Source organism: Oncorhynchus clarkii, chromosome 23 (genome assembly GCF_045791955.1).
Source record: "Oncorhynchus clarkii lewisi isolate Uvic-CL-2024 chromosome 23, UVic_Ocla_1.0, whole genome shotgun sequence".
Classification (NCBI taxonomy): Eukaryota; Metazoa; Chordata; class Actinopteri; order Salmoniformes; family Salmonidae; genus Oncorhynchus; species Oncorhynchus clarkii.
Window position 1 is genome coordinate 8,854,803 of NC_092169.1, and position 144,179 is coordinate 8,998,981.

General features: G+C 42.5%; 2 protein-coding genes across 20 annotated transcripts in view; both read right to left on the reverse strand.

The window, feature by feature from the left end:
• The window catches only part of LOC139381360 (cGMP-dependent protein kinase 2-like), a 17,582-nt gene extending 17,505 nt beyond the window's left edge, over positions 1–77 (reverse strand). The window contains exon 1 of the mRNA XM_071124831.1: positions 1–77. This exon is cut by the window's left edge and continues 67 nt beyond it. The gene's annotated coding sequence lies outside the window, so the exon portion shown is untranslated.
• Positions 78–3,229: 3,152 nt separating this feature from the next.
• On the reverse strand, positions 3,230–120,696 carry LOC139381178 (collagen alpha-1(XIII) chain-like). 19 transcript variants are annotated; one of them, XM_071124586.1, is made up of 40 exons: positions 119,927–120,646; positions 113,837–113,916; positions 58,836–58,862; positions 55,923–55,958; positions 54,326–54,352; positions 47,874–47,924; positions 45,514–45,549; positions 44,853–44,879; positions 44,534–44,560; positions 42,144–42,170; positions 41,950–41,976; positions 41,814–41,840; positions 37,352–37,417; positions 35,460–35,552; positions 35,268–35,309; positions 35,141–35,158; positions 34,499–34,525; positions 34,002–34,037; positions 32,213–32,239; positions 27,938–27,982; positions 26,524–26,559; positions 26,383–26,436; positions 25,639–25,725; positions 25,502–25,528; positions 25,279–25,314; positions 25,115–25,171; positions 24,981–25,004; positions 24,306–24,395; positions 24,022–24,156; positions 23,242–23,313; positions 23,006–23,050; positions 22,804–22,854; positions 22,643–22,669; positions 22,403–22,489; positions 18,319–18,372; positions 18,112–18,165; positions 17,767–17,802; positions 13,866–13,943; positions 6,991–7,029; positions 3,230–3,759 (listed from the first exon to the last, which is right to left on the reverse strand). In XM_071124586.1, the coding sequence occupies exons 4-40, from the start codon at positions 55,941–55,943 to the stop codon at positions 3,730–3,732; spliced, it is 1,743 nt and encodes a 580-aa protein (XP_070980687.1). In that variant the 5' UTR covers positions 55,944–55,958; positions 58,836–58,862; positions 113,837–113,916; positions 119,927–120,646; the 3' UTR covers positions 3,230–3,729. The 19 variants fall into 19 exon arrangements, with proteins under 19 accessions (XP_070980687.1, XP_070980688.1, XP_070980689.1 ...); XM_071124575.1 differs by lacking the exons at positions 3,230–3,759; positions 13,866–13,943; positions 113,837–113,916; positions 119,927–120,646 and adding exons at positions 5,400–6,739; positions 14,463–14,549; positions 19,709–19,744 and having other exon boundaries at positions 58,836–59,078; XM_071124587.1 differs by lacking the exons at positions 3,230–3,759; positions 13,866–13,943; positions 26,383–26,436; ... (1 more) ...; positions 27,938–27,982; positions 37,352–37,417 and adding exons at positions 4,696–6,739; positions 14,463–14,549; positions 19,709–19,744; positions 37,955–37,996.
• Between the last annotated feature and the right edge of the window lie 23,483 nt (positions 120,697–144,179).

Sequence of the window (144,179 nt, forward strand, 5' to 3'; positions counted from 1 at the left end):
CCTCTCCAGATGTTCAAACACCTGCGAAAAAACAAAGACGATCATCTCCCTTGAATGCACTGTGATCTGTGACATCCTCCTCAGAAGCCTGTTGTCGTTAATGTGAGAACTAATGTGGAAATAATGGTACTCCTTCTCCGTCCAATGACGGCAAGAAAAATCAAGGCTACCTCTGGTGGCTACCCCTGGTGGTCGCATGGTGTTAATCAATGTAGTTGAATACTGGCCATATTCACACCTTGCGTTGATATTTTTCGTTTACATGATGGCCAAGCGTATTAATATTTATTATTACACCTTATTTCCACAAGGTTTAATTGAACAGGCCTCCAGCAACAACAATTTAAAAATGATAACTCAATTCTTTATTTTTGGAATTATTGACAATGTTCTCAAAATGTGACATGTATTGAACAGTGAAATAACAATTGGCAACCAGTGACGTACTCTGAAATGTAAGATCTGTAAAAAGTAAAAACCTTCTCTGAAAAAAACAACAACTGTTAAAACACCTTTACCTCACACTCAACGAAGCCATTAAAACATACTGAACTGTGGATTAGATTGATTTAATTCAAAGGTTTACGGATGACTCACATTGAATCTCAAGAAACAACCTTTCTAAACCTCAACTTAATGTTAACATTGCAAATTGTATTCATTTTCAAGAGTCTGTAACACCAGAGGAAGTTATAAAAGGTCACTTAACTGACAGAATTCCTCGTCTTGTGCAGAATTGGCATATCAAATATATGCCCATATATGGTGTGTAGTTATTTCGCTGTTGCTATTAAATGGTAAAATAGTGCTTATAAACAATAATATCAGCATGCAGATGGTTTTTACATCAAATGCATTGAAATAAATGCCCTCAAATCAGTTCTCAGTTAGCTACTGAAACTGATAGATTGTCACACAAAATATTATACATCTTAATTTCTGCCTAGCACACATACAGTATAGATAGTTAAGAGAAAACAACATGTATGTCAACAGCAGATTAACTATTATGCAGTGCTATACAATACTATCTAAAATGGTTTCTAAACCTGAATCTCCTAAATGTATTTAAAAGCTCAGAATGGTGACGGCATCAAGAAGAGATACATCCACTTTATACAAAACAGAATGCATTGAGCATAGACTGGCATAAACATATCGGTAATGTCAACCAGTGATGAACCACATAACTTTACAGTTGATACAACACGAGTCCTAAAACAAATCCGTGTACTCGTCATGTAAAAAAGTGAGAGTGAATGAATTGCAAAGTGGCATTGACAAAAACGAATAATGAATCGAGGACTTCATTTGAGTTTTTGCAGTAGGCAACAAAAATACTTACAAGGACCAATTTTGTGCTCAGTTCCAGAAATAATTACGCATGACCTATCGTCAGTTAATGGGTGTTGTTCATGAATCACTTGTTCTCATATATAATGTGTTAAATAGTTATATGCATATTACATGACGAGTACACTTAATATATTAACACAATGTAAGATCAAGACACAGTAAAGTTGTACCAATTGGGAAATGTATACCAAAGAAACATAATACAAATGATACATGTAATAATAATGTCCAGAAAATATCTGGTCAAACTAAAGAGTACTGCCATCATTGTGCAAAATATAAGTGAGAAAAAGCTGAAATGAAATGCACACAAACTTTCAAAGATGACCCTGCTGTTTTGAATGAATTGCTACAAAATAATGAATGATTCTTAGTATATTTATATTCAATCTTCATAGGATTACTCTGGTTAAATAATTAAGGACTGTGGGCTGTATTGGGGACGATGGACTCTCTCGTTAAAAATATTTGAGGTGAACTAAATCATTTATTAATCAAATGAAAAGCATCAAATTCGCCCAAATTACACATGTATTATGTATCATTGCACAAACGGGCACCTCTAAATAAATACGAATTTTAATCTTTGGGAGGACAACTTCTTGTTTAGAGCATTCAAAATAAATGGAAACATTCATCAATTGTTAAACACAACAATTGTGGACAACACTTTGCTTTAAGTGACATTTACAGTAGTTACTTTAATACAGTAACAACACTTTACTTTAAGTGACATTTACAGTAGTTACTTTAATACAGTAACAACACTTGACTTGATCCACTCTTATAAGGACCATGTTCCACAGAGGTTTTATAGGAGCAGTTCATGTGAATTTAAATACATTCAGAATCAACTGCGTGTAAAGTATGAACAACAAGTGCAGAGTAAGCCTAGTTGTCAGACTTGATGTGGCTTTCATGAACTCGAAAGAACAACCACAATAACTGCCCCTTGTTCGCAATACACAATTTGGATATGAATATGGACTCTAGCTAAGCACGGTTCTGTATTCACCACTTTGAATATTCAAATAATTATTTTACGCGCATTTGGATTGAGTTGTGCGAAAGGGTAGAAGGCAGCTGTCAATATGACATAAGGAATGCTTCTGTGCATTAGATTATTTTAGGAAACAGGGAAGCACACAAGGCACAAGATATCACAGTCGTTGACAAGATGGACATACCGGCAGTTCAGAGTTCAGACGTTGTTTTCACCCAAGAACGTCATTAAATTGTCGATCAACTCCGATGAAAACGTCATAGGCTACCTCAATAAGCAACTCATTCGATTCAAAATAATCTCAGCGTCTGTTGTCAACTGTCCAATAACTCCAAAACTGGTCTTGTGCATCCAGCCACGACAACAAAAATCAGGGGCTCTTTCTTCCATCAGTATTCAAGAAGAAAATTGTTTGGAGGAGCTGTTCAAGGTTAGAATCTTACATAAAGATTAGCCTACAATAGAAATAAGCTTTCTTATAGTTCAAATCGATATTTAAGGGCAACAAACAGTAACCGTGAAGCCCAACTGATTCATACAGACAGGATGCACGTGTTAAAATTATATATATATATATACACAACAACATGGAGTGAGCACTTTATACAGTGTGTGAACCCTCTCCTACTGTATAATACTTACTCTTTCAGCATTGATATGGTGAGTATTACACCTCAGTACAAGAATGTGAATAAACGTAATATGCTATGTCTTTAGTATACGTATATAATGTATACCATCGTACTAAAGTTCTTCCTTGGGCACAGGTCAGGCAACATAGCTACATAAACAGTTTGTTATAGCCTGCAGCACCCAGGATAGTAGAGAAGGCAGTGAGTTTGATATCAGGAATCATCGAAAGTGTTTCCATTTGTTTTTTTTTGGTTAGTCTTGGAAACACATGAACAGGGAGAGAATATTTCGGTATGTTCTGTGAGCTGCTCTGAATTCTTGAATCACAGTTGTTGGTGTCAAATAAAACACAGGGAAGTGTACACTATACAAGGTTCATGTCTTACTTTCACATAGTGAATAAAGACAGATGGAAAATCAAGCCTATTCATCTCAAAGAAATGCATCTGTGTCTCTCTGTGGCTTTGACGGCTTTTCTAGCCTGAGAATCCTTCAACAAAAAACTGCAAAGGAAACTGAAATCCTTTTTGTTTCTGAGTCTTATTGAAGTCAGTCTGCTCATTGCTGCCACTGGAGCCCCCCAACATTACTGGCTCTGTCTTCAGTCGGCTGGAACATCTTTGAGTAAAATGGCAACCACAGGTCGGGTCAAAACTCAAAGATATCTCCAAATGTCTTCAAGTTTCCATTCTGTAGCTTTGAGCGAAATGTCACTGAGCAGATCTCTTGAACCTCTACTACTTGGCCAGTTGGAAAGGATTTTGACCCTTTTAAGGAAAAAGAGGGTCATGTCAATGGATAACTATTTCCATACCACCAATCTATATGCCTTTCCCCCATTCATGTGTACTGTAGTGTACTGTGTATGTCAGTTCAAAGACCCCACCTCAAACGGCACAATCCATGCTTTTTTGGCACACACACACATTCAGGTCACTACAAACCAGAGCAGAGCAATTTAAGAGACTTAAATGCACACTTCCCACAATTCCTGTTAAATGGAACATTTGCATATCAAAGGCATCCCTAGATGGCATGGTATTCAATGTAAAGTGATGCAACACAAAAGGAGCTACACTCACTCCCCTATTGGGTCAGTGAAGCCAACACCTTTAATCTGGCTCTATATTCCAGCGTTTTGGATTTGAGGTGAAATGTCTTATATGAAGTGACAGTACAGAATGTCACCTTTCATTTGAGGGTATTTTCATACATGTTTTACTGTTTAGAAATGAATGCACTTTGTGTACAGTATCTAGTCCCCCCATTTTAATGTCTCATAAGTATTTAGACAAATTCACATATAGTGTATAACATATAGTCAAAAATTAAGTATTTGGTCCCATGTTCATAGCATGCAATGACTACACAAACTTGTGGGATACATTTTCAGTTTGCTTTGGTTATGTTAGGGATTATGCTGTGCACAATATAAATTAATGGTAAATAATGTATTGTGTCATTTCGGGGTCAATTTGATTGTAAATAGACACAGATGCACAACGATCATACCCCCAAGACATGCTAACCTCTCACCATTACAATAACAGGGGAGGTTAGCATTTTATATCATACCCCCAAGACATGCTAACCTCTCACCATTACAATAACAGGGGAGGTTAGCATTTTATATCATACCCCCAAGACATGCTAACCTCTCACCATTACGATAACAAGGGAGGTTAGCATTTTTCTTTTTGGGGGGGGGGGAGGGGGGTATGATATTAATGCCATGGTAGCATGCATCAGACTTGCATCCACACAAATGTAGAACTGTTCAGAAACATATTCTATTCTTATTCACAATAAAAGTGACTGCAAAATGAAACAATACATTATTTAAGAGTGCAGTCCATAAGAGCAGACAAAGGATACAAAGGGTCTGGAAAGATTCTGTATGGAGGAATGGTCTCAGATACCTCCAAATGTGTTCAAATCACATAAAACATTTGAGAAAAAGGCTCAGTGCTGTTAGACTCACAAGGGGAGGGTGCTAGAGTATTGACAACAGGGGTGCCAATCATTTTGACCCCTATCTGTTTTTGACCACTATTACATTTATGATATATTTCTCTGAGCAATTGTATTAGTATAAAATAATATAATTTCCCTATTTTTGGAGCGTAAAATATAGCTCAGTATTTGTATTATATATTTTATACAGTATTTTTTGCTCATCTTTATCAAGGGTGCTAATAATTATGAACCTGACTGTGTTGTTTTTTAAAGCACACAACTGTATGTACTGTAAAAATGGTATGCTTATTTCTAATTGTCATTTTGAACATATTAGGTCAACAAACATGCATGTCCATTTGAACACAGATCCTCAATGATTTCCCATGAACTATGGGTTGAAAACTAACACAAAGGAGGGCAAGGCAGGGGGACAAGGCACACGCTAGTATGAGGTATAAGAACCTGATGAAGACTTTATTGAGGGTGGTAATCTGACAATCTCTTAATCTAGCTATACATTTCCAGGCAGAGCAGAACACAGAGCTTTTTTACAATGAGCAGCAACTCTACTCCAGTCCCCTTCATCCATTTCTTCAATACTGATTCATAAACACAGCTAGCGAGGGCGACATAGACTACTACATCCTATGTAAATAACAAGTCTGTTTCTTCTTAACAAAAAATATCTATTTATTGTCCGTTAATGGCTTTCTTCGTATAAATAAATGGATGAGGTACACTGGCCGTAGAGGCTATGTGGCTGGTTGCAGCAGCATGCCTTAAAGGTGAGCAGCAATATTTCAGTCATCCAAGAGAAAGCCTGTAACATGGGTTGGTATAAATTTGATAACGTTCTAACAAAAAGGCAAACACCTATGGTTAAACAGAGCCTGATAGTGAAAAAGCAGGGGGTGGCCCCTTAGATTTGGTCCCCAAAAAAATTTACAGATAACTTGGACAAATTGAGGTCAGGTTATATGTGAAGCTATAGCTTAGAATGGTTGGTCACTCTGGCTGTATAACTACTCAGCCAGTGAAAAAGCAGCAAATGCTAAGTATTTGTTTTCTATTTAAAAATGTCAGTTTTGCCATAGTGGAAACAATTAAAGCTTGAAATGGTCTGGCAATTTTAGTTGAAACCACCTTCATGAGATCCCCTTTCAGAGAAAGCGACAAAATGTTTGCTGGGTATTCAGGATACTTTATGCGTTTATGATATCAGAAATCCTAAATGGTTCAAATCGGATGAGATCCATGGGTATCTGTGTGCTAGTGATTTAAATGGCGATACTGTACAGTGCAGACTAAATACAGTGCTGTCTGTCACCGTGACTTGAGTTGTGTACATATTTAGACAGGAATTATTTGCGGTGCCTTTCATTTTCATAGTTATGATCTCTACAAAGAGGGTTCAACTAAGATGTTTCAATAAGCCAACACTTCATCTTTCCAGCCCCACAATTCAGTGCAGCGTGGTCACAACAAAACAAAATCACATGATACAATAAGTTAATAGGCAATATCCATTCACATTATGCACAAATATCATGCTGTATGTAGCCACATTGCAATTCTTCCTTATTCAAACATGTTGACATAATGCATAGCTATAAAATAAAATCCAATACATAAACATTATTACAAGTAATAAAAATAAACAATCTGTACAAAACTCCTGGCATATTGTTATGATTTTCTTTTTCTTCCATCAGTATAAGAAAGCACATACAAAGTACAAAAATAAATATTCTATGTACAATCACACGTGCCACCTCGAAGTTATCGTCACTGCAAGGAGAAAACAAGAGGCAACAAACCACACATTAGTTCCATGCAATGTTCATTGAGGACATAACGAACATGAATACAATTCACAACAAGCCCTTTTTTTTTACAGTATAAACGAAGAAATGATAGATGATGTTGGTGATTATACTAGCATGGGGATCATTTAAAAAAGCAGAACTGCCAAGCACTTGATCACCTCAAGATGCAGATAACGTACGTTCACAGCAGGAAACCGACGCTCTTTCACTTACTTTATTCCAACACCCTGATACTGGTAGGCCGTCATCACCCTAAGGAACGAGAGGGAGCAAGTCATAAAGATACACTCTGAGGTAACACTTTACATTAAGTTGTTCTAACACAGATATAAACTCCAGGTAATGTGTTACCCACACTGCTAAAACTGTAGAATGTGACTTAATGTACAGTATAACACAACGCAATTTGCTGTTGAATAAAAATGCTTTGGTCAGGATAATACTATTGTGTGTTTATATGTGTATAATATTTATGCAATGTACTATGCATATTGTGTTAAAAAAGCAGCAACAACCAGCCAAACAACTAGTGGTACACATGGGCAACTGACTTTTTCTGAAAGTGGGAGAGTGAAAATGTTATAGCTTTTATAATATTAAAATAATTTTCCTGCAACGCTGTTTCTTAACTGGGGGAATCCATATTTATGAATAGAACACTTTTCTTAGGTTTTGTCACAATAAATTATATTGAAAAAGTTTTTTAATTACTTGTTTACTAATCTACTACCTTCCCTGAAAATCCCACCCATAGTGATTGATTGACAGATCTGAAACCCTACCAACTCTGTGACTCTCACAAATATCATGCTCCTCCCTTGACAATCCCACCTACAGTTATCGACTGACAGGCCACACTGTTAAGAACGTGGCCAGGATAACACATGACAATGACGAAAAAATAAATACATTGGGAGGAATAATATTGTTTAACCTAATAAGGATTTGATTTATAGTTTTGCACTTGGTAGGTTAATAAAAAGCATTGTTTAATTGCACATTGAGTTTTCGTCTTCTTTTTGTCACAAATAATGTGATCACAATAATGTAGTACAATTACAAATGACTTTGGTTTATCTTTAAATTCAATTTTTTCTCAATATGGCAGTGTTATCTGGAAGGGCATTGAACAAGAACTGTCAACTTAAAAATTCCACCTGGAGTTTTGCATTTAAATGTGATCACTGATTATGTTCAAATAAAAATAAAATTGCCAATGTATTATTAATTTACCATTATCAGGATCAAATTAGAATTTCTTTGGCAACTCTATATATCCATAAATTGCGGCCCCGAATCTGCAACAGAAATAATCAAATGTTGCGCTGTACTGCAGCGCCAGCTGTGCCATCAGAGTCCCTGGGTTCGCGCCCAGGCTCTGTCGTAACCGGCCGCGACCGGGAGGTCCGTGGGGCGACGCACAATTGGCCTAGCGTCGCCCGGGTTAGGGAGGGCTTGGTCGGTAGGGGTGTCCTTGTCTCATCGCGCACCAGCGACTCCTGTGGCGGGCTGGGCGCAGTGTGCGCTAACCAAGGTGGCCAGGTGCACGGTGTTTCCTCCGGCGCATTGGTGCGGCTGGCTTCCGGGTTGGATGTGCGCTGTGTTAAAGAAGCAGCGGCTTGGTTGGTTGTGTATCGGAGGACGCATGACTTTCAACCTTCGTCTCTCCCGAGCCCGTACGGGAGTTGTAGCGATGAGACAAGATAGTAGCTACTACAACAATTGGATACTACGAAATTGGGGAGAAAAAGGGGTAAAATTCAAACAAAATAATAATAATAATAATAATAATAAATAATCAAATGTAGCTCCGATAATATTGATCATATCCGAACAGTTTGGGCAAGAGCAGGGGTCTTCAAAAATGTATTTCATAAAAACAACTTAATCAAAAATATTTTTTGGGGGGAGCTACTCATATACTGCCTGAATATTTTCTTGTTGTGTAGGCCTAATTTGATAAATGGAAACAAAGAACAGCACAGCATACACAACGTAATTGTGTTTTGTTTCTTATAACCACACAAATCATTCTACTGTAGCCTACCTGTAGAATATTTCATTTTTAAATGATGAGAGAATGAAAAGGTTTTACATTTGAACAAATATGTAGCCTGCAGTAACAGGAATAGGCTACTATCTCGCAATTATTAAAAAATGGTCATTTTGAACAACAACCACAGTGAGTAGGCTATATACACTGCTCAAAAAAATAAAGGGAACACTTAAACAACACAATGTAACTCCAAGTCAATCCCACTTCTGTGAAATCAAACTGTCCACTTAGGAAGCAACACTGATTGACAATAAATTTCACATGCTGTTGTGCAAATGGAATAGACAACAGGTGGAAATTATAGGCAATTAACAAGACACCCCCAATAAAGGAATGGTTCTGCAGGTGGTGACCACAGACCACTTCAGTTCCTATGCTTCCTGGCTGATGTTTTGGTCATTTTTTAATGCTGGCGGTGCTTTCACTCTAGTGGTAGCATGAGACGGAGTCTACAACCCACACAAGTGGCTCAGGTAGTGCAGCTCATCCAGGATGGCACATCAATGCAATCTGTGGCAAGAAGGTTTGCTGTGTCTGTCAGCGTAGTGTCCAGAGCATGGAGGCGCTACCAGGAGACAGGCCAGCACATCAGGAGACGTGGAGGAGGCCGTAGGAGGGCAACAACCCAGCAGCAGGACCGCTACTTCCGCCTTTGTGCAAGGAGGAGCAGGAGGAGCACTGCCAGAGCCCTGCAAAATGACCTCCAGCAGGCCACAAATGTGCATGTGTCTTCTCAAACAGTCAGAAACAGACTCCATGAGGGTGGTATGAGGGCCCGACATCCACAGGTGGGGGTTGTGCTTACAGCCCAACACCGTGCAGGACGTTTGGCATTTGCCACTGGCACCCTGTGCTCTTCACAAATGAAAGCAGGTTCACACTGAGCACATGTGACAGACGTGACAGAGTCTGGAGACGCCGTGGAGAACGTTCTGCTGCCTGCCACATCCTCCAGCATGACCGGTTTGGCGGTGGGTCAGTCATGGTGTGGGGTGGCATTTCTTTGGGGGGCCGCACAGCCCTCCATGTGCTCGCCAGAGGTAGCCTGACTGCCATTAGGTACCGAGATGAGATCCTCAGACCCCTTGTGAGACCATATGCTGGTGCGGTTGGCCCTGGGTTCCTCCTAATGCAAGACAATGCTAGACCTCAAGTGGCTGGAGTGTGTCAGCAGTTCCTGCAAGAGGAAGGCCTTGATGCTATGGACTGGCCCGCCCGTTCCCCAGACCTGAATCCAATTGAGCACATCTGGGACATCATGTCTCGCTCCATCCACCAACAGACTGTCCAGGAATTGGCGGATGCTTTAGTCCAGGTCTGGGAGGAGATCCCTCAGGAGTCCATCCGCCACCAAATCAGGAGCATGCCAAGGCGTTGTAGGGAGGTCATACAGGCACGTGGAGGCCCCACACACTACTGAGCCTCATTTTGACTTGTTTTAAGGACATTACATCAAAGTTGGATCAGCCTGTAGTATGGTTTTCCACTTTAATTTTGAGTGTGACTCCAAATCCAGACCTCCATGGGTTGATAAATTTGATTTCCATTGATCATTTTTGTGTGATTTTGTTGTCAGCACATTCAACTATGTAAAGAAAAAAGTATTTAATAAGAATATTTCATTCATTCAGATCTAGGATGTGCTATTTTAATGTTCCCTTTATTTTTTTGAGCAGTGTATTTGACAACAAAAAGTAAAGAAACAGAATAATCATGAAAAGTATGAGGAATAACAAAAGTGTATTCTCAGCCAGCACATTATTTGACTGTTCCGCTTTTACTCCAAGGGCTTTTTTTGGCACCGTTTTTTGAAGCATTGTCACCATGAAAATGTTTAAAATGAACTCGTCTCAGAAACATATTTGATGGAAATAGGGTAGAAATGGATTATTTTGTCAATTCTACTTACCAAGCAGAGCTGTTTGTCTTATCCAGATACAAATGATCCTGTGCTTTGTGGCGCATAGGCACATACTGTACAGTGCTTTCGGAAAGTATTCAGACCACTTCACTTTTTCCACATTTTGTTACGTTTTAGCCTTATTCTAAAATGTATTTAAAACATTTTCCCTTATCAATCTACACACTATACTTTTTTGCAAAAAAAAAAAAAAAAAAAAAATTAAATATCACATTTACATAAGTCTTCAGACCCTTTACTCAGTAGTTTGTTGAAACACCTTTGGCAATGATTACAGCCTCGAGATGTCTTGGGTATGACGCTACAAGGTTGGCACACCTGTATTTAGGGAGTTTCTCCCATTATTCTCTCAAGATCCCCTCAAGCTCTGCACAGATATTTTCAGGTCTCTCCAGAGATGTTCGATCGGGTTCAAGTCCAGGCTCTGGCTGGGCCACTCAAGGTCATACAGAGACTTGTCCAGATGCCACTTATGCGTTGTCTTGGCTTTGTGCTTAAGATCGTTGTCCTGTTGGAAGGTGAACCTTCTCCACAGGCTGAGGTCCTGAGAGCAGGTTTTCATCAAGGAACTCTGTTCATTTTTCCCTCGATCCTGACTAGTCTCCCAGTCCCTGCCGCTGAAAAACATCCCCACAGCAGGATGCTGCTACAACCATGCTTCACCTTAGGGATGGTACCAGGTTTTCTCCAGACGTGATGCTTTTACTGAGGAGTGGCTTCCGTCTACCATAAAGTTGTTTTTTGACATGCACTGTCAACTTTGGGACATAATATAGACAGGTGTGTGCCTTTCCAAATCATGTCCAATCAATTGAATTTACAACAGGTGGACTCCAATCAAGTTGTAGAAACATCTCAAGGATGTCTCATTGCAAAGGGTCTGATTACTTACGGAAATAAGGTATTTATGTTTTTTTATTTTTAACACATTTAGAACATTTCTAAAACAGGTTTTCACTTTGCCATTATGGGGTATTGTGTGTAGTTGTTGATGAGGATTTGTATTTATTTAATCCATTTCAGATTAAATGTAAATGTAACAAAATTTGGAAAAAGTGAAGGGGTCTGAATACTTTCCAAAGGCACTGTATGCAGCCTACACAGCTTGACTACATTGCAATTGCAAAGCGACAATGGTGCGCTCGCATATGGGGCTCACCCAGGACTGTTACTTTTGTAACTGAAGGAAAACATTTGAACAATGTATTTTAACTGATTGATGTTGGGAAAATAGATGGCAAAAAGCAGAAGGGTGTTGAATGCCTGTAAACAGCTTGGGGGGTGAAATGATTTCACAGATTTAATCATCTAATATTAGGCCTACTGATTATTCCTCAATTGCGAGCTTCTTATTGACAGCCCACAAGCTACCTGCAAAGGTGCAACCTTTCATACGCTGATGGAAGGCTACTCAGAATCAGAGGCTGCGCTACAGCAAAGCCAAGACATTCCCGGGCCAAGACATGCCCGGGTCGTGTTCAGGCAAAGTGAAATGATACATGCCGCTCAAATGATATGTAACAACACCATTGGACCAACACCATCGGATATGACACAGCGATACAAATGTAACAACAGCAAAACAAAATAGATAAACTATTTTTTTTGCAGGTGCCTTTTCATTTTATACACCAGTGGTGCAATTAGTGCTTTCTAACTGCACTGAACTAAAACAGTGGCGCGCGGGAGCGAAGCGAAGAGTGGTCAAAACAATTCATCTTGAGGCGACAGGGTGCAATCGACACAATCGCTTCATTATTAAAGCATATTTCAAATGGACACATCTATTTTAATACATACTAGCTCAAAACATTGTTAATCATTGAAAATAAGAAATGACCCATTGGGTAACTAAGTGGGGATACAGCAGCTCCATTTGCTCCATTGCTCAGGCGCAGTAAGTAGATGTGTATGTGTGAAAATACTTGATAGTATAAATTCCATCAAACTGTACTTTTTCCCCTTTTTTCGTTATATCCAATTGGTAGTTACAGTCTTGTCCCATCGCTGCAACTCCCGTACGGACTCGGGATGATGGTGATGGTCGAGAGCCATTTATCCTCCGAAACACGACCCGCCAGCCGCACTGCTTCTTGATACACTGCTCACTTAACCCGGAAGCCAATGTGTCAGAGGAAACACCATACAACTGGCGACCGGAGTCAGCGTGCATGCGCCTGGCCCGCCACAAGGAGTCACTAGAGCGCGATGAGACAAGAACATCCCAGCCGGCCAAACCCTCCCCTTAACCCGGACTACGCTGGGCCAATTGTGTGTTATGAGTCTCCCGGTCGTGACACAGCTTGGGATCGAACCCAGATCTGTAGTGATGCCTATGGCTCTGCGCCACTCAGGAGGCCTCATTCAAACTTTTATTTAGAAATAGGGTTTAAGCCCAGCTCTTATTTTCTTTCATCTGGCAACTTTTATGAATTAATCAAACCTTCCATTCCCCTTCTCCTTTTCAATACACAAACTAAAAACAGGGTTCAATGAAAATCAATGAGGAGGCGCTGGTTTTTCCAAGATAATCTTTCCCAATACAGTTCTGTTGGCCAAAAAGGTAAGGGACAAGGTGGGAAAAGGGTGCCATGCGAGTGGGACAGGGATACAAATAACGAAAATTAAAGCCATTAACTATTAAGAGTATTTGACATTTTCAAACAAAAGTCACTGAATGGATCACGGGTTGTGATCAAGAAAATTGATTCTGTAACACACAACTAATTAGTGTAGGTGTTCTGCTGCCCTTGCAAGACAAAATAACAGAATTCTCAGCAAATCAATTACTAATGTTAGTAAAAGTGAAAAATCATGATGCACAGTTCATCTAAACAAGTGTTCTAAGCAGTATTTGTAGTAAATAGCTACGTCTTAATCAAGAACTTGAAGTGTGCGCATGCCTACTTGGTTAATAAAGGCGTTGCTTTTTCGGGGTAATAACCTGTTACATAACTAACGGTACTAATGGGTTAGCTCAATTTTCACGCAGCCCTGTTATATTGGCTTTTACTCATACCTACAGCAAAGCGAATAAGAGAGTGAAGGGAATTGTTATGGGTGGTTAGGGAAGCCAAAGTGATGGATAGGAAAGGAAGAGAGGAAGCATACCACAGGACAAGGGGCATCCAGCCCATCCAGGCCAGGTAGGCCCGGTTCGCCCTTTTCTCCTTTAAAGCCTCGGAAACCCTGTTTGTGAAATCAACTTTGTAAACATTTGCACATTGCCCCTCCTTTAGGAGCAGTACCCCCTGCTGGCCAATGAGATTACCTGCTGCCGCTCCATGAACAGACCGAATCCTGTAACGACAGACACACTTAAACATGCAAGCGGCCTGAGACTGACAGGAACAGACTCAATGGAGAGAATGGGCCATGTTCCTGTTAGTCTTACCCCTGAAAAGAAAACCCCCTCTGATAGTTTATGGTCCCTGGTCCTGGGGTAATTATTCAGAACTAATAATCATCCAGGCATTCACTGAATACCAAATGATCATCACTGCTGTAGTTTGTGTCACTGGACTTAACACTGTAGAGGACGTTTGGACCAAAACCACTTCAGGGTCTATTAGAGTCGATTATCATCAGAGGCAAAAGGAAGTCCGAATCAGAATTCAGAGACTACTGATTGTCACTGCAAGTTATATGGCATTCTGAGGGTTGCTCCTTCCTTTTGCCTCCTGGCTGCACATTGAACGCAGGACATACCAACGGACAGGGGGCATCTAATCCGGGTGCTCCTTGGTCTCCCTTATCCCCTTTAGTTCCCCTGTTGCCTTTCTTGCCCCTCTCTCCCTGAAAACAACATTGCATTAAAAGAGACAGGCTTTAGTTCCTCCTGGCTGGCTCATCCACACAGTAAGCAAATATGTGTGTTTTTTTTAAAAGCACAATCATGAAGCTTGAATTCTTACCTAAGAAATTTAGACATTTTACAGGTATTTAAAAGATTGATGTGCTTTTTTGGGCTTACGAAGGAGAGTACTGAAGTTTCAGAATTTTGTGGTGGGGAAAATAAGTGGAGGGAGTTAGGGAGTAGGGATACAGGCCGATGCTATTGGTGAGCGGGTTCCTTAAGTGCCTAATGTGACCTTCACAGGAGGTTGTTGCAGGAATGGAAACACCTTATTGGTTCATCAACTACCACTGTATAGATTATTACGAGGGTATCACTATCCCTAACACAACATAGACTTGATGACCCACATAGTACCTTAACAATATCTTAATTGCCATATATCACATTTAGAAAGCTGGCTCTCTGCGGTGCATTGTACTGCGAGTGACTGATCATCATGTTTCACTGCACATACTGTACTCTAGACCTGACAAAGAACATGACCACAAACCTCCTTTGAGTAAAGACACCATTGACTATGTCCAGTTGCCCAACTATAAAGCCAGCACCGTGCAAAATATGGCATAGAAATACCAGAAATAGTATCACTCTACTATTTTCCCTTATCATCCCAATTCCCCAAAATACTGTTTCCATTCCCCAAAAATGAGAACCAAATTATGAAACGCTGTTGTTTGTGTCCACTGAAGGTGGCTGGGCTGGCTGCAAGCTGGCTACAAGTAAACAAGCCACTTAGAGTATTCAAAAGCTAATATTTTTATTTTAAGAAATGTTATTCCTTTACTGCTGAAGTTACAGTTATATTTACAGGTATAACTGTATGGTTTACAATACATTCTAATTTCATTAACCTAGTTCTCTACTGGGAGCAGATCAAATATTTCCAACCAAAGCAAACTATTCTATATAGTGATGAAAATGTATAAAACCTGACCTCATTGTCATTCAAACATCCGCTCACCAAGATCAAGGCGTTTGAACGGGTTGGATTAGGGGTTGGACGAGGTTGTCAAGAAGGAATTGGAATTGGAAGAAAAATAAACCCTGGCAAACATGTAAGCCCTCTCACAACTTTGCCTCAATGTTGCCTGAAAACCATCAACATTGGCTAACGTTGCGGCAACATTGTGGGAACATTACTTGCCAGCCAAGGGAGAGGAGATTACAGGCTTGCAGGGAAGGTAAATGGTGAGAAAAGGAGGATGATGAGGAAGAGGTGGATGAGGAAGTGGAGAAGGAGGAAGATTAACCCGAGATTACGACATTAGAATGCAGGAGGAGCAGGTTGCCAGGGTGTGTGAGAGGGAGAGAGAGGACAACACGACCCGGCAAAAAGAGCCGCGGGAAACAGAGCAGGGTGGAGGGGAGGAAAAGGGGATAGGAAGACCTGCGGAAACAAAGGAAAACAGGACAAAAGTAAAAACAGCACCAGGATCCCACAGCCGGCCACAGCACCTCCAACTGGTTTAACAAAATACCTCATCATATCAATCTCTTATCCTTTCTTTTACACCCCAAAGTAGTAAAAAAAATGGTTCCACAAATAGGAAGTACACATTAGAGTCAATGTCATATATTTCCTGCTGTCAAGAGCCCAGTTGGAAGTGCTGGGAGGGTCAATGACATGTTGTGACTTTTAAGTAGAGAGTCAGAATATGAAATCAGATGTTAATAGGAAGGAAACAAACATTCTCCAAGGGGAAAGGGGGGGGGGGGGGGGGGGGGCATGGGTAAAATATGATTTAATACATTGGTATAATTAAAATGCATACTCTTATTTTATTTTGCAGTGGCTATTTTACAAAATGAGGGTATAGCATTCTGTTATTACTTGAAGTAAGAACAGAATATTCAGATATGACGGCACAAGGTAAACCAAGGACAATTTATAAGACAACGTTTTGACTGGTCTTCAGAGTAAATAGAATATCATTTTGTAAGTTCTTTGATGTGTCCATTCACATGTTCCAGTCATCTCATTATCAAGGTTGAACATCTTCAATCTCTTTTGATCTCTGACTTAATTTATACTACCTCAGTCATATTTGCATATTTGAACAAGATTCATTGAACTCTGAGGTAAAAAGGCCACTGCAAAGGTAAAGGACATATGAATATAATTTCTTCAAACATCACTTAAAATACCATTGAAGGTCACTTTCACTATATGAATCACATAAACTCACACATACTATCAAAGAGCACATCTCTTTTTTCCTCTGTAGTAATGGGATATTCAAAAGATGAGGCTATTGATATTCACATTAACATTTTGATTCAGATTTGCCTAATTAAGAGAGCCTTTAAATCCACCATGGTCCTGCTCATATCACCTAATACAAGCCTACCATGGTCCTGCTCATATCACCTAATACAAGCCTACCATGGTCCTGCTCATATCACCTAATATAGGCCTACCATGGTCCTGCTCATATCACCTAATATAGGCCTACAGTACCATGGTCCTGCTCATATCACCTAATACAAGCCTACCATGGTCCTGCTCATATCACCTAATATAGGCCTACCATGGTCCTGCTCATATCACCTAATATAGGCCTACAGTACCATGGTCCTGCTCATATCACCTAATATAGGCCTACAGTACCATGGTCCTGCTCATATCACCTAATACAAGCCTACCATGGTCCTGCTCATATCACCTAATACAAGCCTACCATGGTCCTGCTCATATCACCTAATACAAGCCTACCATGGTCCTGCTCATATCACCTAATACAAGCCTACCATGGTCCGGCTCATATCACCTAATACAGGCCTACAGTACCATGGTCCTGCTCATATCACCTAATACAGGCCTACAGTACCATGGTCCTGCTCATATCACCTAATATCGGCCCACCATGCTTTTAAGCTTGACATTCCAATGGGCCTGCAATTTAACAACTATTACGGCTCTTGAACAACCCAAAAAGACAAATGAAAAATGAGTACTGCTTTTCAATGAGGAATATGTGGGAGAATAATATCTAGCGTCGAGTAGGAGCATGGAGGATCAGCAGCCATGTTAAATACCATCGTTTATCAGAAGCACTAAATGTACTTCATTAAGCACAGAACATGTTTTCGTCCTGTTGTTTGAACAATAATATTTTGCTCCGGAAGACACATCATTGTCAGCTGCTGTCTTACCCGGTTCCCTTTGAATCCTTGTGGTCCTACAAAACCCTGAGGAGGGGAAATGAAACACATTATGAGTTCCTGTGCAAGCAATCAGAGATGTTACCGTGAGGTATAGCTTTGTGCTGTCAATCAATTTGATCCACTCATTCCCTTAAGACTTGATTTAAGAGAAGATTCATGTTTTCCTCTGTCACTTGAAAGAAGTATTATTATATGATGTTCAAGATGGCTCATTCAACATGTAGCCACTGATTGTCTTTCAGATAGTCAAGATATTGTTCACTTGATAAATGAAATGCTGGAAATGCAATAGTGTATTTATTTGATGTTCTTGATACTTCGGGAACTACTTACAGGGATGCCTTGAGGACCAATTGGTCCTGGGACTCCTGAATCTCCCACGAAACCCTGAAAAAACAACAACATTCATCTCAAATAGATAAATAAGCGGTTTTGACTGAAATCTCTTATGTGGTGTGTGTGCTACTTTTGTGTGTGTATGCGTGTGTGTGTACGTACATGTGTCGGTGTGTGATGATGATCAGTGATGTGAGTACTCACTCTCTCCCCCTTTGGTCCTGCAGGCCCTGCCACACCAACTGGTCCTATTAAACCCTGTAAGGTAATGACAAGACAGACCCTCAGTGGACGCAGACATGACAATGGGAGGACATCAAAATAAAAATGGATTACTTCATTTCCATCATCAATAGCTCAACAAGCTTCCGGAGCACTTAAAGAGATTCTCCAGTACCTTTTGTATACTTTTTAGCCAGTAGACCTAAAAGTAGCACTCACGATCCAAAAGTGGTCCCTGAAAATGCTAGGGGGCTGGCACAGGGTTGCTTTCAAACTAGGCATTTCGCGACTAATTGAGGTGAGACCGTAATTCTGCTCATAGATTACGCATGTACGAACGACACATTGACACATCCAGGCCCGAAGCAGTGGGTTAAAAAAAAAAAAACGTTCTTTGTCGCTAAAGTACCGGAGCATGTCTTTCAGTGCCAAAAGAGTAGTTATCCAATTCTGTTTCGGTTGACCATTATCAAATCATAACCGATTGATTAGGTAGTGGTCTTCTCTAGGTTATCCCACTGTGCATGTTACACCAAGCTTGTTGAGCTAAAGAATAAACAGTAACAAAAAAGGAGAAAAACATTGAGTTCAGCTGCAGCTCTCTCTCTGTGTGTGGAAGTCAGGATTCAACAGGAGGACCTTGCATCTCAGGCAGATAATACAGTATGTACAGCATATAGCATTGGGGAGCCATTACGCCATACTGTCCTGTATGCATATCAACATGCAGCATGAGCATCCCAGCATGCTCTCCTGGTATGACATCACAACGCCAGTTCAAAGCTTTACACTGCAGGAGAGACACTGTTAAGACACCTGTTTTTGAAGATTTGCAATGGCATGAACTCTGACACTCAAACAGTTTGACTTTATGCAAGTAGGCTGAATGTTGAGATCTGATTGCATAACTCAAATGTCCTTATAAATCTTCCATTGACATCAACACATGATTTAGGCAGAAGTCTAGGTTATACATGCAAATCTCAAGCTAGGATTCACCGTGTAATGAACAAGGGGACTATTTCTTTCTCTTAACTGCTTCTAAGTATTGAGAGCAGACGCATCACAGGGTCCATTTTAGAACCCTGACACGTTCCATTGCCATACAGACATGGGACACAGTCATGTGAATATCATCCCTATGCCAGAGCAATCCTCGAAGAGTGCCTAAAAACAGAACTGCTCTCTCTGCAGACAATCAGACAGATAACAAAAAAAGGACAAGCATGGAGGAAAGCAAGCAGACAGGCAGACAGACAAGACACCAGCGCAGACAGACAGACAAGCAAGTCGTGTGGGGAGCAGAATAGGGGAGGAGAGGCGGGGTAGGGGAGGAGTGTGTGTTGGGGGGTACAGGACTTGCGCCACTCACCACTCGACCAGGCCTGCCGTCTAAACCATGAGCTCCCTGGACAGTGTGTAAACAGTTAGAGAGCAGAGGTGGGAGGGAGGTGGTGGGAGAGGGGGAGGAGGTGTGGAGAGGGTTGGGAGGGGTGAGTGAAGCAGTGATTCGTGTGACTCAAAAAAACACATCCAGTTGTTGATGAAGGGTGATGGTGTTGTGATGACATGAGAAACAGTAACTACCAGTAACTCCGTTTATAGTTGCAGTTGATTACCTCTATCAAATAATTAAGTCCTGACTTTTGATAAAATAGTTTTCAATGTCTTTCAGATACATATGCATGGTTAAACTTCTTTCTATGGTTGATGCCCCGTATTCAAAGCAGTTTGAATCATGCACAGTGCGTTCGGAAAGTATTCAGACTCCTTGACTTTTCCCACACTTTGTTACGTTACAGCCTTATTCTAAAAGGGATTAGTTTCTTCCCCTCATCAATCTACACACAATACGCCATGATGACAAAGCAAAAACAGGTTTTTAGAAATGTTTGCAAATAAAAAACAGAAATATCACATTTCATAAGTATTTAGACCCTTTCTTTACTCATTACTTTGTTGAAGCACCTTTGGCAGCAATTTCAGTATCGAGTCTTCTTGGGTATGATGCTACAAGTTTCACACACCTGCATTTGGCGAGTTTCTCCCATGATTCTCTGCAGATCCTCTCAAGCTCTGTCAGTTTGGATGGGGTGCGTTGCTGCACAGCTATTTTCAGGTCTCTCCAGAGATGTTCGATTGGGTTCAAGTTCGGGCTCTGGCTGGGCCACTCAATGACATTCAGAAACTTGTCCCAAAACCACTCCTGCGTTGTCTTGGCTGTGTGCTTTGGGTTGTTGTCCTGTTGGAAGGTGAACCTTCACCCCATTCTGAGGTCCTGAGCGCTCTGGAGCAGGTTTTCATCAAGGATCTCTCTGTACTTTACTCTGTTCATCTTTGCCACGAACCTGCCTAGTCTCCCTGCCGCTGAAAAACATCCCCACAGCATGATGCTGCCACCACCATGCTTCACCGTAGTGATGGTGCCAGGTTTCCTCCAGACGTGATGCTTGGCATTCAGGCCAAAGAGTTCAATCTTTGTTTCATCAGACCAGAGAATCTTGTTTCTCATGGTCTGAGAGTCTTTGGGTGCCTTTTGGAAAACTCCAAGCGGGCTGTCATGTGCCTTTTACTGAGGAGTGGCTTGCGTCTGGCCACTCTACCATAAAGGCCTGATTGGTGGAGTGCTGCAGAGATTGTTGTCCTTCTGGAAGGTTCTCCCATCTCCACAGAGGAACGATAGAGCTCTGTCAGAGTGGTCACCTCCCTGACCAAGTCCCTTCTCCCCAGATCGCTCAGTTTGGCTGGGTGGCCAGCTCTAGGATGAGTCTTGGTGGTACCAAACTTCTTCCATTTAAGAATGATGGAACCCACTGTGTTCTTGGGGATCTTCAATGCTGCAGAAATGTTTTGGTACCCTTCCCCAGATATCTGCCTCAACACAATCCTGTCTTGGAGCTCTACGGACAATTCCTCATGGCTTGGTTTTGCACTGTCAACTGTGGAACCATATACAGGTGTGCCTTTCCAAATCATGTCCAATCAATTGAATTTACCACAAGTGGACTTCAATCAAGTTGTAGAAACATCTCAAAGATAATCAATGGAAACTGGATGCACCTGAGCTCAATTTCGAGTCTCATAGCAAAGGGTCTGAATACTTAGGTAAATAAGGTATTTCTGTTTTAATTTTAAGAAATTAGAAAACATTTCTATAAAAACAGTTTTCCCGTTGCCATTATGGGCTAATGTGTGTAGATTGCTCGGGATTTTTATTTTTTAAATCAATTTTAGAATAAGGCTGTAACGTAACAAAATGTGGGAAAAGCCAAGGGGTCTGAATACTTTCCGAAGGCACTGTATGTAGAGAAGTGTGAAGATATGAGTCTCTGATGATTTTCAAATAGCACGTCTTGGATTAACAATGATTAGAATACAAATACATAATAGTCCTCATCATTTCCATATAAAAGGAGTTACTGTGCCATTGATGATGTGACTGGTACATGTACTGACTGTCAGCAATGACCTTTGACACCCAATAAGTAAACCAGAAGTTAGGAGAAGAGACCCCCCAGTGATACATATCAAACTTATTCCTTGACATGCAACTAAAAATAGAACTACAAGAGACTACATTAACAACATTTCAGAGAGATGATCAGAAAAAAAGTTGGCAAAATAAAGAAAATGATCATGAACTATTTCTAACACATAATAAATCATTATCAGGTTATCTGAACATATGGCAATGGGTAATGTAGATTTCATTTGTTTGTTTTTATAGTAGTGGGTGTATCGCCCCTGTGTATTGGATTGCAGCAACCATCCATCCATGCACTTTGAAAACATTAATGCAACTGCTGAGCCAGGAAACTACCCTTGGTGAGTTAGGCCTAGTTTCAAAGCGACATATGACAACGTCAGAACAATCAGCCTGCCTGGTTCTAAGACACAAAAGTCTGAACAAACAGTGTGCCTATCCTACTGTGGTTTCCAGGGGTCTAAATAAAAGGTCTAATGGCAAAATGGTCAAAGGGAATTAGAAACAAAAACGACACAAACAACAGCACGGAGACAATCTACATAGGGATTGAATGGTGTCGCTCTTGATTGGTGTACTTACAGGAAGTCCAAGATGGCCCCTGTCCCCTTTATCGCCCTTCGAACCAGATGCTCCCTTCTCTCCCCGTATGCCTATGCCTTGCTCCCCCTAAAAGAGGCACAGAAAAGTTATTACTGATGTTTAGTACATAGGCATTAAACTCACTTACTAAAATCAATAAATTTAGCTACTGTTAACTACAGTGTCAAAGGATTCTGGAGGTACAGTAAGACAACAAAGGCTACCACAACCAACTCTTACCTTTGGTCCTCCCAGTCCTTCAGGTCCCTGAGGGGTAAAGACACAATTCGAGTCAGGATATGTCAATCACTTCATGTAAATACGATATATTATCAGGAGGTTTTATGGATATTTCTGAGGGCCTATATTGCTTAAGGGCGTGCCAACTGTAGTGTACTCACCGCGGGGCCAACTGGCCCTTGGGGACCTGGTGGCCCTGGGGGTCCATAGACCTAAAGACAAACACCAGGTCATCAATTAAACACTCCTTCATTAGTGGGTTCAATCTAACAACAAATCCTCTGAATCTGACCCTCTCAAGTCCACTCAAACACGCATGGGTCATTAAAAACAATGAGATATACAGCAGTGGGGGGGCCTTACCATGTCTGACCTTCCTCCCTTATCTCCGGACTCGCCCTTCTGACCCTGAAGCATCAAGATACAAGGTTAACTTAGGCTACTCTCATCATAGTTAGCATGAATAAAACACTACAGTACACCCAATCAGCACTGTACAAATGAATAGCATTCTGAACAGTACTTCACTGCTCCCCAAAGCCAGGTCAGACACTTCATACTCTATGGTCAGATGCAGTCTGAGGGGCACCATTGCGTACCATTGTGCCTGGTAATCCAATGGGGCCAGGGGGTCCAGAAACCCCCTTTTCACCAGTAGGGCCGTCTAAACCCTACAGAACAAAGAAAGGGGAGATCGTGATAGATGTTAAAATATTGGCAATATTTTGTTGTTTTGGATTGTTGTTTTGTGTTTTAATTTTCATATTAAACTATTAATCAATTTACATATTTGAAAATACATGTTTTTTTTTAATAGAAAATGTAGACCTCTCATTTGTCCGATGTTCGAGGTCAAAATAGATCTTGAAGGCCTCAAAATGATACAATGAATTACAACCAGCTTTTTGAGATTGGTCTTGGTAGTAGTCTCCAACTCGTGGCTGTCGGGACATGAAACTGCCCACGACGAGGGACGCAATGTTGCCCATCCTTTCTCAGAGTCGAACCACCCAGACTGCTTGAATGAAACTCTTTTCAAACAATCCTTTCATGGTTAACATAAATACAGTACATATGTCTGTTAATAGGATTAACGCTGCATGGCGTCCTCATAAGACAATGGGTAAAGCCATTCCCACAGTATGGCGTAGTCTTGCGGTATGTTTTGGCTACATGATCTGATGAGTTTAGCCCACTCCAGTGTCAGAACTGGAGTTGATCATTTACTGTAGCCTATAGAAGGTCTCTAATTAGATAATACGAGGGTGGTAGAAAGAGCTAAGGGCCTCCCTTCCCTCTAGTTAATGATGGTGCTCTGGCTTTGGTGTGGGAGTGTGTGTAGTGGTGTGGTGTGGGTCTGTGGTTCCCAAGTCACTCACAGGTGATCCAAAGGGACCCATGTCCCCCTTGTCTCCTTTGGGTCCTGAGAAACCCATCAGGCCCCTCTCCCCTCTGGGACCTTCAGGGCCCGCTGGGCCAACAGGACCTGGCTCTCCAGGCTTCCCCCGAGGTCCCTGGCACACAAAATAGACATCATTGTCGTTGTTGTTTTTATTTTGATCGTCATCATTGCCATGTTGTTGTTGATGTTGTATTTTATCATCCGTAACAGCTGTATAATGGACATTTATACTGGACAATACACAATAGGGGGTGCTCTAACCTTCTCTCCGTCAAGACCTGATGGGCCTGGAAGGCCAACTTCACCCTTTGTTCCTGTTGTTCCGGGGACCCCTGGAGGGCCAGGTGGGCCCTGGATAGATAAAGAGACTGACTCATTAGCTGCTAGGCCTACATTTTCTGCAGCATACAGTAACATAGGGACCGAATGCGCCTCTAATTTATACATCTCCATCTGGCTTTTGGGGGTCACATTATAAAAAATAAAAAAGCCTATCACTGGAATATTGTTGCTTTAAATCAGTGCTCGCCCGAGCACTCTCGCAGCATTTCTCTATCCATCAGTTCCATTCAAATTGCATACAAAATAGATAATCCTGTTCAAGATTGTTTTGTTTATTTACATATATCAGACATATATAGAGAGTACCAGTCAAAAGTTTGGACACACCCACTCAAGGGTTTTTCTTTATTTTGACTATTTTCTACATTGTAGAATAATAGTGACTCACAATGACTTATTGGAAACATATACTCTATTATCTAGTGCCGTATTCATAATAGCAAACATTTATATTGGAATTAAAGTGGCAAAACACATTAGGCCTTTAAATTGTCTGTCTGATCCCATGACTGTCTTTTTGTTCCACAGACCTGCATTAAGAAGGCCTATACATTTCTAATGCATCATTGACAGACTTTAGAAACCGCCACTCACCATCAAAGGTACATTCCGAATATCCTAAGGAGAAAAAAAAAACACAATGTTAGAAGACCTGGTACCCATTTTACAGTGCTTCATGAATCAAACACAGGCTCATCACAGGAAGCAGTAAATAGTTGGTGACGTACATTTTCATTGTTGATGATTTCTGATTTCCCTGGCTCTCCTGCCGCACCCGGAGGACCCTATAAAGTTGGGGATCAACAACAACAAAAAAGTATATTAAGAATCATAATAATTAATTTGTGTAAATCTCCCACTGGCATTTATGTGTGACAGAGCCTGTACTTACTCTTGGTCCAGCTGGGCCATCAGATCCTGCTTCCCCCTGGAGGACGATCAAAGGTTAGACAGTTAGCCTCTCCCCTTTCATTTATCAACCTCAACACAGCATTCAACACTAACAGGATGGGAGTGAACGATACTTGAGCAAAATGAGAGGACAATGTTAAGTGATCATACGTTTCCTGTTGGGACAAAATGTCAACCGAGGCTACAAAAAGTTCCCATCTCACCTTGAGACCTTGGTCGCCTTTGTCACCCTGGGAAAGATTTTTAAAAAAAAAACGTTTTATTGGCATGCATGATATTATTAAACCAAGGTAGCTTTTTCTGACTAGTTTACAGCCTCTTGTTGGATAGCTTTTAGTACCTTGGATCCTGATAGGCCTGGGAGTCCTGGTGTCCCTGGTTCTCCTTTGATGCCAGTTCCTGCTGCGCTGGGTTCGCCCTTGTCACCCTGCCACAGAACAGGACATGGACAGTGTCATCGACAACCGTACAGGACAACACACTCTACTGTACAACACTGAGACACCATCCCATTGACTGTGCCATTAACAGGAGATGAGCAACACAGCCCTGAAGGTTGGTCACAATGGATCCATACGCATCTGAACCACAAAGTGAATCACATGAAAACATCCAACAGCACAGCTCCTTGTCCACAGCTTTAGTTCTTAAACCCTCAACACAGAGGCACGAACTCAAATCTGCAAAAGCGTTCTCTAACAAGAGGACGTTTTCACACATTTGGCAAATCTCTGTGATTTGATGGAAACAGAGTCATGTGAGTGAACGATTTCTCTGAAATGGCCCGCTGTCACGTGAGGCATGTTATGCCGCGTCACTGCTGTACAAGCAGCTATAAGAAGAAAGTAATTCAGGAAGCAGAGTTTTCAGTCCACAACTAACACAAAGATCAAAGCACTTCTATACAAGCCAAGCCTCCTAACAGAGGAGAAAGCTAAAGAAGCAACTCGAGACTCTAATCGCAGCTCTAGTCAGTCACAAAGACACACAGTGAGACGATTGACTCGATGGAGCTCTTGTTGTTATGGGAGCACTGATGATTGACAGACACAGAGCACAAACACAATGTCCATTCCAGGCCTACCCTGTAGCCCCTCTTTCCAGGAAAACCAGGTGTACCAGGGATACCAGCTTGACCCTTTATAGTGGAAAGAAGAGTTTCAGTACCCTGGATATATATAGGCTTTTACGATCTGTGTTAGCCACACCATTCCAAGGAAATTACCTTTCTTCCAGGAGTGCCTGGAAAACCTGGCTCTCCCTACGGTGGCCAAGATGGCACAAAGGTCAAAGGAAGGGGGAAAAGAAAGAAGACAGAAAGAATGAAAGTCCTACTCTTCTTTTTCAAATATTGATGAACCAATACGTAAAAAAGCACACACGTGCACACAGAGGGAGGTAAGCGAATTGGTATTCAGTAAACTTGCCTCTTTGAATCAGTAGCCATGCCACATATCCCTAACAAGCATTTTCTATACATTCAGGAAAATTCAGAAAAGGCGCGGGGCCTGTTTACATCCACGTGTTTGTCAGTTTTCTTGGAAGAACATCATTCCCTCAGCGCAAGAAAACAACATGCACTGGGATCGACATTTGGAAAGGCATGTTTGGGTTGGTGCATTCTACGCTTGCACATAGCTGGTCTGGGTCTGGACACGGAACTGTCTCAGATTCTGATCCGTCAGGAGCTTCTAGCCCACCGCAAGCCGATTTAACCCTCGGAATTGGTCGCTATAAATAGTAAAGAACACACAAGAGTTATTTAATTCATCCCTGTGTTTGCTCCCCTCTTCAATTGGCTAGATTAACGAGGAGACACGCGGCGGATGATGTACAGTCACAGCTGTGACCACAGGACCTGCACGGGTTTATAGCAGGCGGCTGTGGTCCGAGTCCCAAATGGCACCCTATTCCTGGTCAAAAGTAGTGCACTTGATATGAAACAGGGTGCCATTTGGGACACAGGGTGCGCCTCAAGTAGACACCAGCTAAGCAATTATACGGTATCTACTTGACTTGCTGAGACTCAAATGCCGTGTCTTATGCCGAAAGTTACGAGGGTGACTTCTCTCGTAACAATTTACACCCCATTTTCAAATGACTAATCATCAATGTCAAGATATGCAGAACAACCATGGACCTGGGAGTATTACTCAAAAAGGCCATGCACTATTCATCATTGGTTTGACTTGTATTTTGGGGAACATTTGGATTAGGAAATGCTTTGACAGGCAGTTCAACAGACAGCATACTGGGAATACAGCTCTCTAACTCAACTCTGGACCTCCAAGCCAGTTCCACTGCCCTTTTTCATTGTTCCCCTCTAATCAGGGACTGATTTAGACCTGGAACACCAGGTGTGTGCAATTCATTATCAGGTAGAACAGAAAACCAGCAAGCTCCGGGTCCTCGTAGAGTAAGATTTGAATACCTCTGGCATACAGCATACTACCAGTTAACACATACAAGACATTCTCCCCCCAAAAATATGGACAAACAAAGGTCTGGAGGGAGAAAGACACTGGACTGCTCCCATCATTTCATCTCAGATGCACAGTATGCACACTGTCAGATACACTGCATGCACAGGATGGTTTAGGACAAGGGTGAAAGGTCAGGGCTGCACATGGGTGGACTACCTTCAATCCTTGTTTCCCTGGCATTCCCGGCATACCAAAGTCCCCCTAAAAGAGGACATTGATTATCAATAACTACAGTGAGAGTGTTCCCAAACAAGCAGGACAACACACAGTTAGTATTGACGAAACACACTGAAGCTCAAATAAAAACACATCAATTGGAGGCGCAATTCAACCAACCAAAACAAAACCTGTTGCTGCCATGTTTCAAAGTAATGAAAACAAATGATCAATGACCAAGATCCTCAAGAGGAAAAGCGTATTACATGAACAAATAAGAACAGAGAGATGGGGAGGAGTGGTGGAACGTCCCTGGCAGTCTGACTCCTCTAGGTCTGACGAAGGGGCAGGTGGTATCGCCCAACTTGGCAACTCTCCTCTCCTCTCCCCCACCCTACCAACAGACACTCAGCAAGTGCATTTCTGCTGGAGCCACTGACAGGTGCTGTGGTTCAGGCTCAACGTGGAGGGGGGAGGAGAGTGGGAGGGGGGAAGATGGGGCACCAGTAGACTGGACCAATGTGTGTGTGTGTATGGGAGGGGGGGGGGGGGTACAGAGCTAGAGCCCCCGCAGCCACAGCATGCCCAACTGCCCCATGGCTTTCACACCAACCTGTCAGGGGGTTGTCACGTGGGGATAGAGTGTCCGTCCGTTTCTGGGAAGATGAAAGCGCCGAGCGGGCCCCCTGGCCAGGGAGGGATCAGGGCAGGTGAGCGACGATGGCTCTAATCGCATGGAGGGGCCCCCAGCAAACACAGCAAAGAAACAGGAAGCACAGCTCCCTTTGATCTCCTGATTCTCTAATCAGCTCACACCATTCCTCCCATCTACTTGGCCATCCCTTCCCGCCAGCGTCACTCCCCACCCCCTGGTTCTATTTTCACACCGGCATGTGTGTATGAAACTCCATGGGTGTAGGCTCGCGTATAATTTGTCGACTGATAAGCCTGGTGCTTGATTTATCAATAGGCTAATCTCTTCAGTGAAATGATGCCGTCATGGCCTTTCCAGTTCAGAGGAAATGCCCTGACGGTCACAGGGGAAAAGATTCATCATCTGTTCAAAACAAACTGTAATGATCCCTCTGATACACCAGTAAAGAGGGAGTAAACAGTGTGAGATACTTTAAGATGGCCTTAAAATGGCCACTGCAGCTTCTACCACTACCAGAGTGGATCTGAGGCAAGTGAACGGAATAATAGCACTAGGTAGGTGAATAGAGAGGCCTACTTTCTGTCTTCTCCTCTGGTCTAATGTGCTCTCCAGCTGTGCTGGTCTAGGGCTCTATGATTTCGAGGGAGAGTGAGGGCAGAGCTCCATTCAGTCAGACAGACGGTCGATGTCTGAAACGCTAGGCTTGGCAAAGTCTACCTCCCCACACACCTCTTCCCCCTGTGTTCGGAGCACCACTGTCACCTTATCCACTGTCTCTGGGTCTCTGTCGTCTGCTTTCCTGACTGGAGTGTCTGGGAGTGCCCACACAGGTTTGACCCAAGGGAGACATTTCAAAAGCAGGCTTTTCTAACAGCCTAACAGGCTCATTAAATCAACCAGTCGTCCAGACCGGGGGAGAGACATCCGCCATTACAGGGCTAATGGTGAACCCCTGTACGGTAATGGTGAGCTAGTTCACCATTGCGAAAGCAGAGCAGAGGAGGAGGTCTATGGCTATCCTGTTCACTTCCTCTATGTCTAGCCTGGTTGACTGTAGCCTGGCGACTGTAGCCTGGCGACTGTATCCTGCTGAGCGGGAGATGTGGAAGTAGCTCGGTCAGACTTGTGGTCGGCACCATGTGGACATTAACGATTATGGCCCATGCCACAATCCTTTACATGTTCTTTTTATTACAATCTGGTTGTACAATACTGTGAGCCCGATCCAACATTGTGAGTACAAATATAGAACAAAGTTCCCCTGGGCAGAGACAAATCCCAAATCCTAAGGTGAATATAGTGTAGCTTTGGATCATTTTCCTGCAAAAGCGCTTTCTCTTTACTATAAAACAATTCGAACCATAACTCTCACAGCCCCACTGTTGCTGTGGATACTGTGTCTCTGCTAAAAGCGCCCTTCCTTGAAGTGTTTTTCCCTCTCTTTCCCAATCCCTCCTCCGTCTGTGGAGTCTAATGGGGAAAACACACGGCAGCTGCTACTGCTGTGTCGGGCGGCTCAGGCCGAGGAAGCGGGAATGTTCACTGTGGAAACTGGTCGGCCGTGAGTCCGAGACTCAAGGAGGGCAAAGTCGGTATGACAGGGAGATGACAGGTAAGAAAACAAGTGGCTATGCTACATCATCCAGTCACGTCACTGGAGAACGTCCCACAGAGGGCGCTGCTCGCTGTCTATGAGAGACTGAGTTAAAGGACTGAAGAGGCCTGGGGATCACGTGTGTTCAAATCCCAGGGGGGAATGTGAGGATTAGAGCAACCATGTTGTTGTTGTTGAAGCTTTCCGGTCAGAGACGGGCAATACAGTCCCACTTCTTCTGGAAGGCTCCTCTCACGCCTTCACTGACACAACGTTTTTCATCCCAGGACTGTTTGGTCTGCATCACATGATGTATAAGATCATTTGCCCACATATTGTGATGACTGAAATAAACGTGTGCCTTCTGATTTATAGTAACTGTCCAGTGTTTCCAGATTTCTATGAAATATGACCTGGTCGGCACTCAAAAAAAAGACATTCAAGGTTTCTTTTTGGTATTTATTTAATTCAGGGGTGGTTAGATTGTATATTTGTGATGCCTTATTGGCATGTGCGCCTGTTCCAGGAGCACGCACACGAACGCACCTGTCGGTCGTTACACCTTAACAAGCTCAAAATAAAGAAGCGCACCTGAAGAGGAGACACTGATGACACTGATGAAGGCCAAAACATTTGTCTATCTACCCACCCCTGAATTGAAGAAATACTCAAAAGATACCTTGAATTTCCTTTTTGAGTGTGGACCAGCTACACAATTATGGAATTGTATTATATTTTGGTGGATGCACCTGTTCTGAGCACAGTATGAAATATGACCTGTAATTAATTAGAATATGAGTGAAATAGTTCTCCTTAAAAAAAAGAAGGTAATTAGGTATGTTAAAAAGCAGCTTTTTTTGTGTTGGAATGGTGTGGGTGTACCCCAACAACAGAATGGTGTGGGAGTAGACCGCTGAGTGGCCAGCTCATCCTCCTCTATACCATTGATTGACCAGCTCATGACATCATACTCTATGAAGAAATAGCAAGCATTTTTTAAATGGTTTTAGGTGGGGGTTTTGAAGGGGTTTTTTTTGTTTCCAATTTAGGCTTTGGCCACAAATATGGGTATAGGACGAGTCAACAAAATGATTTGGGTATGAGTTAACAGAAGAAGACATCGTAAAAGTGGGATTTTCACTGGACAGTTACTTAACAAAACATCAATGTTAAAATTAACTAGCTCAACAGCACAAACTATATTAGGGTAATTATCTCAAACAAGCAACAACAAAATCATGCCACAGACAGTGCTCAATTTATCTTTAAAATAACTTAAGATGGCATACTCCACATATAGCTTCCAGTATTTTTCTCCCCTTTCCCCTATGAGGCCTTTCTTCCCCTCACCTCCCTACAGTGTGGATGGAGACATCATCAGAGGAAAGACTCAAATAGAGGGACTCAAAAGACAACCAATGCTACCAAGGGAAAGAAGTCTTCCATTTTGAAACTGGGCTACATAAATCTCCTAAAAACGTCTCCTAGCCATGTCAATGTCTAGGCCTCTGGGCTCTGAGCCTTGCATGGTGGTCCCTTGACTGAAGGGGGGGGGGGGGGGGGGGGTGTCTAGTGAGGGAAATGAATATTCCATCAAGCCCTACTAAACAGGAGGGAATTACACAGGACAAGGCCGCACCACTTGGGCTTTTTGAACTGCGCTGATATCTGGGCCAGATTCAGGAACCAGCCCAGAGTTTGACTATGATCTATGTCTACAGAGAAATACTCCCGGTTTATTTTAGATAATATTATTTACAACCTGCTGCCGTCTGGTGGCTGCACACCCACTATCGCATGTTTCACTGGGAGGCTCCTCTCCTGTGAGGCTTTCAGTGAAAATAATTCAGCCCATTCATGAAAATATATTAATAGACCAAAGTCAGTGGTGTGGGGTCTGTGGGGTACGTTTGTGCTTCAGTGGGTGTCGGCTAAACAATAAGCTTCCTAAACTCCCACGCCGTGTTTTTGACAGTCAGAGAAATTCACATAGAACCGAGAGGGTGAGTTATAACACGGCTCTTACCTTCAGTCCAAGCTCTCCCTTCAGTCCCTACAGACGGAGAGAGAAAGACAAGAGAAACACAAAACATTTAGTCACATATTCTAAATCATTCCTATGATTTATTTTTCAACATGTGAAAATACAGCCAGTCAAAGGTGAGAGGTCAATGGAGTTACAGCAGAATTCCACCAGATGGTGCAGTACACTGATAGTAGTGGACCCATGAACAAACTCTTGACGCAGCTACAAAAAGGTATTGGATCCTCCATAAGGAACAGGGTGCAGTGGGAACATGGGAGAGTTTGTATTTCAATGCCTTCACATTTGAGTAACTCACACACCTCTGAACGTCTAGTGCAATACTAACTTTCAGAGCGGTGAACTTACTCTCGTAAAAAAACATGGCCGTGGCTTTAGTTAAGCCTTGGTCTTGGTCGTCCTCTGAGCAACCTACTGTAGGGTTGTTCAACCTCCTCATAAACCAGACTGAACTTTTTGGGCCTCTGTCATGGGAAAACAGTGAGATGGAGGAAAGCTGGAGTTGACAAGGCAATAATATAACTTGGAGCTGGAAGCTGTTGGTTCAAGTAGGGATCAAACATAAATGAAATGGCAATTGCCAAACAGAAATACATATTTTACAAACTCACAGTTTGAATCAAAATCTGTATATCTCACTTGAGGAAGTGTACTAATGACTTTGAGAGTGGATCGTGTCATAGAGAGGCTGTGGTTTGCTGACAGCAGCAGCCAAACAGTTTGACAATGCCCAGATGGCTAAGACATTTAACATGCTCCAGAGGCTTGTGTGGATGTGACCCTGTTTTGTTGGGGGATGTGGGAGCCATGCAGGCTGTTGTCTGTCTCTACCTCTCTTTTCAACCCCTATCTCTACCCCATTGTCCTCTTCTCTCTTTCCCTGTATACATTTTCTTAGTTAACCTTTATTTAAATAGGCACGTCAGTTAAGAACAAATTCTTATTTTACAATGACGGCCTACCCCGGCCAAACCCTCCCCTAACCCGGATGACGCTGGGCTAATTGTGCACCGCCCTACGGGACACCCGATCACGGACGGTTGTGATACAGCCTGGGATTGAACCTGGGTCTGTAGTGACACCTTGAGACCACATTGAGATGCAGTGCCTTAGACCACTGTGCCACTCAGGAGCCACATTCACACCACCCCCCCTCCCTCTCTCTATGCAGTCACGCTGTGTGCAGGCTGAACCAAGTTCAGTGAAGGGCAGAGGCTGTGAGAGTGAACCCACCAGAGGAAGTCCATTAAGCCATGGAAAAGTGGAGAAGGACAGACACGTGGAGAGTTTAAGAGTCACGGCTCTCATGCCCCCTGCAGCACTTCAAAGCCAATGTTAGTTCCAACATCCACCCAATGGGAGTGTGTGTGTGTGTGTGTGTGTGTGTGTGTGTGTGTGTGTGTGTGTGTGTGTGTGTGTGTGTGTGTGTGTGTGTGTGTGTGTGAGAGGAATGCTCCCTCGATCAATAATGGTATGGGACTATCCCTGGGTGTCCTATACAGTATAGTATAATACTAAAGGAAATGATACCAGCAGAGGGTGATCAGTTTATAAATAGGTTTATAGATATAATGAGGTTTATAAATAGAATGTAGAATTGACTGTGAGCAGTTGAAGCTCTAAATACAAAACCTGTGCTATATCATTGACACAGGAAGTACACCGAGGTAACAGGAATGGTTACATGTGGATTCCTGGTCCTGCTGATGGTGTGGTGAGTGGAACAGGGCAAATGAGACTGATCCACAGGTAATATTGTTCATAACAATACCTTGGGGCCTTCAGGACCAGCGGGGCCAACATCGCCCTATGGAAGAAAGACACAAAGGTGAAACGGAGACAGACAGAATGAGAAAGAGGAGGGTGAAAAGGGATGCAGAACGGCAGAGGACAGCAAGATCGATCACAACTAGCTCTTCCCTTTCAGCTGGATCTCGCAAGTTCCTATCTGTAGTCTGCAACTTCTGCCAGAGGACGCAGCCCATTGGTTCATTATCCGAATGTAGCAGTTCTGACAAGCCGCAAACAGCGGATTTTTCAATCAAGTCGTGGGATGATTACATCAAATATATCTTCCTTCTGCTTCGGGTGATTGAAAGCAGATGGATTCATCAAAAAATAAAAATTCCCACTACTAAAGGAAAAACAGACGGTCATTACTTTTCCGCTGTCGTGAATACCTATAAATCGTGCAATGCACAATTGATGAATTCCCAGAGACCACACATTTCAATTGAACTATGGATTTAATTGAGATCCACAACCTACCTTTATTCCTGCCATGCCTGGCTCACCCTGAAACGACAGAAAGATTCATATCACAGTAACAGACAACACGTGTACTGTAGTTACGCCTCTTTCATTACAAGCACGGGTCAACAAAAGAGTACGCACTACTTCAATTCAATTTGGGGAGTTCAAAGACTTGTTTCCAACTAGACGGCCATATTTCGCCACAGCCCAGTTGAGGGGAAGGTATTCCTCGCTGTGAAAGCCCAATCAAAAGTTACGGGGCACATTTCTTTCAACTTCCCGCTGTGATATGAACTTGGTTTCATTTTTTGTCTGGAGAAGTTGTGTTGGGCGTGCTGCTTTACAGTCTGTTTCCATGGCCCACAATCTAAATTCCCCATTCTTAATAATCCATGGCAATGAACGTAATCAGGGGAAATATAGTCCGCTAGTCCAATAGCAACGCAGAGAACACAAATGTAGGCTTCCAAACAGGAATTGGTCTGCTGATACAGAAAGACTGGAAGCTACACTTGGACAATTGAGAGAGTGTGTGCCAATAACGGAGCGTTTGCGTTTCATACAGTATGTGCAGCTATAAGTAGTGGCAATACATGTCCTTTCGTGTGTAGTATATGTATAGTGGTGTTGATTACGGAAAATACAAATCATGTTTACCTTCATCCCTGGTAGGAGCTGGAGAAGATGGGGAAGGAAAATTAAGAAGTCACAAGCATGTCAACACCAGATTTCCATCGACTTTTTCTATAAGTCCCGGCAAACGCAAGAGGCGTAACAAACTCACCCTTAGATCTTTCCCAGGTTTTCCTGGTTCACCAGGTTTACCCTACACCAGATTTTAAAAAAAATACATCATAGATACAGAACAATCATTTTCTGGGCAAACATTCATAACATTTTCACTTCTATGGCCATAGCCTCTTCCTCAATACAGTCCAGTGCTGATGGTGGTGGTCAGCTGGCTGAGGGGACTCACCGGCGGTCCACTAGCACCATTCAGTCCAGAGGTCCCTGAGGGCCCTGGGGGGCCGGGAGGTCCTGGTGGGCCCTGAGCTCCAGGCTCGCCCTGCTGAGAGACCTTCAGTTACCATCTGCCAGTCGATGCCAGGCCAGGCCATGCCAACACAACACATCACAGCACTACACATGCTGAGAATTTTATGGCGGGTAATATTAGCAGGAATCAAGGCCTTTTCATTAGACACCACGTTTGGAGAGAATACCACTTTGAATTCAAATTAGGATAGTTTGTGTTTTTGTGTCCTTCAATGGTTAGTTCTGTCAAAACCAGTTTGTTTTTAACAATACCAAACTCATTGACATAACAAGGGCACAAGTCCTCTTTTCTGTGGCATCTTAGGATATTTGAGTGACATGTAAATGTTTTGTTTTTTTTAACTCCAACTGATCTTTCTTTATTGTTACTCTGAGGCAACTCAACTGTGAGCTAGGGGGAATATCCAACACAAAATAGAAGACTAAACAAAATCCAAAAAGTCAAATATAGTATTTACAACGAGAACCGGAGAAGAAGAGGAAAGAGGCCTACACTTCAACTTGTCTTAATATTCTAGAGTCTAGCAGAGCTCATGGTTATACCATCATCCCATTGATTATGTCAAACCATCTATTTCTTTATTTGACCAAACTCTAAAAATATTCAACGGCAAACTGTCTTAGAAATGTATTTATTTGCTTTAAATCCACATTTCTGGAAATCTCCACGGTCATTTTAGTTTTTAATCAAAGGAATGACTAGAAATGACATTACAAATACCCAAACGGATGATGTATTACTGTACATGTGGTCTAACTTTAGAAAAGTCACAATACAAAATCTTGGCCTTGAAATCAAACACTCTCTAATCACTGTGGAGTAGGCTACACTAACGCTTGCAAGGACCCCATCTTTAGCTTAAGCTGAGCATCGGTTGCCAGGCCAGACATCGAGGCTCTTGATAATCCGGAACACATCCATCCACATTAGATTCATATTTTATCCATCCCATGCTTCACAGTATGTGTCTGGCCATGATTTATGATCCGGATGTGCTTCCATGAAATGAACACATTCCGTTATGCTGCCCAGGACTGATTCCAGAGGTTCAATTTAAATTCCCCTCTATGTCTTTAGTGATGGCTCTACCACAGTGTGTAGCATTGTCTCCAAACAAGGTACTCTATCCTGGCACAGCGAGACTGCACACCTGGCCAAAACAAGATAGAGGAGGGATGCCAACAGGGGTCCACCGGGTGCCAGGGGCCCTCTTTCTAACAGGGCCGGCAGGGTTTTGGGCACAGGGAGGGACAAAGGTCCTTTCAGAGAGCCAGGGTGAAAGTCCACAAAGAGGATTGGAGAAGACTCACTTCCTGACAGAAAAGGTCACTTTTCTTTCCTGTTCTTTTCATATCTTTGCTAAGGTTATGAAAATCATAGAAGCTTTTAATGTTTTTACCCCCCAAAAATGCTTTATTTCCCACATCAATGCAGGGTTTGTGTAAGAGCCAAATTGGGCTTTTTCGACATTTCATTTACGTTAATGGAATTTAAATGGGCCTTGAAGCCCAGGCTATTTATAGAATCTACTGCATGTATCTGTTTTTATTCTTAACCCTCTATAGTCACGAATATGTTCAAAGTAAATACTACTGATCTCTTTCTCTTTTTGGATTTCAACGACATCTACCAACTGTTCCAACTATCACAGAATTCAGTTTTGAGACACACAGGTGCCATAACGGGTTAGCAGTGGGTTATGGAGGGGTTGGCGGTGGGTTATGGTTGGCGGAGGTCGACGGCAGTTAGCATCCAGGGAGGGGGGGGGGGGGGGGGGGGGGGGGGGCAAAAAGGGGCAGAGAGAAATGTACCTTGAGGCGCTTTAGGATTACAGGGTTTATTGGGGGCATGTTTCGCATGGGGATGGGCAAGATCTGCTGAGGTCACAAAGCACAGGTGGCCAGCGGTGTAAGAAAGTCACGGGGCAACAAGTTCACCGGGAGGCCAGGGAAAGGAAACAGAACAGAATGAGAAGGGGAGGGGGGGGGGGGGGGGGTTGGGTTTGGGAAGGGAAGAAGAAAGAGAGAAATAAAAACAAAACATGACAATGAAAAGCAAGAAATTGTCAAGGCAGGGAGAGAAGAGAGAGACGGTGGGAGAGAAAGAGTAACAACAGGGCAAATTAGGGGGGCAGGAGTTGGTGTCAAAGGGGAGGGTTGATGTGCCCTCCATGGTCAGATTGGTTACTGGTAATTGAATAGGTATTGGTTTTTGACCAGATTGGATGCTGTCAGTTTACTTAACATCAGGCAGCCCTTTTGAGTGCTTGTAAGACCATAGGGGCAGCAGTTGAGTTGTTTATACATCAATCTTCCAGATCAACTTTACTCCTGGCCCCTGTCCTGTTGCAGCTGAGTGGAGACCAGGTAGGATTCAGTCTTGCCAGAGAGAGAGAGTACAGTTCACAGACTTACTGTGGTCAATCCTCCAACACAAGGCTGTACAATACGCCGCTTCTGTTGAGATTCACCAGTATTATCAGGCACAGTTTTAAAAGAGGTGAAAATTACTGTATTTTCCCATTGCTTTCTGCATAGAACCTGCACTGTACAACTTGTCTACTTTTTACATACGGTATACATTTCCAACTTGAGGTTTTGGTTAAAAAAATAAGAAGTTATGTCCTCAGACCTGGTCAAAGCAATGTTTCAGTGGCAATGACGTTTGGAACTAAAGTTAACATAAAATGTAATGTAAAATCAAGTAAAATTGTATGCTGAGGTATCAATGAGGAAATATATACAGTACTGTATGTCATTACTGAGAAGTAGAGAGAGGGAGAAGGAGGAAATCCATGAAAAGTAGACAAGTGTGTTGTTATCCCCCCACCGCTATCAGAGCTATCCACCATACACACCCACACCCCCAAGATGCACCAAGTTAAACTTATACCAAAACATTGACCGAAGAAGTAAAATAGCTTTAGAGTGCCTCTAATTTGACACAAAAACATGTTTACCACATACAGTGGTAATAGAGTACATGACAGCATGTGGTGCAGTTTCTGGCAATCAGAAATAGAACGAATTGAGAAGAAAAAAAGAGTTGAAAGCTGAAGCCTGATGTCTGTCATAATATGTCCAATCTGAAGATAGATAATCAGTGGACAGTGTGAGAAATAGGCCTGGTTTGGAGAACAGCATTACTCCACTGTAGCCGGTTGACTCCAGAAACGGAGGGGAGGAGTAGGGGAGAACGGTGGAGCACCTGCGAGTGGAGCATTGGCTATCTTTGCAGCACAACTGGGACACAGTTTTGGGGTTACCCGCAAACTGACTGGAGCGTATAGAAGCCAGGGTTTTCACTGGAAGATCCTATACAGAGGCCACACACCCACATAGAATAACTGTTGATATAGCGTCTCACTCCTGAAACCACTCTGTCGAACAGCATCCAGCCTGAGCCTACACCCCCCTCGTGGTTCCCCCTGTGGGACAAGGAGGACCTGAGTGGAACCACCAGCTGGCAGGGACTTCCCATGCAGTGTGTGCCCGGGGGGCTCCGAGATGTGTATGAAAACAATCCAATGCACGCACAGCATGGCGGGGGCTCCAGCATAGGTTGAAGGTTTTAAACAAGCCCAAAATGCTCTGACCTTCTCCCTCTCAACTACAGTACACATTCTCTGCTACACTTGTTTATTTAGCCAAAGCATTTGGCAGAGTATATGAAATAAGTATTATTATCCACATGCTTAGAATTGTTGTTGTTATGAGGTCTTTCATACATATTCTTTACTGGGGCAACAAGAGTTTACAACAACAACAGGTCTTTCTTTATAGCACCCATTGAATAGTGGGAGGTTGAATTACATAGGACATGGAATGAGCTATCTGAACAATCCCTTAACGCATAGAAGAGTATTTTTCTTGGCATCCCCACACATAGACCCTTATCTTGTAGTGCAGTGTTTCCCAACCCTGCTCCTCCAGTACCGCCAACAGTAGACATTTTCATTGTAGCCCTGTTCAAACACACCTCATTCAACTCATTGAGAGCTTGATGATTAATTGACAAGTTGAATCAGGTGTGCTTGTCCAGGGCTACAATAAAAATGTGTGCTGTTGAGGGTACGGGAGGACCAGGATTGGGAAACAATGATGTAGTGTATGCTCCAGCATGCTGTCAGTAATTGCCTTGTTTAAACTCAAACAGCCAAGCCCCTGAGAGATGGCCTGATTTGCTTTATGGGGATGCCTGCCTCAATGTTGCATATGCTACCCATCATCGACTCATTTGTCAGGCCTCTTTTCTGTAATTTGAACATTGATGTTACATCGCAGACCCACAATTCACTTTGTTTTACGTCTGTACCTGTGAAGAATACAATGTTATTTGCTACAGAGAACACCAAAGAGAATGTAAGTCAGCATACAAGCACATTTCAGCACCATCCACTGTGGTGCTACTGTAAGAGATCACTGAGGAGCAATTTTTCCAAAAACAAAATGATACAGTTCAGTATGGTCATTCTAGATTCTAAAACTGAAAACTAGCTGTTATTGGCAGAGAGGTTTGGAACTCTCTTTCTTATTGGTCTATTAACTGATTTATCACTTGGTGATGTCACCAGGCAGGCCAAAACTCCATCCCACCAAAATAGGCAGAGATTTCAGGCGGTCTTTTCAAACAGCTCTTACACTAAAAGGACATTATCATAATTTTCACAGAATTATTCCAACCTCATATTGTGGAAATGCGTATATACAGTATATTCGGAAAGTATTCGGACCCCTTGACTTTTTCCACATTTTGTTACTTTACAGCCTTATTCTAAACTGGATTAAATACATTTTTCCCTCATCAATCTACACACAATACCCCATAAAGACAAAGTGAAAACAGGTTTTTAGATTATTTTTTTTTTTACTAAACAGAAATACCTTATTTACTTAAGTATTAAGACCCTTTGCTATGAGACTCGAAATTGAGCTCAGGTGCATCCTGTTTCCATTGATCATCCTTGAGATTGTTCTACAACTTGATTGGAGTACACCTGTGGTAAATTCAATTGATTGGACATGATTTGGAAAGGCACACACCTGTCCCACAGTTGACAGTGCATATCAGACCAAAAACCAAGCCATGAGGTCAAAGGAATTGTCCGTAGAGCTCCGAGACATGATTGTGTCAAGGCACAGATCTGGGGAGGGTACCAAAACATGCATGCAGCATTGAAGGTCCCCAAGAACACAGTGTCCTCCATAATTCTTAAATGTAAGAAGTTTGGAACAACCAAAGCTCTTCCTAGAGCTGGCCACCCAGCCAAACTGAGCGATCAAGGGAAAAGGGCCTTGGTCAGGGAGGTGACCAAGAACCCAATGGTCACTTTGACAGAGCTCCAGAGTTCCTCCGTGGAGATGGGAGAACCTTCCAGAAGGACAACAATCTCTGCAGCACTCCACCAATCAGGTCTTTATGGTAGAGTGACCAAACGGAAGCCACTCCTCTGTAAAAGAGACATGACAGCCTGCTTGGAGTTTTCCAAAAGGCACCTAAAGGACTCTGACCATGAGAAACAACATTCTCTGGTCTGATGAAACCAAGATTGAACTCTTTGGCCTGAATACCAAGCGTCATATCTGGAGGAAACCTGGCACCTTCCCCACGGTGAAGCATGGTGGTGTTCGCATCATGCTGTGGGGATTTTTTTCACCTGCTCCAGAGCGCTCAGGACCTCAGACTAGGGCGAAGGTTCATCTTCCAACAGGACAACGACCCTAAGCACACAGCCAAGACAATGTAAGGAGTGGCTTCGGGACAAGTTTCTGAATGTCCTTGAGTGGCCCAGCCAGAGCCTGGACTTGAATCCGATCAAGCATCTCTGGAGAGACCTGAAAATAGAGAAACTCCCCAAATACAGGTGTGCCAAGCTTGTAGCGTCATATCCAAGAAGACTTGAGGGTGTATTCGCTTCCAAAAGGTGCTTCAACAAAGTATTGAGTGAAGGGCCTGAATACTTTGTTTTGTCTATTTTTGTTTAAAAAAAATAACATGTGCAAACATTTCTAAAAACCTGTGTTTGCTTTGTCATTATGTGGTATTGTGTGCAGATTGATGAGGGGCGCGTGGGGGGGACTATTTAATCAATTTTAGAATAAGGCTGTAACGTAACAAAATGTGGAATAAGTCAAGAGGTCTGAATAATTTCCCGAAGGCACTGTATAAAACACAGGACAATCACGTTTTTGACTGCACTGGGCCTTTAACATGAATCAATATGACCCTAATGTTGCTGTAGTTACACAGAGAAACAGTTAATGACTCACTTACCCTGTGAGTGTAGTCTCCACATATGCCCTAGAGAGAGAGAGAGAGAGAGAGACAGAGAGAGATGGATCGTGAGTAAGACTGATTTTGTAATGAACACTTTTATGGTGCGTTGTAGTTGATTATACCACAAACTCACCTTTTCTCCTTTCAGACCAGGTTCACCCTAGTTAAAAAAAGTTTTAAAAAGTTTTTTTTTTAAAAAGGGCGAAGAAGGAGAAAGGATATGAGTGAAGAGAACAGATCGTCGTAAAGAGAGACAGACAATTAATCAACTAATGTCAAATAACAGAAAAGCTGTCAAAACCTAAAAAGAAAAAAAAAATAACTTACCGCGACTCCTTTAAGACCACGTTGACCCTAAAAAAAAGCAATAAACAGTACCGGTATATCAATCTATGATCGAGAGATTAAAACCAGGTAAAAACATCACGTCATCAAACTATCATTTGCGTTTCATAAATACAACATTAATGATTTTACTGCACATGCATTAAAATACATTTTAAGAGGATCAATGGAAATGATAGAGAAACTTGAGGAGAATTCAAATAAAGTTCAGATCCAAGCAATAGGCAAACCAACCAAAGGGCTGTACCAATCACTTGTCATAGCCTGCTCTGCTCTGTTTGACTACCCACCAAGGCCTGGGGAGAGCTGTCTAACATCTGTCAGTGGCACACAGTTGGACACATCAAGCACACTCCATGACTGTGACCCTGGTGCATAGGAGTTCCATAAAGGCATTGTGGAGACTGGAAAGATTTCATCTGTGCATTTAACAGACTGGCCTTCAGTACCCTTTAAAATTATGATTGACAGCTGTAGAAAAAAAAGAAAGGAGGAAGGCAAGCGCTGCTGAGGTACACACTAATAGATCTTGGTGGACAGAAAGTGATCTTTGGTAAAAAGGGTAAATTGGTCATCAAAAAGAAAGGAGGATCCAGGCACTCTTGATATAGTTCATTCAAATGCATTTGTTTGTATGGCATGTTCAGTGGAAACAAAGTTTAAAAACAGTTGTTGGGGGAAGTGGAGTGGGAGGAGAGGAAAGGGGTCTCATTAAATTAACATTAATCAACATTGAAAATTATCCACCCCACATGGCCCCGGACAGGCATGTCCTTTGTATTGGCCCAGGCTGCCTCTCTGCATGTGAGCTTCTGTAGGAAGGCAGCGCTCCAAACACGCTCCGAGCGAGAGGCTGAATACCCCCCTAATAAAACAAAGCCCCTCATGATAACTCCACAAATCCAACAAAGAGTAATGGCTTTCTAGCGGAGACACAAAGACCTCTAAAATCGGCAGCTGGCCTGATAAAAGTCAGACCCGGAGTACTAGATGAAGAAACAGCTTCCAGGGGTACCACAACCATCGTCCAAGAAGAACATAGTCTTTAGTGAATGTGTCTTTATTGCCAATGAAAAAAAAGGAGGCGAGGCTTCAGGGAAGAGAAGTCATCACTAAAAGAAGGATTCAAGGTCCTAGATGAGATCTGTCCAGCGGTCACAGGGCTGGAGGTGAAGGGGTACAGGACGTTCAACAGTCATTGTGTCATATTCAGAAGCCTCACAGGGAGCTCCACAGGATTCACTAGGGCCTATAAAGGTGTCAGAGATGTGGGGGAAATTGAAGTCTCAATCCCCTGGCACCTCAGTAGAAGCCAAAATAAGTCATTTCTTGGGTGATTCTTTTGGAGAGGAGGTTTTTATGGTTAGCCTTTTATGGCTTGCCATGTATCCATTCCTGCTTTCTATGGTCTGTCTGTTTTATTCATTGTTCGTTTATACTGTTTATTTAGAGGTGTATTTCAGTGTATTCTTGGAAAACTCCACTGAATTGGACTCTCAAAAGAATTTGAATCACCATATGCATGAAACGGACAAGTCTAACTATTGTTTGCCTTTGCTCCTCTGTGTTTTATCTCAGTCAGTTTTACCTCGAGACTGATTGAGAACCTGAGAGTGGATTCCAACTCCCCTTTGAAGACCCCATCAACTGAAATACGGACAGAAGTTCTGCCTGTCACTAAACAGACAGACCACTGCTGTCAATCAATCAATCAATAAATCAATCAATCAAATGTATTTATAAAGCCCTTTTTACATCAGCCGATGTCACAAAGTGCTATACAGAAACCCAGCCTAAAACCCCAAACAGCAAGCAATGCAGATGTAGAAGCACGGTGGCTAGGAAAAACTCCATAGAAAGAAAGGCAAGAAACCTAGGAAGAAACCTAGAGAGGAACCAGGCTATGAGGGGTGGCCAGTCCTCTTCTGGCTGTGCTAGGTGGAGATTATAACAGACCATGGCCAAGATGTTCAAACGTTCATAGATGACCAGCAGGGTCAAATAATAATAATTACAGTGGTTGTAGAGGGTGCAACAGGTCAGCACCTGAGGAGTAAATGTCATTTGGCTTTTCATAGCCGATCATTCATGTGTTTGATCCCATTACTATCCAAATAAATTAGGCCACAACAGTGTTTTCCCAATTCATTCACAAGGTAAACAGCTTGCTAAGATGGTCACACGGATAACAAATGGTGCATAGGCAGAATTGACCAACCTGCACGTTCATGGTGATCACATTTTGTAGGGCATTCGAAACACATAAAGAGTGTGAGTTTACGTCCTTTGCAAGTACAGGAGTGCAGACAGCAATAGGCCTACGCTGTTTACATGAACTGCAAAACGGTGTGCAAAATGACAACACCACTTACCAAGTCTCCTTTCAAGCCGTTCTGTCCCTGTGTGAGCATAAAAGAGTGAATGCATGTGGTAAAATAATCAAAGCAAGCTTCTACTTGAGTATCTTGGCAAAACGTTTAAGAAATATCAATAACACTATTACCTACTTCCTATAATAACAATAATTATACTAATAGAGATTTTATTACAATAATGACCCTAATCATTATTAACTTAATTATCCCCATCATCATCATCATCATCATCATCATAAGGTGGTGGATTCTGGGCTTTTAAAGTACTTCAATTACTCAATTATTCAACATTTGTCAGGAATGGGGTGAAACTCACGGGCTTTCCGTCCAACCCAATCGGACCCTAGGATAAAAAGAGAGGGGAAGACATTTAAACACAGGTTAATAGCAGCTAATATAGCTGAACAGACCACAGCAATGACATGAAACTCCTTATGAAGGGGAAGAAAGGTATTTCCAGGTCAAGGAAATTGAGGATATAGTGCATGTTTTGTGTTCTGCGGTGTAAGTGGCATGGTGAGTCTAGCCGGTCACAAAGATCCATTAACATTTCTGAAGGGACTTTAAGGGAAATTATAGTGACTTAAGATGCAGCAAACTTGACACACACTTCAAAACGGCCATGTTAAAGCACAAAGGGCCAGCTTTGCTATTGCACAAGGCTCTATTCCCGATAAGGAGCCATAAAGGAGACAGTAGACTGGCTATAGATTTGAATAAAACAAGACCAATGATCAAGGCACTTATGCACTTAACCAGCCATGTAATCTCGGTTACCCAGAAGTAAACTCTAGTATAATTTGGTCAGCTGCGTGATTATGCAGAATCTGCCCACGGGAGATTTCCAGCCAGGAAACATCTAACCTTCTGACATTTGGGAGCTCCAACTATGTAATAAAGCTCCACTTGTAAAATAGTACCCTAACATTATAACACTGTTTATAAAGACTTTAACTGGGGAAGCTGCAGAGTCTTACCGGAAAGCCTGGGAAGCCTCTTGTTCCTGGCTGTCCCTATAGAGAGTCAGAAATAGATGTTAAATGTTTTTTTTTCTGCTGAAAGATTGACATGAAACTCTGGTGAAAGAGGGTCAGTGTGAGAGGGTACCGTTTTTCTCTTCCACAGCAATACATTTGGGCAGAGCTATAACAGACCTTGACAGAGAGAGTGATACCACAGACTACGGGAAGAGCCTTCTGTGTGGGTTGCGGAGGGAAAACCAACTGACTCTCAAAACAGGAGGGAATAAGAGGGCGAAACACAACACTGGAAAGAGTTTTAGAGGGATGAAAGAAACAAAGGTTGGCGCTTTCCGATCTAATAAAGATAGACTGCGAAAGAGAAAAAGTCAAACAAGCCGAATGAGTAAAAGTCAATAACGATTAGGGAAAATGCTTGGATGAAAACATTCTGCACTGGGTGTTGGATATGCTACCCGGCCTGTGGGACTAGAATAGGCCATTCAATATCCCAGGAAAAAAAGAGAGGGAGGGCCGTAAAGACAAAATTAGGGAGAGTTGAACGTTCCTACTGAAATGTCTGGGACCGGAGTAGTTATTGGGGGATATGCATGTTATCCCTCCCAAAGGGATTGTCTGTTTCGGAAAGACAGCAGAAGGATATGGCTTGTACATGCCTTGCGCATGAGCCTTACAGAGGATCTGGAACACTGAGAATGCAGTGTGATCAAATACAATTCACAATATCTTTCTCTTGCTGTGCTTCTGTGCTTGAACTTGCAAAAAAGTATTGAGCTGTATGCATGGCTCAGTCGTTGGTTTATCAAGAGTAACCTATCACATTTAGTTTTATTTATTCATACTAGTAGGGTCAATTCTGCACGTGGACCACATATCTTAACATACGTCGACAATATGATTCAATATGACCATTGTGTATCACCTTTAACTAATAAAGAGAACTGATATAAACATACGGGTCCTTTCTCCTTTGTTTCCTTATGGCCAGGTTGCAGTAGAACAACTACAGAAGAAGAACTACGCTCATCTATAAAATGACAGTGTGGAGAACAAGGACAGATAAGAAGGGCCACCTTACGGCGGCAGATAGGAGCCCTGGCAGTTAGAGCATTGGGCCAGTAACCAAAAGAGTGCTGGTTTGAATCCCGGAGCCCACAAGGTCAAAAATGTACCAATGTGCCCTTGAGCAAGGCACTTGTTCCAGGGGTGCTGGACAATAGTGATCCTGGCCATGACTCACTCCCTGCAGGTGTCTCAGAGGGAGTAGGGATATGCAAGAAACACATTTCCATTACACCCTTGTGGTTAACGGGACGAACATAAGCACCTCCTCGAATAACCCTTATCTTGCTTTAATTTCTGCTCTTTTCTCTCCAACAAAACAATTTCCTCACCCTTTCCTGAGGTGAAGAGAGAGCCTCTTGTGTCGACCTCACCTGCTGGGGGAAACCCCCTTTTAAGTGCCCCTGCTTTTCTGGATCTCTGTGTACTCCTTCACTCTCCTGCTGGGCTTTACATCCGCAGTAGCCTGATGTTCATTATAAATGCCTTATTACCGGCCAGGGGAGTGGGAACACAGGTAGTGTATGTAACTAATCGTCAATTGGGAAAACAGATGTTTACTCCTCATGAGCAGCCAGTCTATTGGCTCCACAACAAGGTACTCTTAACCTTGCTGTCCAAAAACCAGGGCGGAACAAGAAAACCTCAAATTAAAGCATGTCCAATTCTTCACAGCATAATAAGGATATTGCACAACTGAGGTGCAACGCAGTACCTCTATTGTCTGTCTACTGATAAAAAAAGAAGGAAAACAGGGGGAAGAAAGCGTTTTGAAGCAGGATGAACACTTATTTCACCTCAGGAAAATAAATGATTTAATACAATAGGTCCCATTGGGTTCTGGTGTCTGGGATACAGTATAACAGGTAGAGGAATGTCTTCGCTTCTCATCCTGATGAAATACGGAATGATCCCGATCACAGGCAAATCAAAGCTATGGCATCCTTAGACAATGCCAAAGTACTCCCACACAACCTGTAATTATCGGTCTTCAATCTCCATTAGCTCTGTGGTGGACTAGCTCAGCAACTTGGTCTGGAAAGTCCTGACAGGCAGACATGTAGAATCTCTGACATTTCTGCTATGTGGTCATGAGTCTGGGGTTCACAAGACTTAATTTATAACTGCTGTTGACAAATTCACGACATTACAATCATGCCAGGCTTATTCAGAGTGGCAGGCCATGAGCCATTGAACTGAAGACGTATGAATTGAAAAGGAGAATTGAAAGCAGCAGTTAACAGTACAGGTAATGCACAGGTTTATTAGGTGTAAGACGAGGTGAAGACACTTACAGGAGGTCCTCGTGGCCCAATGATAGACAGGCCTGGCTCCCCTGGCGCTCCCTATGGACAGATAAACAGAATGTGAGAAGACGCACCAACAGTGGAACAAAGCAATGGAATAATACCTCTCCCCTAGTCCTATCCAGCTAACCAGATGTTCTGCTTAGTAATTCTGTATAATATGTACTGTACATGAATAAAATGGGAAATGAGGGAAATGATTTAAAAAATAGCCACTAACATATGTAACACATACAGTTAGTCTAGTTCCTACACACGCACACCTAGTCGTTCCCACGTTCCAGGCGAAGAGGCTTTAGAACATATTTCTATACGTTTTCAGCAAAGTCAAAAGTTCAAATTTCAGAAGCATACTTTAAACCTTCGACAGCAGCGCTCGCTCAGAAGGTCAGCAGCACTGCTGTGCAAACACAAGAAAACTCACTGGGCTCCTCTGGCACAAAGTGGGTAATTTGCACAGTGTCAGCCCCGTCCATACAGACCTACGGACCCTCGCAACACAATCCCAGAAACTACTTGGGCCAGACAGGGCCGGCTCGGGTTTCCAGCACTTTCCCTAATTAGCTTTCGCCCCAGAAACCCTATCACTGGGACATCTTTGATTGCCCAACCATCCATCACAAATGCAGGTGATTTTAATGTTTCTCAACAAATGCCTACTTAGGGACGGGAAGTATTTGTTTTCACACTCTGGTTAGGTGCTGTCGCCTCGCAGCGCTACTGCAGAAGATGGATTGATGGTGCCTCACAGTGGCCAAAAGGCAAACCACTGAGAAAAATGGTCTTCGAATCTACTATAGTTCAGGGGTTTACAGTTCCTCCCATGATACAGAGATCCAACAGACTGGACAAGTGAAGATCTACAGATGCCCTTCTAGAGTGGTCAGATTACTGGTGTTGGAAAGGGTCAATCTCAAGAGGCCGAAAATCATGACTAAGACCAGAAACCACTCAGAACAAACACAGACGTTTACAACCCAGGACAATGAAACACCAAGAATAGAGACAACCTTTTGAGATTTCATTTCCTCCCATATTAAATCTTCCCATACCCATGAAGTCAGCAGCAAGTGTTCTTTGGGTGAATGCTTCTCTCTCTCTGCTTTTAACCAATTCATCATGGTTTTCCTTTTCTCTGGTCTTCTGCCAGTCACTTGCCCCATACATTACGGCCCACCCAGAAATCCGCAGAACTCATTTGTTTTAAGGTTCCCCTTGTGTTGGCTCTCTGTCTTTGTTCTGGAGAGGATGTTATCATATTTAATGACGATTTGCAGTCAAGCCTCTTCATCCTCTCTCCTGGCAGCCAGAGCTAACCACACATGGGGATACAGGCCACAATATTACACTCCTAAAACAATTGGTGCAGAGAAATATGAGCTAAGCTATTGGATTGTTTTGGACCCAGATCTGTTGGGAGCACCCAAAGCCAATGCCGTTGTCTGGTTCTACATTTACAGTCTTGGTTACTATTTCTGTTTCCTCACAAGTCCACCCATAACTCCTGAGGTTCTCCACCGGCAGGCAGACTAGCTGAGCCATATTGAAGTTGTTTGGCTAGCTTGCTACTCTCTACAGTATGACAGTGAAGAATGCAACGCATGTTTCTCCTCTAGCCGCACATTCAGCTCTGCACATCCCATATCACCTCAGGTTTGATGAAAGTGAATCCAAAAAGCTGTTGCCTCTGGCTTTGATTGGAACAAAAGAGAGGGCAGATCTGATCGCTTTTGCAACTGTGGCCATTTAGTGGACTGGATAAGTCTGCATGGTCAGATTACTAAAGGCCATCTGAGGGAATGAACACATATTGAGAACTTCGATTTGGAAATAAGATTTCATGGTGATGCAATGCACCACCACCAATGCAGATTGGTCATCAGTGTATATAATTTCAGGTAGGGTTCTGAAACCTACATCTTAGTGGAATCTGCTGTGTATCTGGAGTATACCATGATCTCAATAAATGTCTCTCAACTTTCTAGAGGGAGCCTTAAAGTTGTAATATGTAACTTTTTGGGCAACCCGACCAAATTCACATAGAAATGTGTGTTATAGATCTGTCATTCGCATTGAAAGCAAGTCTAAGAAGCAATAGACCTGTTCTATATGCTCTATTTCTATGCTTCCCATTCTTTAATTTTTGCGTCTTTTACCTTCAGTTTAGTACACCAGCTTTAAACAGCTGAAAATACAGTATTTTGGGTTATGGAAAATATATTTCACAGCGGTTTCGATGGTACAATGATTCTCTACACTATACTTGCTTGTTTTGTCACATAAACTGAAATGAGGCAAACTATTAGAATTTTAGCAACCAGAAAATAGTGGGGGTTTAATGTGGGTGTCTTGAGTGTGTGTTCGCACATGGCAAGCGTTTGTAAATTCACTCTGCCAAAAAAAAATACACAGTTATAGTCACTCCACTTGTAGATAACTTGAAAAAGTCCAAGCAGGTCTTGTGTCTTGAAGTCACTTAGGATAGTGTTAGCCAACTTCTTTCGCCAATTAGCTTCAGCTGGGCTGGTGTGCGACCATGGCAAAGTTGGTTTGACACTGGATAGCCTATCTCTGGGGCTAGTTAGGGACCATCAATAAATTAGACAATGTAAATGGAACAATATTTGCATGTTGTACATCTTTTAGTTGTCTCATTAACAGTGACGACCTGTCATTCAGGGCAGGTGGGGCACCTGTTCAATTAAAACAAATCTATATATTGTGACAGACCAGGGGTTTTGGTTAAGACGTTTACACAGATCAGACACGGACAGAATTCTATTAGCTCGGTTTCAAGGGTGTTTATTTAAATAATAAACATAGAGAAAAGAATAGGTCTCCTCCAGGAGATCTCCTCCCGGATACCGTCTTCTGGGCTCCGGGGTCTTGCTGTATCCTGTAGGGAACGAAACCGAGGTCCCTCCATTATCTCTGGTACTGAGCGTGACTATATGGGATAACCTCTCTTCCCCAGTCCCTACCTCCATCTGCTGCCCTTCTGGTGCCTTTATGGGACTAGTCCAGCTGGTGAGCAATCAGTCCCTTGATTACCCACGTACACGATGGAGGTGTCCCGGTGGAAGTCACCAGACACGACACCAAAGCACTATTGGACTCTGGGAGTGTGATTACGCTCATACCCACGAGCCTGCTGGCCCAGGGGACCGAACGTGGTGGGCAGATGTCCATTTCCTGTATCCACGGAGATACCAAGTGGTATCTGACCGTACAGGCCAACATCGTGACACCACAAGGGAGCTGCCAGATGATGGTGGTACCCCATCTCGTGGGACGAGATTGTCCGCGGAGGCACGAGAGGCACGAGGCACGAGCTGAGGAAAAATGGTATGAGCTGGCGGGAGACGAGAGCGAGGACGACCCATCGCCTGCGCGGCCCGGAAGCAAGTGGTTGAGAAACCTGTATCTACGGGTCTGGAGTCCCAGGGGGTGTCGGAACCTGACACTTCTGGTGAACAAATGGAGGAGTAGTCCATCCTCCCCCTCATCGATTTCGAGAGACCAGCCGGGACACCCGCCATGGGCCAACTGAGGGGACAGTTCGGGACTGCCCAGTGGGAGGATCCAAACTTGAAAACTGCCGCAGCCCAAGTGATAGACGTCGATGGCCAGCTACTTCCAGGGGTGAGTGACTGGCAATACACCCATTTCCAAATCAAGAATAACCTTTAGTATCAGGTGTCACGCCAACAGGGGGAACTTTGAGAGGTACTGTTGCTGCCCAAACAGTACGTGGGAACTGTTCTTCAACTGGCCCACACCCATCTGTTGGGGGCGTAACTGGGAATGGTGAAGACCCGGGAACAGACCACCGCCCGGTTCCACTGGCCTGGGATGAGGAGGGGCGTGGAAGAATATTGTCGCAGCTGCCAAGAGAGTCAAATCACTGCCCCCAAAAGAACACTTCCGAAATCCGCTGGTCCCCCAACCGATCATCGGGGTGCCCTTTGAACGCATCGCCATGGACATAGTGGGATATTATATATATTTTGTGTCTTTTTTTGCATGTTATTTTGGCATTAATATGTGTCACATATCAGTTTGAAACAGTGTAAAAAATAAATAAAACATTTTTGTTAATAAAGCCCTGTACAAACATGGTCTCTTTTTTGTTTTCTTGAGTAAGGCAGCTCTAAAAAGCAGGTGTTTCAGCCTAGTTCAGTGCTTTCTGTGGAGGTGGGACAGCCAGCGGAAAATACAAAGCGTAGGGTTTGGTAATGTTCTCTAGTTGCGCCGTGATTGGCTCAGTGTTCTGTCACTCATGGGGACACTACATCACCGCAAAATCGACAGGGGGAGCTAGAATATCCAAACCCCTTGTGTGCTGCCATAGTTACATTAGAAGTGCCCATCCAAGATGGCTCAAGGTCATTGGCCACAGATATAATGACGTCAAATCACCTTATATCTACCGTAGCTTTGATTGGACTGACAACAACATCATACTTTCAAAATCTTAGCTAGAAAGCTAGACAAGCAGTCATCGTCATGAATCAACTCGACAATCTACTGGCAAATCCTTTCAATCCTTGTCATATGAAGAGAAATTATAGATAAAACGTATCAGTGCTCATCGGCCATTGGACATAAACATTACACAACAAGTTGGAAATTGCAAATTCAACAATGAGTGGTATAGAAGGAATCAGTGGCTAACTACAAGTGTTGCAAAGCAATCGCTAGCCTGCTATTCAGTGGAGTGGGTGTGTGGTCCAAGTCTGGGTTTAAGGGTCTCTTTCCAAGCTTAAAAGGATAAGCATTCATAACCATGGGCCAGAAAAGGTTGAATACATTGGCCATGCTGTCAATCCGGCATGACTTCTGCCGCGTTCAAAACAACTGGAAACTCGGAACTGGGAAATGTCAGACTTCCGTGAGTTCAAGACAACTAGGAACTCTCAATAAAACGAGCTCCAACTGGGAAAATAACTTTTGAACAGTCATCCAACTCGGAATTACAAGTCGGGAATTCTGCCCTTTTTCTAGAGCTCCGACCTGAAGATCGCTGACGTAATGATTCAACCTTGTTTTTTTCCCTGAGTTCCCAGTTGTCTTGAAAGCAACATAAATCTATAAAATGCCAGACTTTGATGACAAAGTTTGATGACCACCATGCAATCTTCCTGTTCAAGTGAGCACAGCCCAACAAGGTGAATCCAAAAATGTATACTGTAGCTAAGAAAGTAATACTAAGTGTATGTTGTGTAGTAAGCTGTTAGTAGCCCATGTGCCTCACCCTAATATTTTGGTCCCTTTCCCCCTCATAACTTAGACTACTGTTCTGACTTGGAGGTGCACATGTAGCCTATAGCTTGTTTTAGAGAAATAGAATCATTGAATATTATAAAAAATAAAATAAAAATTAAGGATTGCCTCTTACCTGCTCCTCAGTGCCTTATGCCATAATTTGTACATCTCACTTATCAGCAGAAACCACATCTGTTTAAGCAAGTCAGCCATATCAGCTATGTTTTTTAAAAGGCAGTAAATGAGGCTGAATGAACTGTTTCGCTGCCAGACAAGGCTCCGCTGATAGCTAGGTGTAGCGGTGGTAAGGATTCACTCCATGGTGCTGAAAAGAAAGCTCTGCTGTTGGGACAGCTTTATGTAGGCTCTAACAGTTTGTGGGCACCGTTTGTCACCGTTACAGTGCAATTAATGTATTGTTTAGTGTTGTGTAGTGGCTTTGCTGACATGCATCCCACGATTTTGCTAAATCGCCACTGCTCATTAAATGCTTTCAATATTTGTATATGGTTTTCAAGTCGTTGAAATTAGGAGCTATTGACATTTAAAAATATTTTCTCATGTACATTGTGTATTTTACTGATAGTCCCTAACTAGCCCAGTAGGGTTATTTATAGAATGTGAAACCAAATTGACCATGGGCATTATGGGCGCATCTAGCTGGGCTCATCTAGGCAAGATTTAAATAAACCCAACCCAAGGAAAACTGTTCCATAACCTTCTTTTCACCTCGCAAATCTCTGTTTGGGACGATAATTACTTTATGACCAGAATTATGCTTTTTACACACAATTTTGACACTAGAATAAAATGTTTCTGACTCATATCGATGCCAGACAAACTACTTCTCATTTTGAAAATGGCCTTTCAGGGGCAATTGCTCTTTAAATTAGAACTCTGAGACTCTTATGTGACAATTATTTGCTACTCTGTTTCATTGAGTGAAAAAACACAGGTAATCCAACCAGGGTGGGAAATGGTTTTCAGAATGTGACCCTAACACCCAGGGCCCTTGAAATAAATCAACTATTACCTCCATACACTACTGTACAGTGAACAAGTGTGTGCTTCTAACCACCACCATCACCACTAAGCCTGTTGAAGCCTCTCTCCCTGCCTTCTCTCCTGCAGGCTTTGGAGGTTGGCTGTTCCTACTGACGTCCCTATACACTTACCTTCTCCCCTGCGTATCCTTTTATCCCCTGGTCAGTCACAGCAGACACAGTCGCATGCAAAGTGTGAAGGAGGAGAGAGACAGAGAGGGAGAGGAACCGGGGTTAGACAGGCACAGAGAGACACGGGGCATGCATCAGCCTCAGAAGTGGTCAAGGGGAGGGGCGGGGAGGGGAAGGGAGGGGTGGGGAGAGGAGAGGAGAGGAGGCTGGGCTTGGCTGGGCTGAAGTCTAGGGCCACGGGGAGCTGTCTGGTGTCGAGACGTACTTTTCTCACAGAAGTAGTAGTGACTGAAGGAAAGGGAGAGGCAGTGAGCTGGGAGCGTGGGATAAGACAGAAAAATAGGACTTCCTTTGAGGAGGTACTTGAGGACCACATAGTAGCTTAACTCCTCTACACTGTGTGAAATATTAAGTGCTCTGCATGGGCTTCACAGCTGGAGCGATGCTGCAGAAAGACCCACGTTGGAGAGGGAGTGTTTTTAAAGCCAGAATTTTCAGGCCACAAACAGGAGGCGTATTTGTGAAAATCCACCTCCGGTACGACGACTCAGCAAAACAGAGAGAGTCGAGGTACCGTTATCGATATGTCGCGGTTTAAGATTGCCTTGAAATGAGCCTTCACTTGTCAGTGCAAACTGTTTTCCTGTGTGTGAATGTCTCTTGGCAATTCCACATTCCAAAAACCTCAAAATATAGTTTACACGCGGAATAATAAAAACATGTGAATATGTATCAAGCCAAAAAAACGTAACAGATACGAAATATGGGGAAACCGTGTTTCTAATACAAAAAAAAATTGATACGAAAATTATTGGCTTTTATAGCAACATCATTATGTTCTAATAAATGACTGAAATAATTGAAAGCTACAAGTTTGAGAGAGTGTGGGGAGGGGAGGGGGAGTAATGGAATGTTGGATGATGCATTACACAACAATAGAGCATTTTCTGATCTGTGACTTTTGAGATATTTGAGTATGACATTTCAGTGATTTGGCATGTTTGTACGCAGCTAACAAGATCAGCTCCATTAACATGATACAATGTTTGTTAAATGACTTTCGAAGCAGTCATAAGCATGACGTGACGCTTTTAAATGCAGGCCATGTCCACACACTATAAGTGCAAATATTAGGTGATACGAGCGGTTATGAATGCCATGACCGCACAAAAGAGCCTTGTTTGTGAAGTTGAATTCTCTGCATTATGCAAACATGTCAAGTTACAGTACAACTACACATCTTTAGCTATGTCAAAATATACCCAACCCAATCCTCATATATCTTGATACTCTGCGATACATCAGTTTTAATAATTGATGAACGGGCACCAAAGGATGCAATCTGCAATGGGCATTTTTAAACCTTATAATAATTACACATGCATATACAAAACAACATATTGATTAATAAAGAATGTCAGAAATATCAGAACATTTCAGAAGAACCTTTATCTGGTTATAGCCTGACCTTTGGTGCCCTTTCTCTTCAGTCTTTCCTTGAAAAGTTTAAAGACATTACTCAAGTGACCTCTATTTGGTCAATGTCCCTTGGTCTGTTTCTACACATTACTCGGTTGCACATTTTCATGTCACTCACCATTCTTCCAGGAATTCCCATTGTTCCTTTGTCACCCTAATAAGCAACGCAAAGTCAAGAGGAAAGAGGTAAACAAGGATGATATCTTCTAGAACTACGACAATCACAGCCTGCAGGTTAACTTTGCCAATCGTGAGCTATAGCTTTCATCCTATCATGCCATCAAAATGTCCTATTATACTCTTCTCAGAAAACACAGACCATGTGTGCGTTTAAATTGATGGCAGACAGTCAGGCCTTAGAGATCAACTGTGGTAAAGTTAAGCCACTGTACAGCTTTGGAACTATTCACAAACATGCTGGTAGGTTGAGCTATTTTGATTCAGGCATGCTCAAACCTGTAGGTTTCCTCATGGTTAGCTACTGTATGCCAGACATTGGACTAAGACAGTGAAGCAGTGAACCAACGGTGGTCAGAAGACAAGCCTCATCAGAGAGGATTTGAAAGAAATGGTTCAGAAAAGGGAAACATTATGTCAGAACTCACTAAATATACTGTGTATACTTTCCCTTAATCACTTAAACATCAGATGCTTGTCAGAGATGAGGTTTGCCAGCTGACCAGCTTGGGGCCAGGCCCCCATAAGTCGTTACAACGCACAGCGAAAACAACATGTGCTGGATACCTGAATCTGTGAGGGATGTTGGGTGGAGAGGCCTGGGTTGGACTTCCACTCTCTCTCCACCCCCCCCACCCCCCCCTCAATATAGTATGGACCTAAGTACTAACCCAACATGGGTGGTCATCAATATAAAGCTAACTATCTTTTAGCGAGTCCCACAGGTGATGGCTATTTTTACGAAAATAAAGAGAAATAGTTGCCCCATAACAAAAAAAAAGAAAAGATTGTTAATAAAACAAACCGCTACAGCTATGTAGAACGGCAGCTATTTCAAATCTCGCTGTGATTAAAAACAATGACCCCCATGCTGGAACATCATTATCAGGTCTCTCGAGATTTCATGGCGTAAGGCAGAGCTCTATATGCCCTCTCCAAGGTTCTGATTCAAGACAAGGCCTTGCAATATCATACCTGCTCAACATTTCCCTATATTCATAATTATGCCTTTATAAGGAGCGGAACGAGTCATTTCCTAGGTCACTTAATGCAGCTTTCGCTCAAACTGTTGATTCCCGAGCATCACATGAACAGCTGGCTCTCTAAACTTTATCCCGCGCAGAGCCAAGTCTGTTATTGTACTAGGCAGCATTCCGAGAGATCTCAGACAGAAATCGGATCACTCCCCACTCTATTCCCCACTGTGTTTTCCTTCTATTGTTGAAGTCCGTTGCCCTAAAAAAAGACAAGAGTTTAGGCGACCACTTCCACCCCCCCCTACCCACCCCCTGTCCCCTCTGACCCCCTCCCACCTGTCACTCTCAGCCTGGGATTTAGAGTTGCTGGGACTGCGGCAGTCTTAAATTCACTGGTCCCTGACCACACTGCTGATCCCCCCCCCCCTCCCCCCACTTAACAAACATGCATGGATGCATGTCCGTGCACTTACGCACGGACACACACACACACACACCCCTGCAGGAGGATTTACAAGTGTATTAACAGGAGTAATGAGACTCAGCTGGACTATAGGCTCAAGCCCAGCACACTCTCACTCCACGGACCGGCTCCACTCACCACCGCTTGCACGGCTGCTGCTTCAGTATACACACACTCAGACCAGCGGATTACTTTAGATGAGGCATGACTGAAGGAGGATGTATAGGGCTTAAAAGTATTATGATAGTCAACACTCATCTTAAGAGTTTGTGGCGTAATGTGATAATTACGTGACGGTTGTCATTGTAGAATAATGAATCAATGGGAATGAGTTAGTGGAAGCTGCATGGAGAAATTGTGAAATTAATATATAGCAGGCTTGAAGTAGAGAGTAGACAATAGTGAAGTGTTAGCGTGACAGGACTGTATAGAGTTCCAACATCACGCGAGGTGGTTTTGCTCTTTTGTTCAAAACTCACATCTGATATACCACACTCTATGGAAAAAGGGGAGGCATTACTGATTTATATGCAGACAGGTTCCCCCTCCAAAACCACATCCTTTCCAAGAAGAGAGGAGAGCACTTGTGATAAAATGTCCAGTTCTTTGACAGTGTCATCAATCAAAAATCCTGGAACTTATCATGTCCGTACTTTGACAAAAACCTGTCAGCTAATCTCCCTTGAAAAAGCTCACCCTGTGAGCCTTCTCTTCCGCTTCAAACTGTTTTATGGGCCTGTTTCACCAGTGAGCCTGACAGGACTGAGGGGGGTTCACAGGTTAGAACTGGCAGCTGGGGTCAAAGGTCAGCTCTAAGACGGCCTCCTGTTGCCATGCTATGATGGAGACCATGTGGATTTGACTGGTTGGGAGTTAGTCATGTTAGAGCTGGGTAACCAGGAAGCTGACAGAGACACAGTAAAGCAAAGAGCTAGGCAAAAGAGGGCCTGAGGTGATAACAAAACCACTGCATTTGTGTCTGGGATGCTAGGTGGAGGTCTCTCATTCTTATAAAATTGGGTTCCTAATGGACTCTTTCATGAAAAGGGGCATGACCTTTTCAATGCAAATGATATGTCCAATCTTAATGTATTAGTAAAGACTGCTGTACATCTTATTGAATGGCTGCACCGTTTGTCTAGAAAGGCATTACAATCACACAAGAGGAATGTATAAAGTATGCAGATAATGCACTCAGTCTCTCTGTTAAGGAGATATCTCTGAGGTATCTTAGCTGAGAAGCTGTCATAATCACATTTTCACTCATTGGTTGATTGTCCAACTATGCATTTTTTTCCCCAATGATCATTCGTTGATTAGGAACATTTTTTTTGTGGGACAAAAACAACTTCTCAGTAGAGAGATCAGAGAGATCTCAAAACACACAGACCGACAGAAGTTAAAAGACAGTTACCGGAAAGCCTGATCGTCCGGGCGGACCCTGAAAAGGGGTGAGAGAAATGGGTACAACATAAAAAGTGAACGTGACATTATTACAAAGAGAGTTCACATCACACTGAGCCAGGCCAGAATAAAATGGCTTTTGGAGCGTTATCGACAGTATTATGTCATTATTGAACTGTCTCATTGCAGAGTATTTGGATTGTATCCAATACTGTATGTCAAAAAGTTGTTTTCTGTGCTCATTGTATTCTGTCAGGTTCAGCTATAACAGGCAGACACAAAAGAAAACCAAGGCCGCATTCCACAACAAAAGAAAAAACAAATAAAACATGGCATCATTTCATTTGGTCTGATAGACCTCATTGACATGAAAGAGACGATAGCATGCTTCTTTAAGTCGAGGATCAATCATATACCACAGCTGTTTAAGTTATGAATTATCTGCAGTATACGGTAGATTCTCATCCACATTAAAGAACATCCAATGACATCCATTTGTTTCAATCAATCTGTAAATACATGCAAAGATAGGTCTTGTGAGAAGGCATGCCATGGATTCATCTACGTGAAGCTCTTTATGCAGCTGGTGGCTAACTAAGCGCCTTTCACAAACCAACAAAGCCATGAGGATGTCCGATACAGTGTTCAATATTGCCATGTTCAAGGAGAAAGGAACCTTTCCTCCAACACTGAGTGTTTTGTTTTCGGTGAGCTCAGGGAACAGAAATCAACGTCTCTTTTATCCGTGCTGTATCAGTAAAGGACACCGTGGTAACGACTGGTTAAACGGGAAGAGGAACCCTTGACATTTCCCAAAGTCACTGGCCATTGTTTGTCCACAGAGGAGTATGTTATGTCTATGGAGGAGTTATATGGCTTACAGACTGACATTCTGACTCTAATCTCCCCTGAAAAGCCAACAAGAGTAATGGTTGTGTCCTCTCCCTATACTGAGCGCGTGGGCGACTATTGGCCGGGAAGTCATGAATCTGGCATCAACAGCCCATCAACAATCCTAAAGGGAAGAGATGTTAACACACTCCCCCATCTCATATCATAATTCTATTTGATCTACTTAAGTGAAGCTAGATTTTATAGATGTTCAAGCTCAGGGGAGTGAATCAAGCTGCTGCTGTTAGGAAGCATAATGATCCGCGCTTCTGTGGAGCACCTTGCATGGCCCTGGAGGTCTGGGGCAGTGCTGAGGTGAGGTGCAAGGCCAGGTGCTGAGTGAGAACATACTGCACATGGGTGCCTGACTGCTTGCCTGGCTGCTACAGGGCCTCTGGGGGCTGTTTGCAGGGGTCAGGGGCCCTAACTCCGAAAGGAACCCCTCATTGGAATTACGCCAGGCACATGTGGCTCCCATTTGTGCCGAGTGCTGGTAGACGAATGAGAGGTCCCCCCCTTGGGGTTTCCGTGGCCCCTGGGGCCCCCCTGTACCTTTGGTAGTAAGGGTGGAGGTGTGGGAGAGTGGTTTGTTTTACTGTAGATCTGAGCTGATTGTAATTTAACCAAAAGGCAGACAAAAAAGGCCACAAAGAGGGGAGACCAAATTAGTTTCTGGAAAACAGGTCTGTTAGCAATTCATTTTCAACAATATGTCCTTCTCAGACAAATGTACACTTATAGTCAACTGCGTGTGTTGAGCAGCGCTGAATCTGAGTTTAAGAACGGTGGAGCGATGGAGAGCTCTCATGCTGTTCAGTTTCATTTGAGTCTGAAGGAGTTTCCCATCAACGCTGATTGTTTTAGAGTGTGTTAAATGCACGAGGCCAAGCGCCTGTGATGTGACCTATGATGAATGATGGAGCATTATATTTTTAAAAGGACCAAAGCCCTCGGTTTGGGGGGGGGGGACAGGAAAGCACCAATTTCATGTCATTTTACAGTTGCAATCACATGGGGTAATTGCGTTAGCTTAATATCCCAATGTAAATAGAGGCTAAGAGTATTTATACAGATCGTCTGGACCAGCGTGTTAAGAAAAGCTGTTGCGATTCGTCAAACACAGGGGGAAGCGCCATATTGCTCCCTCTTACTACTGAAAACAAACACTGGCATTTAGTCACAGTGAGAGAGATTCTTAATTAAACCTTGACCTGGATGAAGAAAATGTGTTGGTGATTTATTTCTGTCTTAAAATACCCTTTTCATATATAAGCAGTGATTTAAAACGTCATTTGATCAATTACTTCCAGTGCTATTCCTTATATGAAAGTTCACTTGCAGGTTCATGGAGACCTGTGTGGTAGCGCTATTGTGTCTCTACTGTATAGCTGAGTGCTTCTAGTATGAATAGCTAATGCATTTCAAGCGGAGAGGTTTTATACCACAGTACATAATGGCACTTATCTTCCAAAAGGATTCCAACCACAACTCAAACCTCCACTAGATCATTTGAAAAGTTTCCTTCCTTTGTTGACTTAATGAAAGCAGAAGTGACAGGAATACCTACCCTGTGAAACGCGCATCTATTTTTATCAGAAGAAATAGCTATCAACTTCATCCTCGTGTAATAGCTAACAATTTCATAATTAAGTCATTACTTTTGACTTGACTGGAAATCAGCCATTAACTTTTCATCAAGTGTGCAAAGCAGCCGCCCAGGTGTGAGTGTTTTTCCGGGAAACCCACAGAGCCCACTCCTCCCAGGCCTGCCTTTCTGTCTCTGGCTATCCCTGGCCCTGGTCTGGCTATCCATCCCTGCTTGGTTGCTGCTGACCAATCAATCACTGCTATGGCCCAAAGCTGGGCATCGACCTTCCTCCCCCTCTCAGCACCAGGATGCAGCTCTCGCAGCTACGCCCAATTTTAGACCCATGCCCAAGATGTTCCATACATCCTGCCCTCCCACAGGACCTGGGCTAAGACCAGCAGGTAAGCCGAGAGACGCTAGGCTAAAGCTGACATGGCTAAGGGTCCCTGAGTATTGGCAGGATACAAGGGAGACAGGGAAGACGTGCTCTCAGACATCCGAAACTTCTTACTTGTCAAATAGAGACACGATTGAGTGGGAAACACGCCTGGTCTCCTGACTTTGCGAGTACCTTTAAACACTCCTCAGTGGTCCTATGATTCATATTTTCCAAGGAGTGACTTTAAGTTGAAGGCATAATAACATTCACACCCCTGTGTAAATGTACTATTCATAATGTCAAGACCACTTGATATTTCCCTGAGCTGAACCACTAAAATGCTTAGCAGCTGATGGCAGCTGTAATTAATGTGCTGTAGCACTAAATGGAGACTCACTTAAAATGTACATTTGAATAAGGGTAACTGACTCACTGACGAATATCCACAGTTTTCCCACCCCCGCAAACAACGCAAGTAACAGCGACTATAATGACCACGTTTAACGAATTGCCTTGATATGCTCAATGATATGCCTTCAAAAACCATCATGGTGCCACTCTTTACAAGGTCTCTGCAAATACACCACACAGCAGCACCAAAAGGGTGCATTTAGGCAAGATTAGGTGCTATCAAACAGAGAGATCACTGTACCTTTAAGGACTTACATATACCCATTGCACACAAAAAAAAAACACTCCCAAACACAAAAACACAGTCACTTTACCACTCTCTGCATGGTCACACAAGGTATCAGCTCTACTTACAGGAGGTCCTGCAAAAGAGAGAGAGAGAAATATTCAATTAGTCATTCAGTATAGAAAAACATTGATCAGGTCATGACAGAAATTCAGTTAGGACAATGTGAGATGGAAAGTTTTTCAAGTGTTCTTCAGTTCAGTTTACGGTGGTGGTCTGCTTTGGATTTGTTCTGTACCGGTACAATGAATCACCTCGACAACCTTCCCGCATTTGAGTTATAGAACAGTAAAAATCATGACTCAAAACATCTCAGTTTAGTTAGGAGAAGAGGTTTTTCACCACTTCCATCGACAAAGCACAAATCGGCTCTGTGAAAGTATAGAAGACTTTATTAGTCCAGTGATAAGGGGAGTTCTTCCAAACCATCATGACCCACCCCACCCGGGCACACACTGGTTGAAACAACATTGTTTCCACACCATTTCAATGAAATTACACTGAACCAAGGTGGAATAGCCGTTGAATTGACGTCTGTGCCCAGCGGGACAGCTTCTGCCTCACTCATGCTCTTTGTCTTTGTCCCTAACCACCTTCAGAGACACAGAAGGGACTACTGGGCCCGTATTCGCAAAGCATCTCGGAGTGGGAGTGCTGATCTAGGATCAGTCTGTAAAAATCTAGTTTATTATGACCTAAGAGGTCAAACTGATCCTAGATCAGCACTCTTGAGACAACTTGTTGATACGCTGAGCATATTGGCAGGTCATATTTTTTGTGCGTCACATCAAGAAATTTGGTGCATAAAAGTACTCATTTTGTGAGCCGGACTCTCCCTCAGCCCTCCAATGAGACAATCCTTCCTGGCCTTGAGACATGTCCCCTCCCTGGTAGTGTCGGAAATAGTCTGCCTAGCAATTTCTGGATTGATGAGAACAGGGAGGGAGAGAGGGAAACTTGGACCAGGGAGATGCCAGATGACACTACACCGCCTGTAGCATGAGACTGAGCCCAACGCCAAACCGGTGTCGCTCCTCAAAAGCTTCCTCCACACCCAGCTGAGATGAATGCACTACTTATTGCATTTACTTTTTCCATTGTGGAGAGACATCCACACCGACGTGACATTACAGGCAGTCTTCCAGGAACCAGATGAAGTCTTCTCCTGGAACAAGAAGCACTTTCAATGGCGTATCTCTTCTCAGCATGCTTACTGAATCCTGGGAACTGGTTCTTCAAAAATGATTCCCCGAATTAGCCTTTTATTTTATTCCTACGTTGGACTCCATGAGCGGTATTACAAATCACAATACCAGAAGTGATGAAATACTAATGGAATCAATGCTTTCTATAAGTAGAACAACTGAGAGTTGAAGTTCTTTAAAGGACAACCCCGATGGGTCACATAAAACTTTAAAACTCTCATCAGAAACACAAGGCAGGCACAGAGGCAATACTCCAGCAGTAGTCAAAGCGTAGGAGCAGCTATATTTCTTACATTATGACCACGCCTTCCTCTGACCTTTTAGAGGGATCATCAGAAAGACCTCAGTCGCCAGACAGAATCAATTACCGCCAAAATCAAGACCGGGTCAAACAAGGTAGGGTCACACAAGATGGCATCCCATCAATCACAGGACAGTGAGGAAAATGATGACTGATGACAAATCACTTCCCTTAACGTCACATCAAATCACCGGAATTAGCTTCTCAATGGCTTATTTTGTCTGGTCCTAGTTTAGGACTCTGTGAGTAAAAAAAACGGCTGTCAGGACAATTTGTTCCGGGGGGAAAGTTCCCATTAACAATCAAGCCAAGCAGTGGAACTGGAGAGAGAAAAAATGGATCATACGGGTTTTCCAGACTGTTCGCATTAAAAACAACGTGAAAAATGGGAATGGAAGCAAGCACATGATGGTTTCTCTGTTAAATGGTCTGTAGCTGGACAAGTAGTCTGCTCAGTGAGGAGGAGTAAAAAACCTGTGGGCTCAGGACACCTAGAACCCCATGGAGCCCCACTGTAATGAAGGAGGACAGAGTCTGAAGGTCACTCTTAATACATCCTTATTATACTGCAAGAAGCTGTCATAGACATTAGAGAAACAGCCCTGAAAGGAATTACTCTCTAAACGGACAGAGGGAGACTGTCAGGCCACTCCTACAGACCTGTGATCATTCTGACATGAGCAATAACATCCAGGAAAAACAGATGATGCAATCAGGGATGACAAAACCTTCCCTTTGAGGGTTGCATTATTTTTCCTTTTCTGTTTTTCTAGCAATTTCTAGCATTTTTCCTAAGCTTCTGATGACTGGGAAGGTGCTATTTTGGACTCGACCCTATAGTAAAGACTATAGTACAATCAAATGTCAAACCTGAGTGGGTCAAACCCAAAGGAGATGTCTGGTTCCAACCAGAATGGGCGATGAATGTGTACCTTTCAGATACGTTTTACTTCATCACAATATACAGAATCAAAACACTAAACTTAATTCAAAAAACCCCCCACTAAACTAAATTTGGAAAACCCCCCCCACTAAACTCAATTCCTAAAAAAACAACTAAATTCCTTTAAAAAAAACACCCACACACGTATTGAATTGCTTTCTCAAATAAGGTCATTGTCAGAGTTGCCATATAACAGGAGATGACTGATTCCATTGAATGTATTAGGTTTATGATGTTTCTTCATCTGTTCCATTACAGGCCTACAGTCTAATGCAGAGTGGAGGGCAGGTACAGTACAGTAAACCTACCTGGATCCCCATTGTGACCTCTCTTTCCCCTCGACCCAGGAGGCCCTGGTTGAAAAACAACCAGCAGTTAGTTGCACTCCACACCCACTTCAGCAATATCCCTTTACCCAGGCTGGGCCTACTCGTACCAAGCCAACATCTTCACACATTGCACAGTCATTCTAGATCTGTACTGACTGTGTATTTGCAGCTCTGAATGTCCTGGAAAGGGATATTGGCAGCTTATGAAACTAGAAACTAGAGAAACTGTGCTGAGCTATGTGTGGAAGTGCTGGCCAGCCTTCAATATGCAGCCCCAAAAATGTATAATTCAATAAAAAAAAGCCAGAAACGAAGCATTGGGTTGCAAGCTCATGTACAGCGCTAAGAGACGGGGTGCTCGCCAAAACACGCTCACCCAGCGCAGGCTGAGTCACTGATGGGCGGAGCAAACATTTTGGGGTGCTCCAATAATTCTTGTGGGGGTGAGCAGCTCCAAAAGCGAAAGCCTAAACCCCTTGCACGTAAGCACGGGGAAGCAAGCATGGACTCAGATTCCAACAGCATTCTGGGCTCACCATCACATCCTGTTGGCTAGGCCAGCAGGCCACTCTGGGACATCTATAGACAACCTTGGTCCAAAGGCACGTTGGGAGGCATGGCGTTGCAAAAATAGCTCATGTGATGGCGCCCACAAGACTCCAGTTGTACAATGCAAGGGCCATGAAGCCAAAGCTTTACACTCTAAGGGGCAAAGTCACACTCAGCATGTATACAGACATACATAAAATAGGAAGTTGTTTTGACGCATTTATATTGAGCATGCCAAACGCCGAGCTCCTCCTCAGTCGGACAAAATGCTGTCCAAGTACCACTGACACCTGTTGTCCTTCTTATGTAAGGACCTGAGCTGGTGACAGTCGGAAATGGAGGTCTAATGTTGCCTGCTACACATGCAAACTCTTGGGCGTGTCCCCCTCCCTCACCACTGATAATAATTCAGAGGGCAGGCATCTACCCAACACTGAGCTTAAGTTTGAGCGATAGTTACACTACGTGGTTAAAAGTATGTGGAACATCTCGTTACAAAATCATGGCATTAATATGGAGTTGGTCCCTCTTTTGCTGCTCTAACAGCCTCCACTCTTCTGGGAAGGCTTTCCACCGGTCTTGACATTTCTGTATGGACCTCAGTTTGTGTACAGGGGCACGGGGAAACAGGAATGGGCCTTCTCCAAACTGTTACCACAAAGTTGGAAGCACAGAAGCGTCTATAAAGTCATTCTATGCTGTAACGTTAAGATTTCCATTCAATGTAACTAGAGGGCCTAGCCCGGACCATGAAAAACAGCCCCAAACCATTATTCCTTCTCCACCAAACTTTACAGTGGTACTATGCATTCGGACAGGTAGCGTTCTCCTGGCATCCACCAAACCCAGATTTGTCCGTCGGACTTCCAAATGGTGAAGTGTGATTCATCACTCCAGAGAACGTGTTTCCACTGCTCCAGAATCCAATGGCAGTGAGATTTACACCACTCCAGCTGACGCTTGGCATTGCGCATGGTGATCTTATGCTTGTGCGCGGCTGCTCGGCCATGGAAGCCAATTTCATGAAGCTACCGACGAACAGTTATTGTGCTGACATTGCTTCCAGAGGCAGTTTGGACCTTGGTAGTGAGTACAGCAACCGAGGACAGACGAGAAAAAAAATCAGCACTCGGCCCTGTTCTGTGAGCTTGTGAGGTCACTATTTTGAAGGGGTGTTCACATACATTTGGCCATGTAGTGTATGTCTGTCTTGAACTCCACAACAGATGCAAAGATTGTTTTCCGCACAATGATAGTTTCAGCATCACCTCCTCATACAACACCAATAACCCAAACTTTTTTTTGTATGTGAAGAGTAAATTGAGCACTTTATCCTGGCTTTTTTTTATAACCATCCACACTAACTCAAAACTTCAAAAAGGATCTAATTTCCTTGGCTTGATGCTAAGTTCACATGACCTTTTGAGTCGGTTGAGTACACTGGATCTGAGGCCTTATCGGCAGGTGGGTTACCATCTTAAGACGATCCGTGTCCTGCGATATAGATCCAGGAATAACCTATGGAATTCCAGTGCTGAAAATACCCTCCCAACCCCCTCTTCCTGAGCCAATCTCCTGGATTCCATGCTTCTCCAATTCCCCTTGTAAACACACACTAGTGGCCGGCACAAATGTGAAATGTACTGTAAGGGTAGTGGAGAGTTCCCAATACACTAGACCAGGCAGGGGAAACCACAGGGTTAAATGGAAAAGGCTACAGTGTGCTGTGCCAGAACAGTAAGAACACTGCCTGTTTTAGCCTTATGCAAGATAGAGACAGAACCCAGGGGTCACTCTCATTGGACATGTTTAGGTTGACAACCTTGCAGTGTTCAAAAGGTCTGCTTTGTGATGTGGTAAGTCTGGAGCCATGCTATTGAATGGAATGCAGCGGCTCTAGTGCTGAAATAGAACACGCTTGTTCTCTTCCTGCTGATGAGATTCGTAAAGCCAGTATCTAAAAGCAGCGTTGGGATGGTTGGCTGGCATTTGTATTGAAGATCGCATGGGACAGGTTGTTGCCGGTAGTGGTGATGGAGAGCCAATAGGGGGCACTACTTTCAATAGCCAATAGTACAACAGGGTCTGTGCCACAGCCAGGTGATAATTGAATGATGCTATTTTAGGCAGAAAATGATAAAATGTTCATTATCAACAGAACTTGCTCTACCACAAGCACTAAAGGGCATAAATCGCATGGAGCTATAATGCTCATACTACGAAACGTATTATTATTATTTATTTTTAAATCATGATTTTGAGGGGAAACAAATACTTTGCAATAACAGTCAATTGGTTTTGCTCTCTGCCAATTTCCTTTTGCACATAAAGGATTTTCAGTTGCAGTTGTTCAAGCATAGGGCGGGATTTACTGTCATTAACCAGGTTTCCATCCAACCTTTTCACGTGAGTAAAGTACATGTTGGATAAAAAATGTCACAACAGGCCTGATGGAAACAGCTAAATCGCCGGGAAACTTTTTAAATGTCGACAAAACAAAATACATTAGACAAGTTGGGATCTTTTTGAGTCTGTAAAATGTGTTATCCGAGCAATGGTGGCGGAAACGCCTTTATGAGCAAATATTCATATCATAACCATCATATCGGAGTAAACTTGGAGTCACACGATATGTTGTGTGGTCCTCCCACTACGACTCAGGCAAAGCATGCAGTTTATTAGGCTACAGATGAAATAAATTATGATGAATTTCAAAGGGTGGTGAAAGTGCACGGTGTCGAGCTTGATGCTGCTTTCCAATAAATATCGAGGGTCTTATTCTGGTGACACGATGATCAATGCTTGGCTGCCATTTGACAAATAATCTTGCTCTTTTGTTTAATTTAGGATTCTCATCATGTAGATAAACTACCCACAGTGTATCTGAGAGCTTTTGGCTAGATCGCACGTGCAAAGACCAGAGTGGGCACATTCATTATAAAACAAAACATGTTTTGTGACATAAGGATCTGTAGAGTTGAAAATGTGATAAAACCCATTTACTTGTCATTTTTATTTGGTACATGGAAATTTAATCGCAAAAGTTATTTTTATGTGCACTACTTCATCATGCCCAGTTTTTCTTTCATGAAAAAAACAACATTTGATTTTAGAATATTTGTATGGAAATCTGTCACCAATTGGATGAAAACCTAGCTACTGAGAGAAAAACCTCCTCTTCTTATTGAAATCTGGAAAAATCATAACCAAATAAAAATATGACTATATGACTGGTCCAAAAGGCGACGGAGATTAGTTCTTTGAAAGAATGGGATAGGCCTCTCCCTGCACCTCTGCCGTCCACAGGGAACCAATAAAGATTAACAACGGCCCTATCAGGTTCCCAGCGCTCCACAAAAATGTCACGTCTAGACAAATCAGCAGTTCATCACACACCCCTTCCTCTGCTCATTTCAACTGGTCCTGGGGAGAGTCCTTGTGAAAAGACAGCATGTCTAGAACAGTAGACAGCAAGCCAGAGGGAGCCTATGCTAACCACAGAGATCCAATGCAGAGGTTCCCCGATCCTCTCAGTGTACCCAAAGGGGAGAGTTCACAGACCAGTTCACAAGGAGCCCTTGTAGAGTTGTTGCCTTGTTAAACATGACTCATAGTTTTAAAGGCGCTAATGATTTTTTTGGGGGGGGGCTCATGTGCCTCTGATGTCATGATATGAGAAAACGTCACAGTGAAAAGAGGGGAGGCCAACGTTCATGAAAAGATGTTCTCTACTACTGCTGAGAGGCAACCGTTAAACCCCACGAGTGAAATTGCTTTGGTCGTCAAACAAAAGCAGAATATTGTGTATCCATTTCAATGGAACACAAAACATACACATCCAGACACATTGTCTATGTGTCATTTAGCTTGGATAAGCTTGTTCATGGTTGAAGAGATGGGTGTCGATGCATGACAAACTCTGGTTCCATTAGTTAGTTACCATGGGATGTGGAGGCCATGGGAAAAGAGCTTTAGGTAAAGAGCCAATAAACTAAGGGGGAGTGGGGGCACCACATGCTGTACACGATTGAAATGCCCTCGACTGTCTCCTTCCATGGTTTACATGCTGAAATAGCTTCAGAGGCCATGTGCAGAGGGAAGTGACCACATTGAACAGATAAATGTAAACACACTGCAATACCAGATCAGAAGAAAATCATTAAATGCCGTGTAAGTTAATCATCAATGTAATAAGCATTACTTTATGTTGCAGGCTATCAATGCTGGATAACACCAATCAGAGGACCTGCCTTTCACTTTCTGCACACAAATAAAACATCTCTGTTCAGTCTTTCACAACCCGGTCCCATTCTGTTTCTTCTTGTACCATTCCTGGAATGTCTGAAAGAGAGAAAATGGGTTGAGACTGAAATATTTTTCCAAACAACTGTTGGACCACAGAACGTCACTAAGCCCTGAGATTAAATAATTACGCAGTGCCTCTTACAGCAGATCACCACAAAGACGCCATTGTGGTTGTGCCAGAAAAGCCACCATTAACCTGACTTTACCATTATTCTCCCAAATTGCTCTCGGGAGGGAGAGGCACACATTTAAAAGTGGAACAGCCCTCCAGACTGGGCAGAAGAAAGGCTTCCTCTTCCACTCCTTTGCAGTAAGTGGTTTAATGGAGGGGTGCATAAATCTCCCTTTGTTTTTAGCAACTGACATATGTTCCTCTATTTAAATCATGGATGTGAAACGGCAACAATTGAATTGTGACTCCAGGGGAATCCAGTCCCAATGACAGGTTCTGGAGCAGAATCTATTTGAACACCCTGAGTTAGCTGTACCCTTTTAAGCGCGTACATGCAGTATATTAATGAGTTTGCATGTCTAGTGATAAAAAAATACTATAAATGTAGGCTGCTGTACATTATAAGGAGCAGCAGTGATGTTGGTGTTCCCATGTAACGAAAACGTTACCCAGAGCATTTGAAACATACAGTTTAAACTATATCAGTCGAGAATTACAGCAGTGCTGCAGGATACTAGGTTACATTTTCCTTAATTGCTAATTCACATAATCATTGTCACTGTCAGGCCTTTGGAACTGAGCGTTGGTTTTAACCCAATGAGTGCCACTGTAACGCTAGCGTGATTTAGGACTTCTAAATCCTTTTATACATAGAGCAGTGTTTGTGAGACACGGGTGGATCCCGAAGTGGCCCGGGGCCGGGTCTTTTTTACAAAAATGTCTGTTGAGTCCGAAATAGTTTGAGTTACAAACTATTTGTTTTGCTCAATGATGCTCACAAGCTACACAAGAGTCGTTATTACTACCAAACTATCATGGTCCAAACAGACCAAAACAGTTGTGAAGAGGGCACGGCAACACCTATTCCCCCTCAGGAGACTGAAAAGATTTGGCATGGGTCCTTAGATCCTCAAAATGTTCTACAGCTGCACCATCGAGAGCATCCTGACTAGTTGCATCACCACTTGGTATGGTAACTGTTCGGCATCTGACCACAAGGCGCTACAGAGGGTAGTGAGTACCACCCAGTATATCACTGGGGCCAAGCTTCCTGCTTACAGGACCTCTATACCAGGCGGTGTCAGAGGAAGGCCCTAAAAAGGATCAAAGACTCCAGCCACCCTAGTCATAGACTGTTCTCTCTGCTACCGCACGGCAAGCGGTACACGGAGAGCCAAGTCAAGGTCCAAATAGTTCCTTAACAGCTTCTACCCCCAAGCCATAAGACTGCTGAACAGTTAATCAAATGGCCACCCAGACTATTTGCATTGACCCCCTTTTATACGCTGCTACTACTCGCTGTTTGCTATCTATGCATAGTCACGTTACCCCTACCTACATATTACCTCAATTACCTTGACTAACCTGTACGCCCGCACATTGACGGTAACCCCCTGTATATAGCCTCGTTTCTGTTTTCTTTTTAGCAAATATTTTCTTACTTTTAAAAAAAATTCTGCATTGTTGGGTAAGTAAGCATTGTAAGTAAGCATTTCACAGTAAGGTCTACACCTATTATATTCGGCACATGTGACAAATACAAATTTGATTTGAAGGTAGGGGTTTTTTCTACATAGAAATTCATAGGAAATCCCATGACATAGTGTCTATAATACTGTAATAATCTGACATAGTTGCTGTCACAAATTCACAAATTCCAAACTCCTCACAGTCACTAACTAGTTGGATATTATTTTCCCACAGAGCAACAATTTCTGTACTTACCGCATTGACATACATTTTATCAGGTTTCTGCTTTGGCGGATATGACATTTTAATCCACATTTGTCAAGAAAACGAATGAATGCAACTGTTTGTTAAATTGTTTTGGTAAAACATTTCACTGTGAGGAAATATATGAAGATAAATTAAAGTCAGATATAAATGAAAAGCTGATTTTTGCTGGAGTCGTGGGACTAATAGGGTTAATTAGGGGTCACCCTGTCTCCTCTTTCATTAACTTGGGATGGCAGGTAGCCTAGCGGTTAGAGGATTGGACTATTAACCACAAGGTTGCAAGATCAAATCCCCAAGCTGACAAGGTAAAAATATGTTGTTCTGCCCCTGGACAAGGCAGTTAACCCACTAGGCCGTCATTGAAAATAAGAATTTGTTCTTAACTGACTTTCCTAGTTAAAGGAAGGTTGTTCTTTTTTAAAAGGGATCATTTTGGCAATGAGGCCTTTTTTTGTGTGTGTACATCTACAGTACCAGTCAAAGATTTGGACACGCCTACTCAAGGGTTTTTCTTTATTTGTAAATTTTTCTACATTGTAGAATAATAGTGAAGACATCAAAACTATGAAATAACACAGATGGAGTCATGCAGTAACTAAAAGTGTTTAAAAAAATCGGAATATATTTTAGATTCTTCAAAGTAGCCACCTTGTTTATAACTTCGTACACTCTTGTCATTCTCTCAACCAGCTTCATGAGGTAGTCACCTGGAATGCATTACAATTAACAGGTGTGTCTTGTTAAAAGTTAATTTGTGGAATTTCTTTCCTTCTTAATACGAATAGAGCCAATCAGTTGTGTTGTGACAAGGTAGGGGTAGTATACAGAAGATAGCCCTATTTGGGAAAAGACCAAGTCCATATAATTGTTTTTACTTTTACCCCTTTTTCTCCCCAATTATGTGATATCCAATTTCTAGTTACAGTCTTGTCCCATCGATGTAACTCCCTTGCGGACTCGGAAGAGGCGAAGGTCGAGGGCCATGCATCCTCCGAAACATGACCCTGCCAAGCCGCGCTGCTTCTTGACACACTGCTCGCTTAACCCGGAAGCCAGCTGCACCAATGTGTCGGAGGAAACTGCCAACCGAAGTCAGCTTGCGGGCACCCGGCCCGCCACAAGGAGTTGCTAGAGCACAATGGGACAAGGAAATTCCAGCCAGCCAAACCCTCCCCTAAACCAGACGAAGCTGGGCCAATTGTGCGCCGCTTCATGGGTCTCCCAGTCACGGCCGGTTGTGACACAGCCTGGGATCGGACCCGGGACTGTAGTGATGCCTCAAGCACTGTGATGAAACTGCTGTGCCACTCGGGAGAGAACAAGGCCCTTTATATACTTCACAAGAGACAGATGATGTCGTGGATCCAATTTTTATGTATCTGTGTCCAGTATGAAGGAAGTTAGAGGTCATTTTACGAGCAAGTGCTAACTAGTGTTAGAGCAATGACTGGAAGTCTACAGGAACAGCTAGGTGTAGACTTCCAGTCATTGAGCTAACCTTAGTTAGCAATGGCTTTAGTTAGCAACTTCCATCAAACTGCATGCAAATATTATCCACGAGTTATCCACGAGTTTATCAAACTATGGGGAAGTAGATAAAGGGCCTCATTGTCAAAATCCCGAACTATCCCTTTGGTAGTGGGTTTGCGTTCAAATTGCAAGTTTCATTCAGGCTGGCATGGTTCGCTTTTGTACGGATGTAACTGTTGTTGGACTTTAAGGCCATGAATTAACAGCACACAAAAGAGACACAGGGGGAAAAAACTATTTGACTTCACTGCCAGACAAGGAGGCCTTTGAACAGACAGGAATGCCAATGGAGAGGTAGAGGGCAGCTGGTCTCCAACATTCAAAGTTTCAAAACACCACATCTACTGGTCTGCAGTTCATCTCACGAATAAATCTAAGATTAAAAGGAGGAAGAATTAATTAAAACCTACCAGATCTGACAAACGCTAAAGGAATTAGACTACAACTCACTATACAACTGGGAGGGATCGCGGGAAAATGGGAAAATCCACAAAGCAAATGCATGCTGCGTTTCAGGAGTTTTTACCAGCAAACGCCGGATAAGCCTCCTCAACGCCTTCTCAAGGATGCTCCCACTGTAACCCTAGAGGGCCCTACTGTAGCTGTTAAATAACCTTCACAAGTCCACGGGCCTCTGTCATGAAAACCAATATGTCATGCCCTACGCACTTCCTAAGCTGTTCGTCATCAGCCAAAGGAAACAACCCAGTGGAGTGATTTGAATACGTGGCTTGGACGTGGCAGCTACATTTCATTTGCTTATGTTTAAAATCATCAGGAGTTATTTGGACATATCCTGTGGTTTTTGGACCGGGGCCCGAAGCGGCGCGTGGGTTTAGTGTTGTCAGAGGTGGAGAGCTCTGTCTGCTGGGGTCTAATCGGAGGGATCTGGCCTTGGTACAGCTAAATACAATGCTTAGCAGAAAATGAATGAAGCAAACAGCCTATGATAGATGATAGGGAAACTATGTGTTAGGGCTCTAATGATTTCCTGTTGTCTGATGGAGCAATTGCGATCGGATTATTTACCATGCCCACTTCCCCAAATAAAAGGCTGCGGTCTTGATATCATCTCGGAAAGCTTAACTCAATCTGTCTTAACGGTTTGCCACCTAAAGGTTACCTCAATACCAGTACCTACATTTGGATTAGTAACAATGACATTCATTTACAGTACCTCCTCTCTTACAGCCTCTAATATTAGCCCTGGCATGTGTGCATGGTGGGCCATAGAGCACACGACTGTTAGCTACTGCACAGACAGGGGGCGTCACCGAGGGGAAACCCCACCACTTCTTGACCTACGAACACATTAGTTACCCAAGACAAATGGCAATGTGGGTAAGGTTAAAGCAACATCTTTACAACGAGGGGCTAAAAAGTCCACCATTGACATTGGAAAAACTTGTGCTTGTGCTAACACGCATTGTGCAAGCTAGCATTCCTTCCTTCAACCTTTCAGGGCTAATGTATATGCATATGCGCAGACGACCATGCTGAGAGACTGATCTGAGAGACACTAGGCGTGTGTTATTGTTTTCAAAATCTGATGAATGAACCAACAGTTGACCCCTGTAAAAACAGACCTGCAAAAACAAACTAGGTGAAGTACAGTTAGTAAATCATGTCAACAGGTCGCCAAGATACATTACATGGCCAAAGGTAGGTGGACACCTGCTCGTTGAACATCTCATTCCAAAATCATGGGCATTAATATGGAGTTGGTCCCCCCCTTTGCTGCTGTAACAGCCTCTGATCTTCTGGGAAGGCTTTCCACTAGATGTTGGAACATCGCTGCGGGGACTTGCTTCCATTCAGCCACAAGAGCATGAGTGAGGTTGGGCATTGATGTTTGGCGATTAGGCCTGGCTAGCAGTCGGCATTCCAATTCATCCCAAAGCTGTTCGATGGGGTTGAGATCAGGGCTCTGTGCAGGCCAGTCAAGTTCTTCCACACCAATCTCAACAAACAATTTCTGTATATACCTCGCTTTGTGCACGGGGGCATTGTCATGCTGAAACAGGAAAGGGCCTTCCCCAAACTGTTGCCCCAAAGATGGAAGCACAGAATTGTCTAGAATTTCATCCTTGCTGTAGCGTTAAGATTTCCTTTTACTGGAACTAAGGGGTCTCCTCATCCACCAAACTTTGCATTCGGGCAGGTAGCGTTCTGCTGGCATCCGCCAAACCCAGATTTCTCCATTGGATTGCCAAATAGTGAAGCATGATTCATCACTCCAGAGAACGTGTTTCCACTGCTCCAGAGTCCAATGGTGGCAAGCTTTACACCACTCCAGCCAACGCTTGGCATTGTGCATGGTGATCTTAGGCTTGCGTGCGGCTGCTCGGCCATGGAAATCCATTTCATGAAGCTCCCGAAAAACAGTTATTGTGCTGACGTTTCTTCCGGAGACAGTTTGGAACTCGGTAGGTAGTGAGTGTTGCAACCGAGGACAGACAATTTTTATGCGCTATGCGATTCAGCACTCGGCGGTCCCGTTCTGTGAGCTTGTGTGGCCTACATCTTTTGTGACTGAGCCGTTGTTGCTCCTAGATGTTTCCACTTCCAAATAACAGCACTTATAGTTGACCGGCGCAGCTCTAGCAGGGCAGAAATGTAACGAACTGACTTGTTGGAAAGGTGGTATGCTGTGACGGTGCCGCATTGAAAGTCACTGAGCTCTTCAGGAAGGCCATTCTACTACCAATGTTTGTCTGCGGAGATTATATGGCTGGGTGCTCGATTTTATAGACCTGTCAGCAATGAGTGTGGCTGAAATAGCTGAACTCACTAATTTTAATGGGTGTCCACATACTTTAGTATATATAGTGTATATATAATTTCCCCTATATCTATGGCTTGGAATATTTTGTTATGCCTGCAAATGAGTGTTATGCATACATTTAAGCTTACATGATGGATTTACTGTAAATAACCTTTGCTTGGCTCTGACCACAAAGGGTTGATGCAGTTAGCATATTACAGTTCATGACATCAGTGGTCCATATATCTCAGTGTGCTGCTGACATATATCATAATTTTGTCAAAATCAAATAACAGCTTGACTTCTACATGGCAATTAGTCACATTCATAATCCCTCCAGCTCTTAAACCAACCAAAACAAACGTGTTACGTTCCCCTTCCATATATGACTTCTCTCATCTTTCAGGGCTGTGTTAGACAAATGCATTTGGCCAGCTATGTCACACTGGTAATGTGAAAAAGCACAGACATCAGAACTCCCCTAGGACCACCGGGTTGGAGGCTCAGTCGCCACTTCAATTCATAACCAACCACTCTGCTGCCAAGTGCAAAAATGAGGTGCGATGTCGATTTGTGGAGCCAATACCTCTTCATATTGGGTTACCAGGAGAAAAAAGGGGGGGGGGGGTCTTGCTGTGCTAGACGTCATTAAAACAGAAGCTCCAAGAGCATACATTGGTTGCATTGCTGAAATAAATAGGAAAGAACTTAATGTTTTAACCATGTGTGCTAAAGGATTGGCATTTGGCCAGATACAACACATTGAGCCCAGTGTTAAAAGGGGCTATCAAATTAGTATTGCCTTTTAACTTGAAGAACAGAGCCAGTGGCATCAACAATCCATAACCTTTTTCATATTTTTTTTTATTTCACCTTTGTTTAACCAGGTAGGGCAGTTGAGAACAAGTTCTCATTTACAACTGCGGCCTGGCCAAGATATAGCAAAGCAGTGTGACAAAAAACAACAACACAGAGTTACACATGGGATAAACAAAAGTACAGTCAATAACACAATAGAAAAATCTATATACAGTGTGTGCAAATGGCGTGAGAAGGTAAGGCAATGAATAGGCCATAGAAGCGAAGTAATTAAAATTTAACAAATGAACACTGGAGTGATAGATGTGCAGATGATGATGTGCAAGTAGGAATACTGGTGTGCAAAAGAGCATTAAAAGTAAATGAAAACAATATGGGGATGAGGTAGGTAGTTGGATGGGCTATTTACAGATGCAGCGATTGGTAAGCTGTTCAGATAGCTGATGCTTAAAGTTAGTGAGGGAGATATAAGTCTCCAACTTCAGCGATTTTTGCAATTTGTTCCAGTCATTGGCAGCAGAGAACTGGACGGTTGGCTTTGGGGATGACCAAGGAGATATACCTACTGGAGCGGTATATGGGGCTTTGGTGACAAAACAGATGGCACTGTGCTAGACTACATCCAGTTTGCTGAGTAAAGTGTTGGAGGCTATTTTGTAAATGACATCGCTGAAGTCGAGGATCGGTAGGATAGTCCGTTTTATGAGGGTATGTTTGGCAGCGTGAGTGAAGGAGGCTTTGTTGCGAAATAGGAAGCCGATTCTAGATTTAATTTGGGATTGGAGATGTTTAATATGTTTATTATATTATAATATTTGTAGTTGTCCACATATTCTAAGTCAGAACCGTCCAGAGTAGTGATGCTAGTCGGGGAGCGGGTGAAGGGCAGCGATCGGTTGAAGAGCATACATTTAGTTTTACTAGCGTTTAAGAGCAGTTGGAGGCCACGGAAGGAGTGTTGTATGGCATTGACGCTTGTTTGGAAGTTAGATAGCACAGTGTCCAAAGAAGGGCTAGAAGTATACAGAATGGTGTCGTCTGTGTAGAGGTGGATCAGAGACTCACCAGCAGCAAGAGCGACCTCATTGATGTATACAGAGAAAAGAGTCTGCCCAAGAATTGAACCCTGTGGTACCCCTTATAGAGACTGCCAGAGGTCCAGACAACAGGCCCTCCGATGACACATACGGTGATTATGGTGATTGACAGAGGCGAAAGAGGCGAAAGCCTTGGCCAGATCGAAGAAGACGGCTGCACAGTACTGTTTTTTATCGATGGCGGTTGTGATATTGTTTAGTACCTTGAGCATGGCTGAGGTGCATCCATGACCAGCTCGGAAACCGGATTGCACAGCGGAGAAGGTACGGTGGGATTCGAAGAAGGGCAGGGCAGGATGGATATAGGTCTGTAACTGCTTGGGTCTTTAACCTATCAGCTTAAAGAGACCAAAACACAGCCTGGGTTTGATTATAAGAGGAACAGCCCCGAATTGTAGGCTACAAATCTGGAAAGGGAAAACAGTGTATGAGCAAACAATATTTGACCTTGTCTTATCTCTACAGTGGCAAGAAAAAGTATGTGAACCCTTTGGACATACCAGGATTTCTGCATAAATTGGCCGTAAAATGTGTCACAACATTAGACTAACTCAGTGTGCTTAAACTAATAGCACAGACATTATTGTATTGTTCTTGTCTATATTGAATACATAATTAAAACATTCACAGTGTAGGTTGGAAAAAGTATGTGAACCCCTAGGCTAATGACTTCTCCAAAAACTAATTGGATTCAGGAGTCAGCTAACCTGGAGTCCAATCAATGAGACGAGATTGCAGATGTTGGTTAGAGCTGACCAGCCCTTTAAAAAAACAAAATTCACAAGAAGCGTTGCCTGATGTGAACAATGTCTCGAACAAAAGAGGTTACAGAAGACCTAAGATTAAGAATTGTTGACTTGCATAAAGCTGGAAAGGGTTTCAAAAGTATCTCTAAAACCCTTGATGTTCATCAGTCCACGGTAAGACAAATTGTCTAGAAATGGAGAAAGTTCAGCACTGTTGCTACTCTCCCTAGATCTTGCCATTCTGCAAAGATGACTGCAAGAGCACAGCGAAGAAGGCTCAGTAAGGTTAAGAAGAATCCTAGAGTGTCAGCTAAAGACTTACAGAAATCTCTGGAACATGCTAACATCTCTGTTGACGAGTCTACAATACGTAAAACACTAAACAAGAAAGGTGTTCATGGGAGGACACCACGGAAGAAACCCCTGCTGTAGAAAAAAAACATTGCTGCACGTCTGAAGTTCACAAAAGATCACCTGGAAAATATTCTGTGGACAGATGAAACTAAAGTTGAGTTTTTGGAAGGAACACACAACACTATGTGTGGAGAAGAAAAAGCACAGCACAGCACACCAACATCAAAACCTCATCCCAACTGTAAAGTATGGTGGAGGGAGCATCATGGTTTGGGGCTGCTTTGCTGCCTCTGGGCCTGGACAGCTTGCTATCATCAACAGAAAAATGAATTCCCATATTTATCAATACATTCTACAGGAGAATGTCTGTCCACCAATTGAAGCTCAACAGTTTTGTAAAGAGGAATGGTCCAAAATTCCTTCTGACCGCAACTACAGAAAACGTTTGGTTGAGGGTATTGCTGCCAAAGGAGGGTCAACCAGTTATTAAATCCAAGAGTTCACATACTTTTCCCACTCTGCACTGTGAATGTTTACACGGTGTGTTCAATAAAGACATGAAAATGTATAATTGCTTGTGTGTTATTATTTTAAGCAGACTGTGTTTGTCTATTGTTGTGACTTAGATGAAGATCAGATCAAATGTTAGGACAAATGTATGCAGAAATCCAGGTAATTCCAAAGGGTTCACATACTTTTTCTTGCCACTTGGATATTTGAGCAGAAAAGACTGTCAGTGGTGATCAAGCTAACTGCCACTGCCTGGGGTAGACTTCACGTATAACAGAATGTATCCAGGCCCTGATGCTGGAGCTCTACCAGTTGGACACCAATGTGCACTGAGTCCTTGAAGTGTTCCTGCAGCCCGGAGAACAGAAAGATGAGCTTGTGATTCTATCTAAACTCCTGCCGGGCCTATTTGCCTCACAGAAGAGCCGCCGTTAAGCTTGAGTTTCAGATACTCTGAATTAACACCCCGTCTACAAACTGCCCCGTCTCTCTGATTTCAGAATGGTTGAGGTAAATGCGGAAGACACATTTCAGTTGAATGCGTTCAGTTGTACAACTGACTAGGTATCCCCCTTTCCCTCTACCTCCCTCATTCCTACCTCATGCCCCCCCCCCCCCCCGCCTCACCTTATCTGAGACCCCTGAAAGTTAGAGAGGAGATAGAATTAGGAAAGCATCCAATGGTAAAGACAAAGGTTTGCAGACACACTTCTGTTGCAATGTCAGGAGCTGAGAAAAGTTCCATTGCACGAAGTCTGCTGTTTGTCATTAGCATGGGCACCTCAATGTGTTGGAAAATGTTGGAAACGGAAACATTAGTCAGAGCAGCAGATCCTGTGGCCAAACAAATGAATCAAATACACTGAGCTGGGATGGCTGTAAACAATCTACTAACGTTTCAAAAACAATGCAGCAACACTTCATTGATTCACTCTTCATTTTCGAGATGTGAAGTGTTGCTGAGTTTGAGACATAATCAGCGAGGGAATGAAAATAGGAACTGTGCAAAGAAAAGTGGTCTAGTGTGGGTTCAGAGAAATAAAGAAATATGTCCCGTCTGTCTACGAATCACAATTTGGCTCAGTCACTCTGTATTTTTTCCATATATATCTTATTATTTTTATTAGTGCCGCTATATAATTTTTTACAAATTATGACGAAGCACATTCAGACCAAGAGGAAGCACTTCAGACCACAGGATATCACTGCACTTCCTCTGAGAAATGGGAGAGTCTATACAGACACTCCTGGTGCCCAAAACGTATGACGTACAGTATGTTGCGCAGCGACAGTTGACTTGGGACAAACGGATTCGGATCAGTCAATTGTCCCAATGAGCCCTCCCCAGCTAAGCAGTGGTATGCTTGTGGCAAGAAACTTCAGAAAATTGTGAAACTTGTCTGCCGAAGTTGGGACGTTCTCAGAATCATTCCATTTTTTTCTGACTACAAAAGCAACAACTGTGCTTTAGCTGTCACCCTGGCCAGGTATTAGCTACAATATCTAGCTACTTCCCTCTAAACTACTACAGGACAGCAGTGCTTGGCAAGCGGGACTCAGGACACACTGTGCCCCCTGTGTTATTGTGTTTCCGGCATGCAGTGCCAACTCTACCCATTGAGTAGTCAGTAGGCTATCATGGTGACATCCAGATGGCTACTACCAATATTACAAGTTATTTATCGTGTAGGCTGCCTCCTTCCTCGAGATATAATCAAGTGGGATGGAACGAATTGGCCACGTTAGCTACCGCCAGCGACATGTGATACAGTTGCACGGTGAAGCAACTGCCGCCCAGTGGGAAGCAACAGTGGCCTCGATACAACATCGTTGCACTGGTCGTTCACACTGGCTTGTCGTTACGTTAGCTAATTGACATGTCATGGTGACATCCAGAGTCCAGCTGGTGACCAATACTACAAGTTATTTCTCCCATGCCCATCGAAAATAAGCATCACATTCATTTACAAGTTTTAACTAGTGCCATGCTGCTGTTGTTGCCAGCTAGCCAACATAAATTAGCTAGCTGGGAAGGGCTCATCAGGACGACTGACTGAACCAAATCGATTCGTCTCCACTCGACTCTCAGCTGCACAGCATACGTCATCAATTTGAGCACCAGTCGTGTCCATATAGCCTCTCCCGTGAGAAATATCAAAGCGTGTATCCCAATCAATTTCTTTATTTATGTTCCCCACAAAACAGGATATCAAAAATAAACACAGACTGTTGAAGAATGACATATCCACTGCAAAGACAAACAAAGTGAAAACCCAAATCACATGAAAGTATCGGGTTTCTTCCTTGAGAAGGTGGAAGCCTAAATGAGAAAAACAGACTTGGCCGCGAACACAAGCGTACGTCCAGCAGAGTGGAGTAATGACTGACAAGACATTCTCACATACCTTCAACTCACAACCCCCTTGAACCCCATTTCCCCCTTCCCTTCCTCCCTCCTCGCTTCCCCTTTCAACCAGAAACAGAAGCTCTAAGATTTGTCTCTGGAAACTGAACAAGAAAACAAAAATAATAATGAACCATGCATAATGCTGCTTGTAAATTGTTACTGCTATGTGCACCGATCCCTACGGCTTAGTTAGTTATTAAGGACTGTTGCCGGGGACATGAGAACATTTCCTTCACCGCTCTCCGTTACATCTCTAAATAAAACTCTATACAACCACACTGGAGTAAAGGACCACAGTAATGATCTCTGAGCTGTGTGACCAAATAAAACTGACATTTTCAGAGAGTAATATGGCTGGTGACCTGGTCAACATGAAGGTGGGTAGGATCCCCTAACTTTTCTTAAAACTTCTTAAAGCATTGTTGGTTAAGGGCTTGTAATATAAGCATTTCACTGTTGTATTCGGCGCATGTGACAAATACAATTTGATTTGATTAGATTTTTGATTTGAAAAGGTGTCTGAAGAAATGATCCGGTTATTATTGGATTAAATATTTGAGGTGAAAAAATAAATTCTGAGTTTGAGGACTCAATTGAAATGGGATGATAGCGTGCTCATACTTCTGAGCACGGCAGAATCTTTTGTCCGATATTTGCGTCACATTGCCACGGGGATGCCAAAGGGGAGGCAGCATTCATTCTAAATCCGTAGAGATGTGGAGAAAGCTGAACATCTTGTCTCAGTCTCATCTGTCCCCGTCTGGCCGTAACTACAGACAACACTGACCAGAGTCAGTTCCCAGAACCTGCTCGGTCAACACAGACATTCACCACTCAATCTCACTCTTTTTCTCTCTTTCCAGATGTCTTCCCCTGCTACACAGAAGACAGACCTGCTGTGATCTGCAAGAGATGTCCTACACATCCACTGAATGCTCAGACAGAAACCTCAGCAAACCTCAACCCCCCCCCCCCCCCCCCCCCCCCCCCTTCACCCGACCAAACCCCCCAACAGAACACACACACATATAAACAACTTCACCCCTCTGCTGGGTATAAAGTCACCCTATAACCCCAGCTGTGAACCCCTGAAACCCAAACCAGTTCTATTCCAGGGGTCCCCCTGAGAGTGTATCTCTCCCATAAACCAAACATGCCCTAAACCTGCCTACTGGTCTCTCTCAAAAACACTGCTGACGCTGGGCTCAGACTGGCAGATTGAGCTGCTATGGGCCTCAGGGCCTGCCCTGCCAACAGCAGTTGTGCTCCATGGATACGGGTGACATGGACAAAGGGGTGGAGACGTTTGAATCCGATATTGCATTCCAGGAGAGTCAATCCAAGGTGCATAGACTCCAGTTCACCCTCATTTTGGGAGACAGGACCCAGATCCTTTTGCTCCTGGGAACCCACAAAAAGGCCAGAAAACAGGAAACGGACTGGAACGGCTCCCTTAAAACACAGACCCACACACGTTTACAGCTTCTCCACAAAGTGTCAATGCTTTGCACATATCGATTCGATCGAAAGTGCGTCATTATGTTCTAAAGTGGATGAAATTGATGTCCAAACAGTGTCTAAATACCCAACTAGTAGGTTTGTATGGATGCACATACCATGCCTTTACACATACCCACCATTGTGAAGAGACCCGTCACGGTACACAGACCCTAATAACCTTCTGTAGCGTAGTGACCTTTATGTACACACACACACTCAAAAATCCTGATACTACATCGCTAAACGGAGAACAGGCCTTACTTGTCCTCCACTGTTTAACTGGAGCATATGGACTCTCTCGCAGTCCACAGAAGAAATTAGGCACGTCTCGTTTCGGGGGAACACTCCCCTATGGAACAACAGGGCATTCTAAAACAGGGGGAAGTCAGCTCTTCGTAGAAAACATGTCCAGACCCTCTCTTACACTCTCCTCTAAAGGCTGAACAGGCTCCACTCAAAAGCCAAAGAGATCAACTTCAGGTTGGTACAGCCTCAGGCTAGGCATGGTCTTATGAAAAGGAATCTCCTTTCACAGAACAGGAGGGAAAGCTTAGGGAATTCTGAATTGAAGTCCCAGGTGAAAAGGCTGGTCAGTCAAAAAGGGAATTAGGGAATTAGATATGGTAATTTTTTTTCAACAATGTTACCTATTGTGTATTATGAGGTAATTGAGAATCATTTCATTCTTAGTTTAACTTGAACATACATTGGTGTTTGATTACACTCAAAAACAACCTTCCCACTTTCTAGACATGCAATAGTAGAATTACATCATTCACATTTGCACCAAGACCGTTCAATCAGTCTCCAGCTACTTCTCCCTACTTCACCAGATCCAAATTATGACAATTGTCTGCCATATCCATGGCTACCATTCATCTTACCATGGTCATCATCCCTGACTGTGGCAAATAAGGCCTTTCAATGTAAACCATCCATGATCTGAAAGGGGTGGGGGTATATGGCTGCAGGGCGGTCACTTGCCATGCACTTCCAGGAATTATAGACTTCAAAGCATGAAACACGGGACCCCAGGCCTGACGTGGACGCCAATAAAACGATCCCAAATTGCAATCCTTGGGGTGATAACTCAAATCTGGAGGTTTCCGGAACAAAGGAAGCTCCAGGATATAGAAGTGGTCCTCTCTCTGATGGTGCTGGCTGGCGCTGGTGGCCACATTGGCTCACAAACCATCTGCTGTTTGATTGTTAACCCCAGAACAAAACAGTTCTGTACGCAACACCCGCCCATTCTTCAGCCCTGCATCTCAGACCGGCCAAGCAGAACCCTTGACCAAACGCCCGCCATCACTACTGCAGTGCCTACCTCCACTCAAACTACTGCCACATAGAAATAGTGCTGCCAGGGAGTCATGAAATCCAATTTTGGCTCACTGGAGCGAGACCGATTCACCATGGATACACAGTGGTGTCCAACCCAGCTCTCTGTTATTACCTCATAATCTGGGATATCCATGTCACCACGCATCAGTAATCACAGGAGGGTCAAGCGTAAATACTGAACAGCAAAGACAGATAAAGAGGCCATATCTTTAAGCTTCCCAATTCACTGACATAACTGTGGTTTTGTAGCTCTCTTAGACACACAGTAAATATTATGGTGGTAGTGTAGGGCTGTTTCACAAAAGGAAACAGAAACTTTGGTAACTAGGTCAGAACTGACATCACAAGTTGGGCCAGGGAGATGAACCTGTTGCCAAACACAGGTGTTTGCGTATTTCTCACATCTCCACCAGTCCATTCCATTCCAGAGTCATGGACACCCATGAACCGCAGCCAAACATTTCCGACAGGCCTGGGACAAAGGCTCTGAGACAAAGGCCCTGAGACGGTTCCATGCTGCCTCCACTGCCCTCTGGTCACATAGCCCACAGGGGCTCATGATGATGCCTCAGTTTTGAAAAAGTAGAGCATCCTTTTTTCTCAACATCTCTATAATTTATGGAGAGTTCACGATTTCAAACACAGAAATCTGACGGTATACCTGTCTTTGGCATGTCTCTACCATCTAGGCATCTTCAGTCATGTGAATGTGTTCAATGTACTCTAGATGGCCACTGTTACCATGGGCGAGAGAGAAACATAATTTTTGACTTTTTCGCTTCTCCCCTCCCCTCTCCGACCAACACCCAGTCCTGGATTAGACTCTATCAACTCTACCCCCCCCCCCCCCCCCCCCCCCCACACACACAAACACACACGCACGCACACACACGCACACACGCACACGCAGAGGGGTCTAATCCTGGATTACTATGAAGGGCCTTGACCAGCTGAAAACACTACTTTCCCCCCTGCCCTGCGCCCCCCGTCCCCGTCCCCACCATCACTACCTCGACCTGGCTGTGAAAGCCTGTCTAACCCTCCTGGCCCGGAGCTGGGGGGGGGTGCAGCACTACAGTAAATTATGGTATCAGGTTTGGTGGGTCTGTGCCTGGGAGAGCAGAGGGGGTGCTTTCTCTGGAGGGTCTTTTAGATTTCACCGGGAGGCCCAGCTCTTGGCACCAAAACAGGGAGGGGGAAAGCACTGGCCATGTCAACTAAAGAGCCACACATAGAAAGGGGAATAAACATGGACCTTCAAGTCCTTATTTATGCGTTTACTATCCCAGTCACAGATTTTGAGGCATTTCAAGTCTCTCTCTGAAAAGAGCCTGAAACCTCCAGAGACTTCCTTATCATTCAGATTAAAGGGGACCTCTAACAATTAAGCAGCTAGCTACCCTCTTATTCACAACTCTGAATATGACTGTTTTGGGAGAGTGGCCTGTCGGAAGTACACTGGGACAGAGGCTCCTGAGGTCAAAAGGGCAGACTCGGGTCACAGCACAAATTTACACCAAATCAATTTACACAGAACTAATTTACACAGTGTATGTGACCTGTACACTAAACCCTGCTCTCAGATCTAAACACCATGATCGAGAACACTAACTCTTCTTTTGTCTCGAACACAACACATACACACACTGATAGTACAAACAAACACACATCTGCCTGACAACCCACTGATGGGCTGTTATGTAAAGAGAGGCCACCGTTGCTGGCTTGTCACAGCTCTCCAGCACTGTAAATAACCTTGTTAATCTTGGGGGCATCAAACGTCTGTTTAACGGCTAGATGAGCAAACCAACTGTCTGGATTGGGGCCTTTTTCTCCCAACCCCTGGCACGGCTTTCTGTTGGATCGCCCCTCTCACCACGCCCTCACCCCCCTCCCCTTCTCTTGGTCCACAGGCTCTCTCATTTCACAGCTGGGGAAGTCATTGTGACGGGCTGGTGTCATCATCTCCCCTCTATCACAGCCCCAGGGGGACACAGCAACAGGCCTGACCTCTCACCTCTCGATAAGGGCCCAGAGATACAGAGCCAGATAACCTTCATTGACAACAACTGACAATGCCCTCTGATATCTGATGGGATGTGACATTATGACTACTAGGAACTACAGTAGGAAGTCAATGTGTCTCTTCGTCGTTGTTGTCTCGTTCCACCAGATTTCAATTATTGCACGGTAATAAAACCTAGGTAACAAGACATCAAAATATACATATTGCAGTCATAAATTACTACTGCCATGCTAAAAAGCAGACCAATGTCTATCCCATTACTTTGTAATGGGAAATAGACACATTTTATGAGATTTTTTTAAACTTTTACTGGAATCTTCAAGCCAATTATGACCTCCACATCTCACAAATTGTTTCATGTAATTTCCCAACAAGAAGCGTGGGTAGACATTTTCTCCTTCCTTTGAATGCTGGACTCTGGGAAGCCTTAGCTGTGTTGACAGGCCTGCAACCCTGACAGACAAACTCTTCCCAGGGTTAGGGCTTCTAGGCCCTGTAATTGATAAGTGCCCATTATACGTTTCTGCTGTGTGTGAGAGGGGAAAATGATTAGCCTCGCACTACGTTTCTGACCTCTACCCTCATCTCCCGCGATACACTTTCCCAGACCTCCACCGCACAGCCCATCCTCTCCTCTTTCCAAATGGCTCCCGTTGAGTTCGTTGACAGACAAATGGATGGATGAACTCAGACCGCACCAGGAATGGCCTTAACAGGTCCTCTGATGATGCAGAGGTGACAATGATAAGCCATACTCAATATGTAAGTTGTGAATGAACTGTCTGTCTCCAATGGTGCCTGAGCAGAATTCTGAGGTAACTGGCATCTCATGTAACAATGGAATCCCAGCAATTTAAAAGCCTCTCTCACTGTTTCTCAGTTAACCCTGTAAGTCAACCAGAGTCCCCCGCTTTGGGCTTGTGGTGGACCGACAGCCAGGCCAGGACCCAGTGTCCCTGTTAAATGTATAGAGCTCCTCCACATTTTTCTCCTCACCTCAGAGAATTGCGGCTCTAACGTCTTTACAAGCGGAAAGTGGAGAAGGAGCTCCTTACGTGGGAGCAGGAGCATTCTTTGACCAGAGAGGAATCCAAAGCACTCTGAACTTACTTCCAAGTCAAAAACAGCAGCAAAGCTTCCCTTGAAGGTGGAGATCTGATTGTTTTCTTCAGGAAACAAGCTTTTTTTTTGTGTACGAACCTTTCAATATTTATTTTTTTGAAGTCAATTGAGTGTTGTGAATCAAACCAATTACTTACAATGATTTATTTGTGTTGAAGATGTCACACAACTTAACCTCTCTACTTTGAGGACTCCAAGAAGCGTCTCTTCAGTTGGATTAAGTATGGTACCTCATAGGTGTACTTCAGAATGTAACAACAATTCCGTTTATTATGACAGCAGGACAAATGTTTAAAAAAACACGTGAACATCCGTGTCCTTTTCCTTCCTCTGTTCCAGCAATGACGAACTCCAGAAAGGATCAACTCTCAAGAGCAAAGGTGACAGACCTGCAGAGTAAACAAAATTAGAGAGAAATACGAAGACCTGACCTTTTCCTCCTGACGTCTCCTACACTCCAAAAAGGAAATATTAATACTGTGCCATAGGAAGTCCATGGATAGGCCAACTGAGCTACAGCTCACCCTAAAACAACACCGTTTCCAGCATTTAGAGAAGTCTGAAAAGAAAAAAGCTGTTTTTTCACAAAACAGCTTGGAGACGGCATCAAGTTGTACCAACTTACCATCACAAGTGGTTTAGATCACCAACAAAACAAGCTATTTTCAACTTGATTGAATTCCCCAATGACAATATATTATATATTTTGGTACATGTATCATCTCAAAGGTACACTTACAAAACCATCATATAATTCCCTTTAGATATCGTTAATGTGTGTGACTGTCTGTATCTGTGTCTGTGTGCGTGTGCGTGTGCGTGTGTGTGTGTGTGTGTGTGTGTTGAGGGGGTCCTTGGTGAGGTAAAAGCAGTAAACCAAACTGGCAAGGAGGAGGGTGACAGTTTTGGCAGAGCGGCCAACATAAACAAAGAAGAAAAACAAGCTGTTTTCAACTTGACTGAATTCTGCGATTACAATATATTTTGGTACATGTATCATCCCAAAGGTACACTTACAAAACCATCATATATATCATCATATATCTTCATATATCGTTAATGTATGCGTCCGTGTCTGTCTCTGTGCATGTGTGTCTGTGCGTGTGTCTGTGTGTGTGTCTCTGTGTGTATGTGTTGAGGGGGTCCTGGTGAGTTAAAAGCAGTAAACCAAACTGACAAGGTGGAGGGTGACAGTTTTGGCAGAGCGGCCAACATAAACAAAGAAGAAAGAAATGCAGCCTATCTGTTTAATGGGCCTAATTAGCTCTTAAGGTTCCGAAGAGGGGTGTAAGGGGTTACGGGAAGGGGGGCAAAGCATGGAGGGAGGGAGGAAGGAGGTGGAAAGCGCTGATGGGGGTCAGCCTGAGCACAAAAACATCCGTTCCCAGCAGAGCAGGCCTGCATACCGCTTGAATCTCTGAGCCGACTAGGTGAAAAATCTGTCAATGTGCGCTCTGGATAAGAGTGTCTGCTAAATGACTCAAATGAAAATGTAGACACATGTCTACACGTGAGAGATAGAGAGGGTTTGAGAGAGAGAGAGAGAGAGAGAGAGAGAGAGAGAGAGAGAGAGAGAGAGAGAGAGAGAGAGAGAGAGAGAATGTGTGTGTACTCTGCCTTTTACAGGGCTCCAGTATACATTCCCAAAGTGATGGGGAGTAATTTTAACTGGGGGGTGGGCAGGGGCAGAGGTCAAAGCGACCTGTAAGAGATTCTTGGGCCTGAAATGGATCCCGCTCCCCTCGACTGGCGGCAGCCCTTTGGTGTCTGTTTGTGATGCAACTTAACTCCTCCAGGAGCAGGGGCCCTGCTAGCTAGTTGCTATGTGTGCTAAGCCTGTGTTCTGAGAGGAACCCTTGTATGACTGTGATAGGCTGGCCTCTAAAACTCCTAGGAGAGACACTCCTTATGTCACTGGTATTCCTGACACAATGTGTCACTGTGAATATAAACATACAGTATGGGGGAAAACTTTGTCGATACCTTCTCTACTCGACGGAAATCCATTACTGGCCTTTACAAAGACTGGGACTGAGCTGAAGTAAGTATGTAATACTCATTCAAGTCAAATCGGGTAACGTGGGAAATTGTTTCCTTAACTTTTTTTTTTTGTTGAAATACGCAGCCCTGCAATTAAAGTAATATTAAGAAATCCACATTTTTACCAGGCAATGTCACTGTTTTAAAAAAGTGACCCCTATAAAGTGGCTGTGTGCGTCACAGAACCGGTGGGTAATGGTTTCATATGAAAAGGCAATTGAACATAAGAGGGAATAGCATAAGCCAAGCCCCAAGGCCTAAGTCTACCAAATCAATGCCTGATGTTAACACAAAAGCAACAGGTAACCCATCTATGGGAGCCCTTTCTCAGATTTGACATCTGGAAAAGTCCTCATTTGGTATAAAGACAGGAGGAAAGCCAGGCTTTTATTAAGAAAGAATGATCCCGTCATTGATTTGACCTTGATTGAAAATGTCTGATACTTCAGAAAGGTAAAGAGCGCTCTCTGATGTGACCACCATTGCCTATACGTTTGGCCATTTATATATTTTGAAAACCATTTGCCTGTATGCGTATATGGAGCATTTGCGGCGCCAGGCACAGGAATAAGTCAGCCAAAAGAAACGTAATCCTAAAATTAGAGGGAGCACTCTGGTTCGGATCCCTTTAATGTGCAGTCAACATCGGGTGTTAGTGTGTCACGTCACATTTGTTGAAGAGTTACATTTCCACCGAGTTTCCACTCCAACATAAGAGCAAGCTCCCCTCAAAAGCCTTCATCTTTGGGAACATGGAAATAAAGAATCCCCCATGCTGCTAGCTTTCTTAGGCCCTCCTGTACCATGGACTGAAAACAAGTTGAGAGAGGGTTAAAAAAAAAAATTGGTACGTATTGACTGCATGGTGCAAATTAGCAACCATTAGATCTCTTGTTTGTTGAGGGGAAAGCATTACGGACAACAGTGGTCACGACATGTACTTTTGGCCAATATGTAGCATCATATCCTGTATATCATATCCAGTACTCCAGAGGTTGTTTTGCAAAAAAAAGCACAGTACTTTTGGTTTGAGGTGAATGTGTAATGAACCATAGGCCTACACATGTCAATAGAACCCAGTTATAATATGGTCAAAACCACTTCAATAGAATCACTGACACAGCCTTATCATCCTGTATATTAGCCTACTATCATTAGCAAGATGTGTCAGGCAAGAGAGTGTAAAACAGAAACGTCTCGAGCGAAACTCCTCCTTGCCTCAAGAGAAGGGCAACATCCATCAAAGTCACAATGCTAAATAAACTCATTCCCCTCCGATTGGATGTTGATGTTTCAGCTGGAGAGAAACTGGCAAACACAGAGGTATTGGAGGATAGTCCTGGAGAGATTTTTTTCCACCAGAACATAATATTATTCAAGGTTCCACTCCCTCGCCCAATCAGAGTGTGATGTGAAGCAGATGGCCCACTTCTTCAGCCCCATTAGACGAGAGGAATACTCATCCACGCTCCTAATAGCCCTTATTAACAATCAGCAACGAAGTGCTGTCATTTTGCCAATCTGCTAGCGAGTTAAACACGTACACTTACGCAGTCCGTCTTTGGGAGGTGGCAGGGTGCCATTCTACGGTGTACGGTGTCTCTTCTTGCCCAAAAGCTTTCAACTCCCTAATTACGCCTGAACCGCCTAAAGGTAATACGTGACCTTCGCAAATGAGCTACTGCAATTCCAACTACCGTTGCCCTCCATAGCCGACGGGAGATACACAGAAATACTGTTTCCCCGCAAAGTTTCAATGAAATGTGTTGCTGTTGGCAGGCGTCCCAGCTCTGTTAACATACATGTGGGACGCTGGCTGTGGTCTGCTCTGATGCCCACAGGAAGTCTGGAGCGAGCGAGGAGGCCGCTGTGGACGGTGTCAACATATAGCGGGTCCCAAGGGCCCGGGGCCACACGCTCACATGACACCTGGTATCATGTTTTGGCCCATATTTCCTGTAAGCACAGTGTCTTAATAAGTATCTTAATATTACAAATTAGGTAAGTGTAATCAACACGTCTACACAGGCACAAAGGGCGTATTATGTTGCTGTTGTTGAAAGCAACTGTAAAGTATATGCCACGTTCAAGTACCTCTAACTGTTGAGGTGGCTAGTTGATACTTTCCAATCACGACACAGAACATTCTCTGACGTATCAAAGCTGCCAAAAGCAACAAGAAGCAAAACAAACACTTTTCAGCCATGTAAATGTGGATAATCTCTATTGTACAGGGAGAGTAAAATTACTTGACAAAAACACCTCAGTATGACTTCTTCCCACAAAGTGGCTTCAGGGGCTACAGGGGACATGATTAGCTTTCCAAGGCAGCAGCTTTTCTGTGATCTAAGCAGTTCTCAGGCTCTATTATATTTCATGCTTAACACCCAAGTATAAAGTTATGGAATTCTCCGTGGACACAGATAATAGATAATATGACCCCCCGAAAAATCCTGTCAGATCAGGGCCTTGCTTTAGAAGTGTTGTATTGCCATATGACAGATTTTCTGTTGCTACAGTAGTTACAGGTGACACTGTCGTTGAGTTTGATACACACAGGGACTAATTATCAGTGTCAAATGTCGGAGGTATGTGGTTGTGAACAATGTGTCAGCAGCAATGTGTGGAATTCAACCAGGACCTCATATACACACACTGTAGTTTGACTGACTCGTTCAGTGAGCCAAATAAATGATGGATACATTCCCACTGGGCACACTGCGTCATTTCAACATGGATAATTGGGTAATATTTGGTTGAGACGTTGATCAATGAGATTACAACCTATATTAACCCACTCAACAACAAAAAAAACAGCAAAAAGTTAGTTGAATTTCCAACGTTTTTTCGCTAGGCTTCCAACCATCTAAAAGCACAACCAAATTCCAACGAAAAAACAATGTGATTTTTCTAACCCAAATGTCTGTCACTGCACTTTCAACCATTTAAAAGCAAATGGGAATACAATGCCAGAATATTTTGTTTATTTATACAACCGATTCATGTGATATCACCGTGCTTCATCTAATAGCAGAACCAAATGACCTGGATTGCAGTTGAGAATACATTAAAAGTGCATGGTGCAAGTGATCAATGCTATTCGAGATTCTGCACAGATTATTACAGCCATCGTGAAGAGCAGACCTGCGATGACTTTTGCACGCTAAATTGAACATGCACAATTTATATGATTACATAAGAAGGAATGTATAGTTGCAGTAACCTCAAAATGTGGCCATGGACGTGTTACTCATTCTAAGGTTGAATGTTACATTAGTTTGTAAGATAGCCTTAACTTTAGGCTATTTACTGTATTTCAAAATGAATATTGAGTTGTGTTGACAACCAAATATCAACATAGGGGATGTATCTACTGTTTGGACAGTTCCATCTGAGCCACTGGCTTAATTCCATTCTTAAACTTTTATTTTTGGTTGAGTTGGAGACATGATTCCAAAATATTATTTGTTAACTTGTCGACAAGTTAATAGGCTATTTATTGTATTTCAAAAGTCACTTCACAATCACTTCAAACTGAAACTTGAAAAACAGCAAACTGTTTCGTTTGACCTGTTTTCTATTAATAGTTCTTTGTATACAGTGCCATCGGAAAGTATTCAGACCCCTTGACTTTTTGGTTACATCATATTTGGTTACATTACAGCCTTATTCTAAAATTATTATTATTATTATTATTATTTTGAAATATCCTAAGCAATCTACACACAATTTCCCATAACAATTTTTTTTTAAGGTTTTTAGAAATGTTTGCACATTTATAAAAAACAACAGAAATCCATTCTTTACATAAGTATTCAGACCCTTTGCTGTGAGACAAAAACATTTAATTCAGGTGCATCCTGTTCCCATTGATCATCATTCAGACGTTTCAACAGCTTAATTGGAGTCCACCTGTGGTAAATTCAATTGATTGGACGTGATTTGGAAAGGCACACACCTGTCTACATAAGGTCCCACAGTTGACAGTGCATGTCAGAGCAAAAACCAAGTCATGAGGTTGAAGGAATTGTCCGTAGAGCTCTGAGACAGGATTGTGTCGAGTCACAGATCTGGGGAAGGGTAGCAACACATACCTGCAACATTGAAGGTCCCCAAAAACATAGTGGCCTTCATCTTTCTTAAATGGAAGAAGTTTGGAACAACCAAGACTCTTACTAGAGCTAGCTGCCTGGCCAAACTGAGCAATCGGGGGAGAAGGGCTTTGGTCAGGGACCCGTTGGTCCCGTTGGTCACTCTGACAGAGATCTAGAGTTCCTCTGTGGAGATCGGAGAACCTTCCAGAAGGACAACCATCTCTGCAGCACTCCACCAATCAGTCCTTTATGCTAGAGTGGCAAGACACAAGCCACTCCTCAGTAAAAGGAACATGACAGCATGCTTGGAGTTTTCCAAAAGGCAGCTAAAGGACTCTCAGACCATGAGAAACAAGATTCTCTGGCCTGATGAAACCAAGATTGAACTCTTTGGCCTGAATGCTAAGCGTCATGTCTGGGGGGAAATCTGGCACCATTCCTACAATGAGGCATGGTGGTGGCAGCATCATGCTGTGGGAATGTTTTTAATCGGCAGTGACTGGGAGACTAGTCAGGATCGAGTTAAAGATGAACGGCGCAAAGAACAGAGAGATCCTTGATGAGAACCTGCTCCAGAGTGCTCAGGACCTCAGACTGGGGCAAAGGTTCACCTTCCAACAGGACAACGATCCTAAGCACACAGACACGACAACACAACACAGGAGTGGCTTCGGTACAAGTCCCTGAATGTCCTTGAGTGGTCCAGCCAGAGCCCAGACTTGAACATGTCTGAAGAGACCTGAAAATAGCTGTGCAGCAAAGCTACCCTTCCAACCTGAAAGAGCTTGAGAGGATCTGCAGAGAAGAATGGGAGAAACTCCCCAAATACAGGTGTACAATGAGATTCAAGATGATTCTGTGCTTACAACTTTGTGGCAACAGTTTGGGCCCTTTCCTTTTTCAGCGTGACTATGCTCCCGTGCACAAAGCGAGGTCCATACAGAAATGGCTTGTTCGAGATCGGTGTGGAAGAACTTGACTGGCCAGCACAGACCCCATCAAACACCTTTGGGATGAATTGGAACGCCGACTGTGAGCCAGGCCTAATCACCCAACATCAGTGCCCAACCTCAATGATGCTCTTGTGGCTGAATGGAAGCAAGTCCCTACAGCAATGTTCCAACATCTAGTGGAAAGCTTTCCTAGAAGATCAGAGGCTGTTATAGCAGCAAAGAGGGGACCAACTCAATATTAATAACCATTTTGGAATGAAATGTTTGACAAGCTGGTGTCCACATACTTTTGGTAATGTAGTGTATTTTATTTGTCTATGTTGAAATTTGGTCACCATGACATAATAATACTGTGGTTGAAATTTCACCCTCAAAACAACAGTTGATGACTTAGTTCAAATCCAATTTATTTTCAACGTAGATTCCACATCACAATAAGTAGACAAATTACGTTGAAACATTGTTGATTCGACCTGTTTGTGCCCAGTGGGTTCAGCTCAAACCAGTGCCAGCTATTTTGCGATACTGGCATTCCAACATGACTGAGATCTCTGCTTCACAATCAATGGAACAAATCTTGCAGCGTTTCTATCTGATATCTCCCCTCTGTTTACACTGGGGTCCCATTGTATTGAATTGGTAGGAGTTTCTCCCAATTTCTGAGCCATCTGCAGAACTACTCAACCCTCTCCAAACCCCACATGTGAATTTGAAATTGTAGCATAGATGTTTGCATTTGTTGGTCTCCATCCAAAGAAAATGATCCATTCTTTGCTCTTGCTAAGTTTTACATTTTTAGATTGTCACATACATAAGTGCATGAATGTTCATAGGCCAAACTTCTGTAACGTTCTCCAGAACACTGGAAAATAGCCCTGGTATTCCAGTGAATCCTCTGAGAATGCAGGACTCAGGAGTTTGAAAAACGTATTGTCAAGGATAATTGATACTGGGAAAGGAGCAATTTATTTTGGCATAATTCACCACAAACGTTACCGTTGTTTTTTACTGCTAGGCGCCCTATCTGTTTTTGCATTTCTAATGGCACCTCCTTTTCTTTGTCATGCAAAATATGCACACTGCACCAGAGTTGGCTATCAAGCTCATTTACGGTTGAAGTCTGAAGTTTACATACACTTCAGCCAAATACATTTAAACTCAGTTTTTCACAATTCCTGACATTTAATCCGAGTGAAAATTGCCTGTCTTAGGTCAGTTAGGATCACTACTTTATTTTAAGAATGTGAAATGTCAGAATAATAGTAGAGAGAATGATTTATTTCAGCTTTTATTTCTTTCATCACATTCCCAGTGGGTGAGAAGTTAACATACACTCAATTAGCATTTGGTAGCACTGCCTTTAAATAGTTTAACTTGGGTCATACAGTGCCTTGCGAAAGTATTCGGCCCCCTTGAACTTTGCGACCTTTTGCCACATTTCAGGCTTCAAACATAAAGATATAAAACTGTATTTTTTTGTGAAGAATCAACAACAAGTGGGACACAATCATGAAGTGGAACGACAGTTATTGGATATTACAAACTTTTTTAACAAATCAAAAACTGAAAAATTGGGCGTGCAAAATTATTCAGCCCCCTTAAGTTAATACTTTGTAGCGCCACCTTTTGCTGCGATTACAGCTGTAAGTCGCTTGGGGTATGTCTCTATCAGTTTTGCACATCGAGAGACTGACATTTTTTCCCATTCCTCCTTGCAAAACAGCTCGAGCTCAGTGAGGTTGGATGGAGAGCATTTGTGAACAGCAGTTTTCAGTTCTTTCCACAGATTCTCGATTGGATTCAGGTCTGGACTTTGACTTGGCCATTCTAACACCTGGATATGTTTATTTTTGAACCATTCCATTGTAGATTTTGCTTTATGTTTTGGATCATTGTCTTGTTGGAAGACAAATCTCCGTCCCAGTCTCAGGTCTTTTGCAGACTCCATCAGGTTTTCTTCCAGAATGGTCCTGTATTTGGCTCCATCCATCTTCCCATCAATTTTAACCATCTTCCCTGTCCCTGCTGAAGAAAGGCAGGCCCAAACCATGATGCTGCCACCACCATGTTTGACAGTGGGGATGGTGTGTTCAGGGTGATGAGCTGTGTTGCTTTTACGCCAAACATAATGTTTTGCATTGTTGCCAAAAAGTTCAATTTTGGTTTCATCTGACCAGAGCACCTTCTTCCACATGTTTGGTGTGTCTCCCAGGTGGCTTGTGGCAAACTTTAAACAACACTTTTTATGGATATCTTTAAGAAATGGCTTTCTTCTTGCCACTCTTCCATAAAGGCCAGATTTGTGCAATATCCGACTGATTGTTGTCCTATGGACAGAGTCTCCCACCTCAGCTGTAGATCTCTGCAGTTCATCCAGAGGGCCTATTGTCTGCATCTCTGATTAGTATTCTCCTTGTATGAGCTGAAAGTTTAGAGGGACGGCCAGGTCTTGGTAGATTTGCAGTGGTCTGATACTCCTTCCATTTCAATATTATCGCTTGCACAGTGCTCCTTGGGATGTTTAAAGCTTGGGAAATCTTTTTGTATCCAAATCCGGCTTTAAACTTCTTCACAACAGTATCTCGGACCTGCCTGGTGTGTTCCTTGTTCTTCATGATGCTCTCTGCGCTTTTGACGGACCTCTGAGATTATCACAGTGCAGGTGCATTTATACGGAGACTTGATTACACACAGGTGGATTGTATTTATCATCATTAGTCATTTAGGTCAACATTGGATCATTCAGAGATCCTCACTGAACTTCTGGAGAGAGTATGCTGCACTGAAAGTAAAGGGGCTGAATAATTTTGCACGCCCAATTTTTCAGTTTTTGATTTGTTAAAAAAGTTTGAAATATCCAATAAATGTTGTTCCACTTCATGATTGTGTCCCACTTGTTGTTGATTCTTCACAAAAAAATACAGTTTTATATCTTTATGTTTGAAGCCTGAAATGTGGCAAAAGGTCGCAAAGTTCAAAGGGGCCGAATACTTTCGCAAGGCACTGTACCTTTATTGTAGCCTTCCACAAGCTTCCCACAATAAGTGGGTGAATTTTGGCTCATTCATTGTAACTGAGTCAGGTTTTTAGGCCTCCTTGCTCGCACACACGCTTTTTCAGTTCTGCCCACACATTTTCTATAGGATTGAGGTCAGGGCTTTGTGATGGCCACTCCCATACCTTGACTTTGTTGTACTTAAGCCATTTTGCACAACTTTGGAAGTATGCTTGGGGTCATTGTCCATTTGGAAAAACCATTTGCGACTAAGCTTCAACTTCCTGACTGATGTCTTGAGATGTTGCTTCAATATATCCACATAATATTCCTTCTTCATGATTCCATCTATTTTGTGACGTGCACCAGTCCCTCCTGTAGCAAAGCACCCACACAACATGATGCTGCCACCCCCACAACATGATGCTGCCACCCCCGTGCTTCACGGTTGGGATGTGTTCTTCGGCTTGCAAGCCTCCCCTTTTTCCTCCAAACATAATGATGGTCATTATGGCCAAACAGTTATATTTTTGTTTCATCAGACCAGAGGACATTTCTCCAAAAATAAGGATCTTTAACCCATGTGCAGTTGCAAACCGTAGTCTGGCTTTTTTTATGGCGGTTTTGGAGCAGTGGCTTCTTCCTTGCAGAGCGGCTTTTCAGGTTATGTTGATATACAGGTAGGACTCATTTGACTGTGGATATAGATACTTTTGTACCTGTTTCCTCCATCATCTTCACAAGGTCCTTTGCTGTTGTTCTGCGATTGATTTGCACTTTTCATACCAGTCATCTCTAGGAGACAGAACGCGTCTCCTTCCTGAGCGGTATGACAGTTGCGTGGTCCCATGGTGTTTATACTTGCGTTCTATTGTTTGTACAGATGAACGTGGTACCTTCAGGTGTTTGGAAATTGCTCCCAAGGATGAACCAGGCTTGTGGAGGTCTTTTTTTTTGTTGGTTGATTTCTTTTGATTTTCTCATGATGTCAAGCAAAGAGGCACTGAGTTTGAAGGTCGGCCTTGAAATACATCCACAGGTACACTTCCAATTGACTCAAATTATGTCAATTAGCCTATCCGAAGCTTCTAAAGCCATGACATCATTTTCTGGAATTTTCCAAGCTGTTTAAAGGCACAGTCAACTTAGTGTATGTGAACTTCTGACCCACTGGATTTGTGATACAGTGAAATAATCTGTCTGTAAACAATTGTTGGAAAAATTACTTGTGTCATGCACAAAGTAGATGTCCTAACCGACTTGCCAAAACTATAGTTTGTTTAACAAGAAATTTGTGGAGTGGTTGAAAAACAAGTTTTAATGACTCCAACCTAAGTGTATGTAAACTTCCGACATCAATTGTACATCTACAGTCTAGAGCCCTTGGCATGTTCCAAGAAAACATAGAGATACATTCATGTAAACAATTCCTTAATCCTCTAGAGTCACCGCAGCAGGATGGCATTGTACTGTATTGTGTTTTCTACCGATGATTAAACTTCTCCATACCAAGACAGTCAGACAGACTCCACTGCATTCCATCCAAAGCAGGCTATCTATAATTGTTCTGGTGGCCCATAGGTGGAACCTGGAGGCCAGTTTGAATTACATCTCATTTCACCTCTATGTATTCACTATCATGCTTGTATTTGTAAAAGCACAAATTAGTGCTCACTGGAGGCCAACTCAAGCTGAATGACCATGCATTTCCTAAAGCCAATTCACTCAACATGCCTGACTGAAAACACAATGTGAACCTGGATACATACTGTAATATGTATATATCTATATGTACATAGCACAAGTACTAATTCAGTATGTGTCTGATTCACTGGTATTTACAGTTCCCTCCAAAAAGTATTCACACCCCTTGAATCTTTCCACATTTTGTTGTTCTACCAAAAATATCTATCACCCCCCCCCCCCCCCCCCCCCCCCCCCCATATTAGAAACACCTTTGGCAGCGATTACAGCTGTGAGTCTTTTGGGGGATAAGTCTTTTAGAGCTTTATATACCTGGATTGTACAATATTTTCCCATTATTATTTTAAAAATTATTCAAGCTCTGTCAAATTGGTTGTTGATCATTGCTAGAAAGCCATTTTCAAGTCTTGCCATAGATTTTCAAACAAATTTGAGTAAAGACTTTAACTAGGACACTCAGGAACATTCAATGTTGTTTTGGTAAGCAACTCCAGTGTAGATTTGGCCTTGTGTTTTAGGTTATTGTCCTGCTAGAGTGAATTTGTCTCCCGGTATCTGACGGAAAGAAGACAAGCAGGTTTTCCACTAGGATTTTGCATGTGGTTAGCTGTATTCCGTTTCTTTTTATGAAAAAAAAAACTCCTTGCCGATAGCAAGCATGCTCATATAATGATGAAGCCACCACCATGCTTGAAAATATGAAGAGTGGTACTCAGTGACGTGTTGTTGGATTTGTCCCACACATAACTCTTTGTATTCAGGACAAAAGTCAATTTCTTATCCAAAAATATTTCACTATTACTTAAGAGCCTTTCTGCAACAGGATGCAGGTTTTGGAATATGTTTAGTTTTTTCTGTACAGGCTTCCTTCTTTTCACTCTGTCATTTAGGTTAGTATTGTGGAGTAACTACAATGTTGTTGATCCATCTACAGTTTTCTCCTATCACAACAATTAAACTCTAACTATTTTAAACTCACCATTGGCCTCATGCTGAAATCCCTGAGTAGTTTCCTTCCTCTCCAGAAACTGAGTTAGGAAAGATGCCTGTATCTTTCTAGTGGCTGGGTGTATTGATACACCATCCAAAGCATAATTATTACCTTCACCATGCTCAAAGGGATATTCAGCATCTGTTTTATTTTTTATTTTTACACATCTACCAATCGGTGCGCTTCTTTGCAAGGCATTGAAAAACCTCCCTGGTCTTTGTGGTTGAATCTGTTCACTGGAATTGACTAGTCGATTGATGGACCGTAAAGTCAAGGGGTGTGAAAAGTTTCTGAAGGCACTGTATATCAGAACAAAAACGTTCGATATTACATCCAGTATACGCATCGCAGAGAACATACTCTCTATATTAGCTCAACCTTTTCTCAAATTCAAAAATGGTAACAACAGGAAGGAAATGCCCATAATGCCATTTCTTGTTCTTTAAAAAAAAAATGTGGAAGTGAATAGTTAGCTGTGAATGTTCTACAAACAAGATGCTAACAGGTTTAGGATGTGAAGTATGTTGTAGCTGGACCAGTGGGAGGGGAATCAGGTGGCAGCAAAGCTCTTTGGTCAGGACCAGACTGTTAGAAACCAGATGGCCAGCTAGCTCTACTGTGTTCTACCTCATCTGCCTTATTAAGTCATCACCTCTCTTCTCCCTCTCTTTCTTTCTGTGCCCATAAGATCACTCCCTAGTTCTCTCTCTCTCTTTCTCTGTCTGCAGCAGGCAACAGCCCTCTCGAAGCATGGCCACACACTGGCAGCTGCGCTGAAAACTAATCATGGGCGAAGAAAGGGGATCCGCCAGCCCCTCTTCCTGTCAGCAGAGATGTCAAGGTGAACTTGGGGACTCCTTAAATAACCAGCCCCACAACCTCTTCACCCCCACCCCAGTTTACAAGGGCAACAGGGATCTTGTTGAACTACATTATCATCTGCAGGGAGAGTATTTATAAAAAAAGAGGCTCTGGATTAACTGGCTTTACTGCACTGGGTTCATTTAGCTGGTGTGTGTGTGTGTGTGTTCACTCCCTGTCTCTCCTCTCTCTCTCTCTCTCCTACTTTCTCTTGCTTGCTTTCTGTCTCCCTCTCTCCCTCTCACATACACACACACGCACAAACATCCCAGCTCTCTTTTGATCCGATGCTAGGTGATGCATCGATCTGTCAGCAAGCAGGCTATGGTTATGCTCTGAGTGCCCAGCGTGCCAGTTGGCCAATGAGCGCCACAATCCTCAAAGGGAAACCGGCACTGGAGCCACTCTGACAAGTGTTTGTACCTTGGGCAATAAAAAAGTCATAATGTTTGCACATAGCGTAGTCTCCTCAAGCGGTCCGTCTCCTCGAACCAGGTCCAATTTAGATTGATGGACAAGCACGGATGAACTCTTTCACTGCTAATGTAGGGAATGGATTGTCTTCATAACACTGACACATTTTGATACACAAGATGTGCATTTAAAATCTGTATTTAAAACTGTACTTTCTTTCTGTGCATTCATTCAAATACACAATCTCTAAATATTGTAAAACAAAATAATAATATTTGAGGGGAAATAAAGAATTGCAATTATGCATTATGCTATTGTGCATATGGAGAACAAGTGTTGTTGGACAGAGTTCTGCCTGTGTCATGCAGTGCTGTGTGCCTGTCCACATGCCCAGCCTCAGGCCAGATGGTGGCTGTGTGAGGGCCTGTGGGTGGCAGCGCCTGCCTGCCTGGCTGGCTCCTTCATTGCCCAGTATTCTGTGGGTAGCGTGGGCAGAGAGGGGGTAGAGTAGGGATCCGCTTTGCCAACCATGCAAGGCTGCCAGCTCTGTGGCAGGGGGTTCTGATTACACTCTCCTCTGTCTCTGGATATGGCTTCCCCTCGGACCCCTGCCAGGTAAACTGCCAAAGCCCACTTCCTCCCTCTCGGGCAGCAGGTATTAAAGGCCTTTATCCCCTGCCCCCTACCTGCTATCCCCCATTCCCCGGGATTAATCCTCCCAGATGGATGAGATGTGCGCTCGCGCCCTGCTCTTTTCCAAAGTAATGTGGAGAGGATAGATCCACTCTGGCCTAACTGTCCCCAGGAAGTTGTCCAAACAGTGCTAGTGACATACTCTTCCAAAGATAGACCCCCCCCCCCATCCCCCTTTAGCCTCCCATTCACTCTTCCCCTCCCTCCTAGCACAATGTTGGTCACTACTGTGATATGAAGCCACAAAGCAGCTAAATCCAGGGAGTTATCTTCTTTGGTGAAGCGGAAATGCAATTGACAAGAGGGGGGTGGGCTCGCTCTCTCTCTTTTCTCTTTTCCCTGACGTTAGATCCAAGAAAGTGCCACTTAGCTTGTCGGCCAATAATGTGTTGATTGACTCTGGCAACATGGGCCTGGATCAATCTCCCTGTCACATACATTTTCCTACACTTTGACAGATGATTAGTTACTTGTATTAATTTGGTGCAAATATGAATAGGCCTTTATATGAATGTCATTAATTTGCTACAAATATGCACAAAGCCACAATTTCTCCATCCGTGCCTCCTCTGATGGCATAGATATCAATGTAAACACTGTTAATTATAGTTTCTTTCCGATGTCCCTCTCATTGTTACCAAGATCATCTCATAGTATAATCATGTTTATGAGAATCTCTCCTTGAATTACCTATACATTTACGTACCTTTGAGAATGTTTTATTTTTATATTTAAAAAAATCATATTTCAGGGACTCTTGAAAGTCAACTCAATCCTTGTCCAGCAAGGAAAACTTTATTTTTATAGTTGGCATTTTTTGTGGGGGGGTTGCATTCATTGAGTTTAAAGATTACATTTAGTGGAATTTTATAAGGGGAAAGTTTTGCTTTTGGAACTTTCATTTTTTTCCTCAATTTTTATTAATTTCCATGCCGGCTCTATGCCCGGAAATGCTCTTGTCCGGAGCAAAGGATCCCAATTCCAAACTCTCTTTTTATTAACATAAATGGGCAATAATGAATATTAACTGAAAAGGATGGTATGTCGTTTCTTGCAATAGCCCTCTCTGACTTTGAAGAACATATCTCTCAAAACTGATTTACCTCTCAATAAAAACCACAAACATCCAAGCCATTAAACATGTCTGATTTCCAGCCAAACAAAACAACAGTCCTCGAGCCCAAGGCTTTGTGAAATACTATAATCCATGCTGCTAAGAATACGACTGTCGTTCTATTTGGCATTGGTCATGTGACCATTAACATGAGGTAATTGAATGGTGACACATAGAGGGTCTTACTCACCCCCTCGCCATGTTTAGCTATGGCAGCATGTGATGCTTATTACAAACTCAGGGATGTACAGTACACATCTCTGCATACCCAGACGGTTCATGGGCACAACTCAACCAACGACCATGTCTGACTTTTTATATCCGGCAACTTGGTATGAGACAACATTAGAGAGTCATCAGTGTTATAACAACATTGAGGAGTTGTGTTACAAATTGTTATTATAAAAATCTAGAATCAGGACACAGTGTAAAGGAAAACTGAAATGTGAAAAGCACGCTAGCTAACTACCCAGCTCCGTTTAGCATGTCCTAGAGAGAGGTACATTTTCACAGCTTCTCATGAAACATGTCAAGCTCAGAATAATACCTAATGTCCTTCAAGTGAAATACACACACTGACCCTGGTTAAAAACATCCACTCAACACCACACTATGCAGTCTTACAATATTTCAACCGTAGTTCATTTCAGTCAAGCAAAGCTGACGAGGTCACAAAATCAATCAAATACTACATCTGTTGATTTTTTTGAGGGACAATTGAGAAGCTTTTCAGGACGAAAGCGTTCCTCTAAAGGCATCACAGCAACCATGATTTAAACCAGCCTTTCAACAACATCTAAAGCCTCCTCTGTTTAATTGAACAATAGGTGCCTAGGTTCCTGTGTCTGTACAGGGACTCTTGAGGACCAGGGGAGGGCTTACTATACCTCGTCATCGCCGGGAACTGAAAATAAACAAATGAATCGGAGCCATGCGAACACTGTGTTCCGCCTTGATTGGCAGAGGCCAGGTAGACACTGGGAGCACTGTATAGCCATATATACATACACATATCCGACAATGCACTGCTTCATTGTCCTGAGGGCAGCCTGCCATGCTGAACCGAACCGGGACCTCTGTCATTGTTAAGGGGCCATTTATAGAGAGGTGCATGTTGGGGGGACAGTTGATGAACAGTATGGATCCTGCCCTAAGGAAAACTTGAAATCCTCAGGCTAAGATGGCATTGTTCATTCTTCGGTGAGATGGTATTTGGAACTGTCGTATTCATACCCTGACAGCCAAAAACCAAATGCAAATTGTTTCATGAAGTATATTTAGGAATGGTTAGCCTGAAATATTTTGAAAACATACATTTAGAGAAATTCTAAAAACGTCCCCCCCAAAAAATGAAACAAGGCCTCAGATGTACATTTAAGAGCCTGTTTCTGAGGTGTGTGACCAGGAACTACCAAAACACTCTCCAGTTAGAAGGCTCTCATACCTGAAAAGAAAGGGTTCCTCTCAGAAGCTCTGACAGCGGGTCCACCTTAACTGTTTTTTACAGGACCTCCAAAGACACTTACCGGTCAGTTAAGACCCTGACATCCTACAGACAAGACAAATTAGCACTAATGTGTGTACGCTCTCACCTCCACTGGTTCTCACAGGCCTGTTCCCGCTTAGGCCCACTCGCACGCAGGCACACACACGCGCACACACACAAACACACAGATACACTCTTCACTACCTAATTACTTAATGACTGACAGCTGAGAAACAGGTGGGCTTGGTGACTGAAGAACCTTTCAGGCACAAATTGTCATTGTCAGACACAATGCTTCATGCTTGCCCGACAGCCCAAGATAATGTATGTTCCAGAATATGTGGTACTAATCTAATATACTGGCTCCATAGGTGCAAGCTCTCTGTGGCATACTTTTTTCTAATGGAACAAAGACAGACGCAATTTGTTGCCAGTTCATTGCTGTTCATTTCAGTCCACTCATACTTTAACGACAGGGTTAGTTGTGTAGCGGATGTTGCTAGTTATCAGTCGGCTGTCGTGCCCTGTCGTCCCTGCCTAGGAATGCCTTGATGATGGTACCTCGTCACACCAGCTTGCACCATTACCCAATGTGATACAAAACGCCTGCGCTGCCGACCACCGCCAACTGAGCCCAAAATACACCAACACCTGTCGTCATTATGAAGCTAGCCTGACGGCACAATTGCAAAAGGAGGGCAATATTTGGCATGTACAGGATCAGGTGTACAGATAGTATATACCAGTGAAACCTGTTGGATCCTTGCATCTGTCGCCCCTCCTAAAACCCAGACAAGGAATCCTGCATTGTGTGGCAGTGCCACAGCTACTGCATCAATACAATCTTCCCTTACTTGCTTTGATCATGTTTGTTTTTTCCCCCTCCAACCTTGCCGTGACGTCTTTAGTGTTTGTTTAGTTTGCTTTGTATCGTTAATGGCTGTCGGTTACACAATTTCAACAATAGAAGCCCATACAAACAAGTCATCAGTACCCAACATCAATCACCAGTGAATCACGAAAGTGTCATTACATTCACAGGGTGTTATAAAGCAACTGAGAGCAACCTAATTTAAGGTCCTTCTCTCATTATCCGTTTATGGCATGGGTGTTGCACACTGTTCCCATTGACAACCAAAGTACAGTGAATGACCGCAATCAATTATAGTTATATACATATACATATTTATATATATACATTATTATATATACATATTTATATACAGTGGGGCAAAAAAGTATTTAGTCAGCCACCAATTGTGCAAGTTCTCCCACTTAAAAAGATGAGAGGCCTGTAATTTTCATAATATGTACACTTCAACTATGACAGACAAAATGAGAAAATAAATCCTGAAAATCACATTGTAGGATTTTTTATGAATTTATTTGCAAATTATGGTGGAAAATAAGTATTTGGTCAATAACAAATACTTTGCCAACAAAGGGTATATAACAATGACAGTCAAACGTTTTCTGTAAGTCTTCACAAGGTTTTCACACACTGTTGCTGGTATTTTGGCCCATTCCTCCATGCAGATCTCCTCTAGAGCAGTTATGTTTTGGGGCTGTTGCTGGGCAACACGGACTTTCAACTCCCTCCAAAGATTTTCTATGGGGTTGAGATCTGGACACTGGCTAGGCCACTCCAGGACCTTGAAATGCTTCTTACGAAGCCACTCCTTCGTTACCCAGACGGTGTGTTTGGGATCATTGTCATGCTGAAAGACCCAGCCACGTTTCATCTTCAATGCCCTTGCTGATGGAAGGAGGTTTTCACTCAAAATCTCACGATACATGGCCCCATTCATTCTTTCCTTTACACGGATCAGTCGTCCTGGTCCCTTTGCAGAAAAACAGCCCCAAAGCATGATGTTTCCACCCCCATGCTTCACAGTAGGTATGGTGTTCTTTGGATGCATACAATACTTTTTTTCCACCATAATTTGCAAATAAATTCATTAATAATCCCACAATGTGATTTTCTGGATTTTTTTTCTCATTTTGTCTGTCATAGTTGAAGTGTACCTATGACGAAAATTACAGGCCTCTCTCCTCTTGCACAATTGGTGGCTGACTAAATACTTTTTTGCCCCACTGTGTATATATATATATATATATATATATATATATATATATATATATATATATCTTGTATAGCACGTCTCTGTAATGAAATGATCTTGTTTATACCTTGTAAGCATTTGCATCTGTCATGTGTGAATGTTGCTGTTCATGTGTTTACTCTTGTTCTCTTTATCTTATCCAACTTGATATCCTTCTGGAAAAAATAAAGTAATTAAATTCAATATCTAAATTAGAAAGAAAATCGTTGAATGAAACGTTGCTATAGCAACACCATTATACACAAAGCCTCACTGCAGTATTATGCTTTTAGAGAACTTTAAAACCTCTTACTTCTACCCCCTCCTTTTTCGAACATTCTGTTAAAAATCGCGCAACTTTTCAGCGTCCTGCTACTCATGCCAGGAATATAGTATATGCATATGATTAGTATGTGTGGATAGAAAACACTCTGAAGTTTCTAAAACTGGTTAAATCACGGCTGTGACTATAACAGATCGTGTGTTTCATTGAAAAACGCAAGAAAAACTGCTCTCTGAAAGCTAAAAATAATTTCCATAAGTCACTTTCATGGGTTGTTAAAAGAGGACAAAATTTAATATCGACCTGCATGCAATTCATACAAATTCCACACGATGTCGCCATTGTCGTCATTTTCAATTGAATTTTTTGTTGGAAAATCCAACTATCTGGATTCCGTTTCTTCCAGTCTCCACCAGGATGCTGTGAATGTGGACAATGGCAGCCATTGATTTGCAGACGAGGAGCTATTGAATATACATCGCCCTGTAATCATTTTGATAGATTATAAACATTTACTAATACCTAAAGTTGGATTACAAAAGGATTTCGAAGTGTTTTGTGAAAGTTTATCGTCGACTTTTTTAATTTTAAAAAATGACGCAGCGTTTAAAAACGATGTTTTTTTCTGAATGACACAGCTTCCATAGAAAGCTATTTTGGGTATATATGGACCGATTTAAACGAAAAAAAGACCCAATAGTGATGTTTATGGGGCATATAGGAGTGCCAAGAAAGAAGCTCGTCAAAGGTAATGAATGTTTTATATTTTATTTCTGCGTTTTGTGTTGCGCCGGATAAGCAAAGTCTTTGTTTACGTCGCATTCAGGCATTTTGAGGTGTTGCATGCTATCAGATAATAGCTTCTCATGCTTTCGCCGAAAAGCATTTTAAAAATCGGACTTGTTGGCTAGGTTCACAACGAGTGTAGCTTTAATTCAATACCCTGCTTGTGAATTTTGATCAAGGTTTGAGTTTTAACGAGTACATTTAGCATTTAGCGTAGCGCATTTGCATTTCCAGGTGCCTACTTGAGACATATGCGTCTCAAGTAGAATCAATAAGTTAAAGGTCCAATGCAGCCATTTTTATATCAATATCAAATCATTTCTGTACAAAAATAGCTTTTTATCAAAACAATATTTCTCAAGCAAGAATTTTGCTAGGACTGTCTGGGAGTGGTCTGAGTGGGGAGGAGAAACTTAAAACTTGCTTTCATTGGCAGAGAGGTTTGGAACTCTCTTTGTTATTAGTCTATTAACCAATATTCAAGAGAAGCGGCAGGTACTGTAGTTGAGAGGTTTGACAGAGGCGAGTTGGCAACCGGAGGGTTGCTGGTATCAAATCCTAGAGGCCATTGCCTGCCGTTGTTCCCTTGAGCAAGGCACTTAACCCCCCACAATAACAGCTCCCAGTGTGGCAGCCCCCTGCACCTCTCCAAAACCTATGTATGTGTGTCTTTTGGAGGGGTTAAAAGCAGAAGTCAAATTTCAGTTGGACTGTATGCAATTGACCAATAAAGTGACCTTAACTGGTGATGTCACCAGGAAAGTCGAAACTTCGGCCCATGGAAACACGCTGATTAGAAGGTCTTTCGATTGTATTTTCAACCAGCAACTATTAAGATGTAACACTGCTAACTTTTTTTTCACACGTTTACAGTGTTAGCCTCATCAGCTGTTGCACAATATGATACAAAGGTAAAACAGAACTTTAAATGCACTGGGCCTTTAAAGATCCATATATGGTACCCTGGTTCCAGATCTGTTTGTGCTTTTGACTACTTCATTGTCATTGTCAAGCCAAAGACCGGCCCATTCAACATCGCCAGCTGTCATCATAGGCAGCTCTATGGTGAGAAACATCTCGGTCCCCAAGGCAAAAACCCTGTGCTACCCAGTAGCACGAGTATGGGACATCACAAGGCTGCTTACGACTGTTCTACCACAGATGCCGGGAGCTGACACTGTCGTAGTCCATGTGGGGGTCAAACGACATCAGGAGGGCTAGCTCGGAAACATCTGAAAATGGATTTTAAAATAACTGATTTAACATTAAAAGACTCCTTAAAACGGCCAATCATTCCAGGTCCAATAACATTGTTGAGCCGCGGGTGTGAAAGATTCAGCAGGCTACTGGCCTTACACATCTAGCTAAAAGATTATTGTAGCTCTGCTGGAGTCACATTTCTAGATAACTTTGGAAACCTTCTGGAAACAGAAGATACTCTACAGGAATGATGGAGTCCATCCAAATCATCTTGGCATTTCAAGGCTGCGTTGAAACAATGACTTATCAATGGCCCAAGACCAGCTCAGCTAATCCCTACCATTGTGAGAATGAGTCATCATAATGCTGCATCAAATGTACATTATCCTAGGGGCGTTGGCAGACACAATGTAAGTAACTTAATGTATGTCCCCCTAATATCCTGAATACTTTTGTTAATCTTACAGCTATTGTATGCAGTAATCATGAGTCTATGAACCAGAGTTACACTGTTAGCACTGAGGCAGTGTGCCCTAGTAGGAAGACCACTTCGTGCAGCTCACCCTGCACTATCAGGTCATCTTCTGATAAGCTTCCCAGTAAACCATTAAAAACAATCAAGCAACCCAGAAAAGTGCTAAAAATAGACAATATTAACATATGTAGCCTGAAAAAAACAAGGTCCATGAATTCAATAACTTGCTTGTAACAGATGACATTCATATTCTATCTCTGAAACTCACTTAGATAATACAGTGGTAGCAATAGATGGTTATAACGTTTACCGAAAAGACAGAAATGCCAACGGGGGCGGTGTTGCGGTCTATATAAAGAACCACATTCCTGTTAAGATTAGAGACAATCTAATGTTAAATACTGTTGAAGTAGTATGGCTACAGGTTCATCTGCCTCACCTAAAGTCCATTCTTGTGGGAAGCTGCTATAGACCACCAAGTGCTAACAGTATCTGAAAAATATGTGTGAAATGATTGATAATGTATGCGATATCAACAGAGAAGTATATTTTATGGGTGATGTCAATATTGACGGGCTCTCAACAACAACAAAAATCTAATTATAACCAGTGGCTGCAACCTGGTTCAGGTTGTCAGTCAACCTACCAGGGTATTTACAAACAGCACAGGAATGAAATCATCAACATGTACTGATCATACCTTTACCAATGCGGCATAAATTTGATTTAAAGCAGTATCCAAATCCATAGGATGTAGTGATCACAATATAATAGCCATATCTAGGAAAACCACAGTTCTAAAGGCTCTTAGTGTATAAGAGGTCATACAAGAAGTTTTGTAGTGATTCATATGTTGTAAAGAATATTTGCTGGTCTGTTGTGCGTAATGAGGAGCAACCAGATGCTGCACTTGACAGATTTATGAAATTCCTTATTCCAGTTACTAATAAACATGCACCCATTAAAAACTGTAAAATCCCCTTGGATTGATGAGGAATTGAAAAATTGTATGGTTGAGAGGGATGAGGCAAAAGGTATGGCAAATAAGTCTGGCAGCCCAACTGATTGGCAAACGTGGTGCAAATTAAGGAATCTTTTGCCTAAGCTAAATAAAAAAATAAATTATACTATGAAACAAAGATAAATTATATAAAGAATTATAGTAAAAAGCTTTGCACCTTAAATTCAATTTTGGGGGAAAAAAGACAACTCGGCTCCATCATTCATTGAATCAGACTGCTCATTTATCACAAAACCCACTGATATTGCCAACTTCTTTCATTACTTTTTTATTGGCAAGATAAACAAACTTAGAGATGACATGCCAGCAACAAACGCTGACACCACACATCCAAGTTTATCTGACCAAATTATGAAAGACAAGAATTGCACTTCTGAATTCCGTAAAGTCAGTGTGGAAGAGGTGAAAAAATTATTGCTGTCTATCAACAATGACAAGGCACCGGGGTCTGACAATGTGAATGGAAAATTACTGAGGATAATAGCAGACGATACTGCCACATCTTCAATTTAAGCCTACTAGAAAGTGTGTGCCCTTAGGCCTGGAGGTAAGCTAAAATCATTCCGCTACCCAAGAATAGTAAAGTCCCCTTTACTGGCTCAAATACCCGACAAATCAGCCTGTTATCAACCCTTAGTAAACTTCTGGAAAAAAATGTGTTTAACCAGATACAATGCTATTTCACAGTAAACAAATTGACAACAGACTTTCAGCATGCTTATAGGGAAGGACACTCAACAAGCATGGCACTTACACAAATGACTGATTATTGGCTGAGAGAAATTGATGATAAAATGATTGTGGGGGCTATCTTGTTAGACTTCAGTGAAGCATTAGACATTATCGATCATATTCTTCTGCTGGAAAAACGTATGTGTTATGGCTTTACACCCCCTGCTATAATGTGGATCAAGAGTTACTTGTCTAATGGAACACACAGGGTGTTCTTTAATGGAAGCCTCTCAAACATAATCCAGGTAGAAGCAGGAATTCCCCAGGGTAGCTGTTTAGGCCCCTTGCTTTTTTCAATCTTTACTAACAACATGCCACTGGCTTTGAGTAAGGCCAGTGTGTCTTTGTATGCGGATGACTCAACACTATACAAGTCAGCTACTACAGCAACTGAAATGACTGCAACACTTAACAAAGAGCTGCAGTTAGTTTTGGAATGGGTAGCAAGGAATAAGTTAGTCCTAAATATTTCCAAAACTAAAAGCATTGTATTTGGGATAAATCATTCATTAAACGCTAAACCTCAACTACATCTCGTAATGAATAATGTGAAAATTGAGCATGTCATGGTCAAAACCTATTGATACAACAGTAGCTAAGATGGGGAGAAGTCTGTCCATAATAAAGCACTGCTCTGCCTTCTTAACAACGCTATCAACAAGGCAGGTCCTACAGGCCCTGGTTTTGTTGCACCTGGACTACTGTTCAGTAGTGTGGTCAGGTGCCACAAAGAGGGACTTGGGACCATTGCAGTTGGCTCAGAACAGGGCAGCACAGCTGGCCCTTAAAAGTACACAGAGAGTTAACATTAATGACATGCATGTCAATCTCTCATGGCTCAAAGGGGAAGAGAGATTGACTTTCTCATTACTTGTTTTTGTAAGAGGTGTTGATAAGCTGAAGGTATCGAGCTGTCTGTTTAAAATACTAGCACACAGCTTGGACACCCATGCCTACCCCACAAGACATGCCACCAGAGGTCTCTTCACAGTCCCCAAGTCCAGAACAGACTATGGGAGGTGCAATGTACTACATAGAGCCATGACTACATGGAACTCTATTCCACATCAGGTAATTGATGCAAGCAGTAGAATCAGATTCCAAAAATAATCAGGTAAAAATACACCTTATGGAACAGCGTGACTGTGAAGTAACACAAACATAGGCACAGACACATGCATACACACACATGATAACATACGCAATATACACACACGTACATATGGATTTTGCATTGTAGATATGTGGTAGTGGAGTATGGGCCTTAGGGCACACACGTAGTGTGTTGTGAATTATGTAAGGAATGTGTTGTAAGGTTTTTAAAATTGTATAACTGCCTTAATTTTGCCAGACCCCAGAAAGAGTAGCTGCTGCCTTGGCAGCACCTAATGGGAATCCATAATAAATACAAATACATTTTCATAAGAAGTTGACAAGAAAGCAGAAAAAAATGGGCACCCTGGCTACCTTTATGGTAGTCTCAGGTAGCTAATGCCTTGAGGAGAGGATCTCATTATCAGTACTCAACCGTCTACTCTACACTCCTCCCACGCTTACGTACTCAGGGTAGTGACCCATTTAAACAGGGCAAACTGAGCTCACCCAGAGGGGTGAAACCAAAGCAGGATTTGAGCAGCACAGATTAGTCACGGTGGATAAAACCCTTGATTAAAACCTGAGCACAGCTGCAGGGGTGTGCTAGAATCAGTCAAAAGTGATGGTGTGGGGTAAGAGGTGAGAAGTGGGTGGCACAGAGGCTTACCTGGTGGACAGACACAGCTATGGGGCGCTTCTCTGGTCTCTCGTGTTTTGGGAAGTCGAGCCGCCAATTTCTGCACGTGGGTAAAAAACGGAAGATAATATTAGTCTGTGGATGGTGAGGAATTCAGAGTATAGTTTGTTTTTCAACCCGGAACCAAGACAGAATTTCCAGTACTGTCCCACTGCATAGCAGTCAAGACAATTCATAGTACTTACTATCAGAGGCATGTCAGTGTGCTGTTTAAAGGCCTCCAACAGGTGCTGGAGTTGACATGTTATAGTTATGAGTGTTCAGTAATTCTAAGCATCGGGTACAATAAAGGAACTGTGTACGTTAGCTCAATGTTCCTATCTGGTCTCTAACCAAGATACTGCACTACAGACTCGGGAATGGAGCAAACTGGTCATGGAAAAGTGAGTCCATTCTTCGTATCAACTTTTAATTCAACAACTTAAAATGAATGTATATGTTATAGCCCCTGCAAACAATAATGAGTCGTTAGAACGAAATGGTCGCCTAAAGTCGTCAGGACGTTGTGTTATGGTCCCCTGGAAGTTTGTCTAGTTCCCGGTTTGTTCCCGGGGACGTCACCTGGTAGTCGCAAAGAAACGCTCTCCCCCTCAAAAAAAAAAGTGTTTTACACAGAGTGGCTACTTTGAAGAATCTCAAAAATAAAACATTTGTTTAACACTTTTTTGGTTACTACATGATTCCATGTGTTATCTCCTAGTTTTGCTGTCTTCACTATAATTCTACAATATAGAAATAAAGAAAAAACTTGAATGAGTAGGTGTGTCCAAACATTTGACTGGTATGATGATTACATTGTGTATGTTTGTTTAAACAGTTTTTCTCATTTGACATGTTCTCACCTGGGATTTGAACTCACAACCTCTTTGTTGACAGCATTACAAACTTCCTGCAACGCCACCATATCTGTATCAATGACTGATTTCACCTGTAGGCTTATTCCTACACTTTGCTGTTCAAAGTAAATCTCAGCTCTGTTAAAAATACACAGAAGAAAAACTATTATATTTTTCATAGTAATTCAGGAGTAACATTAAAACAGAATAATATGCTCTACCAATATTAGACAAGTATACTGAAAATCCAAACTCAAATGACTGAAATAAGTAAATTAACTCAATAAGGGAATAGTCAGATTAACTGAAAACTTAAATAGCAGGGCAGATGGCACTATTTTGCTAAGTGCAGTGGATGCATCATAGGTAATGGACGTGTAGGAGACTTCTGACATTCTACAGACTTTGTGGTGCAGCAGAAATATCCTTGTAACCCAAATCCAGAGTTTTAAAATTAAAATCCCAGGTGGGGTCATATTGAAAAGTCAGTGCTAACTGATCATGTCAAATGTAATCATACTGTCATTGATTAAAGACTTTTACACCATTTTAGCTGAACAGCGTACCACTTACCTTAAAACCCCCATTACATGTTATTACTTTATTTTTACTTGGGACCCCTGGGACTATCACGTGACAAAAGCCTCCTGAGGACCATGACACAACGGGGACCATGACACAACGTCCCAAGAACGTTCTAAAAACGTGCAGCAGATGTGGCCGCTTCGAGCCGACTGCCTTCGCGTGTTTCTCTCCAGAACCTGCAACACTTTCTATTAATTTATTGCAAGTTGAAATCTTCTCAGGAAAATGTAAGCTGCAGAGGCCTAAATTATTTCCCACGATTCGAATTCTGATTTTGAGGAAATATCTCATACATTTGTTGGATAATGTTTGTGGTTCATGTTTTTGTACTCATATTTCCTGCTCTGTATCTCTGTACTGCTCTGAAAAATCACAGTAGCTGTGCAGTAAAAATGACATGTGAGCTGCTATTTCTAGGCAGTTTAAACCACTCCTGTAGAAATAGAAAATGTCTTCCTGTAAAGACCGACACCGGAGATGAGAAGCAGGTACGGGGAGTCAACATTTAATCAGGAACAGACAGGTAACAGAACAGAAACAGCGTCAGCACACGGGTAAACAAAGACAAACGACAATTAATGCTGATGCAGGGAACAGAGCGGGGAACCAGACATATATAGGGAAGGTAATGACAGAGGTGATTGAGTCTAGGTGAGTCCAATAATCGCTGATGCGCGTGACAGGGGGAAGGCAGGTGTGTGTTTATGATGGTGGCAGGAGTGCGCAATGCTGGGGAGCCTGGCACCCTCGAGTGACAGGGGGGAAGAGTGGGAGCAGATGTGACACTTCCACTGATTGAAACACTCTTCTCTTCAGTTTCAGCACAAAGGCGGGGTGCCTAGCACTGCCTACTCATAAAACCCAGAGGCTGACCTTTCAACAATACACCTCAGGTGTCAAATCCAATGTAGCAAAATCAAAAGTCTTGAGAGACATTCATTCTTTGAAAATTCTCTGACTTCCCCTGAACACATCATTATGTCACCTTAAAACTGGCCTGTTTAACATCATCAATTAACCACAAAGTGGTCTCCGCAGGCTTGACAGAGGCCTAGTGCACATTTCTCCCTGTTCAAGCTAGTGTGTGTTTCAGTCCAGATTCTGGGGTTCCACTTGCCCCGGTTTCCTCGCTCTGGTCCCTGCTGGTCTGTCATCCCACTAGATGTGGTTTTCTGGGCAGCCAGACCATCGCTGAGCACACCCTGAGCCACCCGCCATCTCTTGGCATGTTACCTAATGCTGCCGTTCAAGAGAGCAGAAAGCACCAGTGGACTAGTGGGGATAAATGCTACATCTGCTAATAAATCAGGGAAATTAAAACAACACACTCTAGAAGTGCCAGAGACGCCTTTGTGCTCTGTCAGAGTAGAGTTATCTGGTAGAGTCAAAGCCAGGCACGGTAGGGCTGAGGCCAAGACCAGAGCTCAACCTCTCACAGTGATTTAGCAGTGAGAGGTTCAGTTCTCAGGAAGGATCAGGGCTGAGAGTCTGTAGAACACAAGTGGATCCAACTTTTTGCATGATGGAACCACCTTACAGTTCTCCTCTTGTACTGTATCTCAATATTTTGGAAACCAAGTCATTTCAAAACAACCACAGCCTCTGAAGATGTGTAGATCCTGTTATTTTATTGTTGCTCTTTAATTATTTGTTATTTTTCCATTTTCTTATTTAAAAAAAAATTATTTATTTATTGTTTACTTCAGTTTATTTAGTAAACACTTTCTTAACACTTTTTTCTTCTTAACTGCATTATTGGTTAAGGGCTTGTAATTAAGCATTTCACTGTAAGGTCTACTACACCTGTTGTATTCGGCGCATGTGACGAATACAATTTGATTTGATTTGCAGATGTGTATTGATTTAGGGCCCCTCGGGAAGCAAAGAAGGCAAGGGTCAAGTTCCTTTACAGCTGATACAACAATCAATGCCAGCGGGTATTTGGTGTGTCCGTTGGGGCCGAAGGGGGGGGATCAGAATTTACAGAGGGCAAACAAGAGTGTGGAGGTGAATCTCTCAATGACACATGGAAATAACACGTCGATTGTTGATGAGAACAAAGGGATCAATAATGTATTTTATGTCCGGGTGTTAAATGATTCAAGACCATGTGATTGATGATACCCATGTGTTAGTGGCACGTCTGTTAGAGAAATCAGCGAGAGTCAGGTGGGGTATAGGTTTCACAGCAGAATTTTGGAGAATACGCCCCAAAGGCCCTCAGTCCAGTAACAGAGATGTAGCCACAGGACAGGACAGGGGGACAGCGCTCACTATAGGGCCTCCGTAGCAGGGCCCCTGGGCAGCAAAGTCAGAGGGTCTTAGTATTAATCTGACTATGGGACTGTAAAATGTTTTGTCATCCTTTTAAAATAGAATGTTAAAACCAGATCAAAAACTCTGGCATCGGGTTACCATTAAAGTGGGGAGGCAGAGAGGCGGAGAATGTACCCCCCTCTTTACCCTCCCTTTCTCTGTCCCCTAAACCAAAAAGGAGCGAGAGCCTCAGCTGCCATGTATGGACTATAACTGAGTTTGACTCCTCACCATCCATCCATCCACATCATGATACCTGTTATCACTCTCATGTAAGTCTGCTAGTAAAGACACCACTATATTCATTCCTAGACTAAAGAAATAACATGTCTGTGATGGTTGGGTTAATATTGATCGTTTGAAGTCCTTTCGTTACATATGTTCCTCCTCCCAGCAGACTTCTCTATTCAGTGAGATTTAAAGTGTCTGTGGTTGTCAACCGGACCATTGGTGTGTTTTCAGCAGCTTTTCATGTCACATGTGACTGCTGAGATTCAAGGGCATCAGCACTCTGTACTGTATTTTTTTCTTGCCGTTATCCAGGTGGGAGAATACTTTACCAATTTTTGTAGTTAGTGTACAGGTACTGTGCTTTTTCAGAGGAATAGAGAGATGGAGAGCAGAAAATATATATTCAGTCAACAAAGTTTAGAGTACAACAACATGAACCACAAACATTATCCAACAAACATATGAGATATTTCCTCAAAATCAGAATGTGAACAGTGGGAAACAATTTGGGCCTCTGCAGCTTACATTTTTCCAGAGACGATTCCAACTTGCAGTAAATTAATAGAAAGTGTTGGAGGTTCTGGACAGAAACACGCAAAGGCAGTCGGCTAGAAGCGGCCACATCTGCTGTTGCGTCATATTAATAATGGCCACATATATTTAAAAATAAATCTAAACAAAGGGGTGAATCACAATACCTCCAGCAAGACTGGAGTAAGCTTGTTTATAGGACCCCACTAGCTCCATGCTCAATAGCAGATATTCAACAACTGCAATAAGGACAAGGAAGGAATCAAACGTATAAGATTCCTAGCTATTTGAGACATGCATAATGTCAAGTCTGCTAATATCCTGATCATAACAGGTCAAGAAACAACACAGATTGCATTCTTGAATTCGGAGATGAACAAAAGACAAGCCTGTGTACATTTTGTATAAGAACACATTCATGTGCATCCTAAAAAAAATAGTGTGGCGACCATGATTGCAGTGAAAAGGGAGTCTTCTGACGTACCACTTTGAGATGCACTGCTGTCCCTACAATAAGTGCATTTACAATGATGTCCCGAGCAAAAGTGGAGGGCTGGCGGGGTTATGCAACAAAGGCAGCCTAAAGTAAACAGGGGGGGAATAGGGGCTCTGCGGGACTTCAATCACAGAGAAGAGGTTGTTGGTATAACTGTGGAAGTGGCCAGCACAAGGGCGCGTTGAAAAGCATATTTTAAAACAACAGATTTGATCCCAGGGTCATTCACAGTCCTGTTATCTAAACCATGACGATGCCACAAAGACGGACGAAAATTATCCTGCCATTCGGTTTACATTTAGGGATAAAAATAGACTTTGAACTAAAGCCAGCGTGCTATGGACGTGACACGCACAGCCCATACATGTTTTTATCCATGGAATCTACAAATAAAATCAAATCTAAGTTTTTTGGTCGCGTACACAGATTTGCAGATGTTATCGCAGGTGCAGCGAAATGCTTGTGTTTCTAGCTCAAACAGTGCAATAAGCAACACCAAACAATACATACAATCCAAAAAGTTAAAATAAATATATTAAGGTGAGAGTGCTTGTGTGCATGTGATGAAATAAAATATAAAATATATATATTGCACTACATTCTTAATTGAAACGTAGGCTATTATAAACAAACGTATTTCAACTTTGGATATTATATTCTCGTGCATGTTAACACGAGCAGCTGGTCTAATACCAATCGGAACTGTCGCTGCTTCAACCACTTGTGGAATGAGTGAGAGACATCGATATGCGGGATAGGCTACACATCCTATCCATGCCCTTTAAAATAAGACATGTAAACCAAATAGATATTATAATTTTTTTAAGTAGCCTAGTCAATATTTTCATTAGCGTAGCCAACGGAATGATTAAATAGGCTATACAGTTTAAATAGCTTATGTTTCCCCACAGGTGTGTATTTAAAAAAAAAAAATCCCATAACATATTATCATTTGAACAACACAGTAAGCCTACTTGCAATGTATCACTTGAACAAAAAGTAATAATATGGATAAATCCGTGTTTCATATGGAATAATTTGTCCATAACCCTTACCTCTTCCAGAATCTGATCTATTCGTCCAAAAACAACGGGTTCCACCTGCTCGAGTGTGATCCACGAGGAGAGCTGCGTATCTCTCTGTTTTTCCAGGTTTAGTATCCTGGACTTCAGCTCCGATGTACTCAGGTAAACGAGAACGCAAAATCCAAGAGACAATAAAGATAATGCGATGCAGACAGTTATACCGGACAAATCTTTCCAATTCGTCCAAAAGCGCTTTTTGCAACGGTGGTCACTGCAAGTCATCCGCACTCTTTTATCAACAACTCCCCACTTTTGATCTTCTTCCATTTTTGTTGTAAGTGTCTATTCGATTTTTATCCACTACGAAATTCCAATATTCATCGGGAGAAAGATGAAAAGCGAATCGTAAGGTATAGAAATCCTTACGACCTAACTTTTGACAGGGGGGAGGGGGGGGAGGGGGGGTTGCCTCGGGCAAGTTGCAACTAACTGTCTTCTTCTCCAACCACCTTACTATCTTCAGGTGAGTGTCTATATCAAAGTCATGTGAGGCATTCTGTAGATTTGGATAAATCAACAAGTCATTTCCTATTTGAAAGGGAGTTCTATTCAGTTGCCGTGTGGTTCAGCTTTGCCATTTGATGAGCTCCTGCAGTCCTGCAGTGTCCTAGACGACAGGCTCTAGACCACTATCTCTGCGAGATCACCAGAGAGCACTCGCTGAACAGCTGAAACCCTACCCACTCACTCACTCACTCGCCTCTGTGCTGAAGTGGTTACCATGGGCCTTCTGCTCCACTGTAGAGTTGCCTACATGCTCCTCCTATTAGGCTAAATCGCGGGGCGGGATTCACGTCGGTGTTGCTGCCCCCTTTGATCCAGGACTAGCGGAGGATATTTTTAGGTGAGCACAGTTGAGATGAGAAAGGGAACATGGTAACCCCTTGCTAACCGAAGTGAAAATGACTCAAGTAAAAGTTAAAGTCACCCAGTAAAATACTGCTTGAGTAAAAGTCTAAAAGTATTTGGTTTTAAATACACTTAAGTATCAAAAGTAAATGGAATTGCTAAAATATACTTAAGTATCAAAAGTAAAAGCATAAATCGTTTCAAATTCCTTATATTAAGCAAACCAGACATCACCATTTTCTTGTTATTTTTATTGACAGATAGCCAGGGGCACGCTCCAACACTCAGACATAATTTACAAACAAAGCATTTGGGTTTAGTGAGTCTGCCAGATCAGAGGCAGTAGGGACGACCAGGGACGTTCTCTTCATAAGTGTGAATTGAACCATATTCCTGTCAAAATGTAACGAGTACTTTTGAGTGTCAGGGAAAATCTATGGAGTAAAAAGTACATTATTTTCTTTAGGAATGAAAAAATAAAGTAAATATACCCAAAAAACGACTTAAGTAGTACATTAAAGTATTGTTACTTAAGTACTTTACACCACTGATGACAGGTCAGTTTCTTATAACATCGAAGTGTAGGGAATATGCCTATATGGTTAACTGAATAGTGATTCTGTTGACCAATGCATAGCTTATGCCTCGCCCTATGTTTGATTAAAATGAAGAGGCATTGCAACACCATCAACACAAGCTACAGATTGCAACACTAGCTGATGTGATTTAACCAAAACATTTTAGACAATTATACTTGTAGTTACAGGTGTGGCTATACCCACACTATTCAAAGTATAGTATGGCCACACTATACCATATATAGTATAGCATATACAAAACTATTTTGGAATACAGCTAGCGACGAGATTTACCATTGAAATACAACAAGAGTTTGGACGTTATGAAGCCAGACAGTGACTTGGCTCTTTCACTGTATTCAGGGTATCGCCGGTGCTAGCTAACAATGTCCATTTTTCCCTCCCTTGATTTTATTTAAAGTAGGATAGCATCCTACACAATAATTTACTAATATTGATAACCATCTGAATGGCAACAACACCGGAACACAGTATCTTCGCTCCAGCTCATCAAGCACTGTGGTCCCGCAAAGGTGTGGGAAGTAGCTGGGCTAGTGTAGCCAATATCAGGGTGACAGTCACAGTAAGCACACGCATACAACGCATACAAGCAAAAGTACACCCATCACCTAAAATAAATCATTGTTAATTTTATTAACTGAAAATGTACAATTATTTTGTGTAAAACTAACTGTGAAATACAACTCAGACTCATCCTAAGGGCTAAAACATTAAGTGCAACTCTCATGAAGAGTGCTTTGGCAGTTGGCTCTCCCTTGTGACGTCATCAGCAGATGAACACTGTATGCTGGAAACACTTGGCTTGTTATTTTTGACTAAAACATTAAATATAAATATCGAACTTGTTTTTGCGTGGATTCCTTGACATGTTATCTTTTAACAGCTAGGACCGCTATTTCTTGTCCAGGAATCCCGTATAACAGACAGGTTGAAGCCTGCTTGACAGAGCCGCTAAGCTGCTAGCCATCAAGCTAATGAAGTTAGTCCCAGATGAGTTTTGCAATGGAACCCTCTTTTTCTGGAGAAATAAATTAACGGTTCCAGCGATGTAGGAGCTGTTTCTACTACGCTTTGTTTCGGGACAAACCGGATCACTTAAAGTTCCAAAACTGTTTGCTTGCCGAGGATTATAGGCTTGAGGTGGCTCCCTTGATCACGCAGGCCGCCAGCCTACGTAACACTATGAAAGGTAGCTCTGAACAGTTGAAACTGGATTTCAAAGAGCTAATTGACTCTCTGCTAGACCCTAATAAAAGACCCATAATATCTGGCCCTGTGCCCTCTCTGAATTGTAGCATTGAACGCTTTAGCAGGATTCTTTCTCTTCACAACTGGCTACGTGATTATTGCAGCTCAATGGGTGTAACTTTTGTGGACAATTTTGATACCTTTTGGAAACAAAACATGCCGTATAAGGAGGATGGGATCCACCCAAATCACTTTTCACAGCATCTTAAGGCTGCGTTGAGACAATGACTTAATGACCCAAGCCCAGCTCAGTTAATCACTACCATTGTGATGCTGTGATGTCATAATGTTTCAGCAAATGTACATTATACCAGGGGTTTTGGTAGACACAATGTAAGTAACCTAATGTATGTCCCTCTAACTGCCCTGAATGCTTCTGCTTATCCTACAGGGATTGTATGCAGTAATCATGTGCCTTTGAACCAGATTTATGCTGTTAGCACTGAGGTGGTGTGCCCTAGTTGGAAGTGCACTGTGTGTAGCTCACCCTGCACTAACATAAATAACATGAGCATATCTACTTCTGCTAAGCTTCCCAGTAAAGCAATGAAACAAGTAATCATCCCAGAAGAAAAGTGCTCAAAATAGCCCATATGGCTTTCAATAAAGCTGTCCACTCAAGAAAAAGCTTCAAACTGTAACCTGGTTCAGGTTATCAGTCAACCTACCAGGGTAGTTACAAACAGCACAGGAAGGAAATCATCAATATTTATTGATCACATCTTTACTAACGCTGCAGAAATTTGCTTGAAAGCAGCATCCAGATCCATCGGATGTAGTGATCACAATATAGTAGCCATATCTAGGAAAACTCAAGTTCCAAAGGCTGGACCTGTCACACCATGACCATAGTTTGCTTTGTATGTTTCTATGTTTTGTTTGGTCAGGGTGTGATCTGAGTGGGCATTCTATGTTGGATGTCTTGTTTGTCTGTTTCTGTGTTTGGGCCTGATATGGTTCTCAATCAGAGGCAGGTGTTAGTCATTGTCTCTGATTGGGAACCATATTTAGGTAGCCTGTTTTGTGTTGGGATTTGTGGGTGGTTGTCTCCTGTGTCAGTGTTTGTACCACACGGGACTGTTTCGGATTTTCACGTTTCTTGTTTTGTAGTTTATTCATGTATAGTTTCATTATTAAAGAACCATGAGTTATAACCACGCTGCATTTTGGTCTGCCTCTCCTTCCCAGGAGGAATCCCGTGACAGGACCTAATATAGTGTATAAGAGGTCATACAATACGATTTGTGATTCCTATGTTGTTGATGTAAAGAATATTTGTTGGTCCTTGGTGTGTAATGATGAGCAAACAGATGCTGCACTTAACACATTTATGAAATTGCTTATTTCAGTTACTAAGAAGCATGCACCCATTAAGAAAATGACTGTAAAAACTGTTAAATCCCCTTGGATTGATGATGAATTGAAACATTTTATGTTTGAGAGGGAAGAGGCAAAAGGAATGGCAAATAAGTCTGGTTGCACAACTGATTGGCAAATGTATTGCAAATTGTGAAATCATTTGATTAAACTGAATAAAAAGAAGAAGAAACTAAGAATAGTAAAGCCCCCTTTACTGGCTCAAATACCCGACAAATCAGCCTTGGTAATCTATTTGAAAAAATTGTGTTTGACCAGATACAATGCTATTTTACAGTAAACAAATTGACAACAGACTTTCAGCATGCTTATTGGGAAGGATATTCAACAAGCACAGCACATACACAAATTATACAAATATTGTGGGGGCGGTTTTGTTAGACTTCAGTGCGGCTTTTGACATTATCGATCATAGTTTGCTGCTGGACAAATGTATGTGTTATGGCTTTACACCCCCTGCTATAATGTGGTAAAGACTTACCTGTCTAACAGAACACAGAGGGTGTTATTTAATGGAAGCCTCTGCAACATAATCCATGAAGAATCAGCAATTCCCCAGGGCAGCTGTCTAGGTCCCTTACTTTTTTTTCAATCTTTACTAACGACATTCCACTGGCTTTGAGTAATGTGGATGACTCAACACTATACACGTCAGCTACTACAGTGACTGAAATGACGGCAACACTTAACTAAGAGCTGCAGTTAGTTTCAGAGTGGGTGGCAAGGAATAAGTTAGTCCTACATATTTCAAAATCTAAAAGCATTGTATTTGGGACAAATCATTCACTAAACCTCAACTAAATCTTGTAATAAATAATGTGAAAATTAAGCAAGTTGAGAGTAAGTATGAATACCTCATGCATCTGGTTGCCCTGTCAGAGAAAGACAAACATCCCTCCCCATTTGACTAGTTTGCGGTCATTGTTTCACCAACAGCCAAATAATAGTGTTTAGTTCAGTCTGAGGGCTCTGAGGGCTCCCACCGCATTAAAATGACTATCCAGCCAGTTTGTGCCACTTTGTTTGATCAGGTAGTGCATGTGCTATGGGGGACCGGACCCTATGCAAACATTTTCAATGTCCATCGGAGATGCCATTAAGTTAAATCCAAATTGGGACCCGTATTTGCAGTATCTCTAACAGGGCACAGTGAGTAGCAGTGCTCCCTGTTAGCCTGAGGACAAAAGGACACTTGTCCCCTGGATGCAGAGTGCATGTGAAAGATGGCACCTAGGACAGTATTTGGCACAGCCAAGGAGCAGGAGAGGAGCAGAACTGCATCTGAATCAGACTCTGAAATTATTGGAGAGAGAGCAAGAGCATAGAAGTGTGTGTGTGTGTGTGTGTGTGTGTGTGTGTGTGTGTGTGTGTGTGTGTGTGTGTGTGTGTGTGTGTGTGTGTGTGTGTGTGTGTGTGTGTGTGTGTGTGTGTGTGTGTGTGTGTGTGTGTGTGTGTGTGTGTTTGCCTAAGTTTGGTGAGGGCATTTGTGGGGTGTGTTAGCACTTTCCAATGCCTGCCAGGAATTGTAGTCAGTTGTACATAGCCATTGTCACTTGGACCGTATTTGCGTAAAAATGTAAAAGTAATTTCCGATTGAGCCAACATATCCAGCGTTTAACGTGAATGCAGTCTCCGCGAACGCAGGAACATAGCCATTAAATTTCAATCAAGCTATAATGCGGATCTTCCACGATACTTCTGCGATACAGATTGAATCCAGCCCTTAGCGAACATACTGCAGCAAGAGTATCTTGATTAATGCCACAACACATTGAAGGCCTCACCAGAGTACCTGTTTACTAGGTAAGCAGTCTTTCAAAAGTAAAACCATATGTTTCCACTCTTTTGTGAGACAGGTTTAAATTTAGGAAGATATCATCCTAAATATTGCGTTCTCTAATTATATCTACTGGATATTGATTAATCCTTCCAATTGCAGGGCACGTCAGTTTTAATAACGGGAGCATTTGTTTGCTGTTGCGCTGTAGCAACTGTCTGTAGCAACTACCACTCAACTACCACTGTGGCTTTGAGCGCAGATTAATCTCGTCGGCCACCTGAATCAAGATGGATGACTCCAACCAGTGACTGTCTAATTGCTTTTACAAAACCACACGGGTGGTTTCGATAATGGTCAGATTTCCACGGCACCACAGAAAGTTTATAAAAGCTAATAGAGAGTTTCCTGACTTGAAGCCGGATCAAGAGATGTCCCCTCCACTGTCAACCACATTTTACGGTGCTACAACCCTATACCAGGGTTTATTACTAAGTGACTTAGGTCCATCCAGAGCATGTAATGAACCCATGCCACTGTAAACCCTTGCAATTACAACATTGAAATGGCCAGATGGCTTTGTGATTCAGGAATCTAAAAACCCTAAATACACATTTATTGCAATCATAAGATTAGATCCAATTAAATGAGTACATTGGTACCAGAGCATCCTACCAGCATCCCAGCTGTGACACAAAGTGTATCAATTAGTGTTTAAGAATGATGACAGAGTGAATTTAAACACTGGGTTGTAAAATAAATCAAACGGAGTGATGTATGCTTCATACAGTACTAAATTAGAGTAAATCGTTTGATTTGATATTTATTGCTCTCTGCCTCTCATCCTCAAAGAAATATTCAGTTAACCTAGAATGGTGATACTGCTTCAGGCGTACACAGTACAACATGAAGTATGGACAGTAGTATCGCATGTTTTCACACCTGATCAATCCCAAACGCAGCATTATGATGCATCACTATATGAATGTTGTAGTTTTAACATGAGTCACTCCATTGTTACGAACGTTACCTGACTGGAGCTGACATCTCCTTGAGGGATAACTGAAAATCATTTAATCTGGTGCGTCTTCTGAACACAGTGGCATCTGGAATTAGCCATGCTTGCCATCAAATAAATACTTGTCTATACTTATCTGATGTTTACAACAGCACTCTGAAACGTTTCTGAAGGGATGTTATCTTGAATGCCCTAGGAGCATGAGGAGGCACCAGCTCCCTTCAGAAATGAGCTAATGTATATTTGAGAGAGGCAAGGGTGACCTCTCTTGTGGGATGAACAAGTATTTGTGAAGTGAGCTGCTGCACCCACTTAATATATATTTATTTCAACGTATCACTCATGTTTGATGACTGGTTAGGTACTATACTATATGTGTGCATTGTAAATGCATGCCTGAGCAAATGTGCAACTACATTATTCCTCTCTTCCTCTCGCTCTCTCTGTCACACACACACACACACACACACACACACACACACACACACACACACACACACACACACACACACACACACACACACACACACACACACACACACACACACGTTGTACCCACATTGAAAGGGAATCCGTTTAACACCAGTAGCAGGATGCAGCTCCTTCAGATCACACAAAGCGTTATTGAGGTCATACCAGTAGCAGGATACAGTGCAAGCAGGTTTAACTATAGTGAATACTTCATTACTATGCAGGGGCTCTGCAGGTTTGACATGAGTGGAGGTGGAAGTGTTTTCCATGTGTTGTCTGTTCTCAGTTATCTACCCCCACACTACTCTACTGTGTATCTCCAGAGCAGATACATGTGTAAATATTGTACTATAAATGGTCAAAGCCTTGCTAAAAAAGAGAGAAATCAGACCATTGATTACAGTCACGTTGTGCCCAACTGTAGACATTTGTGAATGTCACGTCCTGACCTTAGTTCCTTTTTTATGTCTCTATTTTAGTTTGGTCAGGGCTTGAGTTGGGGTGGGCATTCTATGTTTAATGTTCTATGTTTTCTATTTCTATGTGTTTGGCCTGGTATGGTTCCCAATCAGAGGCAGCTGGCAATCGTTGTCTCTGATTGAGAACCATACTTAGGCAGCCTGTTTTCCCACTCTGGGTTGTGGGTAGTTATTTTCTGTTTAGTGTTTTTGTTGCACCTTACAGAACTGCTCGTTTGTCGGTTTGTTGTTTTTGTTCAGTATTCATCTTTATTAAAATTATTATGAATACGTACCACGCTGCACTTTGGTCCTCTTCACCTTCTTCAACCCACGACAGCCTTTACAGTGAAAAACACTATTTTGGGACTGTCGTCCTGCTGTGGAGGCACTGAGGCAGTGCTTTGTTTAGCTGACCAACTTATTTTTTTTCCACATCAGGGGGTATTGTTAGTATGTAGTTATATAATGCTTGTGTTCGTTTGGCTGTTAAAAACGGATGTTGCGTTACCTATGCCAAGACTAATTGGGTTAGATTGACTACAGACCCACATTTGTTTGGCATGTGAGTACATTGAGGAAAATCTCTGGACTTTATAAGTCACTGTTAAGGAATTATGTCCCATGGTGTATATTACTCTATAAGGAGAAACCATGGGTCTGTTCATGATCCACAACCTGAAAAACCTAATGGCCTGTCTAGCAGTCTACCACGTTGACATATTCATAGCGGAAAAGTTCAGATGTCTAACAACATTGAACCAAGCCAGGTTGAAAGAGGGGATATCACTCTTGCGCTGTTCTCTCGTTGAGAATTAGGCAAGGCCTTTCCTGTGATGCGGGGACAATTGCTGTGATCCATCTTGAACCATCGCTGTTGCCCCTCTCGTGTGATGCTGGAAGGAGGAGAGATGACTAGAAATGATTCGGTTGACTGTTTTTATGTGTGGATTAATTGTCAGAGTAGAGGACTTTGTGCATTTCAGGTCAAATAACAACCTAATGTTTATATCCCAGGACAAATTAGCTAGCAACAGCAAGCTAGCTAAATAGGACAAATTAGCTAGCAAGTGCAAGCTAACTAGCTAAATTGCCATAAATGTTTAATGCTTTTCGACCTGTCCCCAAATTAATGTAATTGGTTTTAGAGTTTGTTTTGATATTTTAACCTGCATGTCATGATCGCGTTTGGTGTAGGGGGACCAAATAACCGTGCAGCCGGTTTGGTTCCATGTAAGGCTAATTATTAAAAATCATCATCCGGTGTGTCCGGAGAAGGACCTTGTCCTGTTAGCTAGTGAGGACCTGTCCATAGCAGCATGCAACTCCATTAAGAACCAGAGAGAGAACACATCACTTCTCCACATCTGTGATTGGACCACCGTGCATGCTTAAATACAAAAGAGAACAAAATGTGTGCATACTCTTAATGCAAGGATTCTGAGGACAATCATATAAAACAAATTCAAAGCTTGCCTGAACTCAGTACACCTTCCAGAGAGCTTAAAAGTAGTTAATTTCCTTGTGTTTTTACCACATTATCAAACAGCTGTGGCTTTTTTTATATCAGAATTACAACCTCTGCGTTATTACATGGTGGGACAGCTGCACTCATTCAATGACCTGCTCGACCCTACATGGACTCTAATGAGATAGAGAGTGAGGCCAGCTCTCTCTCTCTCTCTCTCTCTCTTTACGAAATGGCTTGCATTCAGCGATAGCCCTAGATTTCACGGACTCTGTAGTTTATATTTTCAGCCTGTGTGATTCAGGCTGTGAAATCTGACACCACTTTAAGCAAGGATGTCTTCCGACTGTCCATCAAATCCTGGCCGAATGCTACATCACAGCCATTGATAAAGTACATGCCTGTCACGGCAGTCTGATGAAGAAGGATCGGACCAAAGTGCAGCGTGGTAAGTGTTCATAATTTTTATTGACACTGAACACTAGAACAAAATATCAACGTGAGAAATCAAAACCGAAACAGTCCTGTCAGGTGCAGAACACTAAACAGAAAACAACTACCCACAAAACACAGGTGGGAAAAGGCTACCCAAGTATGGTTCCCAATCAGAGACAACGATAGACAGCTGTCCCTGATTGAGAACCATACCCGGCCAAAACAAAGAAATGCAAAACATAGAAACTGAACATAGAATGCCCGCCCAAATCACACCCCGACCAAACCAAAATAGAGACATAAAAAGCTCTCTAAGGTCAGGGCGTGACAATGCCTGCAATCCTTGGTTTCTAGCGCAGCAGGAGAGAGTGGTTGTATCGATTTATAGCCAACTTTATCTAAGTAATCTAAAATAATTAATACATTTGAAACAAAAAAACGTTTGTTTGTCATTGACGGACAAGATACATTTGAGATGGAAGGCCAATTCCTAAAAAGAACATGTATATTTTCTGCATAGGTTATCTAAGCATACCTCTTTACCTGCTTAATTGTCATTTTAATAAATTATGCACATGGTTTCTTTAAGAACTTTTATGCCTTTGTGGTTTAATACAACTGCTACACTGGTATATGATATCTTAAACTAAGAGATTAAAGCAATTTATGTCAGTTGTGTACCTATTTATTGTCTTTTGAGTTTGTAAATAACAATCTAAATGTCTGTCAATCTGTGCATGCATAGCTCTGTCTATGAATTTCACAGTGGAATATGACTATGAATTCATAGACAGTGATTTTGACTACACAAGCTAGGTTATCATCCAACTGGCGACAGATTTTCATGCAAATATTTAAAAAATCTGTACAAATTCCCCCCCCCATCAGATATGTGTTTCCATCAAATGTATTTGTTGGGGATAAAAGGCAGTGCGTGATAACGTAGTGCATATAAAAATTACTTTTGCGGTTAAATTCCCATGTTCTGACAAAAAAATACAAGTTAAATATGTATCCATCACATTTTTACTGATGGTTTTGTCCTAAAAGGTTTTTTGTTATATAGCGAATGTGCCCACTCTGGGATTGGCACCTGCGCTCGCAGATACAGTGCGGTCAGGCTACCGACATCACACCCTGATCGGTTTCACCTGTCTTTGTGCTTGTCTCCACCCCCCTCCAGGTGTCGCCCCATTATCCCCTGAGCATTTATACCTGTGTTCTCTGTTTGTCTGTTGCCAGTTCGTCTTGTCAGGTCTTACCAGCGTGCTTTCCCGTTTTCCTGTTTCTCAAGTGTTTGTTTCCCATTTTTTCCGGTTCTGACCATTCTGCCTGCACTGACCCCGAGCCTGCTTGCCGTTCTGTACCTGCCTGACACTGACCTGATTATGAAACTCTGCCTGCCCTGACCCTCAGCCTGCTTGCCGTCCTGTACCTGCCTGACTCTGACTGGCTGATTGAGAACTGTACTGTCCGCCACCTGTGTCTGCATCTAGGTCATATCCTGAGTCGTGAAAATTATTATGGACAAAAGAGCAAGTCATCAGACCTTCGAAACATACGGGAAATGATCATCAAGCTCACCGTGCACTTTCACCACCCTGTGAAGGTTATCATAACTTATTTCATCTGCAGTCTAATGAACTGCATGCTTTCCCGTTTCGCAGTGGGAGGACCACACAACATTCTCCTGGCTACCCACACTCCTTGCTCCGGCCGAATGCTACGCCACGCCCACGGACGTTACTATAGCAAACGTCATAGCAGCAGAAGAATTTAGTGTGCGTCGTCAGGCTAACAGAATGTGCTAACACAACAGAGCATCGCGTGACTCCAAGTTTACTTTGATATTGATGGCTATTATATAAATATTTGCACATAATTTTTTTCCACCACCATTTCTCGCATCATTTATTTTCCAGACACAAAACGATCCCACATTGTCTAGTGTATTTTGTTCTGGCGACATTTGGAAAGTTTAACGAAAAATTTACATCAGGCCTGTCATGACATTTTTTATCCAACGTACTTTACTTGCATAAAAAGGTTGGATGGAAACCTGGTTACGGTCTTTGAATTTCCAACTTCATAAAATTGCTCCTGTAGGTGGCTAGTATTACAGAGAAACAACAAAACATTTAGTTTTCTTTATTAATCAAGAAGGAATCAATAGGCTACAAAGCTTGATCAAATTCATTTACAAACATACCTCCTGCCCATCACCGACAGCTAAAATTAAAATCAAACGCTGTGTGTGTCACTCTACACTCACTCCCCTCCTCCACTGACGTTACCTCACTCACTAGAGATGTAGGGTCCTGCCTAGGCATATCTTTGCTCTGTGCACCTTGGAAGGAACCACTTACTGGGGAGAATAGGGGGGGGGGGGGGTACTCTTTCCCTGGTTCAGTCAGTGTGCTACCTCCTCAAAATACCGTTGACAGATCTTTTTATAAATAATTATGATAAAAAGTGGGCTTACATTTATTTTGTAATTCATTTAACATCTACGGAATAAAAACAGAACAAATTTGAGGTAGCACGTGCCTTTGTGCCCCTAAGGGCATGACACCTCTGAAGCCAAGCTAGAGCCCTGTCCGATGTTCAGAAGGGTGAGGGCAGAAGTTTTAATAAAAAGAGAGACCGTTAGAAGATATGCACATTTTCTCTAACACTAAAGATACAAATATGTTTTTTTTAAAGTTATAAGGAAGGTGAAATCTTATAGTTAGTAATTTTATAATGTAATTGTACTAGATTTAGAAAGCATATGTCATGTCAAGCCTTATTCATACAGTTTTGTTGAATAGGAAATACATATAGAATATTTCATATTTTCATACATGACTCGTTTCAGGAAAGTAAGCGTATGTTGTGTGTCACAACATCACAGGAGAGGTTTTGATTGGCTGAGATAATGAGTGGGCCGGACATGCTGAGAGATGAGTTCGGATTGGTCTGCCATGTAGCTCACTTCTGTCTATTTGAGCTGGTCAGTATGTGTAGGTAATCCTGTCTAACGCGATTAGTAGAACTGCATAAGTGTTGCTCTCCACTTTCTGGAGGACCGAGTTTTGAAATCAATGGAATTACAGTATGATGCCTAAAGAGCACGTGTCTCCTGATTACATCTTCAAACTAAGTAAGGGCAACCATGGCACCCATGACAGAGAGGGAGAAGTGTCCATTCGATGTAAGATAGTCTAGCTAACTACATTTTCAGATATTACACATTTCAAATTTTGACAGAAAGTCTTTTCATTTCAAGTTAAAGTGTACTGTAAGCTAGCTAGTGTAATGTACTGTAAGCTAGCTAGCTAACGTTAGTAAAAGTTGGTAAATTCGCTCTGGCTGTCTACTCTGATTTTAGAGCTCTCTCGTCAGTGTGCCAGAGCGCAGAATAACTGACGAATTTACGAATGCTCAACACCCGTTGAATATGGCCGGGGTCAGTAAATGTTGGCAAAAAAAGCGTACATTGTTGCCAGCAGCACAGTTGCAGTCACCAACGCTCTGGATAACATAAAAACAGCCTAACTTGCTCTGCTAGAGCGAGTAAAATGGTCAGTGAGCTGCTCTCTCATTTGTGTCTGGAAGTAGCTAGCAAGCTGGTGTTGTTATGACAGAACGCTCAGATCAACCCTTAAAGAGATGGGTGGGGCTAAAGTTTAAGAGGGTGTGAACAATGCTGAATGAGTGTAGACAAAGAAGAGCTCTCCAGTAGGTACCAAATATTCAAAGGCCATTTTCTCAAAAGTGAGGATATGAGTCTATCAACTTTCAAAGCAGAAATACTTTCCCATTGTTCTTCAGCTGTAGTGTATGATATACAATTTTATAGATCTGAGTCTCTACTTTTATCCAATGTAAAAAACACAATTTAAAATGTTGCTACATAAGACCGAATCAAGCTGGTCGATCACATATTTGTACTGTGTACTTGAGCTTGTGTCCTCAAAAGTGACAACACCTCAGCAATCTATAACTATTTGTACCAGAAAGGTGGAAATATAAGCATTAATAGGTATTATATAATGTCTATGGCCAGCTCATGATAAATAATTACTTTTGGGTATGTCTATTTAGGCGTCAATCTACATTTTGACATTACATTTAACAAAACACGAGGTGAGGTAGATTTCTGTGCCTGGTGAATGTAGCCCGCGCGTCAAGCCTTCTGGCGGTGCATGCGGTTTTCTCACACTTCTGGAATTAGTCCAGCACTCCACCCTCAATGTAATTTTCTTTTTGGATATTATAGTATTGCTGACATCCATGTCAAATAAATTATAGGCCCTTGGTATACTTATGGTCAGGACGTTTAGTTTTGGGAGAGCGAGCGCTTGCCTCTAAACATCCTCTGAGGGATGAGGAAAGGCACCTGCCAGACCCTGGGTATCTCAGCCAGGTCAGAAACTTTAAACCCAGGCACATGTCTTCACTGACTCTACACAGCTCAAGTCTGGGTATGGCTTTTCATCACCTACAGTATATGTACTTTATTTACATTGCCAATGGGCAAGGGCTTGAATTTGACTGGTAATGGAATGGGACTTGTAGAATTTTAGATAACTGTTTGTAGCCTTCACATGTGTGTGTTAGGACTTCAAATGTGGGTGAACAGCAAGTGATTAGCGTCAACTAAAACATTTAACAAACATGTTACATTTAATGTTATTCAATTGCCACGTGCCCCATTGTTTGACTAATATAGATGAATTCAAACACTAACATACGCAATAAGACAACTTGTTTGTGTCTGAAAAGGCATAGCAGTGAGCAGAGGGATAAACCAATAAACATCTGGACATGTCTCTCTGCAACCTTCTTACTGAGGAGTCCAACAAGTATGAAGACATGCACTGGATGCTTATTACTGCCATGGGTCATCCTCCATCCCACGCCCAATCCACCCTCCTTACCCCCTGTTCTCTTTGAGCCTGCTGGTGAAGTTTAAAAAACATGTAAGGAATGACAAATTAGAAACGGCTACGCTGAGGTTTTCGAAGGCACAGATGTGGAGTGACAGCCTCTTTAATGAAGAAAGAAAAACAAGAGAGTCGGTGGAGGAAAATCGTTTGGATTGTGCAGAGTACTTAAATTGAACTCTCTGCTTATCATTTATTTTCTTTCAAGGTGTGTCATTGAATTACCCAGCTTATTTGCTTAGTTGCATTTGATACAGTACATTATCGATTTCCACAGCTATTCTTTTCATTCTATTTTTTTCGTCTAAACGTGTCTCGGTGTCCCACCACATAATTGAACCCATGGCTCTCACCTTAGCTTCACCTGGGTCCCATTGCTGAGCATTAAAAATCAATTTGCCAAATAGTTCACCACAAAAACATTTTAAAAAGCTGTGATTTTAAGTTGTAAAAAATACAGATATTTAGAAGATTAGGGGAAGTGGTTTGGTATAATTTCTCTTTCTGGGTTTAGGGGATTCTCACAGTTTTCACTGAAAAAAACATTGACACAAATTTGCAAAGTTAAAGGTAAAAAACTGATTTACGGTATACAGTGCATTCGAAAGTATTCTGACCCCTCAACTTTTTCCACATTTTGTTACGTTACAGCCTTATTCTAAAATTGATTAAATTGTTTTTTCCCCTCATCAATCTACACACAGTACCCTATAATGACAAAGCAATAACAGGTTTTTATTTATTTTTGCAAATTTCTAATTAAAAAACGCCCCGGAAATATCACATTTACATAAGTATTCAGACCCTTTACTCAGTACATTGTTGAAGCACATTTGGCAGTGATTACAGTTGAGTCTTCTTGGGTATGACACTATAAGCTTGGCACACCTGTATTTCGGGAATTTCTCTCATTCTTCTCTGCATATCATCTCAAGCTCTGTCAGGTTGGATGGGGAGCGTCGCTGCACAGGTATTTTCAGGTCTCTCCAGAGATGTTCGATCGGGTTCTCCTGCATTGTCTTGGCTGTGTGCTTAGGGTTGTTATCCTGTTGGATGGTGAACCTTAGGACCTCAGACTGGAGCTAAGCGCACTGGAGCAGGTTTTCATCAAGGATCTCTCTGTACTTTGCTCCATTAATCTTCCGTCGATACTGACTAGTCTCCCAGTCCCTTCCGCTAAAAAACATCCCCACAGTATGATGCTGCTGCCACCACCATGCTTCACCGTAGTGATGGTGCCTGGTTTCCTCCAGACATGACACTTGGCATTCAGGCCAAAGAGTTCAATCTTGGTTACATTAGACCAGAGAATCCTTTAAGTGCCTTTTGGTGGGCTGTGATGTGCCTTTTACTGAGGAGTAGCTTCCGTCTGGCCATTCTACCATAAAGGCCTGATTGGTAGAATGCTGCAGAGATGGTCGTCCCTCTGGAAGGTTCTCCCATCTCCACAGAATAACTCTGGAGCTCATTCAGAATGGCCATCGGGTTCTTGGTCACCTTCCTGACCAGGGCCCTTCTTCCCTGATTGCTCAGTTTGGCTGGGCGCCCAACTCTAGAAAGAGTCTTGGTGGTTCCAAACTTCTTCCATTTAAGAATGGTGGGGGCCACTGTGTTCTTGGGGACCTTCAATGCTGCAGACATTTTTGGTACCCTTCCCCAAATCTGTGCCTTGACACAATACTGTCTCAGAGCTCTACGGCCAATTCCTTCGACCTCATGGCTTGGTTTTTGCTCTGACATGCACTGTCAACTGTGGGACCTTATATAGAGAGGTGTGTGGCTTCCCAAATCATGTCCAATCAATTTAATTTACAACAGGTGGAATCTAATCAAGTCGTAGAGTCATCTCAAGGATGATCAATGGAAACAGGATGCACCCGAGCTCAATTTCCAGTCTCATAGCAAAGGTTCTGAATATGTAAATAAAGTATTTCATTTTTTTGCAACATAGAATATTTATTATTGCTCCCATCTGTCACCTTCACTTATGTTAGCTTTTTCAAAAGCTTTAAATCAGGCAGGGATTATGTTCAAAGTAGTCCAACCTACAGAATAAACCAACAGACCACTTCAACTACAATAACATTCTCAGTAACGGTTACATAAATATATAACAACAATGCAAATGAATTACATTTGGCATTAAACAATAACTTGACAGACATGAATGTATACAGTACATTCGAAAAGCACCCAGACCCCCGACCCCCCCACAGCCCCACTCCAAAACAGACCAAATAAAAAACCTTCTTCGTCAATCCACACACAACACCCAACAATGACAGCAACTCAGGTGTGTGCAGACTGATGAGAAAAAATATATATATTCTAGAACAAGGCTGTAACGCGCAACAAAATGCGGAAAAAGTATACATATTGTTTTCTCTTTTTATCTCTGAGAGAAAATGTCCCCAGATGTCAGAAAAGTTATCAAGTTTACCATTCATTTTATAAATCAATCTTTCATATGAAGCTATTTCTCCCAAGGCTATATACCATTCCTTATATGAGGGAGGGTCCTTCTCCCTCCTTTGTCTCAATATGACTCTATTGGCTGTGGTTAGAGCAACATTTAGCCAGTTTAAACATGAGCCTCTCAGTCTATCAATATCCTTAGTGATATTCAGTAATAATAAGGCAGGACTTGCAAGTATTGTGGTACTCAGAATATCCCCAATCTTTTCCATTACCTTCTGCCAAAAGGTATAGAAGCTTGGACAGTTACAGAACATATGGATTATGTCACTTGTACTTGACTGACATCTCCAGCATAGGTTGGATTCATTCAAACCTATTCTGTTCATCCTCAGAGGAGTCCAATAAATCATATTGAACACTTGGACCGGGCATCTCTCATAGGGAGGAGCATCTGTGGTACTATTATATTCCATTCCTCCTCACCAAATGTTACCTCAAAGTATTTTTCCCATACGGACTTTAGGCCCATACAAGTTCCATTAAATCCACCTATAAGGTGGCTATATATAAGTCCTGCAGGATGTGGTCATTTGCAAAGGATTTCTATCTTAACACTTAAATCAGACTGTACTGGGAATTTGTTGTTTTTCTGTCCTACCTTAAACATACCATCTCTAAGCTGGAGATATCTCCAAAAGTATTATTTCTGTAAATTATACTTGGACTTTAGATCTTCAAAAGAGGTAAAAGTGTTTTCTTGATATAGACAACCAATGTTCTTTATCCCCTTACTATACCAATCTTTCCAGAAAACCCTAATGTCCCTATTTTCCAATGTCCCCTTATTTTAAATTTAGGGTTGTTCCATATTGAAGCAGAGCTTGTCAAGAAAGGTGCAGATCTCTCTCTCTCTCTTATGAATCTGACTCCATATATTTTGTTGTATGGGACATTATTGGATTCTGCAGTCCCACCTTTTGTTGACTCATATAACCTGATGCTCCGAATGGGGCATTAAGTTCCTCTTCCATGTCCACCCAAATTGGCCTTCTCAATAAAGAGAGAGCCTTTTTGGGCAGCTACAAAGGCTTCTTGATATAATTGCATGTTAGGGAGCTTTAATCCTCCCTTCTCAGGCTTTGCCTGTAATCTCGCTAGATTCATCCTGGCCTTTTTACCGGCCCAAATAAACTCAGTAATCATTTTGTCTTTGGATTTAAAAGTATAGACAGGTATGGATAGTGGTAACATGTTGACGACGTAATTCAGTTTAGGAGCTATGACCATCTTTATAACTTGTATCCTACCCCATAATGAGATTTGTAGTTTATCCCAGCTCTTAAAATGGAGTTCAATTTTGTTCAATAGTGGGTCAAGGTTTTCAAAAATCACGTTCTCTAAACCAGGATTTAAAGCGATCCCCACGTACCTCTCATATTAACCCCTTTGATTGACTGATGCAGCCTAATGGCTTCAGCTAATGATTCTAATGCTATAATAAATAGGAGAGGCGAGAGACAGTCCCCTTGTTTCGTGCCTTGTCCCACTGAAAATGGAGATGATCGTAGTCTGTTAGTGAATACTATGGACTTGGTGTTGTTGTACATAAGTTTAATAGTATTCTGAAAGCCCTGTCCAAATCCAAATTAATGTATTATATAACGCAGGTAGTCCCAGCCCACCCTATCAAAGGCTTTCTCTGCATCTAGGGATAAGGCTGCCACTAAAGAATCCAAATATTTTGCCTTCCAGGTGACATGCAAGAGGCGTCTAAGATTATCAGATGAAGTTCTGCCTTTCACAAATCCCACCTGGTCTGGATTGAGGATTTTCTTAATGATATGTTTCCCCCTCATAGCCAGAAGTTTTGTAAACAATTTTCCATCACAACTTATCAAATAAATCGGACAGTAGCACCCAGCCTCATAGGGATCCTTTCCCTTTTTGAGGATTAGGGTAATTACTGCATCACTCATAGAAGGCTGTAGCTCACCTGTGTCAATTGATTGTGTTAAATGTTTTCAATATTGTTCTGCAAACTGTCATGCCCTGACCTTAGAGAGACATTTTTTTCTCTATTTGTTTAGGTCAGGGTATGATGTGGGGTGGCAATCTATGTTTTGTTGTCTATGTTTCTTTATTTCTATGTTTTCGCCGGGTATGGTTCTCAATCAGGGACATCTGTCTATCATTATCTCTGATTGGGAATCATACTTAGGTAGCCCTTTTTCCCTCCTTTCAGTGTGGGTTGTTTCCTTTGTTAGAGGCATCATAACCCTGTTAAGCTTCACAGTCGTTTTGTATTTTTTATTGGTTTTGTTGGCGACATTCTACTAAAGAGGAAAATGTACTCTCACCACGCTGCACCTTGGTCCGCTTCTCACAACGCCCGTGACAGAACTACCCACCACCAAGGGACCAAGCAGCGTGGCCAGGAGGAGCAGGGATCCTGGGCCCGGGAGAAGAGAGAATGGATGACATCTTGGACATGGGAGGACGTTATGGCAGGGGACAAGACCCTGCCATGGAAACAGGCTGAAGTAGCGAGGGAGGAATGACTTCTCTACCAGTGCCGGGCCAAAGTAACCATCCAGCCCGCAACGAGGGTCTCCAGTCCGGGGCCCGCAACGAGGGTCCCCAGTCCGAGGCCCGCAACGAGGGTCCTCTGTCCGGGGCCCGCAACGAGGGTCCCCAGTCCGGGGCCTGCAGAGAGGCTCCCCAGTCCGGGGTTCGCGGCGAGGGTCCCCACACCAGAGGCGCCACCAAAGCGGGGTGTGCCAGAGGTGGAGCGGGGTTCAGGTTTTGCGGCCGGAGTCCGCACCTTTGGGGGGAGGGGTTCTGTCACGCCCTGACCTTAGAGAGACGTTTTATTTCTATTTTTGGTTAAGTGTTGGTGTGATGTGGGCATTCTATGTTTTGTTTTCTATGTTTCTTTATTTCTATGTTTTGGCCGGGTATGGTTCTCAATCAGGGACAGCTGTCTATCGTTGTCTCTGATTGGGAATCATACTTAGGTAGCCCTTTTTCCCTCCTTTCAGTGTGGGTAGTTAACTTTGTTAGAGGCATCATGGCCCTGTTAAGCTTCATGGTCATTTTGTATTGTTCATTGTTTTTTTTTTTTGGCGACATTCTAATAAAGAAGAATATGTACGCTCACCACGCTGCACCTTGGTCCGCTTCTTACGACGTTCACTGGGTATCCCATCCAACCCTGGGTATCCCATCCAACCCTGGAGTTTTAACACTGGGTGCTTGTCTTATAGTTTCGGTCAATTCCTCCAAATTAATAGGGCGGTCGAGCCAATTCCGGTCTTCCTCTTAGTTTAGGAAGGTTCAAATTCTGAAAGAACGCCTCTGCTTTCTGCATATCTAAAGGACCGTCTGATAGAAGTTCCTGATAGAAGTCTCGAAATATTATGTTTATTTCTTTATCACTGGTAATCAGCTTGCCTGTCTTATTTATGATTCCAGCCACTGGCCAACAGTTTTCCTGCCTTTTAGTGCACCCCACCTAGAACACTTAGTGCCCCCCACCTAGAACACTAAACTAACGACTGGGAGAGCCCACCACCTAGAACACTAAACTAATGACTGGTAGTGCCCCCCACCTAGAACACTAAACTAATGACTGGTAGTGCCCCCCACCTAGAACACTAAACTAACAACTTGGAGAGCCCACCACCTAGAACACTAAACTAATGACTGGTAGTGCCCCCCACCTAGAACACTAAACTAACAACTGGGAGAGCCCACCACCTAGAACACTAAACTAACGACTGGGAGAGCCCACCACCTAGAACACTAAACTAATGACTGGTAGTGCCCCCCACCTAGAACACTAAACTAACAACTGGGAGAGCCCACCACCTAGAACACTAAACTAACGACTGGCAGAGCCCACCACCTAGAACACTAAACTAATGACTGGTAGTGCCCCCCACCTAGAACACTAAACTAACGACTGGGAGAGCCCACCACCTAGAACACTAAACTAATGACTGGTAGAGCCTTGGGGACATTGACTGGGGACATTGCTAGGACACGCTCATTGTCCACCCTCCCTCCCCAGAAGCCTGGAAGGGATGAGAGAGCCAAGCCTATGGGTTCGTAGCTTCAACCTCACAGCGCGCACACACCCACACTCACACAACCAATTGATTAATGGACTGCTGAATGTATGTACATTTTTTTTATTTAGCTTTGTTTGCTCTTTTTAGTATTATGTCTATCTCTAATAAGCTACCAAGGAAAGAGCTGAAAATAGTCCATATTAATATATGTAGCATTAGAAATAAGGTTAATGAAATCAATAACTTGCTAACATCAGATAACATTCATATATTAGCCATTTCTGAGACTCCCTTAGATAATCAATTTGATGATACAGCAGTAGCAATACAAGGATATAACATCTGTAGAAGAGACAGAAATGCTTATGGGGGAGGTGTTGCTGTATACATTCAAAGCCATATCCCTGTAATGCTTAGAGAAAATCTTATGTCAAGTGTATTTGAAGTGTTGTGGTTGCAGGTTCACCTGGCACATTTAAAGCCTTTTATTTTGGGATGTTGCTATAGGCCACCAAGTGCTAACAGTCAGTACCTAAATAATGTGTGAAATGCTTGATAGTGCATGTGATGTAAACAGAGAGGTCTACTTTCTTGGGGACCTGAATATTGACTGGTTTTCATCAAGCTGTCCGCTCAAGAGGAAGCTTCTTACTGTAACCAGTCCCTGTAATCTGGTTCAGGTTATTAATCAACCTACCAGGGTGTTTACAAACACTACAGGAACAAGATCATCCACGTGTATCGATCATATTTATACTAATATTGTAGAACTTTGTTCTAAAGCTGTATCTGTCACACCCTGATCTGTTTCACCTGTCCTTGTGATTGTCTCCACCCCCCTCCAGGTGTCACCCATCTTCCCCATTATCCCCTGGGTATTTATACCTGTGTTCTCTGTTGCCAGTTCGTCTTGTTCGTCAAGTCAACCAGCGTTTTTGTGTCTCAGCTCCTGATTTTCCCAGTCTCTTTTTCTCTTTTTCTCTTCCCAGTCTCTCTTTTGACATTAAGCATGCTTATAGAGAAGGGCACTCAACATGTACTGCACTGACACAAATGACTGATGATTGGTTGAAAGAAATTGATAATAAGAAGATTGTGGGAGCTGTACTGTTAGATTTCAGTGCAGCCTTTGATATTATTGGCCATAACCCGTTGAAAAAACATATGTGTTATGGCTTTTCAACCTCTGCCATATCGTGGAATCAGAGCAAATCGATCTAAAAGAACTCAAAGTGTTTTCTTCGAAGCGTCTCTAATGTCAAACATGTAAAGTATGGTGTACCGCAGGGCAGTTCTCTAGGCCCTCTACTCTTTTCTATTTTTACCAATGACCTGCCACTGGCATTAAACAAAGCATGTGTGTCCATGTATGCTGATGATTCAACCATATACGCATCAGCAACCACAGCTAATGAAGTCACTGAAACCCTTAACACAGAGTTGCAGTCTGTTTTGGAATGGGTGACCAGTAATAAACTGGTGCTGAACATCTCTAAAACTAAGAGCATTGTATTTGGTACAAATCATTCCTTAAGTTCTAGATCTCGACTGAATCTGGTAATGAATGGTGTGGCTGTTGAACAAGTTGAGGAGACTAAATTACTTAGCGTTACCTTAGACTTTAAACTGTCATGGTCAAAACATATAGATTCAATGGTTGTAAAGATGGGGAGAGGTCTAGCTGTAATAAAGAGATGCTCTGCTTTTTTGACACGACACTCCAAAAAGAAAGTTCTGCGGGCTCTAAGTTTAGTCTAAACTTGACTATTGTTGTGTGGTCCAGTGCTGCAAGGAAAGAACTAGCTAAGCTGCAGCTGGCCCAGAACAGAGCGGCATGTTTTGCTCTTCATTGTAATCAGAGGGCTGATAGAAATACTATCCATGCCAGTCTCTCTTGGATAAGAGTTGAGGAGAGACTGACTGCATTACTTCTTTTTATAAGAAACAATGTGTTGAAAATCCCAAATTGTTTGCACAGTCAACTTACACACAGCTCTGACACACACACTTATCCCACCAGACATGCCACCAGGGGTCTTTTCACAGTCCCCAAATCCAGAACAAAATCATGAAAGAGTACAGTATTATATAGAGCCCTTACTACATGCAATTTCCTTCCATCTCATAATGCTCAAATAAACAGCAAACCTGGAAGAGTAGCTGCTGCTTTTGCAACTGCTAACGGAGATCCTAATAAAATACCAAATGACCTAGAGCACTAAACTTCCCATAGAACAAATATGTCAAACATATCCCAACCCCACAAGATACAAAAAATGAAAATACAAAATATAAATCTCCCTTCCCCTAAACCAGGCCTTCATCTGTGTGAAGTGTCCCAAGGTCTTCCGAGCACTGACGCTCCAACTAGAATAAGAATGTTTTACCAATGCCAAATATAGGCATGACCATATACATTTTGAAATGACATGTCATGTGACATGTCATAGATTAACCAAAAGCATCAAACATAAAGACCGGCTGATCATTATTCTCGCAAAGAGAAGAGATTACCTTTATCATGTAGACTGATACATGAACTGTCTATTTCCAAAAGGCAGGAATGTAAGCATTATTATGACCTATACCAAACACTTTGAGTTGTGCCCATCACACATGGCACAAACATGCCTGTTGTGGCATATATTGACCCATTATTGCTGTTATAAGAGTGAAAACTTAAAATAATATGTTTATCGCCACTATAACCATGAAACAAAATGATATACTTGGACTATAATCCTGCATAATCTAGTACTACAATGATATCAACAGTAAACCAGAAAGATAAATTATAGGCAGCATTCACAGCATAAACCCTCAATGAGACTGTTTCTCACAACATAGTAAGCTCTATCACCTTAGAGAAAAACGGTAGTCCATCCGTGATGAACCACCGTCACCATGCGGATCTTCCATAGCCTACCACGCTACTCAATTTGTTCGGACTCATTGACGTCCGCGACACACTTATTTTGGGTCTGTGAAACGTAGTGATCCTCTCACAGCAACCCAGAACACGGCAGGATATTGCAACGAGTATTTCAGTCCCCATTTCATGCACATACTGTATGTCTCACCTCCGTGAATGCATTTCTCTTGTCCTG

Coding starts and splice junctions, on each gene's coding strand:
- LOC139381178 (XM_071124572.1), bottom strand. CDS start 59,009: ATGAGACAGTTCAATAATGACATAATACTGTCGATAACGCTCCAAAAG. Junction 44,880..45,513: donor GAGGCTTCCCAGGCTTTCCG/GTAAGACTCTGC, acceptor TTTTTATCCTAG/GGTCCGATTGGGTTGGACGG. Junction 26,437..26,523: donor CAGGCACTCCTGGAAGAAAG/GTAATTTCCTTG, acceptor TCCACTATAAAG/GGTCAAGCTGGTATCCCTGG.